The sequence below is a fragment of the Nicotiana tabacum genome, chromosome 19 (genome assembly GCF_000715075.1).
Source record: "Nicotiana tabacum cultivar K326 chromosome 19, ASM71507v2, whole genome shotgun sequence".
NCBI lineage: Eukaryota > Viridiplantae > Streptophyta > Magnoliopsida > Solanales > Solanaceae > Nicotiana > Nicotiana tabacum.
Window position 1 is genome coordinate 115,740,946 of NC_134098.1, and position 143,563 is coordinate 115,884,508.

The 143,563-nt window shown below is 38.4% G+C and overlaps 12 protein-coding genes and 1 pseudogene across 18 annotated transcripts; 7 read left to right on the forward strand and 6 right to left on the reverse strand.

The window, feature by feature from the left end:
- The first annotated feature begins 20,686 nt into the window (after positions 1-20,686).
- LOC107824831 (guanosine deaminase-like) lies at positions 20,687-26,848 on the forward strand. Its single transcript, XM_016651636.2, has 5 exons — positions 20,687-20,951; positions 21,698-21,757; positions 22,234-22,424; positions 26,258-26,362; positions 26,474-26,848. Exons 1-5 carry the CDS (start codon positions 20,936-20,938, stop codon positions 26,660-26,662), a joined length of 561 nt encoding a protein of 186 aa, XP_016507122.1. The 5' UTR covers positions 20,687-20,935; the 3' UTR covers positions 26,663-26,848.
- A 698-nt stretch (positions 26,849-27,546) lies between these two features.
- On the reverse strand, positions 27,547-29,427 carry LOC107824825 (putative transcription factor At5g28040). Its single transcript, XM_016651630.2, has one exon. It carries the CDS (start codon positions 29,333-29,335, stop codon positions 28,115-28,117), a length of 1,221 nt encoding a protein of 406 aa, XP_016507116.2. The 5' UTR covers positions 29,336-29,427; the 3' UTR covers positions 27,547-28,114.
- Positions 29,428-30,515: 1,088 nt separating this feature from the next.
- On the forward strand, positions 30,516-31,133 carry LOC107824830 (uncharacterized). The gene has a single exon (XM_016651635.2). The coding sequence runs from the start codon at positions 30,516-30,518 to the stop codon at positions 31,131-31,133; it is 618 nt and encodes a 205-aa protein (XP_016507121.2).
- A 6,124-nt stretch (positions 31,134-37,257) lies between these two features.
- Positions 37,258-43,736, forward strand: LOC107824828 (cysteine synthase-like). 6 transcript variants are annotated; one of them, XR_001656945.2, is made up of 13 exons: positions 37,344-37,517; positions 38,615-38,670; positions 38,762-38,871; positions 39,001-39,058; positions 39,353-39,616; positions 39,686-39,823; positions 39,959-40,010; positions 40,574-40,653; positions 41,094-41,153; positions 41,273-41,353; positions 42,108-42,278; positions 42,398-42,523; positions 43,455-43,736. XR_001656945.2 is itself a non-coding variant. In XM_075237655.1 (12 exons), the coding sequence occupies exons 3-12, from the start codon at positions 38,632-38,634 to the stop codon at positions 42,198-42,200; spliced, it is 975 nt and encodes a 324-aa protein (XP_075093756.1). In that variant the 5' UTR covers positions 37,258-37,323; positions 37,474-37,517; positions 38,615-38,631; the 3' UTR covers positions 42,201-42,376.
- LOC107824829 (late embryogenesis abundant protein 47-like) lies at positions 42,774-45,086 on the reverse strand. Its single transcript, XM_016651633.2, has 3 exons — positions 44,872-45,086; positions 43,775-44,056; positions 42,774-43,584 (listed from the first exon to the last, which is right to left on the reverse strand). Exons 1-3 carry the CDS (start codon positions 44,998-45,000, stop codon positions 43,369-43,371), a joined length of 627 nt encoding a protein of 208 aa, XP_016507119.1. The 5' UTR covers positions 45,001-45,086; the 3' UTR covers positions 42,774-43,368.
- Positions 45,087-48,723: 3,637 nt separating this feature from the next.
- LOC107824833 (deoxyuridine 5'-triphosphate nucleotidohydrolase-like) lies at positions 48,724-50,080 on the forward strand. Its single transcript, XM_016651638.2, has 3 exons — positions 48,724-49,000; positions 49,126-49,217; positions 49,696-50,080. The coding sequence occupies exons 1-3, from the start codon at positions 48,741-48,743 to the stop codon at positions 49,938-49,940; spliced, it is 597 nt and encodes a 198-aa protein (XP_016507124.1). The 5' UTR covers positions 48,724-48,740; the 3' UTR covers positions 49,941-50,080.
- A 4,672-nt stretch (positions 50,081-54,752) lies between these two features.
- On the forward strand, positions 54,753-57,976 carry LOC142173674 (uncharacterized). The gene is made up of 4 exons (XM_075239291.1): positions 54,753-54,909; positions 55,017-55,409; positions 55,515-56,413; positions 56,462-57,976. Exons 1-4 carry the CDS (start codon positions 54,753-54,755, stop codon positions 57,974-57,976), a joined length of 2,964 nt encoding a protein of 987 aa, XP_075095392.1.
- Positions 57,977-79,911: 21,935 nt separating this feature from the next.
- On the forward strand, positions 79,912-92,067 carry LOC107824824 (serine/threonine-protein kinase EDR1). 2 transcript variants are annotated; one of them, XR_012702911.1, is made up of 13 exons: positions 79,912-80,573; positions 81,252-81,674; positions 82,062-82,165; positions 83,782-84,935; positions 85,586-85,626; positions 86,795-86,863; positions 88,245-88,345; positions 89,117-89,195; positions 89,303-89,401; positions 89,983-90,051; positions 90,175-90,224; positions 91,057-91,400; positions 91,496-92,067. XR_012702911.1 is itself a non-coding variant. In XM_075238450.1 (13 exons), exons 1-13 carry the CDS (start codon positions 80,115-80,117, stop codon positions 91,629-91,631), a joined length of 2,961 nt encoding a protein of 986 aa, XP_075094551.1. In that variant the 5' UTR covers positions 79,912-80,114; the 3' UTR covers positions 91,632-92,067. The 2 variants fall into 2 exon arrangements, 1 of the variants encoding a protein (XP_075094551.1); XM_075238450.1 differs by having other exon boundaries at positions 91,224-91,400.
- A 1,356-nt stretch (positions 92,068-93,423) lies between these two features.
- LOC107824832 (uncharacterized) lies at positions 93,424-95,635 on the reverse strand. The gene is made up of 2 exons (XM_075239292.1): positions 95,491-95,635; positions 93,424-93,710 (listed from the first exon to the last, which is right to left on the reverse strand). Exons 1-2 carry the CDS (start codon positions 95,633-95,635, stop codon positions 93,424-93,426), a joined length of 432 nt encoding a protein of 143 aa, XP_075095393.1.
- A 280-nt stretch (positions 95,636-95,915) lies between these two features.
- On the reverse strand, positions 95,916-96,611 carry LOC107824826 (uncharacterized). The gene has a single exon (XM_016651631.2). The coding sequence runs from the start codon at positions 96,463-96,465 to the stop codon at positions 95,944-95,946; it is 522 nt and encodes a 173-aa protein (XP_016507117.1). The 5' UTR covers positions 96,466-96,611; the 3' UTR covers positions 95,916-95,943.
- On the reverse strand, positions 95,916-105,997 carry LOC107824823 (putative RNA helicase SDE3; annotated as a pseudogene).
- Positions 105,998-120,470: 14,473 nt separating this feature from the next.
- Positions 120,471-125,053, forward strand: LOC107771687 (uncharacterized). Its single transcript, XM_016591117.2, has 4 exons — positions 120,471-121,614; positions 121,706-121,855; positions 123,740-123,925; positions 124,606-125,053. Exons 1-4 carry the CDS (start codon positions 120,571-120,573, stop codon positions 124,684-124,686), a joined length of 1,461 nt encoding a protein of 486 aa, XP_016446603.2. The 5' UTR covers positions 120,471-120,570; the 3' UTR covers positions 124,687-125,053.
- A 12,746-nt stretch (positions 125,054-137,799) lies between these two features.
- On the reverse strand, positions 137,800-140,897 carry LOC107771689 (uncharacterized). The gene is made up of 2 exons (XM_016591118.2): positions 140,485-140,897; positions 137,800-138,916 (listed from the first exon to the last, which is right to left on the reverse strand). Exons 1-2 carry the CDS (start codon positions 140,817-140,819, stop codon positions 138,262-138,264), a joined length of 990 nt encoding a protein of 329 aa, XP_016446604.1. The 5' UTR covers positions 140,820-140,897; the 3' UTR covers positions 137,800-138,261.
- Positions 140,898-143,563: the final 2,666 nt, after the last annotated feature.

Sequence of the window (143,563 nt, forward strand, 5' to 3'; positions counted from 1 at the left end):
TGACAATCTCGCAGATATAAATTTGAGCCAACTGCTCGAAAGAATAGGTAGTCATCACATGAATGAAATGAGCTGACTTGGTCAGCCTATCCACAATCACCCAAACTGCGTCAAACTTTCGCTGAGTCCGTGGGAGCCTAATAATGAAATCCATAGTAATCCGCTCCAATTTTTGCTCCGGAATCTCTATCTTCTGAAGCAATCCACCTGGTCGCTGATGCTCATACTTAACCTGCTGGCAATTTAGACACCGGGCCACAAACTCCACTATGTCTTTCTTCATCCTCCTCCACCAGTAATGCTGCCTCAAGTTCTGATACATCTTTGCGACACCCGGATGAATGGAGTACCGCGAACTGTGAGCCTCCTGGAGAATCAACTCACACAAGCCATCCACATTAGGCACACATAGTCTACCCTGCATCTTCAATGCACCATCATCCCCAATAGTGACCTCCTTAGCATCACCGTGCTGGACCGTGTCTTTAAGGACGAGCAAATGGGGGTCATCATACTGACGCTCCCTGATACGATCATAAAGACAAGACCGAGAGACCACACAAGCCAATACTTGACTCGTCTCAGAAATATCCAATCTCATAAACTGGCTGGCAAAGGCCTGAACATCCAACGTCATGGGCCTCTTTGCTGCTGGTAGATAAGCTAAGCTCCCCAAACTCTCTGCCCGACGACTCAATGCATGGGCCACCATATTAGCCTTCCCAGAGTGGTATAAAATGGTAATAACATAATCCTTAAGCAACTCTAACGACCTCCTCTGACGCAAATTAAGATCTTTCTGCTTGAACAGATGCTGCAAACTCTGGTGATCGGTGTAGATCTCACAAGGAACACCGTACAAATAGTGCCGCAAAATCTTCAAGGCATGAACAATAACTGCTAACTCAAGGTCGTGGACAAGATAGTTCTTTTCATGCACCTTCAGCTATCTGGACGCGTAGGCAATCACCCTACCGTCCTGCATCAACACCACACCGAGACCAATCCGCGATGCATCACAATATACAGTATAAGACCCCAAACCTGTATGCAATACCAATACAATGGCTGTAGTTAAAGCTGTCTTAAGCTTCTGAAAGCTCTCCTCACACTCTTCTGTCCACCTGAACGGAGCATCCTTCTGGGCCAGCCTGGTCATAGGTGCTGCAATAGATGAGAAACCCTCTACAAATCGACGGTAATACCCCGCCAAACCAAGAAAACTTCGGATCTCTATAGCTGAGGATGGTCTGGGCTAACTTTGCACTGCTTCAATCTTCTTCGAATCCACCTGGATCCCATCACTTGATACTATATGACCCAAGAATGCCACTGAGTCTAGCCAAAACTCACACTTTGAGAATTTTGCATATAACCTCTTTTCTCTCAAGGTCTGAAGCTTAGTCATCAGGTGCTGCTCATGATCCTCCTGAGTCCGGGAGTACACTAGAATGTCGTCAATAAACACAATGACGAATGAGTCAAGATAGGGACGGAATACACTGTTCATCAAGTGCATGAATGTTGCCGGGGCGTTGGTCAGCCCAAAAGACATCACAAGGAACTCGTAATGACCATACCGAGTCCTGAAAGCAGTCTTCGGGATATCTGGCTCTCGAATCTTCAACTGATGATAGCCTGAACGCAAGTCGATCTTAGAAAAAACTCTGGCACATTATAACTGATCAAATATATCATCAATACGAGGCAATAGATATCTGTTCTTCACTGTAACTTTGTTCAGCTGGCGATAATCAATGCACATACGCATAGAGCCATCCTTCTTCTTCACAAACAAGACAGGAGCACTCCAAGGTGACACACTGGGCTGAATGAAGCCCTTATCAAGCAACTCCTATAACTGCTCCTTCAACTCAGGAGGAGCCATACGATACAGAGGAATAGAGATGTGCTGAGTGCCCGACAACAAGTTAATGCCAAAATCAATATCTCTATCGGACGGCATGCCCGGAAGATCAGCTGAAAACACATCTGGATAGTCCCTCACTACTGGAACTGATTCAACTGTAGGGGTATCAATACTGACATCTCTCACATAAGCTAGATACGCTTCACACCCCTTCTCAGTCATTCGTTGAGCTTTAAGAAATGAAATAACTCTGCTGGGAGTATGCTCTAAGGTACCTCTCCACTCTAATCGCAGTAATCTTGGCATAGCCAACGTCACGGTCTTAGCATGATAATCAAGAATATCATAATGGGGCGACAACCAGTCCATGCCCAAGATAACATCAAAGTCTATCATGCTGAGTAATAATAAATCGGCTTTGTTCTCAAAACCACAAAGAGCAATCAAACACGACCGATATACGTGGTCCACAACAAGAGAATCTCCCACATGAGTAGACACATAAATATGGGAACTCAAAGAATCCCGAGATACGCCCAAATACAGGGCAAAATAAGAGGACACATAAGAATATGTAGAGCCTAGATCAAATAAGACTGCCGCGTCTCTATGATAGAGCAAAACAATACCTCTAATGACAGAGTCGGAAGCAACCGCCTCTGTACGAGCCAGAATAGCATAATATCTGGCCTGGCCTTCCCCTCTAGGGCAACCTCGACCTCCCCGACCTCCACCTCGAGCTGGCTAAGTAGGTGGGGCAGTAGCTGGTGCTGGAATCATAGCCTGAGGACCTGGTGGAGCATGGTGTGCCTGAGAAGTCTGTGGAGGTGCCCCCCTCATAAATCTGGGGCAATCCCTCACCATATAGCGGGTGTCTCCACACTCAAAATAAGCTCTCGGAGGGCATGACTATTGTGGCTGGCTCGGGCCAGATCTGCTGGACTGGCCGCTAGGAACACCCCGTGCATGAGGCACACTAGATAGTGGCGGTGCATAATAAGGCTCATGGGGGTCTAGAAGGAGCTGGAACACCGCTGGCGGCTTGGAAGAGCTGAATGAACGGGGTGGCTCACATAACCCCTACTATGGCGAGCTGCTGGGACACGAGCTCTAGAATAATAACCAGTCTCTAACCTCTTGGCCTCCCTCTCTTCTCTATCCTGGGCAAGCATGCCCTCCAACCTCCTTGCGATACTCACAACCTCCTGATAAGAAATATCAGTCTCCACCCCCTGGCCATACTGATCCGTATACTGGGGTGTAATCCCTCAATAAACCGACGAACCCTCTCTCGAACTGTGGCAACCAAGGTCGGTGCATGTCGGCCCAAATCACTAAAACGAACTGCATACTCTGACACAGTCATAGCACCATAGCGCAACTTCTCAAACTCCACACGCCATGAGTCCCTGAGGCTCTGAGGGACATACTCTCTCAAAAACATGTCCGAGAACTGAGTCCATGTAAGTGAAACTGCCTCATCCAGACTACTCAACTCATAAGCACGCCACCACTGATAGACTGCTCCTCTAAGATGGAATGCAGTAAAAGAAACCCCACTCGAATTTGCTACACCGATAGAACGGAGAATACGGTGACACTCCTCCAGAAAACCCTGGGTATCCTCTGACGCCAATCCGCTGAAGGTAGGAGGGTGGTACTTCTTGTACTTTTCAAATGTGAGATGCTCCACCTCAAAAGCTGTTGCCCTAACCTCAGGCTGAGCTGGAGCTACCGGCTGCATCGGTATAATCTTTGGAACCTGGTCAACCTGAGCCCGCTGCTCTGGAGTACTGTTGACGGGAATCTGTGCTCCTCCCCGGCCTGAGATGTGGCAGGAGCAAGTGGAATCAATCTAGCCTGAGCTAAGGTTTCGAACATGCTTAGAAAATAGGCTAGAGTCTCCTGGAGGGCTGGTACAACAACATGTACCTCAGGTGCCTGCCCTCCAGCTAGAGATACTGGGGGCTCCTCTAGCTGCACCGCGTGGACGTCCTCGGCCTCTACCCCGGCCCCGGCGTTTCGCGGCTCTAGCAGGGGGTGCGGGTGCCTGGTCATCAGATCCTCCGGTATGGGTCCTCACCATATGTGAGAAAGAATGGAATACAAAAGTTTAGAATTTTAATGTCAGCAAATTTCGCACGACGAGGAATCAAAGAAGTGTAATTTTCCTAACAGTCCTATAGCCTCCTGAAAATAAGTACAGACGTCTCCGTACCGATTCACGAGACTCTAGTAAATCGGCTTATGACTCACGACACTTATGAACCTAGAGCTTTGATACCAACTTGTCACGACCCAAACTTCATCCGTATAACGTCGTGACGACGCCTAGTCTCTACGACTAGGTAAGCTTAATAAATTGCGGAAAAATAACAATAATGGAAGAAAAACTAAACAACTAACTGGATTAGATACTGAATAACCAATAATAATGCCGCTCGGCATATACAATAACCAAAACACTAGACATACACAGTTTCCCAAAACCCGGAACATCATAAGTCACAAGCTACAGAACGAAACTAGAATCTCTATACACCAGAGTCTAATAAAATAAATACGGAAAGTAGATGACATAGAAGAGAATATAGGGGGACTCCGAGGTATGCGGATGCGACAAATATACTTTGAAGTCTCCGTACAGCAGCAAGCACTCTCAGCTAGTAGCGTGGCTGATAAAAAGTACCTGGATCTGCACACAAAACATGTGCAAAGAGTAGCATGAGTACACCATAATGGTACCTAGTAAGTGCCAAGCCTAACCTCGGTAGAGTAGTGACGGGGTCAGGTCCGGGCCCTACTAGTATATAATAATAATGTAATGACCCAACCGGTCATTTTGACTTTTAGAACCCCGTTCCCTAAAATAAAACTTCTCGGATATGCTTTTAATGATTTATAACTTGCGGGGATGGTTGGTTCGTGATTTGGAAGTGTTTGGGTTGAAATCGAAACACTTGGTTCTTTAAGATGACTTTAAAAGGCCAAGTTTGACTTCGGTCAATATTTTGAAAAATGACCCTAGAGTAGAATTTTGACGATTCCAACAGCTCCGTATGGTAATTTTGGACTTAGGAACGTGTTCAGAATTTTATTTGGAAGTCCGTAGTTAAATTAGGCTTGAAATGGCTAAAACAAAAATTTAAATTTGGAAGTTTGACCGGGGAGTTGACTAGGCACATTTATAAAAGAGGGCATTTGTCCCATTTGCCATTTTTGACGAACTTTGCTTGAGTAGAGGCGACTTTTGACAGATTTTCAAGGACATACATTGGGATAAGTGATTCTAACTCGGATTTGGTCTATATATACAAATATACCATTATTTTCACCATTTAATTAGTGTTTTGAGATTGAAATTTGGGAATTTTTTAGAAATCTCATAGAAACGAATTTTTGAGATTTCGGTATCGATTCAGAGTCAGATTTGAGTGAAACTGGTATGGTTGGACTCGTAATTGAATGGGTTGTCGGATTGCGTAACTTTTACCGGATTTCGAGATGTGGCCCCCATAGGTGAATTTTTAATTAATTTCGGGATTTTATTGAAAATGTAGTATTGTTTTATAGAATTGATTCCTATAAATTTTAGTGATTGTATCGAATTATTTTTGGTTAGATTTGAGCCAATCGAAGTTGGATAATCGAGGAAAAGGCCTACTAGTAGATTAAATTGGAGCAAGACGAGGTAAGTCTCTTGTCTAATCTTGTGAGGGGAAAATTATCTCATAGGTAATTAAAGTAATAATTGTTGCTAATTGTGGGGGCTACGTACGTACGAGGTGATGAGAGTCTGTGGATAGCAATTATTAATACTAAAGTCCGGGTAGTTTAGGACTCAAAGTATGAATTACTTGTGTAAATTGTATCCTTTGTTTAATTAATATTATTTGATATATATTTATATATTGTGAATTGTTAGTTAAAAATATATATTAAAGGATGAAAATCTCATATGATTGAATTTTCTGTTTAAACTAATTAATTATTAAGAGAAATTGTTCTTCCTCCTGAAATTTATCTTAATAAATATACTCTCTTTCCGGAGGTACATAAGAAAATGTCCTCCTTTCTTGTGGAGCGGACCGAACGCCTCGGCAGTATAGATGCATCTATGGATCATGCCACACGTCCCTCGACAGTGTACACGATACTCTGGATCGGACCATACGACCTCAGCAGAAATGGTGCTTAATAATAATAATAATTACACGATACTTTAATAGTTTATTTCAGCTTGCGAAGCAAATTGATAAATTGAAAACTCCTTGGAATTTAATGAATTATTATTCAACACGATACTTTGATGGTTTATTGTAGCTTGTGAAGCTAATTGATAAATTAAAAATCTTTGGAATTTAAGAATTATTATCCCTGCTTGCTAAGGAATTATTGTTATTCATGTAAATGAGATTAATTGATAAATTGGAAATTTATTGGAATTGAAGGAGTTTAGTTAATATATTGAGAATTGTTGCATTTGAAGGAATTTAATTATTTTTGCTGGTTAAATAAATTATTGTTATATTCTGTGAATCATGCTGAATTATATATTCTAGTTTTATTTCAATTATTATTATTGACCCGTAGTGAGTGTCAAAGTCGGCCATCTCGTCTCTACCACTTCGAGATTAGGCTTGATACTTACTGGGTTCATGTTATTTAGGTACTCATACTACACTTGATGCACTTTTTGTGCAGGACCCGGGGCAAGTACTAGTGGAGGACCTATCATCTTACACCCACGTTATCTAGAGGCGTAGTGGTGAGCTGCCTTTCTAAGCCGTTCTGCAGCTACCGAGTGCCTCTTCTTGTATTTTTAATTCTGTCTATTTTCATTTCAGACAGTATTTGAATTTTTGTATAATCTACTAGATGCTCATACACTTGTGACACCAGGTCTTGGCACACACATTGGTAGAATTTGGTGTCTTATTATTTTTTTTGGATTTAAATTTATCGTTATATGTTTAATTTATTAGTTGGCTTTCCTAGCTGTAGTGTTGGGCGCCATCATGATCTATAGGTGAAATTGGGCCATGACAACATGGTATCAGAGACCTAGGTTCACGTAGGTCTCACAAGTTATTAGCAGACCTAATAGAGTCTTGCGGATCGGTACAAAGACCTCTGTACTTATCTTCGAAAGGCTATAGGGTGTTAGGAAACTACCTTTCTTCATATTCCACTGTACAATTAATGTAGTGCTAAATATCCTTCTCTTATTCTCTTACAGATGGTGAGAACGCGCTCTAATGAGGTTCCAGACCAGGGAAGAGCTACTCCCCCAGTTGCTAGAGGTCGAGGCAGAGGCCGAAGGAGGGCTCCAGCCCGTGGTAGAGGGCGAGAACGTCCCAGGACTGTTCCAGTTATGCCGCCAATAGGTCCAGAAGAGAATCCCATTGTTGAGAAACAAGGTGAGGTGCATGTAGCAGAGCCAGCTACGGTGGATTTCACATCTGCACCGGGATTTCAGGATGTTATGGGTCGTATATTGTGGTTCATGAACAATATGACTCAAGCCGGTTTATTTTCGAGAGACCCAGCCACATCTCAGGCGGGCGGGGGAGCACAGACACCTACCGCACAGGCTCATGGACAGACAACTACTGTATATCAGACCCAGGGTGCACTACCCGTGGGTGGAACCCAGCCAATGGCAGCAGCTACACCTGAGCCCAGGCCAGCTGCAACCGCTGATCCGCAGAAACTATTGGACATATGAACTAGACTACATCCTCCTGTCTTTAGGGGTGAGCGACATGAGGATCCCCAGGATTTCATTGATTGGTGCAAGGATAGACTGTACACCATGAGGATATTTGAGTCTCATGGGGTAGACTTTGCTACTTTTCAGCTAAAGGGTAGAGCCCGTAGATGGTGGCAGTCTTATGTTCTTGGCAGACCAGCAGATTCTCCTCCCATTACTTGGGACAGATTCACCCGTATTTTCCTGGACATGTATATTCCACCCTCTCAGAGGGAAGAGTTGAGGTTTCAGTTTGAGCAGCTCCAGCACGGTCAGATGTCAGTGACCGATTATGAGGCGAGGTTTTATGAGTTATCTCGCCATGCACTTATGATACTCCCTACTGAGGTGGAGAGAGTGCAGAGGTTTGTTGCGGGTTTATATACTGGCATTCAGTCCACTATGGCTCGAGAGGTTGAGATGGGCACTTCTTATGAGTTGATCATAGAGATAGCCTGTAGAATTGAGGGTGTACGTCAGCGGAGCCAAGAGCAGGTTACGAGAGATAAGCGGTTTAGGTATTCTGGAGAGTTCAGAGGTGCTACGTCTGGAGGCAGAGGTCAGTTCGTGAGAGGGCAGTCCAGCAGGCCCCCATATCCAGCACCACCGCCTCCTCGAGGTGCTCCAGTGCGACCTTATCTCAGTGCTATACCAAATATTTCTTATCGCCCAGCAACTATTCAGGGTCCTCTCAGTGGGTGTTCAGTTTCCCAGGGCCATACTTTTAGTCAGTAGCCCATTGCACCGAAGAGTTGTTACGAGTGCCGGGACCCCAGTCACATGCATAGATTCTGCCCCAGGCTGCAGGGTAGACCGGTGCAGCAGGGTCAGCAGCTTATGCTTACCGGACCAGTTGCTCCACCAGTAGTCCGACCACCAAGAGGTGGAGGACGGGTGGGTAGGGGCTGTCCTAGAGGTGGAGGTCAGCCAGGCGGAGGCCAGCAATTGGCACTCCAGCTCAGTTTTATGCTTTTCTGGCCAGACCAAATGCAGAGGCCTTAGATGCCGTGATTTCAAGTATTATTTCTGTTTGCGGCAAAGATGCCTCAATATTAATTGATCCAGGATGTACGTATTCATATGTGTTATCTCTATTTTCTCCATTCATGGGTGTTTCTTGTGAGTCCTGGAGTACTCCTGTTTATGTGTCCACTCCTGTGGGTGATTTCGTTGTTGTGAACCGGATCTACCGGTCCTGTATTTTTTACATTCTGTGGTTATGAAACTAGAGCGAATTTCCTATTGCTTGAGATGATCGATTTTGAAATTATTCTGGGAATGTACTGGTTATCTCCATATCATGCTATTATAGATTGTCATGCCAAGACTATTACCTTGGATATTCCAGCATTGCCTAAGATGGAGTGGAAGGGTTCGTCTGTTAGTTCATTTAATCGAGTTATTTCTTTTATAAAGGCTCAACACATGGTTGAGAAAAGTTTGTTTGGCTTATCTAGCCTATGTTCGGGATACTATTGTAGAGACTCCGACTATTGATTCAGTGCCTGTAGTTCGGGAGTTCTCTGATGTATTTCCTTAAGATCTTCCAAGTATGCCACCTGATCCTGATATTGATTTTTGTATTGACTTGGCTCCAGATACCCAGCCTATATCTATCCCACCGTATCGCATGGCTCCGAAAGAATTAAAAGAACAACTTGAGGAGTTACTAGCCAAAGGGTTCATCAAACCGAGTGTATCGACTTGGGGTGCACCAGTATTATTTGTGAAGAAAAAGGATGGAACAACGCGGATGTGTATTGATTATCGCCAATTGAACAAAGTCACTATTAAGAACAAGTACCCGTTACCGCGTATTAATGATCTATTTGACCAGTTGTAGGGTGCTAGGGTGTTCTCTAAGATCGACTTGTGGTAGGGGTACCATCAGTTGAAGATTCAGGATTCGGATGTTCCGAAGACTGCTTTTCGGACTAGATATGGTCATTATGAGTTCCTGGTGATGTCCTTCGGTTTAACTAACGCCCCGACAATGTTTATGGATTTGATGAACATGGTATTCAGGACATATATTGATTCGTTTGTCATTGTCTTCATTGATGGCATCTTGATCTACTCGTGCAGTAAGGATGAGCATGAGCAGCATATGAGAGTAGTGCTTTAGACGCCGCGGGAACAAAAGCTATATGCTAAGTTCTCTAAATGTGAGTTTTGGCTAGAGTCTGTAGCATTTTTGGGCCATATTGTATTGAGGTTGATCCCAAAAAGATTGAGGCAGTTCAGAATTGGCATCGTCCCACTTAGGCGACTGAGATCAGGAGTTTCAAAGGTTCAACAGGTTATTATCGTCAGTTCATGGAGGGCTTTTCATCTATTGCAACACCTTTGACCAAATTAACCCAGAAGGGTGCTCCGTTGTGATGGTCTCATGATTGTGAGGTGAGCTTTCAGAAGCTCAAGACATCATTTACTACAACACCGGTGTTTGTGTTGCCTTCCTGTTCGGGGATGTATACAGTGTATTGTGATGTTTCACACATTGGTTTGGGTTGTGTATTGATGCAGAAAGGGAGAGTTATTGCATATGCTTCACTTCAACTAAAGCAATACGAGAAGAATTATCCAGTACATGATTTGGAATTAGCTGCTATTGTTCACACTCTTAAGATTTGGAGGCATTATCTTTATGGGGTGTCTTGTGAAGTTTACACTGATCATTGCAGTTTGCAGTATTTGTTCAAGCAGAGGGACCTAAATCTGAGACAACGCATATGGCTTGAGTTACTAAAAGATTATGATATTACTATCCTGTATCATTCGGGCAAAGCAAATACGGTTGCAGACGCCTTGAGTAGAAAGGCGGAGAGTATGGGTAGTTTGGCTTTCATTTCAGCAGAGGAGAGGCCATTAGCTTTGGATATTCAATCCTTGGCTAACCGACTTGTGAGATTGGATATTTCAGAGCCCAGCCGAGTTCTTGCATGTGTTGTAGCTCAGTCTTCACTATTTGAGCAGATCAAGGCTCGCCAGTATGATGATCCACACTTAATGGTTCTTCGAGAAATAGTACTACGGGGTGGTGCCAAGGAAGTTACTATTGGCGTGGATGATGTTTTGCGACTCTAGGATCGTCTATGTGTTCCTAATGTGGATGGACTGAGAAAAAACATCCTAGAGGAAGAACACAGTTCTCGGTATTCTATTCATCCAGGTGCTACGAAGATGTATCGTGACCTGAGGCAACATTATTGGTGGCGACGAATGAAAAAGGACGTAGTTGAGTATGTAGCTAGGTGTCTGAATTGCCAGCAAGTTAAATACGAACACCAGAGGCCAGGTGGCCTACTTCAGCAGATGACTATACCAGAGTGGAAATGGGAACACATCACTATGGACTTTGTAGTTGGGTTGCCGCGGACCTTGTGGAAGTTTGATGCAGTTTGGGTCATTGTTGACAGGTTGACCAAGTCGGCATATTTCGGTTGCACGACGTGCCTATTTCTATCATATCAGATAGAGGCCCTCAGTTTACTTCACATTTTTGGAGAGCAGTACAGAGTGAATTGGGGACCCGTGTAGAGCTCAGCATAGCCTTTCATCCGCAGACCGACGGGCAGTCAGACCGGACAATTTAGATTTTGAAGGATATGCTCAGGGCATGTGTGATTGACTTTGGAGGTCAGTGAGATCGTTTCTTGCCTTTGGCCGAGTTTGCTTATAATAACAATTACCAATCCACCATCGAGATGGCTCCATTTGAGGCTTTATATAGTCGGCGATGTCGTTCGCCTATCGGGTGATTTGAGCCCGGTGAGGCTAAGTTATATGGTACTGATTTGGTGAAGGATATCTTGGAAAAGGTAAAGTTGATTCAGGAGCGACTCCGTACAGCGCAGTCCATACAAAAGAGTTACGCGGATCAGAAAGCGCGTGATTTATCATTTATGGTAGGTGAAAAAGTTCTTTTGAAGGTTTCGACGATGAAGGGAATCATGAGATTTGGGAAAAGGGGAAATTGAGCCCAAGGTTTATAGACCCATTTGAGGTGTTGAGATGAGTTGGGGAGATTGTTTATGAGCTTGCATTGCCTCCCAGTCTATCGAGAGTTCATCCGGTTTTCCATGTATCTATGCCCAGGAGGTATCATGCCGACCTATCATATGTGTTAGACATCATCATAGTTCAGCTAAATAATAGCTTGGGTTATGAAGAGCAACTAGTTACCATTGTTGATAAACAAGTTCGCCAGTTGAGGTCCAAGAGGATTTCTGCAGTAAAAGTCTAGTGGAGGGGCCAACCAGTCGAGGAAGCGACTTGAGAGGTCGAGAAAAATATGCGGAGCAGATATCCACACTTATTTAGCACTTCAGGTATAATTCTACACTCGTTCGAGGACGAACGTTTGTTTAAGAGGTGGAGAATGTAATGAACCAACCAGTTATTTTGATTTTTAGAATCCCGTTCCCTAAAATAAAACTTCTCGGATGTGCTTTTAATGATTTATGACTTGCGGGAATGGTTGGTTCGGGATTTGGAAGTGTTTGGGTTGAAATCGGAACACTTGGTTCTTTAAGATGGCTTTAAAAGGCCAAGTTTGACTTCGGTCAACATTTTGAGAAAATGACCCCAAAATAGAATTTTGACGATTCCAACAGCTCCGTATGGCGATTTTGGATTTAGGAGCGTGTTCAGAATTTTATTTGGAAGTCCGTAGTTAAATTAGGCTTGAAATGGCTAAAATAAGAATTTAAGTTTGGAAGTGATACTGGGGAGTTGACTTTTTGATATCGGAGTCGAAATCCAGTTCTGAAAATTTTCATAGCTCCGTTATGTCATTTATGACTTGTGTGCAAAATTTTAGGTCAATCGGACTTGATTTGATAGGTTTCGACATCGAAGATAGAAGTTAGAAATTTTAAGTTTCATTAAGCTTGAATTGGAGCATAATTCGTTGTTTTAGCGTCATTTTATGTGATTTGAGGTTTCAAATAAGTTCGTATGATGTTTTAGGACCTGTTGGTATATTTTGTGGAGGTCCCGAGGGCCTCGGGTAAGTTTCGGATGGTTAACGGATCAAAAGTTGGACTTAAAAAGCTGCTGCAATTTTTTTTCTCTTCTGCTGGATATTCTGGACTAAGATCGAGCCCAGGGTCGAATCCAGGGACGAGGCTCAGAATCGAGCCCTGACACTACTAGAAATCCGGTAAAAACCGACCAACTTTGGTCGATAATGGCCAATAACCGTCCAAAACGCGAGCATTTACGTGTGGACGGTATTTTAGGGGTTGAAAAGGCATACCGACCAACTTTGGTCGGTCAATTAAATTCAAAAACAAATATTGCAAAAAAAAAAAACCGACCAAAGTTGGTTGAATTTTTTCCGACCAAAGTTGGTCGGTATTTTAATTATGTAATCAAAAGATTCACCATCTAGGAATCAAACCGGGGTATGTATTGTGGCAAGATACTATTCTACTACTAGACCATTGGTGCATTTTATTTTAAGACTGTCTTTTATTTGATTTATACTCTTTAATTGTATTTTCGCACGAAAATAACTCACAAAGTTGGTCGGTTATATTAAAAAATAAAATAACCGACCAAAGTTGGTCGGGTTTTTAAAATGATCGACCAAATTAACCAACCAACTTTGGTCGATTTTTTAATATTAAGTTTTATTTATTTTAATTGAAAAACCAACCAAAGTTGGTCGGTTTCGTAAAAAAAATTAAAAATTAAAATATTTTGAAAAATCGACCAACTTTGGTCGGTCGAACTTGGTCGATTTTTGCCGAATTTCTAGTAGTGAAATATCGAGCCCAGCTCGAGGGCCACGATCGAAGGCCCATGTTCGATGCCATGATCGAGGCCATGAGTCATGATCGAAGGCCCAGGCTCGAGGGCCATGATCGAGGCCATGACCGAGGTCCAGGCTCGATGCCATGATCGAGGCCATGACCGAGGTCCAGGCTCGAGGGCCATGATCGAAGCCACGATCGAGGTATAGGCTCGAGGGCCACGATCGAAGCCATGATCGAGGCCCAGTTCCGAAGGCTGTCTCGGAAGATTTATAAAAGAGGGCATTCGTCCCATTTGCCATTTTGACGAGCTTGAGCTTGAGCAGAGACGACTTTTGATAGATTTTCAAGAAAATACATTGGGGTAAGTGATTCTAACTCGAATGTGGTCTATATACAAAAATATATCATTTTTTTCACCATTTAATTAGTGTTTTGAGGTTGAAATTTGAGAAATTTTTAAAAATTTCAAAGAAACGATTTTTTGAGATTTCGGTATCGATTCGGAGTCGTATTTGAGTGAAACTGGTATGGTTGGACTCGTAATTGAATGAGTTGTCGGATTTCATAATTTTTACAAGATTTCGAGATTTGGGCCCCACATACGAATTTTTAATTAGTTTCGGGATTTTATTGAAAATGTAGTATTTTCTTATAAAATTGATTCCTATAAATTTTAGTGATTGTATCGAATTATTTTTGGTTAGATTCGAGCCAATCGAAGTTGGATAATCGAGGAAAAGGCCTACTAGTGGATTAAATTGGAGCAAGACGAGGTAAGTCTCTTGTCTAATCTTGTGAGGGGAAAATTACCCCATAGGTAATTAAAGTAATAATTGTTGCTAATTGTGGGGGCTACGTACGCACGAGGTGACGAAAGTCCATGCGTAGCTGCTATTAATGCTAAAGTCCGGGTAGTTTAGGACTCAAAGCATGGATTACTTGTGTAAATTATATTCTTTGTTTAATTAATATTATTTGATATATATATATATTTATATATTGTGAATTGTTATATAAAAAAATATATTAAAGGATGGAAATCTCATATGCTTGAATTTTCTGTTTAAACTAATTAATTGTTAAGAGAAATTGTTCTTCCTCCCAAAATTTATCTTAATAAATATACTCTCTTTCCGGAGGTACATAAGAAAATGTCCTCCTTTCTTGTGGAGCGGGCCGAACACCTCGGCAGGATAGATGTATCTATGGATCGTGCCGCACATCCCTCGGCAGTGTACACGACACTCTGGATCGGGCCGTACGACCTCGGTAGAAATCGTTCTTAATAATAATAATTACACGATACTTTGATGGTTTATTGTAGCTTGTGAAGCTAATTGATAAATTGAAAAAATCTTTGAAATTTAAGAATTATTATCCCTGCTTGCTAAGGAATTATTGTTATTCTTGTAAATGAGATTAATTGATAAATTGAAAATTTATTGGAATTGAAGGAATTTAGTTAATATATTGAGAATTGTTGCATTTGAAAGAATTTAATTATTTTTGCTGGTTAAATAAATTATTTTTATATTCTGTGAATTATGCTGAATTATATATTCTAGTTTTATTTCAATTATTATTATTGACCCGTAGTGAGTGTCAAAGTCGGCCATCTCGTCTCTACCACTTCGAGATTAGACTTGATACTTACTGGGTACACGTTATTTACGTACTTATACTACACTTGCTGCACTTTTTGTGGAGGACCCGAGGCGAGTAGTAGTTGAGGACCTATCGTCATACACATACGTTATCCAGAGGCGTAGTGGTAAGCTGCCTTGCTGAGCCGTTCTGCAGCTACCGATGTCTCTTCTTGTATTTTTTTTTTCATTCTGTCTATTTTCATTTCAGACAGTATTTGGAGTTTTGTATAATCTACTAGATGCTCATACACTTGTGACACCAGGTCCTGGCACACACATTGGTAGAATTTGATGTTTTATTATATTCTGGGATTAAAAGTTTAATCAATATATGTTTAATTTATTAGTTGGCTTGCCTAGATGTAGTGTTGGGCGCCATCACGACCTATAGATGAAATTGAGTCGTGATAAATAATACAGATGCTATAATAAACATGAAGTAAAAACGGAGAAGACAATAACAAGTATTCACAAAGCAATAACAACACCGCACAATGATATAACAACAGGGGCGCTCCTGAGATACCGTCTCGTAGTCCCAAAAGTAAATATAAAGGGAGAACTCCCAAGGTACCGCCTCGTAGTTTCAAAAGTAAATATGCATGGAGAACTCTCGAGGAATGCCTCGTAGTCTTAAAAGTAAATGTGCAGGAAGAACTCCCGAGGAACCGCCTCGTAGTCTCAAATGTAAATGTGAAGGGAGAACTCCCGAGGAACCGCCTCGTAGTCTCAAAGTAAATATGCAGTACAGAGGGATCTCCCAAGTAAATTCCTCGTAGTCCCAAAATAAATATGCAGTACAGGAGGATCTCCCGGGATACCGTCCCGTAGTTCCAAAATAAATACGCAACTCAAACAAATAAATATAACAGTTACAGTAAGAAAACCTACAATTTAGACTAAGTACAAGTCAAGAAAGAAACAAGACATACTAAACATGCTGCAAAGAGTTCAAATAGGTAATTAGGACACGTAGACATGCTATTCTAGGCTAACATGATAACTACACATGCTATATACTCAGATAAGATGAAAACAGGCTATTACTCAATAAAAATCAGGGTTTTACACAAATAGCAATGTACGCACTCGTCACCTCGCGTACACGACGCTCACATATCATAACAACACCAAATCCTATGGGGATTTCCCCCACACAAGGTTAGGCAAGCCACTTACCTCGAACCAAGCTCAAATCAATCCGTAACAATATTATTTTCCTTGATTATCCGACTCCGAATGGCCGAAATCTAGCAAAAAATAATTGCATATCATAAATACAACTATAATAGACTAATCTAATTAATGAAATCAAAACTTTAACAAAAATTCCGAAATTCGCCCTAAAAGGTCGACCGGGTCCCACGTCTCAGAATCAGGCAAAAATTACAAAATTCGAAAGCCCATTCACTCACGAGTCCAACTATACCAATTTTATCAAAATCCGACCTCAAATGACCGCTCAAAACCCAAAATCAAACTCTTCAAATCCCTAGCCTCAAACCCCCCAAATTTCACCTTAAATATACATTAACTAGGTGGAAAAATAAATGGGGAAGCAAGATTATTGATCAAAAATAAGCGCAAGGGACTTACCTCACGAAATCCCTCGAAAATGCTCTCAAGAAATCGCCAAACCCGAGCTCAAAATGATGAAAATGGCCAAAATCTCGAAGTCTCGCTTAAGTAGGTTCTGTCCTGGCATTTCCGCACCTGTGGAGCCTGGGCTCGCACCTGCACATCCGCTTGTGCAAAAAAATGAGCGCTTCTACACAAACCACTTACTCCCCTCTGCCTCCGCACCTACGATGAAAGGGCCGCACCTGCGAGTGCGCGCCTGCGGAATCATGTCCGCTTCTGCGGTCTCTCTTCTAGCTCACTCTCTGCATCTGCGAAACTTCAAAAGCATCCGCGGGCTCGCAGATGCGGAAATTCCCTCGCACCTACTATCCTTGTCCATCTCCCCAATCTCGCTTCTGAGCTTGGCCTCTCGCACGTGCGAGTCCGCACCTTCCGCCACCCCACCGCATGTGCGATTACACGAGAAGATTGAAAGCTTCAACAATTACATAAGTCCAAATTTTTGATCCGTTAAGCATCCAAAACTCGCCCGAGGCCCCGGGTATCTCAATCAAACATACCAACAAGTTCTAAAATACCATACGAACTTAGTCGAGCCCTCAAATTACATCAAACAACGCTAAAAACACGAATCACCCTCCAATTCAAACTTAATGAACTTGAAACTTTAAATTTCTACAACCGATGCCGAAACCTACCAAACCACGTCCGAATAACTTCAAATTTTGTACACAAGTCATATTCAACATTACGAACCTACTTCAACTTCTGGAATCGAAATCCGACCCCGATATCAAAAAGTCCACTTTCAGTCAAAATCTCCAAAAAATTAACTTTCGCCATTTCAAGCCTAAATCAGCTACAGACCTCCAAAACACAATCCGAGCATACCCCTAAGTCCAAAATCACCCAACGGACCTAATGGAACTGACGGAACTCCATTCCGGAGTTTTCTTCATACAGTTTCAACTACGGTTAAAATCCTAAGGCTTAAGCTTCCGTTTAGGGACTAAGTGTCTCAAAACACTTCAAATCCAAAAATAAAACCTCCTGACAAGTCACATGAGCTGAAACAGATACGGAAAAAGCGGTAAATAGGGGATCGGAGTTATAACTCTCAAAATGACCGGCCGGGTCATTACGATTATTTAGCAAGAGAATCTAGTTTAATTATTTTTTAAATTTATCATATGAGTAAAATTCGTATTCAAGTTAAAAAAATATCTTAGGATACATAAATTTATTCCATAAAAAGAGAGTTAGAACACAAAGTAAAAAGGTTAATATATTATTAAGAATCAAAAAGTTATACAAGTGTATGAGGAAGCACAATCAAAGTTAAATCCTAAACAGGAACAAGCTTTCAAGACTATATTATAAAGAGTCGACTATCCTATAACGGGATTATTCTTTGTAGATGCCTCTGGCGGAATCGAAATAATATTTGTATGACACACATTACTTGCAAATATCATATCAAGAGGTATGATACTATTAGCAATAATAGAAAGTAGTGTACCAACAACGATTTTATTGTGAGGCCATCCACTTTAGATTTGATATACCTCTTCAAACAACTTAAATAGCCATCACAAATATATCAAAGCAGAGCAATAATGCTAATTTATAAGGAAAGCAAAATTGATAATATGGGATGAAGCACTTATGGCTAAGTGTCAAACAGAGTTCTAGAGATATATTGGATATTAATTAACCATTTGGTGAAAATTAATGGGTTGGGAGGTAATTTATGTCAAGTACTACCAGTAGTTCCAAAATCGACAAAAGCAGAGACTGTAAAAGCTAGCTTGCCAAAGTTATACTTCTGGCCTCAAATGAAAAAGATTCAACTAACAAGAAATATAAAGTAAGAACAAATCCAGTATTCAGTGTCTTCTTGTTTCGTGTTGGAAACAAATAAGAGCATCCAATAAAAGATGAGTTGGTTCTTCCTAACACTTGGTTATCAATCCCAATGGTAATAGTAGTGCATTTAATAAGAAAATTATTTATATCATTAGATTAAAACGCAATTTGTGCAAATTGCATGATAGAATTAAAAAAATATCTTAGCTAGCAGAAATGAATATGTTAATCAACTAAATAAAAGATTGATTGCACAATTTTATAGTAAAAATAAAATATTTTTCTATTTTTGACTCATCAGAAAATAATACCAATAATTACTACCAAGAAGAATATTTAAATACTTTAATACTAAGTGGCATTCTACCCTATATTTTTGTTGTCAAGTTTATTATTTCTTACGTATGTTAATGTCACCGTATATATAATAGACTAAGTTGATCTTCCATTGTATATAGGTTGATTTTGAAGAAAAATATGCCCGTCATGCTACTGAAAAGCTTAAATACGCCGAATAGCTTATGTAATAACACACATATGGTATATAGAAGTTTTGACAATAAATCACACATGCAAAAAATATGATATTGGTCAATGTGCTTCTAAGTTATTCTTATCCCTCAATTCAACTTTCGTCTTTCGAAACTAAGGAATATTTTTTTAAATTTGTGTGAAAATAATTTTTAGTATGTTTATGTTTTGCAAATATAATAAATAAAGTACAAGGACAAACATCCTAAATATTGGACTATATTTACCGCAATATGTTTTCTTGCACGAACAACTGTATGTTGCACTTTCAAGAGGGATATCAAGATCGACAACAAGAGTTCTCGCTAAGGCAGAGTAACCAAAGCATTAAGAGGGAACATACACAAAAAAATATTATCCACAAAGAAGTGTTCTTTAAGATACCATCACATTAAATACTTTTAAACCATAATACATAATTATTCAACTAACATGACAAAATTGATTATTTATGTAAGTTTTGTGATGTCCTTTTATTTTAAATTCATGTATTATGCTATTGTAATAATATTTTTCGGCATTTAGATGATTGTTGTATTATTTTACATAAAATTTCTCTTATTAATTAAATTTTATTGTTCCTTCATATAAATAATTGTTTAAATTATCACGTGCCATTATTAATTGCATAGAGGTGTTCGTAACACGTAAAGGTAGACAATAACAATCCTAGGAAGATCTTTTCGTATTTAAAATTACTAGTCAATAGTACGCGCGTTGTGCGTGTACCTTATCTAAATGAGTAAAAAGTTTTAAAAAATTATATAAATATTTTATTTAAAATTATGTTTGAATTATAAAATTAAAGTGCAAGTCCTGAAAATGAAGAATATTGAACTCAATAAGGACAAATAGTTCCACAAAGAAGTTCTCAATCGCGGTAAATATTTTGAAAAAGAAAAAAATCATCTGTCAATATACAAAGATTAAACAATAGTAATTTATCACGATTAAGTGACAAAAAAGGTGAAAATATATATTAATTAACTATGATTCAGTAATAATATTAAATATAAAGACAAATATCATAAATATAATATGTGTTGTAATATTATAAAACATATTATTTTTATGCTTAGTTACGAGATTTATAGTAACTACGTAAAAGGAAGTTCTTGTATACATAGACTAATGTAGAATATATGAATAATACTGTTCTTTTCCTTATTTGAAGTAAATTATCAAATGAATTTAAACTCCTAAAATTATAGGATCTAATTCAATAAGGAAAGATATAATAATTAAAATTTAGTTGATTTCAAAGTTTAAAATATTAGGAAAATAATTTAAATGACTATTTTGTCTAATATGAAATTTAATTTTAAAGAATAAAAAGGGCGAGCGACATCCCTCTAAGGGCTTTCGTACTTTAATATAGTATAAATATTTAATTATTATTTTAAAAGTAGTTATATAATATATTATATATATAATTATTATTTTAAGATATATATAATTATTATTTTGAGAACGACTGGATATCATTTGAGCTCAATGGAGACAATGAAGAAGAAGAACATCATCCCGCGTAATTTTCTATTCTTTTTGGAAATGTCCAGAAAAAATTTGGTCACATCCACCGCTTTTTAGTTGTACACAGAATCCAGTCACGGTATCCTATTTTGTCTTCTATATTTTCCACCCCTTTTTACCTTTGCTTTATCCTCAGCCAATCACTAGGTCTCTTTCTCTCTCTCTAAATCTCTCTTTCTCTTTTTTCTTACGTACACAGTGAGTTATATTATAAGTAGAAAAAAATACGTGGTTCATTTTTGACTTTGCCTACTTTCCACGTTTATTTCCTATCTCTATATCTATATATTTCTCTCCCTCTTCCCTTCCCCCAAACTAACTCAATCTTTTCTTTTCCATCAGTAACCCATTTTGCCCAAATTTCTTTTCTTTGCATCTAAGGTTCAATTTCATCATGGAAGAAGCTAATGGTAAGTGATATGTACATCTTTCTGGGAATTTTCTTGACTTGAAAATCCAGTCTGATAATGGTTTTTTCCCTTTTTGGTTTAATCTTGATTCATTTGGGGACTCGTTGTATTTTCCCATTGTGTCTCTTCTTCAGTTTTTTGGCCAAATTTGGATCTTTATTCAGTTTTTTTAGTGTGGTTTGATTAATTCTTTCATTGGATTGTATCTGGGCAATGGGCATGATCTGGTCTTTGGGTTTGTGGGTTGACTGAATAAAACTTCATTGTTTTGTAGTTACGACCAGTTGAATTGCGATCCATGCCTTTTGTTTATTGTGACTTGGCAAATTTACAGAATTCATACTGTTTTGACTTCCTAAATTAAAGATAATTATGATCATGGGACCATGGTCTATGTACTTTGAACTTGTTTTGCTACTATGTTGTGCTGTTTCCTATTTTATCAAGCAATGGTGTATGTATATTGCTTTACTGAGGTGTGTTGCATTATGAGCTATATTGCAGCATGATCAGTTTCTTGATCACGAATTGGAGTACTAAATGAGATCCTGGTTACCACCCTTTTTATTTATTCAATTACTTATTTGTGCTTGTTGTATATGTCTTTCTGTATCTAAAGGTGGAGAATTTTTAGACCCCCATCTTGCTGCAGTCTTATTTTGGTGCTGAATGTTCTGAATTTTCAGTTTTACAAATTTGTTCATCAAGTTGTATAGCTTTTCTTACTTCCTTTCGTCATTGTTCAGTTGTTGAAGCGAAGGATGGAACTATCTCGGTAGCATCTGCATTTGCTGGTCACCAAGAAGGTAATCTAAAATTCTTCTATTCCTGTTAGTCTTTGCTCTCAGTTTCTTACACATTTTACTAACATAAAACTTATAAAAATTGTTTGTCTAGTGTTTCTTCATTACATACATGCACTGAAAGGACCTTGATTCAAACTATATGTATCTGCACACTGTAAAATGTTTTACTTGCATTTATCTTTGTATATTGACTTATAATCAGATGGACATACATGTAACTAGATGGCCCTTTGATTTTACTTTATTTTGTTTCTTGCTTGTATATTGTACTGCCCTGGATGATTACTTTTCGAAGTCTTGTTGTAGCTATTCATCCAGTTATAGTAGGAAGAATGTGAATGATCTAATATTTGCCTGCCTTTTGGGAAAAAAAGTGTATCAGTAATGTTTATTTGAGTAAATGTTAAACTCTTCAAAAAAGAAAAAGAAAATGAATGAACGTTAAAATTCTCTTTGTCCTCTGGAATTTTCACCAGCTGTACAGGATAGAGACCACAAATTCTTGACACAAGCAGTCGAAGAAGCTTACAAGGGTGTAGAATGTGGACATGGAGGCCCTTTTGGTGCTGTCGTTGTTCGCAATGATGAAGTAGTTGTTAGCTGCCACAACATGGTTTTGCAGTATACTGACCCTACAGCTCATGCAGAAGTTACGGCAGTAAGAGAGGTTAGTGTTCCAACTCCATCATATGTTCTGCGATATACAATTCTTGCCAATCCGTGTGAATTCAAAGGATGATCCTTTTGAAATAATATGCTGGAGGCGACATGTTGCTGGTCCAGACTACTGTCATTTTTCCTTTTGGGTTGTGTTCTCACTCCATTCTTCATGTCCAATTGTCTGGTGACTCTGTTTGCTGAAGCTTTCTCTAGTTCCAAGTTCTAGCCGAACTAGTTTATGAGGTAGTCTGGCTTTATACCGTGATTGCCCCTTTTCTGGAACAGTATGGACTTGTAATCCTTGGGCATGTAGGATAAGTTGGCTGCTCGTGCCAATGCTTATCGATCTATTGTGTAATACTGGTACCAGAAGTACTATATGCTCTTTCATTATGCCCAACATCTTTTATTCCTCATCTTATATTGATTAATTCTCTAAAGTGAAGAATCCATTTAAAAGATGTGTGTTCTAGCTGTCACTTCTTCTTCCATTAAGGAATTCTGTTTAGGCTGGTTATGCTGCTGGGATAGCTAGCTTTCCTATCACCGCAACAAAATATTATCTCTTCGTCCCAAATCTGGATAACCCGATTCATCTGTATTTAGAAGAAATGGAGTCCAACAATGAAGATAAAGTTAACATTAGTATGGAGAAAACTTCAAAGACCATGTTAATAAGGCAGACACAATGTTGGGATATTCCAAAATAGAATACCTGACAGTTAAGTTGGGACAAAGGGATTATATTGTCCCACGCATAATTTCAATAATGCATGTCCACATTTTGCATTTCCTCAAGTTTTTGTGGCTCTGTTGTCCCTTCTTGATGAGGTAATAGAGTCTTTTTGTTCTTTTTAGATAAGTAGAACCCTTTTTTCTCGAGGTCTTGCAATTCTTTATATTGAACTTTTCCTTGTGTAGTGATCTTGAACTCAAAAGTGACGGAATCTCCACCCCTTTTGTCAATTCAATCTTCTTCGTTTTCATCGGTACAATCCTTGAATGCTCTGTGAGGTGCATTTAGCTACTAGCACTGCAACAAAATATAGCTTGGGATTTATAGGAATTTAAACTCCAAGCTGAATCTCTTCCATTAAAGAATTTAGCTTGGGATGGATATGCCGCTGGTATAGCTTGGGTTCCCAGCACATTACAAAATATTTCTCGGTTTCGAGCCGTGGAATCAGCTATTCACTTGCATCAGGGTAGGCTGCCTACATCACACCTTGGGGTGTGGCCCTTCCCTCAGACCCTGCGTAATGCGGGATACTTCGTGCACTGGGCTGCACTTCTTTTATTGGTTTGGACACAAATTTATTCTGTTCAAGTAGAAGTTGAGTGCAAAAGTAAAGACAAAATTAATGTTTTGAAGAATTTGGGTATTATGATGGTACCCTTTTTATTGTACAATACTGGAGGAAGTGTTGAAGAGGATACGGAGGAAGCATCAAAGGCCCTTTTAAGAAAGCAGAACTACTTTTTGGGTTAAACCAATAGACAAATATAAAATGCAGAACGGTTAAGACAGAGGGATCATATTGTATGTCCATCATTTCAATGCTGCATGTCTGCATTTTGCTTTTCTTCAAATTTTTGTGGGTAAGTTCCCTCTCCTTGATGAATGCTTATTTCTTGTGTTCTTATGATTCTTCATATTGAACTTTTCCTTGATGTGCAGTGCTCTTGAACTCAAAAATGACAGCATCAACACCCTCTTTGTCAAGTCATTCTTCTTCATTTTCCTTGGTATAATCCTTTTTTATTTTTGAGAAAGGCGGCCTTGTATAAATCATCGACACCAAAAACTGTTGGTAGCCATATTTACAGGCTCAAAAAGAGCAAAAATCATCCTTATTCTTCTCACAAGGATTCCTTTTACAAGGATTCTATCTAGACCTGCTTCATTTACATAGTTTCATTACACCAGAAATGAAATAACAATATACAATTCATTTTTGTCCTCTTGATTGAGTTGCATCTATCTTCAAACCATCTTGCATTTCTTTCCTCCAGAAAATCCACCATATGCAAGCTGGGATTATGCTCCACTATTCCTTTTGTCTAACACTGTCCTTGGTACAATCCTCTTAATGATCTGTAAGGTGTATTGTGGAACTAAATTCTAGCTGGTACTGCTTTATTATCCCTTTTAACTTAAACTGAGACTTTATGTCTTGACTTTGGTTTAGAAAGATAGATTCTTTATAACTAAGAACTGATTATCTTGTAGTTTCTGCTGCATATGTTGGACTATTATAAGAAAATATGAGAATTCCAAAAAAGAAGAAGCAATAGACCAAGTTCTACTTATATAGTTGGAGAAATGATCAAAGCACATAAGAGAACTAGATCAGTGGGGATATATATTTGAACTGGATGTTGGTTCAGAGAAACCACACCTTAACCCTTGGTGGAAAGGCCCATGGACCTTGTAATGCTACTTTGGCGCAGTACATTACTGGAGGACAAAAATTGCAACTGAGAGAGCAATTGCTTCACCAATAACTGTTGTTAGGCTTTAAGTTGTGCAGGTTACGGCTGCATAGCCATCCAAATATCCCTTTGAGATTGCTGGGACCCCTTGCATCCTTAAAGTGTGACACTTAACACATGCACACTAGGATGTTGCAAGGGGGAGCAGCAATATCGTAGCATGATGTGGCCAAAGTGATTGACTACTTTGGATTGCCCAGCTATCAAAGATATTAAATAAATTCAACCTATTAACAGCGTGTCAATACCAAACAAAGTTGGGGTCAACTATAGTCAAAAATCATTGCGCTCTATCGGGCATAAGAATGAATTCATTGCCACGAGGATTCAACATAATTGGACTATCTCTATGCTGTGGACTTACCGAACCCTTCTCCTTTGTTCAGAACTTTTTTTAATTTTTGGATTGGAAGGTGGTGGAGGGGATTCTCATAGTGAGGGTTCCCCATATTACTATTCGCCATCATGTTATTGCACGGTAAGCATAGTAGGATGTTGAGGGGTTGAACAGATGTTGGTTGAATACATACCTGGAGTCAAATTCCCCCCCCCCCCCCAAACCACAATTCTTTTACGGGCGATGTCAATACTTTGTGGCAAAGTTCATGGCCACTAATTATTCTGGACCGCTGTTTCTTAGGTTGATATGCAGGTTTAAAATGGCAGATTGTGGAAAAAAGGTAGTTGGTAGAGAAAATGAATATAATTCTAGTGATAGGATTACTATGAACCCCAAACTTCTCTGACTGTGGCCGTTGGTGTGAGTGCTAGAATTTTTTGCTTTAGCTTCTGCTATATTTGCTTGTTCTCCAGCCAAAAATGTTTACAATGGATTTTCACAATCCAATGTTACGGAGTTGACATGTATTTGAGTTCCCTTACGAATTGGTGTTCAGTTAGAACTGATCATATGCAGCTTTGTGATGTCATTGTCAACTGACATCTCCATTTAGTGAGCAGTGGGACGAATCAACTGACATCTCCATTTAGTGAGCAGTAGGATGATGTGAAAAGGCGTCATCTTATACTTTTGAAGATTCATAGTTTGAAAAATAAGATGCACTTGATGCATCAGATCTCTCTGGTCAAGTAACAAGCACTTATTGAGGTTAAAATAAAGTTAGTTGACTAGTTATGAGATACCTGTCTGAACTATGAAGCAGCTTTGTGATGCCATGGTCTATATGAAAATGGATTATGCTAGACAAAGAAGGGGTGGTTAGGCGTTAGTTGTCATGTGATACATACAGAATTCTCCTTTGTTTTTCTGTTTTATGGAACTAATATTTGTGTTAAGTATTTTTCTCGCCCCTGATCTTTTGCTCATCACTTTTGACACATCTTCAGGCATGTAAAAAACTCAATCGATTTGAGCTCTCAGATTGTGAGATATATGCTTCTTGTGAGCCCTGTCCGATGTGCTTTGGTGCTATCCATCTATCACGTATTAAGGTGTATACTTGTGCCTTAGACTCTTTCCCATTATGTTATTCTTTTGAACTGAACATGCTCCTCCTTTTCGTTTTGACAATGCTGATGCTTCTACCTATATCCTTTGCACAGAGGTTGGTATATGGAGCCAAAGCTGAAGCTGCAATTGCTATTGGGTTTGATGATTTCATTGCGGATGCTCTTAGAGGTACTGGATTTTATCAGAAGGCTCAGTTAGAGATCAAGAAGGCTGATGGTAAGGGAGCCCTTATAGCGGAGCAAGTATTCGAGAAGACCAAAGAAAAGTTTACCATCTATTGAGAGAGGACGTAAAACGTAAGGGAAGAAGACTACAGTCATCTGATTTCATTACTGATCCTGATGTTGATAAACTAATTATGCTTTCTCTGAATAATATTTCTAAGACGCTCATTTTCTCAAATTGTATGTATCTGTTGAACTTAACATGTGGATACCAGTCAGCTCGACAAGCCTCTTTCTTTTTCCCTTTTCTGTGCTGGTGCTATCTCATTAAACTGAGTAAGTCTTGATATGATGGAGTTCATATGGGCAAAGTCTCTTCTGGGTAGTGTAAAACCTATAACGATTTAAGTACTAATTTTGAAGTGGGAACAGAGATGACAACCAATAATACAATGACTCCGCTCCATAATCACATAATGGTGATGGATGTAAAGCTAGAAAGCACTTGATCACAACCTAGGATAAAACACAGGGATCTGGAAGTTATAGCTTGTTCAAGCATCGGGAATAAATATTTCAATGAGTGTTGTCAAAAGTGAAAAGCTCTAAAAAGCGCTCCAGGTCAATTGGGGCTTTAAGCACAAAGCGCAATCTAGATAAAAAAAGGCGCAATGGAAGAAAAAAATAAAAATATGTATGTAGTTTAAGATAAAACTAACAAATCCATTCATACTGTTTTCCTTTTAACAACTAATACACCTATTTGCCGATTATATATGTAGTCTAGCATTGCTCCATTCAAGATAGAACTCATGGGCAATAAGGGGCATGTCTTGGTGCCTTGCCTACACTGAAGCGCAACTTAAGTGAGGCGAAGCCCTCCTTGAGCTTTTCTGAGCTTTAGGGCTTAAACGCGCCTTAAATAAGCCTTTGACAACACTGATTTAAATATGTTTATGCAAACCATAAATAACTATTTACACCAAACCAATAATACATGGCTTGTAACTTTGTGGCAATCATGGCAATAAATTCTGCAGAATTGAATCGGCTACTAGCTACACAGGTCCCTTGTCACAACTGAACTTAAAAGTTCTCAAACGAAGACATAAAGTTCGCTCTACTTTCTTTGAAAGTCAAAAAACAGAAAAAGGCACCTTGGTTCTTGTAAAGGCAGTGCGAATACAGACAATAGGAAAATGTAGAGAAGCAGCAGCGCAGCATTTCAATCAGAGAGATCAAGAACTGACACTAACTGAACTATCAAATTCATTTCTATATACAAAATAGACAGCATCTATTGTTGCAACAGTCTTCAAACAAGCAGAGCATATAACAGGACTGTCAACAATTAGAACTCATTATTCAACCCCCAAAAAGTTAAATACCTAAAGAGCGGCTTCACAATGTATCCAATGCTACAACTATCAGCCATTATATCATCAACAATCTCATAAAACTATCAAAGCTAGAATTATTTGAGAAATGTTTACATAAAAAAGCAACCTTTTTTTTTTTGAGATGATAACAGAATAAAAAAGCAACCTTTTTTATTATTGTCATCAGCAACTAACTTCCCATTGATCTCAGCTCCTCCAATTGTGCTTTGATCTGATCTTGAACCAGCTCTAATCTCTTCGAATACACTTCCAACTCTAACATCTGTTGCTTCCTCCATTTCTCGTCCCCCATCATTTCCATGCTCATTGCACCTCCCCCGAAACCTAATGGGATCGGACTCATCCCCATTCCTCCGAATCCTAACCCTCTGCTGGGCCCATTCAAATTCGCCACACTGTTCAACAACTCCTTGAAAATTGGTGATACACAATTCCTCACTGTTTCCTCAATCAAGCTAGGCATTGAAGCAGCCACCGTAGCTGTGGCCGTGGCTGCAACGCCAGACACGGGCTCAGCTGCCAATGGCACGGTAGTGCTGCCACCGGATGGCTGGTAAGGTTGTTGCTCGACTTTAACTGCTTCTGTAGATGCAGCTGGAGATCGCTTTCGTGATCTCGGAGTTTTAATGTCAATTCCGTTAGGGTTAGAGTTAAGGTTAAACTTAGGGCTATGATCAATGAGATCATTAGCATAAGGGTTAGGGTTAACGTGAGCATCGTCATCATCCAATCCACCGTCTTCCGGTGGGGCATAGAGAACGACAGCACCCGCAACGCCGTTAGCGCCGCCGCGGACGGCGGAGCCTACATTAGTCCAGATCTTGCGAGAGATTTCGAAAGTGGCGTGATCGTGAGCGCTCTTGAAGACGAATTCCTTACCTGATCCCATCTTGCTCATCACAGTCCTGTACTTCTTCTTCAACCGCCGGAGCTTCTCGACCAGCTGGTTCTTGTTGAAATCCAGCTGGAATTTGCTCTTGATCTGGTCGTAAAACGCAGTCGTATCGTAATGGTGCTGCGGCGTCGAGGAGTTATTCAAGCCGCGCTGCGTCGTGTAGTCGAGGAATCCTTGTAACAGCTCAATCTCGTCCTCGTCAGTCCACAGACGTTGAAACAGCTTCCGTTGAGAGTCGTCGAAAGTCGCCGATGGCTTCTTCTCTGGCAGAATAACGGGAATAGTGAAATCATCGAGACGACGTCTTTTAAGATCGGGGTAAAGGGCAAGAGAATCACTGGGGGAGACGCCAACGCCGGAGACGGCTATGGTAACCTCGCCGGCGAGGGAAGGGGAGGAAGTGGAGTCGTCATCACCGTCAACGTCGACGTCATCGTCGAGGTTGTCGTCGTTGTAGACTGGTTGATGGTGGTGGTGATCTTCTAGAGAAGCCATGGGGGAGTGGGGGTGGGGTTGGGGGGGTTAAGGTTCAGTGAGCTAAGGTTAAAAAAAAAAAGTGGTAAAGAAGGGTGCGGTGCGGGAGTGGTTAGGCCGAAAGTAAAGGGAGTCACGAGCAGGGGTAAGGGGGGAATGGTAGGGAGGGTTGGTAATTTTGAGGTTATTTCGTGTACGACTCGGGTTGGGGTTGAAATGGTTGACTAGATCGGGGTGATGTGGTGCACACGCCTGCACAAGCTGATCTCACTAACTTTAGAATGCCTTTGGATTAACTAATAACAAATAGCTCATAAGTTTAACAATGTATTTTATTGTTAGGATGATTGTTATATATCGTTTTATAATTTATCATATAATATTATATTATAGTGTATCGTTTTGATGTATATAATTTTTGGATAAATTATATTATTTTTTATCATTTTATAGTGTCATACACCAATAATATGAAGAATAAACTTGTAATATTATAAATAAAATGTAAGGTACAAGATATAATTATTATATAAAAAGGTAGGTTAAATGATAAAATATGATTATATAATAATATGGAAGGACAAGATGAGAGGAAAATAAGGTAACGACGCGACTACACCAAATCAGTAGTTTTATAAAGTGAAAATTTTCGTTGCTATGTAACGATGAATTTAACGATACAATACAATAAAATTTAAGTAACGATCAAAATAAATATTATATTTAAAGTAACAATACGATATAATACAACATATTACAATCACCCAAACAAGATTACCACTAGGAATAAGTAATAAATTATGATTTTAAATTTAATACACTAGAAAAAAGGCATTAATCGTGAAAACCTATTTATATAATTAATTGACTTATTATTACAAGTAAATGACAACTAACACGTGATATTCATAAATTATTAGTCCTATCTTGGATACATATTTTCTGACAAAAAGGGAAGAAATAAAAAATAAGTTGAGAAAATAAAGAAATAATTAGAATCAGTTCATATTTATACCTTATCCAATTCCTCAAATTTGAAAGGGCATATGCGCTTTCATGGATCCCTGTTGGTTTCTCTATATCCACATGTTCCTCCCCACAGAGCAAACACAAGACTACTGATTCACTGAAACCTTTACCAAAACATAACCATTGATTCATCCCAATATAGAACTCAAGAAGAAGAAAAGAACTTTTTTGAATGGCTTCAGCAACCACAAGAGCTTGTTTCACATTCACACCTAATTCACTCACACAACCATCATCTCCAAAACCCAAACCCCACCTCACATTCCCACCTTTTCACCTCAAATCCCACTCAATTTCCTCCTTTTACAGAAACCCAATTAGAACCCAATCATTCAGCTCACTTCCAAAGTCCATTGATGTCTCCAAAGAAGACAAACCCATCTCAGAACAACCCACTTCCGAGACACCCACTTCAGAACCCGAGCAGCAGGAGGAAGAGGAAGACAAATTTGACAAGAGGAGGCTTGAGGAGAAGTTTGCTGTGTTGAATACTGGGATTTATGAGTGTAGGTCATGTGGGTTCAAGTATAATGAAGCTGTTGGAGACCCTTCTTATCCCATTCCTCCAGGTTTGCCGTTTGATCAGCTGCCGGCGGATTGGAGGTGTCCGACTTGCGGCGCTGCGAAGAGTTTCTTTGATAACAAGAGCGTGGAGATTGCTGGTTTTGCTCAGAATCAGCAGTATGGGTTAGGTGGTAATACTCTTACCTCTGGCCAAAAGGCATTGCTTATATATGGTGGACTTTTATTGGGCTTTGTGTTCTTCTTGTCTGGTTATTTTCTTCAATAAGAGAGATTATATGAGAAAATTTTGAAATTAGTATATGCGTGCGCGTGCCTGTATAATAATTGTACATGGTTTAGAATGGAATTTCTCATTTTAACATTGGGCAGAAGTCTATATATAACATTCATTTTGAGGTGTAAGTCGGTCTGGTTGAGTTCATAATTGGCTTATTCTAGCTTGGCATAATTTCTCAACAAGGTATGGGTTCGTTCAATGGTGGTTTCTTATAATATGAATCAAAGCTCAAGCAAGGTTTAATCTAGTTAATCATGAGTACTGACCAGAATATGCCAACCTTCACGAGTGACTCGTGTATCGCTTTTTCAAGTATGATTGCTCTTGCTCATGTTGATCAAGGAAACTGAAGGAAAACTTAAGGTATTTGAACAATGGCATAGCAGTAATTGGTAAAATGTGGCTCGAACATGCTAATACAATGCACCATCTCTGTTTAAACAACATTCTTAATTTATCGTGAGCAACGGAAACTATTCTTTTCTTTTTTAGCATTGATTCGTTTGTATTGCTGTATCGTCACTGGATTTTACAATATTTTCTTTGGCAATTAGCGATCTTGTTATGTTGGTTCTCACTTGGATACCAAAATAGAAAGAGTACTAAGAATTCTATGAAGACAAGGTATTTTATTCTATCTCTACTGTTACATCTAAAACTCTTTGTGCTTTTTCTAATTTTCTTTACCATTTTCAACTTCCTTTTTTTGTGGTTGAGATGTGTGCTTGGAGCTCCACCTCTGTTTGTTTCAATTTCCAAGGGTGATCCTGAGAGAAACCATCTTTTACCTTCTCGTAAGATTTAGTGCTCAGTAAGTCTCCCACACTATTAGGAAGTAATATAGCTTGACAGAGGCAAACTCAGTTAGACTATTGCTTTGATCTCTCTATGTCATGTCATTGAAAAATGAGAAAGCTTTGTTTATGAGATCGTGTCTGTAATGTAGTTCTTCCTTGACACTGTCCATAAGCTACATTTGTTTCTCATTCCTTTTGCTTTGGTTTTCTTTGATGATGCACTGGCCAATTTGGATAAATTAGGTGCTAGGCCTTGGTGTGTTCCTCCAACATCTTCACTTCAATATTACAGTTTTTTTAACGCTTGCGCATGGTTTCTTTTGATATTCCTTGTCATTCTAATCTTGATATAGTTCCAACAGGCCTATTCTCTGACTCTCCTATAGTGTATAGTATATTCTTTCCATCTTCTTACTAGGATAGTTATTCTAACAACAAACTACCTAGCTTAGCTAGTTGGCAGCTCTGCATCGTGAACTGCATCGGAAAGGGCATCCGATCTCTCTTTTATGGGTTGTTTCCCTCGTATCTGTCCTATCCGAGTTAGCCCTCCCAAGCCGACAAAGAGGTGAATCATCTGATCTTGAAATAGGTCATCCCGGCTATCCTGATCTTTTATCTGTGCATTTCGTTGAAGAATACTGTATATTAAAAGGAAAAGCACCAAGGAGGTGCATGAGTTACATGTACAAAAAAGAAGCACCAAAAGTAAGAATGCCAAGGATTTAGAAAAGATGTACCCAAAATGAGAAACTAACTGAGTTTGATATAGTCAGCCGTGGATGGATTAGTTGTTTACCAAGTGGATGGATTCCTCTCCAATATTGCCGCTTGTTTGGTGAAAGGCAGTTCTAGGTTTGACTTCCTTAAGGATGAAGTTTATTTGTCAAGAAAAATGAAGCGAACGAAAAGGAAAGCCATTTTCTGGCGTGTGTTTGTTTGAATTGAAAGGGAAAATTTAAATTATGAAGAAAGTAGTTGGTCTGAACTTTGTTTCAAGGAAAAGTTGCAGTTTATAGACTATGTTTTTGGGGCTTTGTGATTTTATTATTTGCATTTTTGGAATAGACACTTAAACTTTACATTTCAAAAATTGGTTTAAAATACTTGACTTAACAGGATCTGTTGATTTTAACAAAACTTGGAGGATGACCAATTATCAAGATCACCAAATGGAGGATTAGCCGTGGAAAATGGCCCTTGGAATTCATCTTCATCCACCACAATTTTAATTGTCTAACAGGAAATGCAAATCCTTCAATTAATGTAACAGAAATCAAAATGCAAAAATAAATACGTTGCATATCCAGATAGTTAAAATTTTCATTCAAATAATAATATTTGTAGTTAAACATGTTAGATTTCCAGTCAGCTCTTTTATGCAAATCCTCAGGAGATGGATTTGGATTATCAGCAGCTAAATAGAAACCACTCTCTTCTACTACCCACAAACACAGACCATTTTTATAATTATGTGCACATGGAGAAGTATTATTAAATACATCGAAAAGTTGATACTTTGAACCCCAATAAAAGTGACAATAGAACTCAGTAGTACCAAAATAATTCCATTTAAATCTGAAACTAAATTCCTCATTCACATTAAGAGTACGAAGGCCAAAGTCATTTTCTCCAGACTGAATCCGATAACTCAATTTCTCAGAGTTATTTGGGAGGTTATTGCGAATGACAACAGTAAATTTGGGGCTAAGGGTAATGCCATTTATCAAGTGCATGTAGTTAAATAACAAAAACAGTATGAAAAAGAAGGATTTTGACTCAAGATGAGAACTCATTCTAAGAGTACTATAACTTGGAAATGTTATTTTATTTAATGGTTCTGAAAGACGAGTGTACAAGACTTATATATACACATAACCAATATACCAACTAAACTTCTGAGCTACCAACCTATATGTGCCCTCAACTAATTTTTTAGTTAGAATAGTGATTTACAAATAAATTACTTATATACACTGACTGTGTGGATTATATTTATAGTATCAAGTGTTTTGATTGGCCCTAAAAGGTTATTTGCTTTGTTTTGTAGGTAAATTAGCCACTATAGACAATTACCTGTTGTTGCATGTCATATTGATTTGATGGTGTAGAAAAAGCTACAAGGATTCAGCTTTTAAGGCTCCTACAACTAAATTCCTTGCATTAATAAAATTATGGGTTCCATATTTAGTAGGCGTTGAAATTTAAGTGATTTTAGCACATCATATGCACATAGACATGTGTTCTACGTTACAAATATTGGGTTTAGTTGAATCAATTGAACCCAAGCTTTATTCGCCTCCGTATTAGAATAATGATTCTAGCTATGCATCGACAAAATCAGCCAAAAGAAAGAGCAAAAACTGTCACAATTGGCAATGGTAAATTTAGGATTTTTTTTAGCCCTCAAGGATTGATGGATTGGTTGGGTTAGTGGTTTCTACGTGGGAGGGATCGATTCCCATCACCAGTAGCTTCATAAGTCAAAGCTCGTCGCACCAGACTTGTCTAATGCAGTTTATATCTCCTGTGTGATTTGCAAGTTATTGCACAATGAGCATGTTACTTAATATGAACCCGAAAAATAGCGGCTGTGAATTTCCCTCACAATATTCCAAGATAAAGAATTTAGGATTTTGAAACTCAGCCGGCCATTTATTAATCAACTCGTTGTAACATTGCAGTTACAACAGGAAAGAAAGTCAGACTCTTTCAGCAGAAAGTTTGTACGATTACCTATTTAGAGTTTCCAAGAAAGATCAAATTACGTATGATATTTTTTAAGCCAAATGATAATGATTCATATGGAATAAATATTGTAAGGATAAGGTTAATATAAAACGAAAGCCATTGAATATTGCAATTAAAGATTATGCTTTAACTGGGTTAGAGGTTTAATTCTCTACCAAATACATAAACATCTAAATTTCAACCAGTAAATGTTTTGCAATTTAATTAGGTGTTCCATACCTAAGTCCTCCATCTTTTTTTCCTTTTGAATGTTGCAAAAAATCAAACTAAGATCAATTAGAAACGAGAGTATTATACATGTAGATTCAAGAGTTAACAATTTTACCACTTAAGTAAATAAGAATAAGGGAAAATTTATCTCTTATTAGAATCACCATACCGTTTATTGAATTGTTTGTAGTTTCCTCCCCGCCATTGTATATTTTTATGATTAGTCAAAGAGGACTTAGGATTACTCTGAATAAATTACTCTTGCATAAAAAAAAAACGTTACCTCATCAATATATCAATATATCGACATTTGCACATGCATAATACGTAATTGCTTGCGTTTGCTAAATATTTTTCTGTATATTTATTTCATATGCTCGTTCTAATCTGGACCTCTTCTAAATTACTTACAAACTATAAGTCATATTAAAAGAGTATAGGAAATGAGTGTTTTTATATGAGTTTTTGGCCGAATCACAAAATTATAAACCTAACAAAAGCGAAAGCATCCACGAGGTTTTGTTTTCTTCCCCATAATCAGAAAGAACAAAATGGATTCTTAGCAGGCGTTTGGAAATAAATTCCAAGATGTTTTTTCAAATTTAAAATTTTACTAAAATTTGATTTGAAAATGGAGTTGTGTTTGGTTATAATTTTTGTAACATATTTGGATGTATTTTTTGTAAAACCATGAAGCATGATTTATACCTCACAATTTGTAAAAAATATCAAAATCACCCCGACTTGATTATCCTACTTGAAACAAACAATCAAACCTGGTGAGTGTTTTAGCTTTATGAACAATCTCTAATAGAAGTTGTAGTGGCTCATTCAGGTAGATATGTCTGCTGCTTGTGTTTTGTATCTTTTGTTATGGAAGAGGAAAGTGGGTAGTTGTAACTAGCGCTGTTCAAAATCGAACCGAAACCGTTAACCGAACCGAACCGAACCGATGGCTTATTGGTATCGGATTATCGGGGTAATGGATGGTGAACGGATTGAGATTTTATAATTAACGGCTTAACGGTTTGGGGGCGGATTACTCAATTTTCTTATCGGGTAAACCGTTAACCCGTTAATTTTTTTTATATTTATACTTTTACTCTTATATATATAAAATACTATTGAAACCCCTATGTATTTACACTTTGTATGACCAAAACAGGCTTGATGTCACTTTCTATCCGCCATAGGTACTTAAGAATGCACCACATATTAGATGGAAAAGCTGCCAAGACTTGTACTTCTTCCCTCGCAGAACAAACAGAAGAGGAATTCAAAGGAAAGGTTATCACTGAGGGGGTTGAAATATGATAATCCTTTCTCACACAATTCTTTGTCATGCAACTTAGCAAGTGTGGCCATTATATGTTCTAATACCTTTTGTTAGATGAACAGGAGGATGATTGATAAGTTTTGTTGAATTGATCAGCGATCATATTGTAGTGCAATGAACTAGAAGTACTTGAATGGATTGTCTGGTTTTATGCCTTTTTTTAAAATATGCTTTTCTGGAAGAACGAATGTTTGATTGGTTACTGAACTTGGTTAATACATGTATGAGTAGTCCTGAAGATTCTTCAATTCAAAAATACCGTTTGGTTAGATCTTAGATGGTATTAAAAATTGGGTATTGATTTGAAATTATTTGGTATTGATTGAATGATTATTCAAAAAATTACTATTTGGTTTAGCCGATAAGCCGCCCGATAACTGTTAATCCGATACCAATCTGCCTGTTGTCTTATTGGATGGCTAGCGAATTACTATATTTATAATCCGATAACCGTTAAGCCGAACCGTTAAACATAATTATCCGCCCGATAAGCACCCCTAGTTATAACTTGTAGGTGCTACCTAGATTTAAAAATTGATTGGGGTTCTTTTATAAATTAAAAAAATATAGGGTAAATTTGTAAAAATTAAAAATACCAAATTTCCAATTTTCCATTGAAAAACAAGTCCTGGGCAATTTTTCAAATTCGAAAATGCATTTTCAACTTGGATTTGAAAAATTATAAAATTTTCATAACCAAACATTGTTTTTGATTTTTTTTTTTTTTTAAAAAAAAAATTCTTATGTCCAAACGGGTTAGATTATTCTAACTACTACTACTACTAGTAATAAAAATAACAATAGTAATAATAATAATGAAAAAGGTTACACAATTATAAGAACATGAAAATGAAAAGTTATTTCTTAATCCATTTTTAAATAAAAGCTAAACAAATTATTTTTTTCACTACGATTTCCTAGGGATTAAATGTTTGAAAAGTCTAATTCTACTTTTTTTTTTCATAAAACAAGTGTATTTATTCTGATACAAAGTTTGTTGTTTGTTACCGGCTATTTTAATTTATGATATGATGTTAGTCAAAGAGGACTCATTCAATTGAAAATTGAATAAACTATATAATGAGTGAGCGCTCTCCACTTTAATATAAGAGTATATTTTGGACAACTTGCACATCACATAATAATGTGTATTAATGTATTAATACACCCATTTTGATCTTTTGTTCATATGTGTTTTTGATACTGTGTTGTTGTTGTTGTTGTGTTTTTGCAGAATCACAAGATAAGGAAGCTAGCTAACTTCAAAGCATCCACTAGGTAATGTTTTTTTCTCCCCATAACCACAACTTAAAGAACCAAATTGTGTTCTTGAATTATTTCGTAACTTTCTAAATTTCTTAACTAGTTGAATTCTTCAGAAAAGGCCCTGCTTGAGTGGTTTATGTAAGTGGGTGTCTGCTAATTCATCCCATTCCAAGTTATAGAAGCAATTACTAATAAATACCTGTTTCTTTAAAGCTCACTATGTAGTCGATCACCTAATCAAACAATGTGCTGAAATTTTTGCTGTAACTTAAATTACTTTGGGGGTTTCATTTTTGGTAGTTCTCAGCTCCTAATGTAATTTATCTTAATTTTATGCTATTTCTTGTGGAAAATATCTGGGGTTCCTTCTCAGTTTCATGCTACCTTAGTTGCACTTGATGTAAATTTTATGTTAGCTGATATTCAGTATCACGTTTTGTTCATAATATTCATTTGTTATTACCAGTCTTGAGAAGTTTATAGTTTTCATTTCAATTAAGGGAACAAACTATGTCCTTCATTGTAATTGGTTGTACTCTATTCTGATATCTCATTTGGTCTCCACAGAAGTCAATTCATGGCATTTGATTTCGAGTAAACATTTGTAGTTCCAGATAATCGTGTCCGTTTTATTGGTAAAGCTTAGTAGTTCCTTACTCCCACCTTCATTTTCCTCTATCTTGAGAGACTAATAAAATCTGTGTGGGAAACAAATCTAGCTGGCTTTGTTTTGCTGATTACGTCCTATTTCAGTTGATTCATTTCTTCTTTTTCTTTTTCCTTCTTGTTCTCCTCTTTAAGATACCTGATCAGATTCTTCATTTGTGTTGGCTAATATCATATTTTTCTTCTAACTTCTTCAACCTATTCCAACTTTAGTGTAACTTGTGAAGTCGATGATTTTGTTGTGGTTTCACTTCCAAGAGAGTGTCAAAGATCAAATAGGTTTTTTATTTGTATGGTTGTTATATATAACACATTCCTTATTTGGCTCATCATATGTTGTGGTTTCACTTCCTTGAGAGCGTAGTTGGTTAAGTAGGTTCTCTTCTTCCTATCCTTAACTATGTGTAGCTCTTACATTAGCTAGCTCTTTTTTCTTGTTGCAGCAACTCAGCAAGAAACTATGGAAGAGAAGAGTGATATTGCAAAGGATGTCACAGAGGTAGTTCTCTTTCTGAGATCTTTCTTGATACTCTTTACATCTTTTTTTAGCATCAAATCATCTCATTTTGTTGTTTTCACAATGTTACTAGCTTATCGGGAACACCCCTATGGTATATCTCAACAAAATCGTTGAAGGTTGCGCTGCCCAAATTGCAGCCAAGTTGGAGTCAATGGAACCATGCTCAAGTGTCAAAGACAGGTGTTTATCTTTCAATCTCCTGATCCAGTTTCTTCTTGGGAATTTCTTTCTTCCTGTTTCTAGTGTGAATCGTTCTTATCTAAATCTGAAAATTTTACAGAATTTTTCACCTTAGTTACTAATATGTAGGATGGCATACAGTATGATCAAAGATGCAGAAGATAAGGGCCTGATTACTCCTGGAAAGGTTAGTGAAATTCGTGTGAGAATACTTATTAGGAGGAAAAAGTAACAGCTTGAAGAGATGCTATATGATTCTCAAATACTTCTTCACAAAATCTGATGTGATGATTAAAATAGGCTCAACATAAATTTTCATGTATGTCCATTTCTCTTGATATACCAGGTTATTCAAATTCTGTCTTAAGAGAGATGGAACTTTTACTTTTAGTTCTCTGTGCTCTTAATGATTATTTGCCTGAAAGGCTGAACTGAAATGATTTCCTTGTTTTTTCAAATGTCGAAATAATGGCGGCTGAAGACAGTCCTCCTTGAGGTGACCAGTGGTAATACCGGCATTGGTCTTGCATTTATTGCAGCAGCTCGTGGCTACAAGCTCGTGACAGTGATGCCAGCATCATACAGTCTTGAGAGAAGGATTGTTCTTAAAGCTTTGGGTTCTGAGTTATACATCACAGATCCAGCCAAAGGTATAGATGGTGTGCTTCAGAAGGCTGAAGAAATACTAGATAGGACGCCAAACTGTCATTTCTTTCGTCAGTTTGAGAACCCTGCCAATCCAAAGGTATCTCCTTTACAGATAACTTGTTCATTTGTCATAGAAATGCCATGCTTATCAAGTATCAATTTGCAGATCCATTATGAAACAACTGGACCAGAAATATGGAAGTGCACAGGAGGGAAAATTGATATTTTTATTGCCGGGATTGGAACTGGAGGCACAGTGACGGGAGCTGGAAGGTTCCTTAAGGAGAAGAATCCAGAAATAAAGGTTAGATTATTTGTGAGTGGAATGATGGAAAAAGACGTGGGTATCAAGAGGGTTGACAAGAGGGAAGAAAAGCGGTAATGTTCTTTTTCCTTTTTGTCTTGATTTCTAATTATTTTTGTCTTGTGTACAAACCAGGTATATGGTATGGAACCAGCCGAAAATGCAATTCTGAATGGAGGACAAAAAGGTCAGTCAATTTTTTTCCCCATACTAGTTGTCTCGTCAAATTGATTGGAGCTGTGCTATCATTTTCATAATTGCAGTACTAGTTGGAGGAATTGGGCACAGACTCTTATGGTTATTTTTAAAAGATGCATCTTTCTGTGAACATGAAACACAAGCACATCTCATGATAAAGCAGTACCTATCATATTTGTATTATTTTACTTAAGTAAACCACACCAACTCATTCAAGTTATCACCCTCTTATATTTTAGCATCCAGGTATCTCCCACATGCATTGTATTGTGGCACTAAATGGACTATTCCTCTGCTTAATAAAGCTATTCTGCTAAAGACTAAGTACTGCATTTTTTCATCCAAACTTTTCTGCTGCGAAAAGTTTCCTTCTTTCTTTGTCTTCTCAGAATATCCAGCTAAATATAGAACATAATATGTCATTACATTAGTCCTATACATTGAATAAACTGTTTTGCCAGCTCATGTCGTACACATTGTTTTCATCACTACTCCTATGAATTATTATTTATCATAGACTGATATGTTTAATTAAATGTATTACCGTTAAAGGGCCACATAAAATCCAAGGAATTGGTGCTGGTTTTGTCCCAGTCGTTCTCGATCTCAGCATCCTGGATGAAGTTCTTCAAGTAAGGCAGTAAACCATATAAATAGCAGCCAGATTTTTTAAACATTTAAATTTCTGCTCAATGTGTACAAGATTATTCTATCAAGCCTATGTATCTTACAGATAACTCTCTAATCAGATGATGAATCTGCTATGATCTGACTGACAATATCAATTTGGTTAACATAAAACTAATGCATTTACGACTCACATAAACATAGATATAAAGTATGGGAACATAGACCAGATATATATGTAGGACAAAGTTAGATATGTCATTTATTGACAGTCTTGTTTGAATTTATAGAATATTTCCTTAGTTTTCAATGCAAAAAGTTTCCAGCTAACTCTATCTCTGAAACATATCCATTCTCTATTCAACGTAAATTCGTTTGGCTTCCACTGGGGTTACTTGCTATATTTCCTGGTATGATGACAGCTACTGCTTTTACTTGTGTTCAGGTATCTAGTGATGAAGCTATTGAAATGACAAAGCTTCTTGCATTGAAAGAAGGTTTGCTGGTAAGTTCACCAGTCCACAAAGATCCTTCCGAGTCCACACATTTTCCTCTGTTTCATTTGCAATGTGCATTCTGATATAATCACAACTATACTTCATTTTGCTCCTGGAATATTTTCAGGTAGGAATATCGTCGGGGGCTGCAGCTGCTGCAGCGATAAAAGTAGCAAAAAAGCCAGAAAATGCTGGGAAACTCATTGCGGTAAGTTGGATCTATTTCAGTAAGCTGATAGCACTCTTTCTGTGTTTCCTTGAAACTTTTCACTGTCTAATTATTCATTTAATGAGATGAATGTGTATTCGTTGGTTCTGTTTTCTTTTCTTTTCCTTTTTCCCCCTCTTTCCTACACAGTTAGTCATTGATGTACTGTTCTACTCTAAGCAGGAGTATTTTACTTTGTACTCCCTCTGGTTCATTCCATATGCGACGTAGTACTCGGCATGAAGGTTAATGCTGGAATTTTCTAGTAATTGTTCCACTACCGGTAATTAAAAAAAAGAGAGTAACTTGTACCTGTTGGATAGGAGTATGATCTTCAGCGAACACAAGGAAAAATCTATTTTAGGTGAATTAGAATGCTTGAAAATTGAAATAGACACCTCTTATAGCAGAAAGAAGCAGCTGAATATTTTAACGCAAAGATGATGATAAAGAAATGATAGGAAGTCATATTGTGTGCTTTGAAACATGATTGCAGTAAACATTTACTAGATAAGAATGGGTAAGTATTATTTTTTACTGTCATACGAATCTCTGCTTAAGCATTATTCAGGCTCTTCTTATATATGATGGAATTTTTGGTATCCACATCCTAGTTTGCAAAACAAAGGCCAACCGGTGATACTAACTTGATCTGACTTCAAAGTCCTGTATATGACATGTGCCGGCAGAAGCATGGAAACACATCATACAGAGGTGCTTGCAGCTAAGCATTGTATTGTAATTCTCTATGCAGGTTATCTTCCCTAGTTTTGGGGAACGTTATCTCTCCACCGTGCTGTTTGATTCTATTCGAGAAGAGGTGGCTAACATGACTTTTGAACAATAGTATGCTTCTTTGGACTGAGTGATAGGGTATTGAAGGAAGTTATGTGTTGTAACTTGAGGTTAAATAGAAAATACAACTGTAAGTGTTTCCTCCTAAATAGGTGAACTATTGTTCACAAATACAAATGTTCTCATCATTTGTAAGGTATAAAGAACAATTATCTCTTTGCCTGCGGATATCAACCTCTCTTATTCTAGTGTTCTGCAGTTGTTTGTTATGACTTATGAGTTCCTTGGTTGGCTCTCGTCTCTGCGAGCTCAGCGGCAGCTTGTTGGGCTGGGCAGCCAGCTTGAGTCTGTTCCTGATGCTGGACTTCACCAATGGTAATCACTGCTTCTTCAGCCTAAGATTTTGCTCGTCTCCTTTGTAATTTACACAAGAATTAGCTTTTAACCTCTCTTTTTTCTTGGTGACAACTCCTCCCAAATTAGCTTAACCTTTCTTTTTTCCTTTCAGTTACAAACCCCGCTAAAACTATTTGACTTTAGTTTTTAAAATTCTACCAGCTTCAATTTACAAATTGTATAACAGAACATAAATTTGCAACATTGCTTATTGGAACAATGTAATAGATTAAGCAGGGACACAATAATTTCTTTCAACCGTTGTGCAACACTTGTCACAAATAAAAGAAAGAAAGAAAGAAAGAGTTGCTACTTTAATAACAAATGAAACACTTTTCAGATTGTAAGGGAAAGTGAAGCTTTCCAGCAAACTGTGTGGAACTAGATAATTACTTCTGTACAGTGTAAAGCATGCATTTATGACTGTAATGGAAAAACATCGCTAACTCCTAGGACGTGCAGAAGAGTCGGGCGAAAAAGTTACATGCTCTTCAAAAAAAAAAAAAACTTCAAACACTCTTCAACCCTTGCACAGAGGAAAGGGAAGAGAAACTGACTAGACAGATTCTCCAAGTATTATTCACTACAATATTACAATCCTATAGCTAAGCCTCAGTTAGGGCTTGTAACAGTTCCTTGACCAAAAAGGCAGGAGAAAACATCAAGTGGGGTTATGCTTTTAAAAGAGAAAAGAAAATGGGGTTATGCTTTTAAAAGAGAAAAGAAAAGAAAGATTTAAAGTATGGAAAGAAGACAACGGAGAAAATGTCAAAATGGAGAAGAAAATTGCAGGATTAGATATTACAGTAGTTTACTCGGTCGTTCTAGTTCAATTTTTGTTTGAGACTGTTGCTGTTTTGATTATTGTTGGTGCTGGTTGTGGTGTGACTTTGGTTGAGCCTTGCTGCAGCAGCAATAGAAGCAGCCACACCACCAGGACGAGTGCACAAGTTTGGATCATTCCTCAGTTCTGCACCTATCACTCCCTCAGCATCTTTTCGTGTCACTGGCTTATCTGCTGGTAATTTTGTACTCGCGTCCTGCCAAATATAAATCAGGAGATTAGTAACCTGAAAAATAAGGCAGTTTACGATAACATAGAAGTTCTTTACATTGTCTTATATAATGTTGACAACTCACAAGTAAAAACAATTCCAAATGAAAACAACTATGGAAGACAATTTGAAAGGAATTTAACTTATATATGCTGACAGTTTAAAGAATTTTTACCGCGAGTATTTCAGCCAGTTTTGTTTTCTCTTCCTCTTTGGTAACACGAGCATTGCGAGTAGCTGCTGATTGAGCTGCAGCAGCAACTCCACCAGGGATAATGTTGGTACGTCCGGTGGCTCTCACTTCTGCGGCCTGTATCGCCGCCGCGTCGCTGTAATCCACCGGCCTGTTTCCGGCGGTGAGAGCAGTGGCTTCAAGGGCTTCACCTATGGTAATGTTTGTTTTTCCTGATGATACTGATTCTGAGCTAAGTGGAGCCTTTTTGTCTTGCCCAAGTACCTTTAAAAGTCACATTACAACAAAAAAAAAAGTAAGAAAAATATTGATTTAGTGTCACGCTTTACAATGCTTAATTATACCTGGATTTCCCAAATCAAAATTAAGATGATAGATCATATACCGAACAAAAAAAAGAAAAATATTGATTTAGTGTCTCTACACTAACTTGCATAATTATTGAAATATTACTTTCAAACGCCCCTTGCATTGATGACTTTTTGATGAAAACCATTCAAAAGACCAGGAAAAATAAATCATCACTATCAACATCAATTTAATCACTAGCAGAGGCGAGACTAATTTTTCAACCTTCGAGTTCTGAATTTTAGAACGACAATTTCAAGTACAAATAATTGGATTTTAAATTTAATGTGTCTACATATTTGATGAATATATTAACACAAATATATCATTTGAGCAAAAGTTACTAGGTTCAGCGGCACTCGCATTTGGGCTTCTACCTCTGCCACATCACTAGCATGTAAAACATCGATGTGTGTGTATACGCACATGCTCAAAAGAAAATGGTATACAACAACAGCAAAATCAGTGTAATCTCATAAAGTGGAGTCTGGGGAGGGTAGTGTGTATAGAAATCTTATCCCGATTCTGATAAACCTTCGACTCAAGGAGAAATGAAAAAGAAGCCGAAACAACAAAACAGTAACAACAACGAGAGAAAATGAATAAAATAACCGAGACATAAAATGGTATCTATGATCAAATATCCGTTCACCATTCAAAAAGATTAAATGAAGTATAGGAGAAAAAGTATAAAAAAGAAAAGGAGAAAAACATATACTGTAGTTTAGAACCTGTCCACCAATTGACTCAGCAACAGCTTTCTTCCGAGCAAGCGCTCCTTGAAAATTTACCACAAGATCCTCATGTTTGACGGTTTCTTTCTCGGCTTCATCTGGCTTCCTTGGCTGTTCTTGGCTCATTTTCTATTAATGATCTTGATTCAAGAATTAATTATGTAGATATATTTTGATTTAACACCTTTTGTATGTAAATGGTGTTATCGTTTAGTAGTAGAAGAGAAGGAAGTCGGGTTGATATAGCGTAAAGTACGCATGGAAAAGATAGTTTCTATGCATAAGAAGCGTCGACAAAAAAGGGGAAGTGTAAAAGGTAAACACGTGGTAGGTGATTTTGTGTAATATGGATTAATATTGTTAGGACAGAAAAAGAGCTATTTTGGTGGAGATGGGAGGCCCTAAACTTATTTGAAAAAACTTTTTGTGACTTTTTCTTTTGGATGTGCTTGTATCTTTAGTTTGGATCAAGAATTTGAAGGGGAAATGTTGTTTATGTTTACTAGTCATTTTACATGCGATCGAAAATTATAGCTACTTGATACAACTTTAGTGTTTTAAGAAATTACAATCAGTTATAATTTTAAAAAATGGCCATACAAAATTGATAGAATGAGATAATATGAAGTATTTTTTTTTTAGAAACAACCGAAAAATGGATTGAGTTAAATTTGTACGTAGTTCTAAGGGTATGTGGTATAAACACAAATCGTAAGAATGAATATAAATATCAAGTGTTGGCTATAGAGAATGAAAAATAAGCAAGGTTGGGAAGAAGATGATTTATAGATTAAGCAAGATGAATCTATTTATGAAGCTAAAAAGGATAACTCTTCAATATATGAGTGTATGATATCTCAGTTACAATGTATGCAAAAACTTGGTTCTTACAGAAAGAATAACCATCCCATTTATAGTGGAGGGATCCTACTTTATATATAATTAAAAATAGATACTGGGAGACCCATGATAAATCAACTTTTCCATAATTCCTGGCAGGATTCTTTCCTTTAGTAGGATTGCAACGGCTCTTGTCTATGAGCTCGATATTGACTCGAGCTCTCGATAGAGGTGGGCATCGGTCGGTTCGGTTAGGTTTTGTAGAATTTCGGTTCGGTTAATTCGGTTTTCGGTTTGTGATTTTAATAACCAAAACCGAACCATAATAACTTCGGTTCAGTTTATTCATGTTCGGTTCGGTTTAATCGGTTCGGTTTTCGGTTTCAAGCCATGGCAAAAATTTTACTCCCTCTGTTTCAATTTATGTGAATTCATTTGAGTGGGTACAGAGTTTAAGAAAAGAGAAAAGACTTTTGAACTTGTGGTGTAAAATGAGGCACATATATTTTGTGTGGATATAAATCATTGAATAAAGGTAAGTTGTTCCAAATAAGGAAAGAGGTCATTCTTTTTGGTACGGACTAAAAAGGAAATAGGTTCACATAAATTGAAACGGAGGGAGTATTTTATTTTTAACGACAAGCGTTTATCATCATAGTTGTTTCGATATATTCAATACGACAAGTTTCAAAAGTTTTAGAATCACACAAATATTATAGTAATATATTTAAGACTACAAATTTAAAAAATATTCATGTATTTCTTAAATTTCATGATTAATCAAACATAATTATATAAAATAAAACGAACTCAGTACTTTGCTGCAACAAGAAAACTAGATTTTGAGCGAAAAACACAGCATGCACACTAACATAGGATCTCCTGCTTTGAGTGAATCTAAATGTGCTTATCCAAAGCTAATTTAGAACCCAAAAAAAAAAACAAATCAAAATTTAATGATGCAAATGAAGAATAAAGTGCAAGATTTCATAAAGCAGCCAATGATTTCATAAAGCATCATTCAGTATGGAAAGCTTCAAAAGGTAGCTAAAGAAAATATCTCTCGGGACGGGACAGAGCTAGCTAGCTAGGTGTTCATAAATATTATACAAGGCATACTTTATTTTCACTTATCACTTCAAAACTTCCAAAATAAAAATAAAAAATGAAACAGTAAATTATATACTAATACTATCTACAGTTATCTGAGATGTTAGTTAATTAATCTTTTTACCCGTCTTCTAAAGTTTATTTCTCTTTCAAAGATAATGAGCCACTTTAAATCTCTAACTACTACTAATACGATTATTTTAAGAAATTGAATATTTTCTTTGGTAAAAAAAAGAAGAAAAGACTAGTTAAGCTAAAATCAATGGAAGCGGTCTCCTGTTTTACAGCACCATATTATCAAGGATTCACATTTCCTAAAATGTGTCAACATAATAGCCGATCCTTATATTGATTCGGGGTTAGTGTTAGTCGGTCTCTACTTTATAAGCTCGATAACTTCACTTTGCATCATAATTCGATTTGGATTCGAGCTCGATAATGATATCGAGCTCTACATCGATCGGTCCCTCGGGCTCAAAACTTGGTGACCTGGCTTCGGACCTCAACCTGATACTATGAAGACGCTTCTCCGATCCAATGCATTACCATTTAAACCAGTTCGTACGAAGGACTAACCGGTTTTTACCGTATACAATTACCATTAACTCCAAAATATTAAAAATAAAGAGCACCCTCCTTCTGTGTGCAAAAGAAAGGCTTCCAACAAATACTGGTATCTAATTACAAAGTAGCTGTTGCACTAATCTTCTACATCTATTGGCTCTTTTCGAGTTCCTAGTAATATCTAATCTTTCTGCAATCTCCTTTCTAATCTGTAGTGCTACCTCCTCTTTATGTACATTTATGCCTCTAAACAATTTTCAGTTTCTAGCTCGCCAAGTGTGATATATTAAAGCTCCATATATTGCAGTTATCAGCTCCTTCATATACTTCTTCCATTAATGCTTTCTTTGTATGCTTTCCAAAACTTGTGTGATATCTCCTGCTGGTAATTTGATGTCTGTCCATTGATTTGCTTCATGTCTTATTGCCTTAAACCAGTTGCAAGCTTCAAACAGATGAGCATTTGTTTCTGTTGCTTGATCGTCGCATAAACAACACCTGACATCAGTTGCTTGTATTTGAAGTTTGAGGAGTCTTTCTTTAGTGAGTAACCTTCCTTGCATTGCCAGCCAGAGTATAATTCTCTGCTTTGGCATATCTAAAGAGGTCCATATTAAATCTTCAAGACTTGGTTTGGCATCTAAGAGTGCAAGATAACTACTAGTAATGAAATAGTCACCTTTCACGGTAACTGTATACTTATCCTGTGTGTACCATCCCTGCATTTGAACTTTGAGACTATTAATTTTCTTCCAATACCAGCTACAGTCCTCACATATATACCATGCACTCATTTAACCCACAGTGATTCTTTACACACGAGCAGCTGCCATAGCAACTTCCCTACTGAAGCTATGTTCCAGCTACCTTTAATATTCAGACCCCCTAACTTCTTAGGATAACAGACTCTTTACCCAAGCTACCAATGGTATTTTCTTCTTCTCCTCAGAACTTCCCCACATATAGTCCCTACAAATCTTGTCCACCTCCTCAAGACTCTGAGGAAGGATGAAGTATTATTTTCTTGTACATATATTATTAATTTTCTCGTCCATACGAATATTCTGTTTCTTTTTATCCTTTTGTGAATTAAATTCTATAATTTAATGGTATAAAAAAATAATGTAATCAAGTTACTTATGAGACAATTATAAATAAATTTCTAGAAAATTATTAATTACAGACCTAGCAAAAATAATACTAACATATTATAACATGCTACGTAGTACATTGCATTCACAATATAAAAAAGTCACACTTATCACCATTTAGAATTTAACTTTTTTTTCTTTTTATTAATCGATACACACATAAGTATTAGGTTCAGTTTGCCCTCAATTCCGTGTGTCAGAATGGCGGGAACTTTTGGCGCTATTCCACATTTCCTGGTCAGTTATAAACCTCTACATCAGCCTTCTTCCGCAATCTTGAAACCCTTCTCCATCTCCAAATTAAACCACGGTTACAATTTCTTCTCTCGAGCTTTTCCATTTCCACATCTAAACATGGCTGCAAATGGCATCAATTCCTTCTTCCGCGTCAAAAGGCTCTCTGATAATGCTGTCTTGCCCTCCAGAGGCTCCCCTCTCTCTGCTGGCTACGATCTCTCAAGGTTTCCCCCCTTTTTCTTTTTCTTGAATTTTATGAACCGATCTCACGAATCTAAATCTTTCCTCAATTTGGTGTGTAATCAATTTTGGGAATCTGTAACTTTTTCCCTCCCTACTTCTGGTGCAGTGCGGCGGAGACAAAAGTGCCAGCCAGGGGAAAGGCTCTAGTACCCACAGATCTTAGTATTGCCGTTCCTCAAGGAACCTATGCCCGTATAGGTATATTCTTTTTTTCCCCCACTTCCTCATACCAAACACACTTAAATAGAAAATGGAAAAGACGATTGATACAAGTTTCAAAAGAGGATTCTACTTTAGATATGCACCTTAAAAAGTTTACCATTTTGCTAAATGAATAAATAAATATATTAGCTGGTAGATAGTTATTTTTAAGTTATATACGACCATTAGTGTAGGAATTTTTACACTACTAGGTCATTTTTACTTCTTGTATATAGTAACTTGTTTTATTTTTAAAAGTATAAATAAATCCTACAAGGAGCTTACTTGTAGATATCATTTTGGGTTCAGGTTGTATTTATCATTCTTGAATAAATGAATGCGAAGGGTAAAGTGATTTAGTTTGATAATCCATAAGTTGTAATAAGTTAATAAGCTAGGCTGGATATTTTGAAATTTCATGCTAAATTTTCTAGAGGATTAGGAGCTTATTAGTTTGTGATTTTTTCTTTTATAGCTCCAAGATCAGGATTGGCATGGAAACATTCAATAGATGTTGGGGCAGGTGTGATTGATGCAGACTATAGGGGAGCAGTTGGTGTTATTCTTTTCAACCATTGTGATGTTGATTTTGAAGTGAAAATTGGTGACAGAATTGCTCAATTGATCATAGAGAAAATCATAGTGCCAGATGTCGAGGAGGTTGATGATCTAGACTCGACAGTTAGGGGCTCTGGAGGCTTTGGATCAACCGGAGTTTGAAATCTTTGGCTTGAATTAGAATCATAGTGGTTACTATATTTACCAGTTACTATTGATGTGCAAATATTTGTAGGTTAGTACATTTGGTTATGTTTTTAGAGATTGGAGCATTTTGGAAAGTGCAGGATGAGTTAAGTCTTTATGCTTCGTCAAGGTTGAGTTGTCTGTTTTTATGTGATATTTTCTTAATTCATGATGCAAGTTAAGGTTTCTTGTTGCACGTATATATGTGACCGGTCGATGAAGAGATTAAAAATCAATACTTGTCTTAAGACATCGAATGACCAGTAAATTGTTCCAATTCTAGGTAGGATATATCGAATTTAAAGAAAATGGAAGTACAACAACAAGGTGATTCCAGTACACAACGACTAGTGTTATAGCTATAAATAAGAGATTTTGTAGATATAGCATGACCGAGTATCAAATCAATTCAATTCATTTCATCTTATTTACAACTTCCCTTTAAATTTAAACTATACGGGATCTTCTTCTTTTTTGTTGTTCAATTAGTAGTGTAAGCATTTAAATTTTATCGGGTTTAAATCCATAAAATAATTTGGACCATATTAAACTCAAGATACTAAGTTCAAATAAATATTGTGGCTAGTAAATTGGGTTAATTATTTAAAGAGTTATTAACTGAAATAGCAACCCATATAAGATTAAAACTTTAAGTAGTCGTATTTTCCTTTTATTACCTTTTTTAACCCTACTCTCACTTTCCCCAGTAAACATAATCGCTCCTCACATCTCTCCTTTCTCTCTCTCGGCATCGTCCCCCTATTCTCTCTTCTTCACAATTTTGCTGGCCTTCTTTTTTTCTTTCTCTTTCTTCTCTCTTCCTTCCTCAAACCCACTAATTTTTTCCATCCTTTCTCTCGCCTCAAACCTAATTGGGCAGTTTTTTTGGGCGGTGGATCTAGAATATTTTTCTCTTTTCTCGTCCTAGTGGTGCTTGTGAGTAAGAATTTTTGTATAGCAATTATTTATACATTGTATAATAGTAAAATAAACACTGTGTAACAGTGAAATTAACATTGTATAACAATGATGTACTTATGTATATACTTTATATAACATGTGTATAATGTATAATTAATATATATTCAGTGCATAATTTAGGAATATACACGAAGTATGCAATAAGCATACAATGATTACATAGTTTATACATTGGTGGCTAATGGGGGTGGAAAAGATAAAGAAGAAGATAATGGTATTTAAGAGTTGCAATTGGTATATTTGTTCTTCCTTCCTCCTTCTGATGATAATCAGTATTTTCTAATTTTGTTGGTTGTTGATGGAGATTCTCTTTCAGTAATTATTATTGAATGTAGATCGAAATATTTTTTGGGCAAAGAAGGACAAGATTATGATAATTTTCTGATGGATATTTGCAGAAGATAAGGCAACGTATAAAAGGAAGGGTTTTTTATTTTTTATTTATTTTAGTTGATAGAAGAGGGTATCAACGGATTGGCTATTTTTTGTTGATGAAAGTTTACGGCTAAATAGGGAAAAAGGAGACAGCTGGATGGCTATTTATATTTTTTTTTCTTATTTAAATTTAATATATATGTATTGAGCTAGTCCATCTAATTGGACTACAAATTAAATGATAAACCACTTCATTAGCCCAAGGTCCAAATGGCTATTAGCCCATCTTAAAGCAGGCTCATGCCACATGTCAAGTGATGTGGCGATCCAAGACAAATAAATGAGCCAACAAAATCATGCCACGTGTCAAATGATGTGGCAATCCAAATCAAATAAATGAGCCAATGAAATCGTGCCACATGTCAAGAAGGGTGACAATCCAAGCCAAATCAACAACCAATAGAGTTGTGCCAAGCGTCAAGATGGTATTGGTCAGTTCAAACGGACCAATCAAATCGCAAAGTCACACCACTCCCTACAACTATAAATAGAGGTTTTCATAAAGCTAGAAGACACCAGAAGTGATAACAAGAAACTAGCGGAGAGCTCGTGGATCAAACACCACAGATTTCTCTACAAGCTACAAATTCAAGTTCAAGTTCAAGATCAAGAACGAAGCCAAATCAAATACCAAGGCGTTCAAGATCAAACTACTTATTTGTGATCAAATCCAAACTCAAGCTCAAGAAAGAGATTCAAGACCAAGCTTTACAAGCCCTCGAATCAAAATTAAAATCAAGCTTATCAAGATAGTTTACATTCTTGAAGAATCAGAGAAATACCATAGATATTGTAACACTCATCATTTACTGAAATCACTACATTTGTTGCGCAATTTTCCAGTCTTGATTATTTATTTTTCTCGAGGAGCGAAAATTTGTAGTTATAAATTTCTGGCATGCCCAGTGGGACCATCTCTACCTCTCATCTCTTCAATTATCAAATTTCAAGAACACAGAAATTGCTCCTAAGAAGATCAACTTCAAACTCACTACTGCTAAGGCTACGGATTTCAAGTTTTCATCTGATGTGGAAAACTTGTTGGATGCTACTATGGAAAGCGTAGGACCTGTCACTAGGAACAAGGAAAACTTGCTCGGACAACAAGCATTTCAAATGCCGTCTGCATCAGTTCCTATCTTTGATTTTCGATCCTCAAATGGGGTAAGATCATTTCCAACTGAATTGGAAGAAGGAGCGAACATTGCTGAAATCGTTGAGAAGATATTGGCTCTACTTAGCCTATCTAGATCTAAGAATCTCATCACACAGGATGATGATGATGATATCTTGATCACTGGATCTGCTCCAAGCACTCCACGTGAGTTGTTCCACTCAAAGTATGGTATAAGAGAAAATCCATGCTTTGCTCCACCATCCACGACAGTTATCCAAGCAATGGTGACTAACACTTCAACTGTTGAAGTACAACTCGCAAATTTAACAAAGGCAATTGAGGGGTTGACGAAGCATATGCAAGATCAAGATAATCAAATTGGCAAGCTGACAGATAGAGTTGAAAGCATGATGGAGGGAGATTTAAGTCATGCACCTGGAAAGCTCCCTATGATGCAAGATAAAGGAGACTCATCTGCAAGGCAGACAACGGCTCCTAAAGAATTTCAGATTTCATTTGACGAGGTTATTCCCATTAACCAATTGAAAAACTTCATCATGGGAACCATAAAAGATAAGTACGATGTTGCTGCCAAGTCTTCTCTCGCATATGCGAAGACATACACTGTGAGAATTGATAGTTTGAAGATGCTTGTAGGTTATCAACCCCCAAAATTTCAACAATTTGATGGAAAAGGATATCCAAAGCAACACATTGCACACTTCGTCGAAACTTGTAATAATGTTGGAACCTATAGAGATTATCTTGTCAAGCAATTTGTCGTTTCCTTAAAAGGAAATGCTTTTGATTGGTACACTGATCTCAAGGCTGGTTTCATCGATAGATGGGTGCAACTTGAACATGAATTTCTCAATCGCTTCTATAGCACAAGGCGCATTATAAGTATGGTTGAACTCACAAACACGTGTCAATAGAAGGATGAACCAGTCGTTGATTTCAGCAATCGATGGAGGAATGCAAGCCTCAACTGCAAAGACAGACTTAGTGAAGCTTATGGAATAGAAATGTGTATCCAAGGAATGCATTGGGGACTCTGCTACATCCTACAGGGTATCAAGCCTAAGTCGTTTGAAGAATTGGCTACACGTGCTCATGATATGTAGTTAAGCATGTCTTCAAGTAGAAATCAAGGGCCACATGTTTATGAACCTCGTAAAGTGAAGGATAAACAAGAAATAAAGAAAGGAGGCAAGTTCGTGCCGAATTCTGAGAACAAGGAATCAATGAATGTTAACGCCTCGCCATTAAAGATCACTACAAAAGTGAGTAAGAAGCAAAGTGTGAAGACAACGTCCTTACAGGATGAAGTTGGCCGAAAATTAACTCTGAAGGAAATACAAGCGAAAGAATATCCATTCTTGGACTCTGATGTTACAGCACTTTTTGAAGAACTCCTTGAGTTGAAACTCATTGAGTTACCTGAAATGACGCGGCCAGACGAAGCTGGAAGGACTAATGATCCGAATTATTGCAAGTATCATCGGTTGATTGGCCACCCTATTGAAAAGTGTTTTGTCTTTAAGGAGAAAGTCATGGACTTGGCCGCTGAAGGAAATATCTTGCTTAAGGATGAGAAAGACAGTTCGAATCAAGTCTCTTTCATTTTTGGTTCATTTGATCCCATTTTCCTTTGCAATTTTGTCAAAGTATATGAATGTGATGGCATCCAAACTGCATCATCACCAAATATGATTAAATTTGGTGACTTTGAACCTATCGATGTGAGCAAACCATTGCTTCTCCCTATAGTGTATAAACTAATAGTGGAGAAAAGATCTCAAAAGGAAGGTGAATCACGTGATGATCAAACTGATGATAAAGGTTGGATTCTTGTGACTCGATGGAGACGCTGCAAGACAAATTCACAAAGGGAATCAAATAAGCAGTTGACTAGGCAAAAAATGGTGAAAAGACCCAAGAAGAAAATGATAAAGAAGAATTGTACAAAAGCAAAAATGGTGGAGAATCACTATCAAAGGCTACGTCGTCCAGTGACATTGAATGAATTTCTGTCAAGCTTGTTACACCCACAAGCTTCCTGTGAATATATCAAGGCCTCATGTTGTAATATAGATGAATAAGAGACAAAGAAGGAAGATCCATCATTGTTGCCACCTCCCTTGCCTGAAAAACTCACTGAGAATTCTGAAGAAGCGGACATTTGAGATGCAAAAATCAAACTTACTAGTGATGATCTTTTGCTTGGTGAAACACACCATAATCATCCCCTATTCATGGTTGGCTTTGTGCGAGAACAGAGAATGAGTAGAATCTTGATCGATGATGGATTTGGCATCAATATTCTCCCAATCTGTACTGTCAAAGAGCTTGGCATACCTATGGATGAACTATGTGAAAGTTGTTTGATGATTCAAGGGTTCAATCAAGGGGGCAAAGAGCTATAAGGGCTATCAAATTGGAAATAAATATGGGAGATTTGCATTTGAGTGCATGGATGCACGTGATCGATGCAAAGACCTCATATAATATATTTTTAGGAAGGCCATGGATACATGAGAACAAAGTGGTTTCATCCACCTACTATCAGTGCTTGAAGTACTGTGAAGATGGGGTCGAAAAGAAGATAGTTGCCGATGATAAGCCCTTTACCGAGGCTGAATCATACTTTGCCGATGCGAAATTCTACTTAAAGAATTATATCTCAAGGGAGGTTAAGGTTAATGACGTGACGCCAACCAAAAGTGTTGCAAAGAAGGTTGATGTCTCAACTAGCAAGGCAAAGATTACGGTTGAAAAAGATCATGTGCTTTATGATAAGAACAAGATGAATGAGGCATCTTCAAGTAAGAAAGTGATTCTTGTTCTTCGCTATGTTCCAAAGGAAAGGAAGGTTAAAGATCCATCTTTTGAACTACAAGATAATGTGTTAGGTGACTTGGCCCTTCATATCAAGTGAATTGATGCAATTAAGTCGTCTACAAAGTTGCTTAAAGGGTTTGTCAAATCATCAAACCACAATTCGCTTCTAAATCTAGCACTTCCCGCAAAGCGCACATATGAGGGCTTTGACCCAAACGCCTACAAGTTGTTAGCAAAAGCTGGATTTGATCCCAATGAACCATCCAAGTTGGGAAAGCTCCCGCCTGAAGCTTCAAACCCTGCTCAAAAGATGATGATGGAGAAAGGGTACCCACTGAAGCAATCACATGAAGGATTGGGTTACAAACAACCCCCGCCAATCAGTATCTCCATTAAAAGGGCAAGTTGTAACTATATTACTGCTAAAAAAGTGTCTACGATGCTTAATAAGAAACCTTCTGTGTTTGATCGACTTGCAAAACCAAGGACCTCAGTCTTTGATAGGTTGGGACCACTGAAGAAGGAGAACAAGCGTCATGTAAGTGATAGAAGGATTGGAGCACCTATCTTCGCTAAAAAGGAGATTTTGACCATAGATTGCCCAAGCCTGATTCCTTCTATAATGAGGCGAGAGACCAAACTTGTAGTTTCATGCGGAGAGGTCCTCAAAGCAAAGGCTCATACTATAGTTCACACTAAAGAACGGGAGGAAGATGAAGAAAGTGTGGGGTCATCATATCATATCACCATTCATGATGAGCAAAATGCTTCATCTTATATGGAAGTCGAGAAAAAGTGCCTTGATATTCATGTATGTAATCACATATCTTTCAATGATGGTGATCCTCAAGAGGATGAAGGCACTAAAGATGCACCACCTGAGCTTGAAGAAGGGGTAAAGACAACGGTTGATGCACTAAAAAAAGTCAATCTCGGAGTAGTTGAAGATCCAAAGCCCACATATGTAAGTGCCTCTCTAAATGGTGATGAAGAGAAAAAATATATTGAGCTACTTAAGGAGTTTAAAGACATATTTGCTTGGAGCTACAAAGAAATGCCAGGTTTAGACCCCAAGGTGGTTGTTCATTAACTTGCTGTCAGACGAGGTGCTCGTCCTGTGAAGCAAGCACAACGTCGCTTCAGACCTGAACTAGTTCCCTTGATTGAAATCGAAGTTAACAAGCTTATTGAGGCTGGTTTTGTTCGTGAAGTTAAACATCCTACATGGATTTCAAGCATCGTCCCTGTAAGAATGAAGAATGGCCAAATCCGAGTTTGTGTTGACTTTAGGGACCTAAATAATGCTTATCCTAAGGATGAATTTCCTCTTCCTATCCCTGATCTCATAATTGATGCAACGACTGGATACGAGGTGATATTTTTCATGGATGGTTCATCAGAATATAATCAAATTTTCATGGCACCGAAGGATGAAGAACTTACTACCTTTCGCACCCCTAAAGGTATATACTGCTGCAAGGTAATGCCTTTTAGTTTGAAGGATGCTGGTGCTACATATCAATGTGCCATGCAAAATATTTTTGATGACATGCTTCATAAAAACGTGGAGTATTATGTTGACGACTTGGTGGGAAAGTCAAGGAAGAAAGATAATCACTTGCAATATTTGAGGATGGTATTTGAACGGCTTCGGAGATACCAACTCAGAATGAATCCGTTGAAGTGCGCCTTTGGAGTTACTTCTAGGAAGTTCCTCGATTTTATTGTTCGACACCGAGGTATCGAAATTGATCAAGCTAAGGTGGATGCTATCTTGAAAATGCCCGAGCCTAAGGATATTCATGAGTTAAAAAGCTTACAAGGTAAGTTGGCATATCTTAGAAGATTTATTTTGAATCTGGCTGGAAGATGCCAACCATTTAGTCGCCTCATGAAGAAAGGGGTTCCTTTTGAATGGGACCAAGCTTGCAGAAATGCTTTTGAAAGCATTAAGTCTTATTTGATGAAACCTCCAATACCGGCAGCCCCAATACCTGGAAAGCCATTAATATTATACATTTCAGCACAGGAAAGGTCAATAGGAGCACTTCTAGCTCAAGGAAACAATGAAGGCAAAGAAAACGCAATTTATTACTTGAGTAGGATGATGACGCCAAATGAGCTCAAGTATTCACCTATTGAGAAGTTATGTTTGGCACTTGTCTTCTCCATTCAGAAGCTGAAGCATTACTTCCAAGCTCACGTTGTGCAACTCGTCTCAAGAGCGAATCCTATCAAGTTTGTCATGTCTAAACCAGTCCTAAGTGATCGATTAGCGAGGTGGTACCTCCAATTTCAACAATTTAAAATTGTGTATGTTCCTCAAAATGCGGTAAAAGGACAAGCATTAGCAGACTTCCTAGTTGACCATCCAATTCCAGATGATTGGGAGTTGTCTGATGAATTGCCTGATGAAGATGCAATGGTTATTGAAATTCAACCTCCTTGGAAGATGTATTTTGATGGCGTTGCACATCGTGAAGGAGCTGGCGCTGGAATAGTGTTTATCACTTCTCAAGGAGAAGTTTTTCCATATTCTTTCACTCGGACACAATGGTGCTCCAATAATGTTGCTGAATATCAAGCGCTCATACTTGGGCTTGAAATGGTTGTGGATATCAAACAATTGCAACTATAAGTTTTTGGAGACTCCAAGTTAGTGATCAATGAGATTTTGGGTAGCTATGAGGTCAAGAAGCCAGAGTTGGTGCCATATCACAAATATGCTCAAAGATTGGTAAGTTGGCTTGGAGAGGTAACTATTCAACACGTGCCGAGAAAGGAAAATAAGAGAGTTGATGCATTAGCAGCCTTAGATTCTACATTATCTTTTCCTGATCAAACACAAGTCGTTGTTTGTCGAAGATGGGTAGTTCCTCCACCAAATGACTATGAGGAAAAAGAAAGCGAATTTGAGCATCTTGCTTCTGTTCTTGAGGTTGAAATAAAAGATTGGCGACAACCATTAATCGATTATCTTTGTTATGGGATATTGCCAGAAAATCCCCGAAGGAAGACAGAAATCCGAAGGAGAGCCCCTCGTTTTTCTTTATTACAAGAATACACTCTATAGACGATCATTTGATAGAGTGCTCTTATGTTGTTTGGGGACTGATGAATCCCTTCAAGCCCTGCAAGAAGCACACTCTGGAGTATGTGGTGCGCATCAATCTGGGCCAAAACTTCATTTTCACATAAAAAGAAGGGGGTATTATTGGCCAACCATGGTAAAAAATTGTTTAGATTACGCTCGAAGGTGTAAAGCTTGCCAATTCCATGCTAACTTCATACATCAACCACCTGAAGTATTACACCCAACCGTTGCTTCTTGGCCATTTGATGCTTGGGGTTTGGATGTTGTTGGTCCATTGCCAAAGTCTTCTGGTGGACATCTATATATTTTGGCCGCGACTGATTACTTCTCGAAGTGGGCTGAAGCTGTTTCTCTTAAGGAAGTAAAGAAGGAAAATGTGGCTAACTTCATCCGAGTCAATATTATCTATCACTTTGGCATTCCTCGATATATATTGACGGAAAATGGTAAGACATTTGATAACAAGTTGATGAATAAGATCTGTGATCTTTTTGGCTTCAAGCAACGCAATTCCTCCATGTATTATGTTGCTGCCAATGGACTTGCTGAAGCATTTAACAAGACACTCTGCAACATATTGAAAAATATTGTCTCTTAAGTCTAAGAGAGATTGGCATGAGAGAATGGAAGAAGCTCTTTGGGCATACAGGACCACATATCGCACACCAACGTAAGTGACTCCTTATTCACTTATTTATGGAGTTGAAGTAGTCCTTCCACCTTAGCGTCAAATCTCGTTGTTATGGCTTGCCATTCAAGAAGGACTCGTTGATGAAGAAAATGCTCGGTTACGCCTTGAAGAATTGGAAGCTCTTGATGAAAAGAGGCTAGAAGCTCAACAAAGCCTTGAATGTTATCAAGCTCGCATGTCTCGATCTTTTAACAAAAGGGTGCGCCTTAGATCTTTCCAAGTGGGTGACCAAGTTCTTGTGGTCAAAAGTTCTATTATTACCTCTCGTCGATCTGGGGCAAATTCTTTGCTAAATGGGATGGACCATATGTTGTACAAGAGGTATACTCAAGTGGCGCTTACAAGATAGTTGACTGGGAAGGTTTGCGGATTGGCCCCATCAATGGAAAATTCATGATGAGATACTATCCTTGAAGAAAACAAATATGCTCCCTAACGCATGAGTATAAACTGCATGTTACTCCTGGCCCACAAGAGTATAAAATATGCACGGTCTAAAAAAAGTCAGCTAGGTTGAAAACCTCGAAAGAGGCGGCCTAGGCAAAAGTTAGGACATTAAAAAAAACTCGCCCATTTCGAACTACAGAATAACTTGATCCTCTTCACCGAGGTACGTAGGCAGATTGGAGTTTTATTCTAAGTTTGGTCATATGAGTTCAAAAATACATATTACCCAAGGCATTATTCAAATGATGCATGATGAGATATAATTCACTTGATTGACACTTGAAAATTAGGTGTACATGTATTCTTTCATTAAACTCTCTGTCTTATCTTGATGGCTCAATGGGGGAAAATCCTCCATGTCAAATTGAGGTCTTTGATGGAATGATTGTAGTTTCTTTATAAGAGGATAAATATTCAAGTTAAAGGCTCCAATTCTAAGTCAAGTTGATTTTGTCAAGTCTATTACATTATCAATTTAAAGTATTCAAGCCCGCTAGGTCTTAAAGTTGCAGTATTCAAGTCCGCTAAGTCTTCAAATCCATAAAGTATTAAAAAAACTCACTTATTATAAACTGCACAATGACTTGATCCTCTTCACCGAGATTGGTATCTTCGAGACAATTATAGTCTTTAGCATGCTGCAAAGTTTTCAAAACCGTCAAGTCTTTGAGCTGAATTCTTCAAGTTTGCTAAGTCGTCAAGTTGAATTCTTCATATTTTCAATATCATTGATTTGAAGTCTCTAGCATGCTAAATATTCAAGTTGAAGTTGAGTTAAATTCTTCTAGTCCACTACGTCTTCAACTATCCAAGGCTGCCACGTCTTCAAGTTGAATTCTTCAAAGTGGCTACATCTTCAAGTTTAACTCTTATACTTTAACCTTCAAGTTGAATTCTTAAAATCTACCTAAATCTTCGAGTTGAAGTCTTCAAGTCCACCAAGTCTTCTAAATTTTTCAAACCTGCTAAGTGATGATGAGACCTTCGAATTCGGTAAATTTTCAAGTTAAAGTCTTCAATTTTGGGAAATCCTCAAATTGAGTCATCAAATTAAAGTCTTCAGATTCACCAAGTCAAGTTGAGGCCTTCGAATTCACCAAAAGTTGAAGTCTTCAATTCTGCAAAATTTTAAGTTGAATCATCAAGTTAAAGTCTTCAAATTCACTAAGTCTTCAAGTCGAAGTCTTCAAATCTGTCAAGTCTTCAAGTAGAAGCCTCCAAGTCTGCCATTTCTTCAAGTTGAAATCTGCAAATTAAATTCTCCTGAGCACCAAGTCTTTAATTGAAAGCCAATAAGTAGCCCCCATAATAGTCTTAAAGTCTTCAAATTGGCATAGCCTTCAATTCTTTAGTTGGAAGATTCAATATATCTCCAAGTGTATGAAAAAAGATTCTTCGACTATGAGGTTATCTTTACTAAAGTGGTATCTTTGGAAGTGATTTCTTTTTCTACTTGTAAAAAAAAAGGAGAAATATATCTATATAAAAGATATCATAAAATTACCTATGAAGATTGAAATTGAAGAGATATTCTTGGTTGGTCAGTTTTTTTCATGCTTTATACAATCTTTGATTTATGCATCTCGAAATGAGGACGAGCTTTCGTTCCTTTGCATCAAAGGTCAAATCTTTTGGCGGTAAAGTAAAATCTGCATGTTAGACTCTATCATGATCTTTGCTGGTCTTCGTCTTGGATAAAATATAGTCTTCCACTTAGATGGTGTAATGGTATTCACCTTAGATAAAGTAAAAGTTTTGGCTTAAACGGTGTAATGGTCTATGCCTCAGATAAAATGAAGTTAAATCTTCAAACAAGATAAAGTCTTTAGCTTAGACAGTATAATGGCCTTTGCTTCAGACAAAATAATTTTTTTTGGCTCAGGCGGTGTAATAATCTTTACCTCAGATAAAGTAAAGTCCTTGGCTTAGACGGTATAATGGTCTTCGTCTCAAATAAAGTAAAGTCAAATCTGTAAATAAAGTAATATCTTTGGCTCAGATGGTGTAATGGTGTTCATCTTAGACAAAGTAAATTTTGGCTCAGATCACCTCATATAAAGTAAAAATTTTGGCTCAGACGGTGTAATGGTCTTCGTCTCAGAAAAAGTAAAGTCAAATCTTCAAAAAAAAAGATTTTTGGCTCAGACGGTGTAATGATCTTCACCTCAGACAAAGTAAACTCTTTGGCTCATACGGTATAATAATCTTCGCCTCAGATAAAGTAAAGTCAAATCTTCAAACAAAAAAAAGATCTTTGGCTTAGACGGTATAATGGTCTTGATCTCAGATAAAGTAAAACTTCGGCTTAAACGGCGTAATCATCTTCGGCTCAAAAAAAAAGTCTTCTACTTGAGACAGTGTAAAGTCTTCGTCATGTTCAAAGTAATACCATCTTGTATAAGGTAATACTTTACAAACATGAGCAATTATTCAGGCGGATAAACTCTAATCGCTTCAAATTTTCTACTCTCTTGAACTCTACGAGAATGAAAAAAAGAAGAATGTCCAAGATAGTGGAAAGAAAAGAAGTTGTCAGTTGTAGTTACAAAGTAGATGATATCCAAAATGGCCCAACTCCTCATCACTAGTCTAATCAAAATAAGAAAATGGAAAGCATAAAGATTAAACGAAGAAGAGAAGTTAGCGAAGGATGGAGTTGGATCGTGAAACCGAATTCATATTGACTAAGGCAACTCCAAAGGCAAATAAAGCTCTATATCTTCCAAGTTGTAGCAAAACTTTTTGGATTACATAGCTAGTTTCACTAGTTGGAGACAAAATTGCTTGACTATTTAAAATAAAATACTTATGGACCCTTGACTAAGCCAAGATAATCAAGCAAGTGTAATATTCCATACAAAGAAATTGGTTCAGACCATTAAAGGGGTTTTTGAAAATAAATTACTAGCAACAGATCAAAGGAGATAAATGATGCTCATCTTTTATTCTTACTAGCATGGTTCTTAAGAATTGTATAGCAAATCACATAAATGATTGAAAACATTACAGATTGTTTGTGTGCATAAAATAGAAGAAAAAGGGGAGTAGCTGCATGGAATAAGAACCTCAACAACAACAACAATAAAAGGAAGAAGAAAAAAAGACGAACATTACCTGAGAAGAGCCGTGTCGAGACTGCCTTTGGTTATAAACCATGATGCAGAAAATATATGTTGCTTAGTGTTTGTATTTATAGACGTGGATTCAATAGAGACCCAACGAGTTGATCTCCTTAAAATAAAGATTTGAGTTTATCAGATTGGACACTGTTGAGAGAATTACAGTCTGATTGAAATTCAAAGACTCTGGAATCTATCTGTGCGAGTCCATTCAAATTCAAATTCCATGGAATTAGGCATCAATTTGGAAGATAGTTACGTGGAGTTGGATGTGTTAATAAGATGAATTCGACTTCTTTTTCTTAGCCTTCTAAAAATTAAGTTAAAAAAATAGCTAAAATCATCAGATACTTTCACGTGGGGCCAAATATGTATTGACCTTAAATGAGGCTTTAAATCTTGAAACAAGACTACTAATCCTTTGATTATATAATCAATCAAACTATCTGAAAGCAATTGCAAGAAGACAATTAAAGTCTTTTGTCTTACTTCAAGGCTAATCTTTGAGGATTAACAAGCTTATACCTCGACTAGCCTTGAAGTAGGGGGCATTTATAAGCATTTAAATTTTATCGGGTTTAAATCCATAAAATAATTTGAACCATATTAAACTCAAAATACTAGTCCAAATAAATATTGTGGCTAGTAAATTAGGTTAATTATTTAAATTCAATATATATGTATTGGGCTAGTCCATCTAAATGGACTACAAATTAAATGATAAGCACACTTCATTAGCCCAAGGTCCAAATGGTTATTAGCCCATCTTAAAGTAGGCTCATGCCACATTTCAAGTGATGTGGCGATCCAAGACAAATAAACGAGCCAACAAAATCATGCCACGTGTCAAATGATGTGGCAATCCAAATCAAATAAATGAACCAAGGAAATCGTGCCACATGTCAAGAAGGGTGGCAATCCAAGTCAAATCAACAACCAATAGAGTTGTGCCAAGTGTCTAGATGGTATTAGTCCGTTCAAACGGACCAATCAAATTGCAGAGCCACACCACTCCCTGCAACTATAAATAGAGGTCTTCATACAGTTAGAAGACACCAGAAGTGATAACAAGACGCAAGCAGAGAGCTCGTGGATCAAACATCACAGATTTCTCTACAAGCTACAAGTTCAAGCACTCAAGCTACAAGTTCAAGCACTCAAGCTACAAGTTCAAGTTCAAGATCAAGAACGAAGCCAAATCAAATACCAAGGCGTTCAAGATCAAATTACTTGTTCGTGATCAAATCCAAATTCAAGCTCAAGAAAGAGATTCAAGACCAAGCTTTACAAGCCCTTGAATCAAAATTAAAATCAAGCTTATCAAGATAGTTTACATTCTTGAAGAATCAGAGGAATACCATAGAGATTGTAACACTCAACATTTACTGAAATCAAATACTACATTTGTTGCGCAATTTTTCAGTCTTGATTATTTATTTTTCTCGAGGCGCGAAAATTTGTTGTTACAAGTAGTGTGACCCTTTTACATAAATGTGAAACACGTGACTTTCAAGATGTTAGTTTAGAAATTCATAGTCAAGAAGCAAGGTCTACTCATCAACATTGTCGTCTTACATCTATCTATATTATACTATATTATAAGCATGAAGATCAAAAGTTGAATGTGAAAGACTAAAATAACCCTATATTATTATTAGACTTTTATGCCCTTAAAAGTTATTTTAATAATACCTTCAATATTAATAACGAAAGTTAGTTTTGTAACATTAAATTTGACTTGAGGATTATCAAAGAATTTAGTATGGTCCATGTATCTAAATTTTTCACTTTACAAAGTTAAGCTCTTTAACTTCACCGTATAATAATTTTTTTGAGCTAATATTTACAGTTCTTAAAAAATCAAATAAGTTTTTTGAGCTAACATTTTATCTTCTCATTTTATTTTTCTTAGCTTAAATATTTAGATTGTTACTAGAAATGATTTCTAAGCGTAATCTTTTTCTTATTAATACAATCATTATTCAAAGTGTTTTACCATTCATGTACAAGACGATATAATTTTTTACTAATTATATGGGATAGACGCGCAACGCACGTGCCCAAGGACTAGTTATTATAAAAGTGAGAACCCTTTAACTGAAAAAATAAATTACTAAAATGTCCTAAATAGTCTAATTACCCTTTTTATAAAAACTAAAAAGATAAAGCTTGCCCACGGCCCCCAACCAAAGGTTCATACCCTTTCACTAATGATCACAAGTTCACAACCATTCCAAAGTTTCACTAAGGGTTCCGATTTTTAGTTTCTAATCCGTGATGCCTTTTCAAATAGGAAGAGAAACATTGTTGCTTAGATTTTTAAAATGAGAACAAAGACTTAATTATTGTTTCTCGCCTTTTCACTCTGTATTTACTTTGGACGGGATTGTCTTGAAACCAAATGATCATATTTAACTCATTATTTTTCTTATTCATTCTGGTATGCTTTTGGTTAGACACTATATCTAATGTTTTTCAGTTACACTACTTATTTATTTTGAAAGGTAGAAATAATAAACATATTGCGCTACTACTATAATTATTATTATTTTAATAATATTTAAGTAATCTAAATACTCAACTTATAAAAATATTAAACAATTAAGGAAGAAAAAGAATTGGTGTCCTTCCTCGGAAAGTTGTGTCTTTCCAATTGTGTAACTAATTTTTCCTTCAAAATTAGTTTAATCGTCGACTGCCTTGAGGACTTTGTAACCAAAGCTTGTTTAAAAAAGCACGAAAAAAAAATATTGTCTGTAAAAGGCTTCTGTCATTGGTAATATTAAATGAAATTCTCTTTGATTTGGGTAAATGGTGGAGGGATTTGAGACGTGAAGATCATTAATTCCGTTGGAAAAAAAAGGATTTAAGACGTCAGAAACCAACAGTTTAAGAAACAAATCGTCACTTGATAAAATAAATGTTCACTTCCCATTCATTCTTTTGATGCCTTCCTATAAAATTATCCATCAAATTATTTATTTGGTGACACCGGGATACCAACAAAAGTAATAATAATCATATAATTTAAGAGTTAAGACTCCTATCAATTGTTGGGGTTCCAAACCCGAATCAATCCCACACAGACGAAAACATTTTAAATTAACCATCTCCTATCACTATATAAGCGATTACGTTGCCTCATTGTTTAAAAAATGCACGCACCCAATATCTTTCTTTCACGTGTAAGTATGGACAGAACTTATTTCTTTTCTTTTATTCCTTAGCTTGTTGCCGTGTTGTTTTACCTCCGAATCATGTTGCTTGTGTTGTGACTTATTGATTTGCTGAATTACTTTTGTTGTTGTATGTCGTTGATAAAGATAAAAAGGTGCAAATTATTCATTTTTGTAAAATATTAGTAACTTTGCATTATTTTTTATTATTATTGGCCACGTTTCATATATGATAAATGGAAGAACCTTCATTGATTGGTATCTATTGAAGTATGATCGTGTTTTTTTCCTTGCTTATGTTTGTTTAGTTTTAGTATCCATAGATTACTTCCATATTAATAAGTTTATGGTTTAATTTCTTTTCGTGATCTACCTTGGATATTACAACAGAGAGATGAATACCATCTCTGCATTGTTTTTCGTTAATGCATTTTATCACGTGAAGGAAAGAGATATCAAAATTATCGTGTAGTATTAAATATGTTTATAAATAAAAAGATACAAATTGAAAAAAGGTAATGCAAATGCTATAAACTTAAGAAAGATATATGTCCAACTCTCATGATTTACAAAAGTGTGTATACGGTCGAAATAGGTTTCGGCCTTAGCACGTCCGATCGAGTTCAAACGATGATTTATCAAAGTGAGATCCCGAAGGTGGAGCAAACTATCCTCGAACCTGGGGAGGCCGATCCGTATCAAGTTCGATATCATTACCAAGCTCGAATCAAAATCTACCATGCTGACAATCCAGAAACCAACCGACATTGACCTCGAATCAATTCGAGGGCAACCAAGATCATGAGTTCGAGCCGAAATCAAGCTCAAACCAAAATCGAGGGTTCTAAGCAAGATCGAGCTCACAGACAAAAGCCGTTTCAATCCCACTAGAGAGAATCTTGGCAGAAATTATGAAAAAGCTGACTTATCATGGGTCTCTCACTGAATGTTTATTTTATTATGCTTAGAGCCAAATCCCTCCACTATAAAAGGGCTTGGCTACTATTTCTGTAAGACAAGTTTTTCCAAGGCTTACATTGTAATAAAAGGGCTATATTCTTCTACAGAAAAGAACCGTTCTTTCAGATTTCTTAGATTGATTCTATTTATTGAATCCTGAGATTCATTGTTCCTCATAACCTTATCTATTTTAGCATTCTCCCCAATCTATATTTACACTTTTTTATTTATCATTGTATTTTGTGTTAAGTTGCGCCACATATCCTCGGAACTACGTATAAATTCAACTCTATCCATTTTTCGGGTAAACAGTTTGGCGCTCACCGTGGGGCCGAGGATAACAGTGGTCATTTGATACAAATCTGAAAAAACACGCCATTGTACTTTGCACTTATTTCCGAAAATATCTTGAATTTCGGATCAGCTACGAATAACCACCAATCAAATGGCTTCACCGATCGATTACGAAACCGGCCTTCAAGATGAAACCAACAACTTGGCACCCGGGGTCGGAAGGCCAACTAACGATAGCTTGGCACCCGAGGCTCGAATCGAAGTACCCGAAATTCGAGCCGTAATACCATTGGATGTCAATTCACAAATAGCTTTGGAGGCGAACCAGCGTTCCGAACCGGAAAGAAGCATTCAGGGCGGTACTCGATCCGTAGCCCGAGACACCCAAAACGCGGAAAAAATCGGGGCCAGCTTACGTATGATCTTCAAAATGCTACAAGCCCAACAAGTAGCGATAGCTCAGCTACAGAACCAAACTCGCGCACAAAACATGCCGGATTCCAATCCACTTCGAGAAGTCACCACCAGAACAGAGCCCGCCATAGTGAAATCTAACGAGCAAGAATCGGGAACTACTCCCGAAATTACTAAATTGCTCGAGGAACTCACAAAACGAGTCGAAGCCAATGACAAGAGAGTGGAAACGTACAATGCTAGGGTCGATCAAATCCCGGGGGCTCCACTAATGATAAAAGGGGCTTGATTTGAAAAAATTCATACAAAAGCTTTTTTCGTCGAGTGCGGCACCGAAGCCAATCCCCAAAAAATTCTGTATGCCCGAAATTCCCAAATATAACGGTACGACCGATCCTAACGAACATGTCACCTCTTACACATGTGCTATAAAAGGCAACGATTTGGAGGACGATGAGATCGAATCCGTGTTGTTGAAAACGTTCGGGGAGACCCTTTCGAAGGGAGCGATGATCTGGTATCACAATTTACCGCCGAATTCCATCGATTCTTTTGCCATGTTAGCAGATTCGTTCGTAAAAGCACATGATGGTGCCATAAAAGTTGCAACAAGGAAATCATACCTCTTCAAAGTAAAGCAAAGGCAGGATGAAATGCTGAGGGAATTAGTATCTCGATTTCAAATGGAATGCATGGAATTACCCTCGGTCGCGGACGATTGGGCCGTACAAGCTTTCACCCAAGGGTTGAACGAGCTAAGTTCGACAGCATCACATCGGCTGAAACAAAATTTGATCCAGTATCCAGCGATAACTTAGGCAGACATACACAACCGATATCAATCGAAAATTAGGGTCGAGGATGATTAGTTGGGAGTTCCGTACGGACCCGTTCATCAGAACAGGACATTTACTAAAAACCAAAAAGAGATCGACAGAGAATGAAGGTCGAACAGAGACCGATATCGACCATACGTCGCGGATCGGGTGAACAACAGTTCAGCACGCAATGCAGTTCGTAACAATCGAAGGATTGATCGAGGACAAAATTCTCGGGGGCTTATGAGTAAGAACGACTTCGATAAATATGCCGATCCTATAGAAGCACCTCGATTATCGGAATATAACTTCAGCGTTGGTGCATCCGCTCTCGTGTCAGCCATCGGACGCATCAAAGACACTAAATGGCCTCGACCCATGCAGACCGATCCTGCCCGAAGAAATCCCAATCAAACGTGTGAATATCATGGTACCCATGGCCACAGAACGGAAGATTGTAAGCAACTAAGGGAGGAAATAGCTCGCTTGTTTAACAAAGGGCACCTTCGGGAATTTCTAAGTGATAGGGCGAAGAACCATTTTAAAAGCAAGGATTTCAGTAAGCAAAACAAGCAAGAAGAACCGCAGCACGCCATCCATATGATCATCGGAGGCATCGATACCCCTCAGGAACCAGTACTTAAACGCACTAAAACATCGATGGTGAGGGGAAAATGATCTCGGACTCAAGATTACGCACCCATGGGGACTTTGTCCTTTAACGATGAAGATGCAGATAGGGTCATCCAACCTCATAACGATGCACTGGTAATATCCGTACTCATGAATAAAACTAAAATTAAGCGTGTGTTAATCGATCCAGGTAGCTCGGCCAACATCATCCGATTGAAGGTAGTAGAGTAGCTCGGCCTACAGGATCAGATCGTACCCGCAACTCTGGTCCTGAACGGGTTCAACATGGCATGTGAAACCACCAAGGGTGAGATAATCCTGCCAATAAATATGGCCGGGACCATCCAGAAAACAAAGTTTCACGTGATCGAAGGCGATATGAGATATAACGCCCTTTTCAGAAGGCCATGGATCCACAACATGAGAGCTGTTCCTTCGACCCTATACCAGGCCCTCAAATTCCCGACATCGGGAGGTGTCAAAACGATTTATGGAGAACAACCAGCTGCAAAGGAAGTCTTCACCATCGACGAAGCTAAACCAATGTCCTAACTTTCGCCGATAAAAGGATCAGGCCCGGAAGGAGAACGGGACACCAAATAGCAATCACAGACATCGGCTTCGACCTAGCCAGACAACCAGAAAATCAAAGAGGATGATGACCAATGGGTCCCTCGATATTTCGTGATGCCCGATGACTCCGACGCCACCAAATCAACAATCGAGGAGCTAGAGCAAGTCATATTGATCGAGCACTAGCCCGAGCGAAAGGTATACTTGGGAACGGGGTTGAGCCCCGAACTCAGGAAGAAACTCATTCAATTTCTTATCGATAACATCGATTGTTTTGCATGGTCCCATTTAGATATAACAGGGATCCCGCCGGACATAACGATGCATCGGCTAAGTTTGGACCCCAGGTTCAGACCGGTGAAGCAAAAGAGAAGACCCCAGTCAGAGAGAAAGCACACATTCATAAAGGACGAGGTAACCAAACTTCTCAAAATAGGGTCCATTCGGGAGGTGAAATATCCCGAATGGCTAGCCAACGTAGTTGTGGTCCCTAAAAAAGGGAACAAACTTAGAATGTGTGTGGACTATAAGGATTTGAACAAAGCATGCCCCAAAGATTCCTTTCCGCTGCCTAACATCGATCGCATGATTGATGTCACGACCGGCCACGAGACCCTCACTTTTCTCGATGCCTATTCCAGGTATAATCAAATCCAGATGAACCTGGAGGACCAGGAAAAGACTTAGTTTGTCACCAAATATGGAACGTATTGTTATAATGTGATGCCCTTCGGGCTAAAAAACGCAGGGGCTACTTACCAACGCCTAGTAAATAAAATGTTTGAAGAACAAATAGGAAAATCAATGAAAGTTTATATTAATGACATGTTAGTTAAATCCCTGCGCGCAGAGGACCATTTGACCCATTTGCAGGAAACGTTCGAGATTTTAAGGAAATACAACATGAAGCTCAACCCCGAGAAATGTGCTTTCGGGGTCGGTTCGGGCAAGTTCCTCGGCTTCATGGTATCACATCGGGGAATAGAGATTAACCCCGATAAAATCAAGGCCATCGAAGACATCATCGTTATGGACAGTGTGAAGGTCGTACAAAGGCTAACATGTGGGATAGCAGCCTTAAGCCGGTTCATCTCAAGATCATCTGACCGAAGTCACAAGTTTTTCTCTCTACTCAAAAAGAAGAACGATTTTGCTTGGACTCCGGAGTGCCAACAAGTATTAGAGGAACTAAAACGATATCTATCAAGCCCATCACTACTTCACACTCCAAAAACAGACGAAACTTTTTTTGTACTTGGCGGTATCAGGAGTCGCCGTAAGCGGCGTCCTAGTTCGGGAAGAGCAAGGTACGCAATTCCCCGTTTATTATACGAGTCGAACCTTAGGAGAAGTGGAAACTAGATATCCGCTCTTAGAAAAATTGGCGTTTGCACTGATAAACGCCTCAAGAAAGTTAAGGTCGTACTTTCAATGTCATCCCATACGTGTGTTAACTACTTACTCGCTTCATAATATTTTGCACAAACCCGAGTTATCAAGCCGACTGGCCAAATGGGCCGTCGAAATCAGCGGGTACGATATCGAATATCAACCCCACATGACCATCAAGTCTCAAATTTTAGCAGACTTCGTGGCCGATTTCACGCCAACACTCGTACCCGAAGTCGAAATAGAATTATTGAAATCAGGTACATCATCAGGGGTATGGATCCTTTTTACGGACGGGGCTTCGAACGTAAAAGGGTCCGGGCTGGGCATAGTTTTGAAACCACCCACGGGTAGCACTATTAGGCAATCTATTAAAACTGCCAGGTTGACTAATAACGAGGCCGAGTATGAAGCCATGATTGCAGGTCTCGAGCTAGCTAGAAACTTGGGAGCAGAAGTCATTGAAGACAATTGCGACTCCTTGCTGGTGGTGAGTCAAGTGAACAAAACCTTCAAAGTTCGAGAAGGTAGGATGCAGAGGTATTTAGATAAACTACTTGTCACTTTGCACCATTTCAAACAATGGACTTTACGGCATGTACCACGGGAACAGAATAATGAGGCCGTTGCGCTTGCGAATTTGGGGTCGTCGGTCGAGGTAGATGATTCGGGGAATGTTGTTCAACTTTCGAGATCGGTAATCGAAGAAGGTCACGCCGAAATAAATTCTACAAACTTAACCTGGGATTGGAGAAACAAGCATATTGAATACTTGGAGAGCGAAAAACTCCCGTCGGACCCTAAGGATTCCAGAACCCTACGGACTAAAGCTGCTCGATTCACATTGGCTCCGGACGGAACACTGTATCGAAGAACGTTCGATGGACCCTTGGCAGTGTGCTTGGGTCCAGGAGATACCGATTATATCCTACGGGAAGTGCACGAGGGTACTTGCGGGAATCACTCTGGAGCCGACACGTTAGTTTGAAAAATAATCAGAGCAGGGTATTATTGGGTTGATATGGGCAAAGATGCAAAGGAATTTGTTCGTAAATGTGACAAATGTCAAAGGTTAGCACCGATGATCCACCAACCCGGAGAATAACTCCACTCGGTCCTATCCCCATAGCCATTCATGAAATGAGGAATGGATATCGTCGGCCCTCTGCCATCGGCCCTAGGTAAAGCCAAATTCATTTTATTTATCACTGACTATTTTTCTAAATGGGTTGAAGCGCAGGCGTTCGAGAAAATAAGAGAGAAAGAAGTCATAGACTTTATTTGGGAGTCATATGCCGATTTAGGATTCCTGCCGAAATAGTATGCGACAATGGAAAATAATTCGTTGGCAGCAAAGTAACAAGATTCCTCGAAGACCACAAGATAATAAGGATACTATCAACGCCATACCACCCCAGTGGGAATGGGCAGGCCAAATCAACAACTATCGTTCAAAACTTAAAGAAGAGGTTGAACGATGCTAAAGGGAGATGGAGAGAAATCCTGCCCGAAGTCCTTTGGGCATATCGGACAACGTCAAAATCCAGTACGGGGGCGACCCCATTTCCCTTAGTATATGGGTCCGAAGCATTGATACCAGTCGAAGTGGGTGAACCCAGTGCAAGATTTCGATTCGCGATGGAAGAATCAAATAACGAGGCTATGAATACAAGCCTCGAACTATCGGACGAAAGATGAGAAGCTGCTCTCGTCCAATTGGCCGCCCAAAAGCAGCAAATCGAAAGATATTATAATCGAAGAACCAAGCTCCGCCATTTCAAGCCTGGGACTTAGTGTTAAGAAAAATTACCATCAGTACCCGAAATCCGAACGAAGGGAAACTAGGACCGAATTGGGAAGGACCATATCAGGTGCTCGAGACCATCGGGAAGGGACCGTACAGGCTTGGCATTATAAACGGTAAACAGCTATCAAGAAGCTGGAATGTATCACATCTAAAACGGTATTACTGCTAAGATACAACCTTTCCATATCCGTTTATATCTCAAAACTGGCCCCTGCAGAAGTCCGAACAAGGGCTAAGACGGGTCTCTCGCTAGGAAGCATGCGTTGCACTCTTTTTCCCTTAGACCTATTTTATCCCAAATGGGTTTTTCGGCAAGGTTTTTAATGAGGCAACCATTGATCGTGCAGCATTTACAACAATATCCGAGGTCTCGCAAGAAAGTTATTTCACAACAACAAGGTTCCAATAGGAAAAATTGTAAGAGCCAAATGGTCGAAGCGAACCATGCTCATATAGATTGACCCGAACCCAGGCGTGTAATAACGTGCGAAGAAAGTTCTCTTCTTTAATCGGTGTCTTATATCCAAGGAAAAATTCTTCTATTTTGAGATTTATTATGCAATCAAAATTAAGATAAACTCGACGACTAAGCCTACGGGCTATTTTTATTTTGAGTTCGAGCAAACACTCACTCGACCATTAAGCCTACGGGCTACATTACTTCGAGTTCGAATCATTCACTCGACTAAGCCTACAGGCTATTTTTATTTCGAGTTCGAGCAAACACTCACTCGACCATTAAGCCTACGGGCTACATTACTTCGAGTTCGAATCATTCACTCGATTAAGCCTATAGACTATTTTTATTTCGAGTTCGAGCAAACACTCACTCGACCATTAAGCCTACGGGCTACATTACTTCGAGTTCGAATCATTCACTCGATTAAGCCTACGGGCTATTTTTATTTCGAGTTCGAGCAAACACTCCCTCGACCATTAAGCCAACGGGCTACATTACTTCGAGTTCGGATCATTCACTCGACTAAGCCTACGGGCTATTTTTATTTCGAGTTCGAGCAAACACTCACTCGACCATTAAACCTACGGGCTATATTACTTCGAGTTCGAGCTAACACTCACTCGACCATTGCGCCTACGGGCTATATTTCTTCAAGATCGAATCCTTGACAACTAATAAACCTAAAGGGCTACATTGCCCCAGGTTTTGAGTAAACGCTCGCTCGGTTACAGAAGCTACGAAGTCCAAACTTGATTAAATTATTTAAATCATTGTGAAAACATTCACAAGGCATGAATAAAGTCATCGCCAAACGGGAAACGAAAACAGAAGCAAGTCGGCAAAAGGGGAGATATGTCTATATACAAATTTATCTACATGGAAGATTACAACGTAACAACTAAGAACTAAACTTCTCGACCAAGAGCGGTCTCTTCTTTATCAGGCTCCCCCTATTTTCGGATCCGCTCTTGCTCTCATCGTCATCATCATCGCCATCTAAAACCAGAGTTTCAACATCGGCTTCGAGTTCTTTGACCCTTTTTATCTCTTTAGCGAGATCGAAGCCACGTGCATGGATCTCCTCGAGAGTTTCCCTTCTGGATCGGCACTTAGCAAGTTCGGCAACCCAATGCGCTAGAATATTGGCGGACTCGGCTGCCTCTCTTGCTTGGACTTGGGCAGCTTCAGCATTGGCCCGATAGACGGCCACGAGCGCATCCGCATCGTCCTTTACCTTTTCGGCATCGGATTCGACCTTGGCAAGTACAGAGGACAACCAAGCCTCAAGCTCCTCAATTCTCCTTGCTTGAACTAGGCCTTTTTCCTTCATCTTCTGAAGTTGGGTTTCGGACGATAATAATTGGGCTCGAGCAATCTCTTTTTCGGCAGCAAAGCGGTCCATACCTTATTTCCACCGCAAAGACTCCGTTCTTATCACGTCGACCTCCTCACGAAGCTTCCCGATCATCTCAATTTTTTGCTGCAGCTGTGAGACCGAAATGTTAGCTATCGTTCTGGTATCAAGCCTATAGGCTTTCAAAAGCATCATTACCTACTCAGACAAATCGGTCTGATCTCGATAAGCCTTAGCCAGCTCAGCACGGAGGTATTTTATTTCCTCTTCTCTCTGCCCTAAGGAAAGTCCAAGGGAGTTCCTCTCGTCAGTAGCCCGTTGCAGGTCGGCCGCGTATTGATGCAGCTCATTCTGGGACCGAGAACATTGTTCTCGATGAACTGCCACTGCCTACAAAGAAACAAGAAGCGAAGTTAACGAAAAACGAACATGAAGATAGTACCGACAAAATAGTTTTAAAAGCTCACCTAATTCAAAGCCTGCCGCACTCCGTGAAAAAGATCTGATTCATCACTAGCACCGGCAACGTCCTCATACCGGTAAACAGGTCACGAAAGGGATCTTCTTCATCGTGAGGCCTGTCTAGATCGAGGGCTCCCAGAGCTTGAGCTTCCCGAATAACCCCTGCGGAAAAAGCGGGAAAGGTAGGCGAATCCTTGACTGATGTTGCCCCAAATGGCTCGCCTGGAGCGTTCCCCTCGATTCGAAGGGGTTCGAGGGGCTCTTCGATCATATCCCCTGCCGGTTGACTCCGGTGAGATGCGTCTTCGATATCCGATAGTTCGGGGACTCTACCCGAATCTTTCTCCGGTATATCTTCAGTTCGAGGCGGAGCCTCATAGAGCATCATCGATCCAGCTGGCGATGAGGCATCGATGGTTCTCTTCGTTCAGACCGCCAGAGCGCACTCATCGTTCTCTTCTTCTTCTTCTTCTTCATCTTCATCCCTTAGACGTAGAACGAATTCCACGGTCAAAGGAATGGCATTCTTGTTCGGCTTACGAGCCATCCTCTTCTTCGATTTTGGATATTCGGGAACCGAGGCTCTCTTCCTTTTATTTTCCTTCACCGGCTTTGGGACAGAGGCCGAAATCACCTCTTCATTGAGCAAGGGCCTCAAAACCGCGTCTTTACCCAAACCTGCATATGGGAAACTTTAATAAAATATTTTGAAAACTGCCTCGTTCGGATCATCAAAGAGTTTGAGAAATGGGCTTACCATGATTTTTGGCCTCCCATCGATCCTTTGACAAATCACGCCATGAGCGCTCGACGTATGTGGAGATCGAAATAAGGTCCCGTACCCAGTTCTTGAGATCGGGGATTGCTCCGGGCATCCAGGGAACCGCTACATCAAGAAGAAGGGGGAGTGTCGATGACAGAATAAATGAAAGAAGAAAATAGAAGTAACAGCAAGATCACACTTACGTTTCATATTCCACTCCTCGAGAAAGGGCATCTTTTCAGTCGGGATCAGGTCCGAAGTCCTTACTCGAACGAACCTGCCCATCTAACCCCGATCCCTGTCCTCGTCAATACTCGAGAACAAAGCCTTGGTAGCTCGACGCTGGAGTTTTATTAACCCCCCTCGAAAAAGTCGAGGACGGTACAATCGGATAAGATGATCGAGGGTGAACGGCATCCCCTCGATCTTGCTCACAAAAAATCGGATCAGGCTAACCATCCGCCACAAAGAAGGATGGACCTGGCCTACGGTTACTTGGTATTGTCGACAGAAGTCCTTAATAACAGAATCAAAGGGACCCAAAGTGAAAGGGTAAGTATACACATTCAAAAACCCTTTCACGTAAGAAGTGATATCTTCGTCGGGCGTAGGAATTATTATTTCTTTCTCACTCCAATTGCAATCTTTCTTTAGCTGTTCGAAGTATTTTTCGGTTATCGAACACATGTACCTCGATACAGGCTCACACCGGCCAGGGACCGATGAACCTTTATCGACCTTAAAATCTGAAGTAAGGACACATGCCCCGGGAACACACTTTTCAGGCTGTGGTTCTGCCGGTGTCTCATTGGCGGCACACTGTGAAGATGAAGCTTTCTCTTTCTGAGGAATAGTTTGCGATATTTTCGCCATTTTAGAATTCAAAGGTGGGGAGTAGAAGAAAGGGACAAAGATCTGGTAGAATTGAAGAGGGATTTTTGCGGAAAGAAATCACAGATTTACTGGCAAGATGGAGAGTACGAAGAAGAACTTGGGAAATTTGGAAGATAGAAGATGTAAAAATGGTAAAAGATAAAAGAAAGGGTTATTTATAGATCCAAGCGATGTCGGTTCAATATCAACAGTGGTCGACCACCGCCTGACATGCGTTAAATGCCTCAAAATACTAAACCGACGGGACAACTACCAGATGCATCATGGTCGAAACCGATGGAAACGACAGGATATAATCCGATCGAGCTGTTAAAAAATCATATCATTTCTCGTCACATTCTTTCTGAGAAACGAGAGAACTATCTGTATACGGTCGAAATAGGTTTCGGCCTTAGCACGTCCGATCGAGTTCAAATGATGATTTATCAAAGTGAGATCCCGAAGGTGGAGCAAACTATCCTCGAACCTGGGGAGGCCGATCCGTGTCAAGTTCGATATCATTACCAAGCTCGAATCAAAATCTACCATGCTGACAATCCAGAGACCAATCGACATTGACCTCGAATCAATTCGAGGGCTCGAGCCAGGATCGGGCTCGAACCAAGATCATGAGTTCGAGCCGAAATCAAGCTCAAACCAAAATCGAGGGTTCTAAGCAAGATCGAGCTCACAGACAAAAGCCGTTGCAATCCCACTAGAGAGAATCTTGGCAAAAATTATGGAAAAGCTGACGTATCATGGGTCTCTCACTGAATGTTTATTTTATTATGCTTAGAGCCAAATCCCTCCACTACAAAAGGGCTTCGCTACTATTTATGTAAGACAAGATTTTCCAAGGCTTACATTGTAATAAAAAGGCTATATTCTTCTACAGAAAAGAACCGTTCTTTCATATTTCTTAGATTGATTCTATTTATTGAATCCTGAGATTCATTGTTCCTGATAATCTTATCTATTTTAGCATTCTCCCCAATCTATATTTACACTTTTTTTATTTATCCTTGCATTTTATGTTAAGTTACGCCACATATCTTCGGAACTACGTATAAATTCAACTCTATCTATTTTTCGGGTAAACAAAGTAACAGTAGGATCAAGCACATTGATTAATAGTATATAGTATATCTCCGTTGGATAATTTTTATCGTTGCAGCATTTTTGTAATTGTAAAGCTCAAGAGGTGGCAATAAGTGGAATTAAATTTAGGAATGGATGTTTTGCCCAAAAAAATAATTAGGAATGAATTATATAGTCCTTATTTAAGAAGACCACAACATAGTAAAATAAATCGAGTATTTTTGTAAAATATATCTCTTAAAAATGTTTCAAGAATTCTAAATTATTAAAAGAAATTATTTTATGAATTCGAACTTATTTTTAAAAAGTGCCTATTAAAATGCGAATTGATGATAGATACACATGAAAACTAAAACATGATATCTATAGAAATTGGTTAAAAGAATAAATTTATTTTTAATTTTAATATGAATTTCATATTTTCTTTTCTTTTTAGATAACATTAATATGGTCATTTCAGAATCTATCAACGGCAAGCAATTCAATTTTAATTATAAACTTTTGCTTCCAAAAATTGACAACATCGGTGCATCGTTAGGTGCTTGGATAGATAAAGAAGGTTCTTTCCAAAACGAATGATAAAGTAGATTATTCAAATGTAGAACTTGACTTAAATTTTTTTAATTTCTTGGAGAAAGTTCCTATATTTATTTATAGATTAAATAAATAGCGCATTTTTCTTTTGCTCGCCTGAAAAGTAAAAAAAAAAAAGAAAAAAATCTCAGTCAGCTAACTGTGTTTGTGCATTTAAGATAAAGAACAAAATAGCTTTCCAAAATTCAGAAAAAACTTTTAAATATGTAAAGGTTATATGTTATTTTTAAAACTAAAAGAAAGTATCATAACTTGTAAAATTGAAGTAATAAAATAATAAATTTTGAACAAATTTTAAATTGAATATATTGATTGAGATATTGTTGACTTCTAGGGTAGATCTTCTTTCTTAATTTTTATTGAATTCGCTAAATGAAATCAACAATTTTCTTGTACTTACACTTTATTCAATGGCTAATTTTTAATATAATATTTATATTATTTTCAAAAATAAATATACCTATAAAGACGGAATACACGCGCAACGCACGTACCGAGAAACTAGTTCATTTAAAAATCATTAGGTGATAATTGAGGAGTCATAATTCATTAGTTCGGTGATTCATGAAGTGTAACCAACAATCTCAAAGTAGAATATCCCGCATATATTAGATATTTTTATACTATTAAAAAAACAGGGGCAGACCTACGTTAGTTCAATTGAATTTGTTTCATAAAAAAATTATATATTATTTATATGTGTAAATTATTAGTTGAAGAAGCAAATATAGTAAGTTAGTAACTGATAAATAATAAATATTGATCCCGCTTGATAAAAACCGAGGTACACCGTAATAGTATAAAAACGTCTAATATATGCGGGATCAACGTAGGTCTGCATGCATTGTGTAATTTTCTTCCAAATAAATAGGTAGATTTCATAGTCGAGAATTGTTATATTAAAATTATAAATTAGTTTAATTTACAATTATCTTTTATTGTCATTGTTTGCAACTATTAGTTTGCCATAATAAATTATTTAGAGCTTGTTAATTTGTTAATTTTAACAAAATGGAGTAAATAAAGTTTAGTATTTTGGTAGAGATTAAATTGATGTTTGTTAAGTAATTTTTAAAAATATTTGTACAGTTTAATAACTTGTTAAATACGAAAATAAATAGATATTTTATATTTAATCAAATGTAAAGAACAAAGTTAAACCCCTTTTTACGCCTAACGTTGCTTTTACTAGTTTTCATCTGAACCTCTTTGTGCACAATCTTAAATCCACCATAGCAAATATAAAGAATATTTTTGAAATTTTATTTTTAAAATGGCTTGAAATGAATTTAAATGGGGATATGTAGTTTGTGAAAATTCATAAAATCTTATTTGGGACTGTAACATAATCTGGTATCAACATTCTTCATGCTTGTCTTCTAGTACTATTGTACATAAATCTGACTTAAGGAAATAAGTAGTTGTACTAGGGAAAAATGTTTCATTACCGTTACATTTGGGGCAAAAACGAAATTTCAGTAAAAAGACCGTGTTGAATCGTTGATGTCGTTTGCTGTAAATTTACTCAACTCCGTGCCCTTTTTAGGTAGCCCCATATCCACCCCCTTAAGTTTCCCTCCTCCCCTTCTCTCTCTATGCCTTTGTCTTTTTACAGTCAATAGGAAGGTGGACTTTATAGAGAGAGAGACTGTGTGTGAAGAAGACTAACAGTAGTTGTACATACATATATATATATACAAATATAGAGAGAGAAAGGAAAAGTACCGTATGATATAGAGAGAGAAACTCAACGAACGATGAAACACATTTTCAAGAAGCTTCACCATCCAAATCGATCCAACGACGCTCAATCTACTTCATCTGCGGTATCGACATCTTCGCCGCCGGCGGTATCATCGTCGTCATCGGCGTCATGTGCTTCTGATAACCGGAATTCGAGTTCTGTTGTTCAATCACCGTCGACTCCTTCCACGACGTCGAGTGCCTCCACGGCGGCCGCTGCTCCGGTGAGTGCTGGTGGCGGAGGAGGGAATATTTCGACGATCATTCGGCAGCAGGATTATTATACTTCGGAGGAAGAGTACCAGGTGCAGCTTGCCCTAGCGTTGAGTGTGTCATCCTCGCAGGCTCAGGATTCTTTCCCGTGCGATGTTAACTCAAGCAACGGTCAAACACTCGGCGGAGGGCGAACCGCTGCTGACTTGGCACGTGATAGGGAGGATGCCGCTGCGGACTTGTTATCGAGGCAGTATTGGGTAAATTTTGAGTTTTCATTGTTAATAAATTTGCTTCCATTATTTTCGCATTGCTAGTTTAGATGATGGTCTTATAAAACTTGCTATCTCTGATTAGTTGAAGTCAAGTGAGAAAATCCCGTATTTGCCGTTTCTATACTCTTTTGCAGTGTCATGGTAGTGCAACGTTTTTAGCTGTAAACTTTGCAAACAGTGTAACTTTCAGAAAAGACTAGATTAGATAACGAATGTGAATTGTGAAGAAGGGTAGCCTTTTTTAAGTGAAGTTAATAAATATTGATGTAACAGAGAAATCCATGTATACAAAGTTTACAAACTTAAGAAAAAGAAGTATACATGATTTGGATGCTCATGGAAGACCAAGATTTAGATTAGTAGTTGACACTACATGTTTTCAAGCAAAACTGTCATGCTATTTTTTATTCGAAAGACACATGATTTTCTTTTAGGATTTTGTTTGTTATCTGTTGTATGTTTAACCTTGAAGGTTTGAATAGGTTCTGTTCCTCACAATACTTTATCGAGTGTGTTTTTCTTTTTTCTGCCTCCACTCCAAAAGCTTAATAATTTGTATACTTTGCTAGTTCTTGGGATATGTTCTCTATTGAAGATGATTTTCAGTTTGGTTCTCATAATTTGGTTTCTACTTTTTTCTCACTTACTTTACCCTCTTATCAGGATTATGGTGTGCTGGACTATGAGGAGAAAGTTGTTGATGGTTTCTATGACGTATATACTCTCTTCACAGATCCAGCAAGTCGTGGGAAAATGCCATCTCTTACTGAACTTGAAACAATTCCTGGGAGTTCTGACTTTGAAGGCGTGATAATTAATCGGAGAATTGACCCCTCCTTGGAAGAGTTGATGCAGATTGCACATTGTATTACATTGGACTGCCCTGCCAGTGAGATTAATCTGTTAGTACTGAGGCTTTCGGAACTTGTAACTGAGCATTTAGGTGGGCCAGTAAAGGATGCAAATATCATATTGGCCAAATGGATGGAAATAAGCAACGAGTTGAGGACATCACTTCACACCAGTGTGCTGCCAATTGGATCCCTAAAAGTTGGGCTTTCACGTCACCGTGCATTGCTTTTTAAGGTGATGATCATAATTAAATGTTATGCATTTTTAAGAGCGTTATAAATCTACAAGATGGGCCTTATCTCCCGAATTTACTTTGCATCATTGATCTACAAAGCTTTTGTTACCTTTATTTTAACCAGTACAATTGCAACTCAAACCATGCCCATAGTCTTCTGTACTTGTGACCTCATTCAGCTGGCTTTTGACTCATTGAACTTTGTAAAGGCACTATTTGGGAAGGGTGTGGGCAATTCTTATTACTTTAATCAGATATAAGTCTGAAATAGCGGGAACTTTAGTATTGAAGTTTGTTGACGTTATGCTCTTGTAGCATTTGAGTGATTACTCTTTTATCTATTAAGATTTGTATCGTCATCATTGCTATTGTTTTACTGGAGGCAGGTACTAGCTGACCATGTTGGAATACCCTGTAGACTTGTTAAAGGGAGTCACTATACTGGCGTCGAAGACGATGCTGTCAACATTGTAAACTTACCAAATGATAGGTGAATTGCGAAGTTCCATATCTTTTCTTAAATCTAATTAGGAGGGAACAATTATATCCTAATTTGACATGTTGCAGAAAGTATTGTGCATGTTTGACCATGGTTGATTCTGTTTACAATTCTTTTTGCTGTCGAAGTTGTTGCGAGAGAGAGTCATATTATTTGCAGAAACGAGTTTTGTCCATAGTCTTGGACAATCTTCACATTATGAGCTAGCTTTTGTGATTGAGTACCAAGGTTCATTTCTTAACATTCGTGAAATTTAAAAGTACTTATGGGTCCTTTTTATGTTTTACATAATATTATGTAGTCCATTGGTATTTGACTAACTATTTTTTGGAACTTTTATTTCTATGCCTTTAATTTAAGTTTCTTAAAGCATTTTTGTCTTAATATTTATAAAGTCGACAGGTCTCAATCTCCTCTTTCCGTGTATTTTTGTGGAGTTGTTAACACTACTTTATGTCAAAATTTGTTTTTCATTGTGTTGTGCTATTTACGTAATATGGGTGGACCCTCCCAATGTATTTGATAGGTCAAGTCAAACTTTGCTTTTTTATATCAGGGTAGAATATTATCTTTGTGAATATTTGTTTACCTTATGTTGTTAAATTCTCGATACTGGAGCTTTACGACTGTAAATATTGACTAATTCCCTTCATGGTTGCCAAAGTTTCTTTCTGTAGCTAGAGAGAAGGAAGAGAATACTGAGTAGTGCTTCTTCTAGTCTGAACTCCTAATTAATAATTTGAACTTTTCAAATACTCCTTGTCTCAAATGAATGGCAACATCTGATTTTTATGATTATTTATAAGAAGAGATGAGAATGTGCATTTGTTAACCATTTGTTGTTACCAAATAATATTTTTTAGTTGGAAGTACACAATAGAGAAGAATCATATTTTGATATAAGTAGTAAAGGTTCCACATAAAGTCATATGGTTTCTAATGTTACTCCTCCGTCCCACTATTTGTTTTCTTTCTATTTCGTCCCAAAACGGTAATTTTTATTCTCTAAGTATAGATTTAATGCATTTTCTATAATCTAGTAAATCACGTAGGACAATGTTTACTCTTCTCACTACAACTTCTCCTCTAAGCATGAAGTCTAAAACGTGGATTAATACCATCAATTAAACCCCCCCCCGCGGGGGAGGGGGCTGAACAACTCACACTTCTAACATTTGTGTCAAACTAAGTCAATAAAAGGGATGGTATAGTACGTTAGAAGTCTCTTCTATAACATGATACGTTATTGTTGGACAACAAAATAAACATGGACAATCTGTCCCTAATAAATGGAGTAGTTGTCTTCATGTGCTTGCATGTCTTTGTGTAATTGAGTTTGCTTTTCATGAATATCATCTGATCTATCTTAGACTGTATCCAAAGTCATTTGCTTTAAGTGTTCCGAGCTATAGTCATCTATGCAATCCCATGAGACACATGATCTTTCTTCATCTGCAGCTTCAAATTGTTACTCTTACTACCCGAAGCTTTAGTTGCTTCAATTGCATAGTTGCACACACATGCATGTATTGCAACAATTGTGATTAATTGCTCTTGTCGCATATCTCTCTACATTTTCAGCCTCTAAATCAATTCTTTGCCTTCAGCGAGTTTTTGGTTGATCTCATGGGAGCACCTGGCACACTTATACCAGCTGATGTTCTGAGTACAAAGGATGCTTCTTTTAAATCATATGGTCCAAAATTGAACAAGATTCCAAGTTTTCCGTCCAATAATGATTCTAGAGTTTCTTACCCGAGGCTGAACTTGTTATCTGGTCAAAATTCTGGATTAGGAGATGATTTCTCTAATAGGTCTAGGCCTGAGAAGACAGATTCAGTTCATTCAATCTCAGATGCAGGTGGTAGCTCCACCCCTGGTTCTTCGGCAATCAGTAAAAGACCATCTTCTTCAAATCAGGTCGATTGGACTTCGCCATTAGCAATTGGAACTTCTTTGTACAAAGGGGGCCGTGGACCCAATGCGGCTGGTGATGGCTTGAGGTTGAATGTAAATGTGGTTCCTTATGATCAGAATAACCCTGAGGACCCGAAAAATCTTTTTGCTGATCTTAATCCGTTTCAAGTAAAAGGCTCTGGCAATACATTGATACAGAAAAACCCTGCAAGAAACAAAGTCAGTGAATTGCAACAGCCGAAAAATACTTTGGTCACTGGACGACCTCCTGCCCCTATGATGTGGAAAAATCGGTATGCACACAATGAGGTCCCCTGGAAAAACGATTCTGATTCTGAGGCACTTTTTCCGAAGAAGAGCTGTGGATCTAGTGGCTATAATACATCATCAATAGCATCTACCAGCTCAAACATACCACAGAAATCTTCCCCTGATACTACCTCCAGGTTTCATGGAAACTCACATCCTGCCTATAGAGGAAATGAAGGGGTTACTTCCACCCAGGATAACAGTTCCAAATTATCAGCTGATCTTGAATTTAGAAGGTTGTCTGTTCAGGACGGTCAAAGCAATAATAGAGAAACAAGTCAATGGGAGGGGCACATTTTGCAGACTGATGAGTTAAATAGGACACAGGCACACGGACAAGCTATTATCCTGGAAAGTGATCACATAAGAAATTTGCAAGCTCAGCCAACGGGAACAAATATAAAATTGAAGGAGCCAGAATATCCAACTTCTTCAGGCGATTTAGGTCGAAGTCAGGTTGATCCTGTATTTGATGATGTTGGTGATTGCGAAATTCCATGGGAAGATCTTGTCATTGGCGAGAGGATTGGTCTTGGTAATCCTTTGTTTGCCCTGACTGAAATATCTTGCAATGATAATGCTGGATGATATTGTGCAAATGCATTAAAACCTCATGCATTTATATTTATACAACAACTATGTCTCAGCCTAAAGTTTCATTACGATTTATACTTCCGTGTGTTTGTGTGGGGCCAATAAAAATATTAAATTTACCATATACATTTTTACCTCTGTACTCCATTCCCTTCCATATATTGGATCGAGAAATGAATAATAAATTTGAAACATTTTGGAAATTTCTATCTAATGTTTGTCATGGAGAAGTGAATAGAGTGGATGTCTGTTAATTACTTAATTTAGGTTTAGTATTTTGTTGGAGATACTCAGTTGCTTGGTTAATAAAGGTGAAAAGCAAAGGGCCTCAACATACTTTCGCATCTCCATCTAAAGGGATGCAATCATGCTTTATCCACTTAATTATTTGTTTATACATCTAGATTTTCTATTGGGATATTTCTCTGGAAGCAGTCATAATTCTGATATTCTGTTCTTACTTATTTATTTTTAAATATGCTGCATCGATATCCACAAAAATGGATTGTAGTAAGAATGCTTGTAGGTAAAATTGTGGTTTTACTCTTAGTATGTCTTCTTCATACTGAAGTTTTCTGGTCCCATTTTCAGGTTCATATGGGGAGGTTTACCATGCAGATTGGAATGGCACTGTAAGTGATTTTATTTAAAATATTCCTAGGAGCATTTTGTTTCATCTTCCTATTCATAAATTGTTACTAGCCATGTTACTACAAGTGGCTTCAAGTTCTGAGTTGTCAGCAAGGGCGGACCTACGTGGTTTCAAGTGGGTTCATATGAACCCGCTTCGTCGAAAAATTACCTTGCGCATATAGGTATATTCAATCTGCCTCTGGAAATATGCACCTATAAACCAAATGTTGACCCCGTTTGGAACAAAATCAATGTCCAGCCCACTGGCAAAGTGGGTTCAACCCTTTCGAAGCATCCCGAGTTCGAATCGCGTTCAGTGCTCATATGAGCATTACACTTTTGGCTTTTTCCTATATAAATATAGTAACTTAAGAAAAGTTTTTTCTATGTATAACTGCACAGTTTTATTCTTTTTTATGTACATTTAATTTGTTTGCTTTTTCTATATTTTATACATATAATTAGGGAAAAGCAAACTAAACAATTTTACTTTTTTTGCCAGAATCTAAAATCTAAGAAGATATAGAACTAAAAAATACACCCTAATCTCAAACACCTTATCTGGCTGAATCCTTTCACCCGTGAAAAACTCAACTTCAGAGATCCACTACTTTAAAATACAATAATATATTTTTATCATTTTCTTCGATTAATAAAATTTTGTTTTATTAATTTTTTTGGGCATTTATTTCTTTATATTTACCTGCAAGGATTGTGGTGGTGTATGTCTCGAGCTCGAACCTTTGATTAGGTAGAAAGTTCTTTGTCCCCCTCCCCCTCGAAAGGAAAATTTTTCGATGCGAATTCGAATTAGTCGAGCCAAAAAGCAAGCGTCGGACACCGGATCTTCATATGCTGAACCCGCTTGGTGAAAATCCTGGGTCCGCCACTGGTTGTCAGTGTGTTCTTTTTTATATTTCCTCTATAGCTGGCCTCACATTTCATCACATTCAAATGTTCTAATGGTGCCCTCACTTTCTGCTGCTAAGTGTTGTCATTTTCAGCCCCCTTGGAATAATATCTAGTTTTTGTAGTACCAAACTTTTTGCTATCAATAAGCGAAAGCTTTGGTATTGATGTACCTTGTTGAAATAGCTTTGGTATTTATGTAATTGCTTGAGTTTATTGATCATTGAATTCTTTTGCTTGTGAATCTATCTAAAATAGGAGGTTGCTGTAAAGAAGTTCCTCGATCAGGATTTCTCAGGTGCAGCTTTGGCCGAGTTTAAGAGAGAGGTCTGGACTCTGCACTGTTATACTTATGTACTATTTGATGCCTGCATTGAGGTTTAATCAAAAGAGCATTAGAAACATATTCTTGTTGAGTTTTTTCTCCCTCCCCATCGAGATACACTCAGACCTTCTGGTTAATATAACATAAATGCTCCCATAGAAAGGGAAATAATATTACCTGACTACCTGGTCCTTTTAGGATGAATCTACAAACCTGGTTAACCACAGGGAAGATTAAGTAGCTCTGTTATGTTTGCATTTACGGGAGTATGCTGGCATAACCTCTTTAATAACATTATCATGTTCTTTTTGTTGGAGTTCATTGTAGCTGTATTACCCTTTGTCTGTTTTCAAGAGTCTTGAATTGTTTGGCTACAAGTTATATTAGTGTGAACATAAATCTGTCTGAAGATAGAGTTTAAGATGTTAATATGACTTATATGTTATATTAGTACCAACATGAATCTCTAACAGTCGCAATCAACTCTTTTTTTTTTTTTTTGTTATTTTGAGAGTGGTAACAATTTTCATATATCAGAGCACAAAGGCTGTGCAAAAGCAATATATGGAAATAGTCGTAATCAATTCTCTCAATCATTTTCAGTTTTATCCTGTCACTAACTTTCAGAAGTCTTGCAAGACTCTCAAACGGTCTGACTGTCAGAAATTTTCGTAATCGTTCGAATGAGTTAGGCTTTATTGACCTTGAGATTGAGTCTGGCTGGGAATGCTCTCATGAAAACTAAAATTTTGTTATGCCAAAAATAGTAGAAATACGAAGAAAATATTAGAATTGTGGTTGAAAAGTTAGTTTGACAGAGAAAACATCATATCAAAGTTTAAAATTTGAGTAGATAAATGAATTTGAATTCTCGAAAATTGTTTAGAATAATACTATTAAGGGAATGGCGTCAGAGATTTTGTGAAGTACCAAAAAAGAAAAGAAAAAGAGTGTCCTATAAATTGGAATGAAGTACTTTGAGGATAATTTCCTCCATTCTCTTTATCCAAAGACTGTAACCATTCTATTTAGATGTGAAAATTAGTTTCATTGAGCATCTTCATTGTCTTTTATGCCTAAAAAGGAGTATGTATAAATATTTTTCATTAAGAATAAGCTTGTGTATTTTCCTTTCTTGTTTCAGCTTTAGTTTGTAAGTTTCATCATTTTGGTAAGTTTGATGAGAATCCTAAGTCTGATTTTTTAGGTTAGATGCTAATCAATGTTTTTTTATCTTCTCATAGTTCTGTTAAATTAAACTGTACTTTTGAAGAGATATTCCTCAGTCTTAATGTTTGCACTTCTCCTTTTTCTTTTGTTTGCTGCTTAACTTTCTTTTTGTTGAAATGCATCATTAATTAACATAATGGTATTTACTGGCAGGTGCGTATCATGCGTAGGTTACGGCATCCAAATGTTGTTCGTTTTATGGGTGCTATTACTCGGCCACCCCACCTTTCTATTATCACTGAGTTCCTGCCGCGGTATGTTTGTATTTTGATTCGCCTTCCCTTTTTCCTTCAAATTTTGCCATAATTAGTAAGCTTTTGGCTATTATCACATTCAACTTATTGAATGCTATGCTACATGGACGTCTCTCCTTTGATGTACTTTTGTTGAAAATAAATGGCGCAAGCCCAAGCACTCGATGCAAATTCTTTACTACACATAAAACATCATTTCAGATGAATTTTTGAATGAACAGCATCTTAATGATTTTAAAACAATGTACTAGCTTTGAATGAATCAAACTTATTCAGACCAGTAAGTGTTTGTGAAAGAGGGGAAAAACAATACACTTAATGAGCTAAGATTTGAATGATCCGGATCTTCATTAAATTGAAATAAGCGAGGCTTACCGCGTAAGTCTCATGTCCACTAAGCCATAACATGAATTTTCTTTTAGGTGTCTTTATTAGCATTTTGTGGATGGTAAATCAATGAAAAGCAGGTTTACCATTTGGATTAATTTTTATGTAGAATAAAACTTTGGTTATCTCACCTTATAATTGTTTCCATGTGATGTATTTTTTGAGAGCCCTCTCTAATATGACATGAAAACTACAAAGATGAATGCTATATTCTTTCGTGATTTGTGTTTGATATGTGGTTCTACAAGTGCTAAGTGTTGAAGTCTCTTTCAGCCAAACATTGATTAGTCATCAAATAATATCTAATTTTGGCAAGCAATTAGTGCTTTTTGAAAATTTTCCTGTGAAAGAGGAATTACTCATCTGAAAAATCATGCTTTTCAGAGGTAGCTTATATCGGATAATTCATCGTCCTCATTGTCAAATTGATGAAAGGAGGAGAATCAAAATGGCTCTTGATGTGGTATGATCCAGCAGCATCTTTAATTGATCAATATTGGCTTGGTGCTTCGGACCAATTGATCAGCATTTCTTTTGCTTATGTTGATCTTAGAGGTTCCTCTTGTGCAGGCAAAGGGCATGGATTGCTTACATACAAGCAACCCTACAATTGTTCACCGTGATCTGAAGTCACCTAATCTCTTGGTTGATAAGAACTGGACTGTTAAGGTAATTCGCTTTCAAATGTTTGTATCTTCCTTCTTTTTACGTTGCATGAACTTATGTCATTGGTGAGAGAGCAAAATTTATTATTTTTTCCCTTGGTGTTTGGTTCAATAGTAAGAGCGCAGTGCATGATGTGTGGATAAGCACACGTCACGAGTTTGAACCCCGTGGTGGACTAAATAGTCGGGTATTTAAGTGGAGAAAAGGGGAGGGATGGTCCCATTATTTGTCGAGTTTTGAATTGTGTGCCAGCTGGCCCTCAGGGAATTTTCGGTTATAAAAAAAAATTGATCTTTTTTGTTTTGTTGAGCTGGTTGTAAACCTGTATTGCTTCAGTGAAATGCTCACAAACTGTGTTAATCTTTGAGCAAACAGTTATAGCCCCTCTTTCTTTTCTTTTTCATTTCTACAATTTAGGGCAGAAAAATGAAAAGAAAGTAATGCACTAATGTGATTATTTTCATTTTGAAGGGGAGTTTACTTGGTTGTGGTTGTTTCTATTAGTAACTCTGAATCTTCTCTGACCTATTTCTTAATTTATGGGATGTCTCGGGAGGGATGTGACTCTGAATCTTGAAATGCAGGTATGTGATTTTGGCTTGTCTCGCTTGAAGCACAACACATTTTTGTCATCCAAATCAACAGCTGGAACGGTGAGACTAATATATCTTCAATTGTTTAGATGTGTTACCCTTATCATTAAGTTTGGATACTAATTATCTTATTTCTTCACTTCCTTTCTTATTTTCTAACCTAGTTTTTTTTTCTTTTCATAGCCCGAGTGGATGGCGCCAGAAGTTCTTCGCAATGAACCTTCAAATGAGAAGTGAGTTAAGAATTACTCTACTAACTCCATGTTCTCGCTCATAGTTTGTGCTAGATATTCTTGTAGTTCTATTTTCTTTACAAATTGGAGCCTTTTGTTTTTATGTCAATCTTCATGTTAAACATGCTTGTCAAAATAGATTTTGGGCTCAACACAAACCCCAAAAGCTAGCTCATTAGTGAGGATTGCCTAAAACCATAAAAGGAGAGAACAACTCATTGCCTCGACTAATGTAAGACAATCTAATACCTCGTCACATGCCCAGGGCGGTACATCTTGAGCATGGACAATATATGATAGCACTTATGGAAATGGACCTTAGGTAACTCAAGCCCAAAGCAAGTTCAAGGATGAGGATTCCCAAGACCATAAAAGAAGACACATCCCTTTCACTCTGTCAATGTGGAACAATCTAACGACCTATAGTACATTGGATAAGACCCTAAAAGGGGGAAAGTTTTTCATTAAATACTATTCCTACTTGGCTGAAAGATGAGTTTTGGAATAGTATTAATGCCCATGGAGCTGGACTGCTGCACCATCTCTGCAAATATGGAAAATGAACACTTTTCATCACTGCCTGGGATCCAAATGCCAGCTTTAAAATTATTTTATATATATTCCAAAATGGGGTCATTCCTGATCAGAAAAAAAATGGGGTCATCCAGGATAGAATTCTTGGTTATGTAGTTCCGAACTTCATATAACCTAACGAATCATAGTGGCGTAATTGTTTGCTGAACTCTTTTAACTCTATCATAATATTTTGAACTAAACATGGTTTCCTGAATGAACATTTTGCTTTCTTCTGGAATTCTTCTTGGTTTCATAGGATGGAATTATTGGTCGCATAGAAAGGAAGTGACCTCATAAATCCTTCTCCAAAAAAGAAATGAGCTCATAGATGGCAAAGCTTGCTACCTGCATCTATTTTACAGCAGGTTTTGTAGTTGCTGAGTTCTATGCTCTCATCGGCTTAACATTTTGGTCACTTGATAGGTGTGACATCTACAGTTTTGGTGTCATTCTATGGGAACTTGCTACCTTAAGACTACCTTGGAGTGGGATGAACCCTATGCAAGTGGTGGGAGCTGTTGGCTTCCAGAATAAACGTCTCGAGATTCCAAAGGAACTTGATCCTATTGTAGCAAGAATAATATGGCAATGTTGGCAAACGTGAGAGTGACATGCACCTGTTATATTCTTTATAATTTTGTTTATTTCCTTCAAGACACAAAATGCTAAATTATCTTGTACATGTTTTTTTCCAGTGATCCAAACTTGCGTCCATCATTTGCTCAGCTAACAGTGGCTTTAGCACCATTGCAACGTCTTATCATTCCTTCCTATGTGGATCAGCCCAGCTCCCATTTGCCACAGGAAATCTCAGTAAATTCTACCCCGTAAATTTTCCAGTTCCCTAAGTGCTAATGTTGGCCGGTCATTTTATATCTGGGAAAAAGAAGGTTTGGTTTTCGTTTCGTCCCTATGCAAGACGAAAGAACAGAGACTGTCTTTTGGGCAAAGGAGTAGATGATGCTTGTTCCTCAGAGAGGTGCTTTAGGAAGAAAAAGTAAAAGCGACCTTGGTAGTGCTATACTGCTATTGAAATGTGTCGTTTACGTGCAACTCTTCTTGTATAGTGGTTGTGTATAAGTTGATCCCGAAGGGAGCAGTTGTCCTTTTGAGTTGTATATTCTTAATGACATAAATTCCTTGGTTGAGGCCCCCTCAAAATAATGGGGTGGTGCCCTTAATCACTTATCGCATGATCCCTGTATAGTCTATACAACAGTGGCTAAGTTGCCAGTTATAACGAATATATCATTGATCCCTTTGGCAAGTCTGCACTGTATCGATACTTGAAAAGCGAAAAAAAGATTAATATCTTCAGGTAGCCTGCTCGTGTGATCATCGTCTTGTTTGATGAGTAAGAAAGATGTGGTATGATTTGGTTATTTATCAGATCTTGCTTTTACATATCAATTTAACAATGTGATATATGTCTTTATTCTGACAGAAGACTAGAAAAACTCTTGGCAAATACTAACAGCCAATACAAGTAACAATCAACTTAGTTCTGATTTTAGTTGGTTGGTTTCACCTCTGAGTCCTTTGATTGCGTTGTGTTCTATTCTTAGTTGAATTTGTATTTATTCAGAGAGAGAGAGGGTGTTTTTTTTTAAGTTAATTTTTCTGAGTTCTGGTACCTCTGTCTTCTTTTAGCACATTTGTTCGTCATAATGTTTTACTTCCGGACTGATGCATGTGCAAGTCGGCGTAGAGCATTAACTTTTTAATATAATTTTATCTCTTCTCTTTGATGCCTTCTTTTTGCACCATTTGTCGTATGTAATGATCTCTAATCTTTTGCGAGTATGAAGACATATCCATCTTAATGTCCACGTTTTTATGACATTTGGATATGTTTTCCTTGGATTCTTAACATTCGATTGCATATAGTATGTAATTCTATAGAATTTGCCTTGGAATTTTGGAAGGTAATCTTCCCATCACATCGCATTCCTCAATTTCAGTCATTTTTCGAGTTTTTATTATGTTCTTGTTCATCATGTCATTTTATTTGAAGATGGAGTCCTGGTATGTGGATTATTTTCACTTGGGCATTACAATTTCGTCTAATCGTTCTTCACCTTAATCCTTCTTATGAAAGCTATTTGATATAGTGCATGTATATGTCATATTGCTATTACTTGAGACCCCCACTCTTTTGGTTGACTTTCGAGCTATTTGTGGTTAATTAACACCATATCATTTTTATCTAACTCGCGCTATATTCACTCGTTTGACATCTTTTCTCTAGTTAATATACGATTGCAAAGCTCAGTTAGTCATACTATTACTTCTCTGGCACTTTCATCAAACCAGTATAAGGGTATCATCTGATCTGACCTAAATGTTTTTACCACAATCCCTTAATATTTCACAGCATTTTCTGTTTCATTACACCTAATTCAATGAGTTTAACTGAGAGCGATAAACAATTTATCATATTCTGTGGCGTCAAAATTTATTGTCAAACAAACAGATAGTACCCATTCTGAAGATCACATTTGACTTAGTTGATACTATGTAAAACAGAAAACCTGAATGCCCTTTTATTTGGAGAGTGAAACTCTGCCGAGTTCCAGTCAATACACAAAAAGATCTTTACATAGTAAAGAGCAAAACAAGACTGTTAAATATCAGACTCAGTGGATAAGAGACTGTACATCACCAGATCCACTATTTTCCCCTTGTGGTAGCCATATTTTCTCAATATGCCCTCTTTTATGAACCCAGCCTTCACTAATACCCTTTGGGATGCCTTATTCTCAACATCAGCTAATGCCTGAGGCCTTACTATTTCAGGAAAGTCATTGTATACTTGAGGGATTGTCATTTTGACTGCATTTGTAGCAATCCCCTGCCCCCAATATTCAACTGCAATAGCATATCCTACATCACCTCGGCTTCTATCATCACCTGATTTAGAGAATCCGAATTAGTTGGTCTAGTGATTGAATAAATGCAACAACAACAACATAACCAATGTGTTCCCACAAGTGGAGTCTGGGGAGGGTGAGGTATGCACACACCTTACCCCTACCTTGTATGAGGTAGAGAGACTATTTCTGATATACCATCGGCTCAAGAAAGATACTGAATGAATGCATAAATAGAAAAAATAAGTTCACCTGATCCAGAAAATACTGATACGAACCCGATGGAGCGGTCATTGATGCATATTGATCGACGCCAAGGGTGAGGTAGACACACTTCCTTGATAAAGGTCAACGCTTCTTCTGTCGAGGTCAAAGTGTTCCATCGGATGGTCCGAGTTACTCGATCATCGCCTGCCCATAACATCATATCATCAACGTCCGTTAACTTAAATGGACGCAGACTAATTCTAGAGGAGTCCATATCTATTTCCAGTATGAAGCAGATATCTCAGTCATAATAATTGGAGCTCTAATGGATTATAGGTTGCTCAGCTAAGCTTTATATACTATGGTAACATAAATGGAGTAGTACCTACCTTTACGAATTGTTAGTCAAAGACTAGGGGGGGTTTTAAATTGTGACAATGGGCAGTGGGGCATCATTTGTTTTTGCATGTGAAATTGTGGTGGACACCTAAATCAAGGGCCTTGGTCTGAATTGCCGAAACCAGCTGATCGTTGAAATTTCCACTATCTATTTATGCATTTTTTGCGGTGATACTTTCAAAGATTCTTATCATAACATGTTTAATACTACAAATTTTAATTTTTTTTATGTTTCTTAAGTTGTGGAACAGTATTTTTGAAGTTCAAGAGCACTTTCGTCTGTTTATATCCATTTTAATTGATAAATACAACGTAGCAACATCACTTCATCTTCATCCACATTTATACTACAATCAGGCAAAACAAATGAAATGCACCAGTGAGAAAATTGCAATCAGGCCAAGCAACGAAAAGGAAGCAGGGGAAATCTTGAATTATTTTCCATGAATTCTTCTTAAGGAGCACAATTTCACTTGATTTGGAACAAAGTCACCATATCTTGCTATTCCTAGAACCTTATACTCATTAGCCAACAAGTCGCAGTGAATTCTACTAAAAAATCATAGGTTGCATAATTGAAAGGGAGATCCGAAGCTGCATTTTAAAACTTCAAAAGTAGTGGTAGAGCCAGGAATTCTAATTAAGAAGATTAGAAAAATTTAAGAATGTCACATCTGAAATTCGAACTTTCAACCCAAAAAAAAATAATTTAAAAATTGGGTCTTGATCAAGTGGCACCACTGTACCATTACTTACATAAATGAAACAGTGAAAAAAAAGAAGAGGTTAACTTGCACATCAACAACTAACAACAACATACCCAATGTGAACCCACAACATACTCACTCCTACGTTGTGTGAGATAGAGAAATTGTTTCTGATAGACCCACGGCTCAAGAAAAGCGTTCTCAAAATAGGTTTGAAAAATACAAGAGTAAAAAGCTAAGGATGCCAATACTGAAGAAAAGAAAAGAGCTTAACTTGCAGATGATAGAGATAAAAACTTGAAATTCATGGGCTTGGAGGGATGTTATCTGTGGATAGAAAAGTGTAAACCACATCAACCACCACAATTTGACATCCATTGATCTGGACTTGATGTGTTATGGAACCTTGGTAGAAAATTCCTGCCTTCTCCAATACCCTATGAGAAGCCTTGGCTAGGAAATGAAGTAGTCCACATTTTGGCTAGGAAAATAATCAATCAGTCCAACATGAATCAAACAGTTTATCTGCCATTTCCTCCACCTCTTGTTGAGACAAAGATGTTGACAGACAAAGATGGAGCCTCTTCTTTAAAGCTCGTTGTACACATAGGATGTTATCCGAACTTGTCAATTGTAATGCCTTACGAGGCATTCACTGTGGCATGTAATATAGAACAAATTTGATATATTTTCTCAAAAAAAAAAAAAAAACTATAAATCAATGCAACAGGTGAAGATCACATTAATAGCACATCAACACAATAATTGCATTTCAAGATAATCACAGATAACTTTGGATAGGGTTTTTTCATCTTATATTTTTCATTGTCACTATTATACTATTCAAAGTATTGTATTAAAAAAAAAAAACATAAGAAATAAGTACAACAGACTTGTTCATGAAGAGAACAAAAGAAAGGGGTTCAAGAAGATGATGTTGAAAGCACAGATCTTGAAATTTTATGGATCTAATGAAGGTACAGAATCAGTGGAAAGTAAACTGTAAAGTACAACATCCTTAATTTCCCCTTTGAAGTAAAAATATTTTCTGAACATGCCCTCCTTAACAAATCCAGCCTTCTCCAACACCCTATGGGATGCTTTATTGTTAGCATCAGACAATGCTTGTAACCTTACTATTTCAGGAAAGTCACTGAAAATCAGAGGGATTGCCATTTTCACAGCCTTAGGAGTGATCCCTTGTCCCCAGTAGTCAACTGCCAAAGCATATCCTATCTCAGCTCGACATCTGTCATCATCAGATCCAGGGCGCGCCACCACGATTCCAATCGAACGGTCATCGATGCATATGGATCGACGCCAAGGAATGGTAGATTTTTCAATGAAGGTCAATGCATCTTCTTTGGAAGCCAAAGTATTGAAATGGATGGATCGAGTTACTCGATCATCACCTCCCCATAATAGTAGATCTTCAACATCTGTTGATCTATATGGACGGAGAGTGATTCTTGATGATTCCATATATACTGGAGCTGCTGCTAATTTCTACCAGATTGTTGTTATCTGAAAAACTTGGCATTATATAACAAAAGAGTTATTTAGTATTGTTAAAAACGTAAGGACATAGTTTTTGGGAGCATGACAAAGAGGATAAGATAAGTCAAAAAAGGCTACTTTCTTGGCAGCATGTGATATAAATAATTGGACGTAGATCACATTGACCGAAAGCATGCCCAGACTTAGGTTTTGAAGGTGGTGGGGCACACAAGCAAACTACCCAATGGGACTTAAGACTTTTGATCTTAAGGCTTCCAAGCAAAATATATGATTATTTTTAACATATATAAACTTAAATACAAAAAAAATTGCGGAAGTTAACTGGGTCAGGTGACCCCTCTTCTTGAAGCGTAGGTCCGCGTCTAAGTCTGAAAGAGTATAAATCTTGGTGTCTCAATTTTTTGATTCTTGCATGTATCTTTTATCTTTTCTCGCTTAGTAGTTAAAAAGTAGAATCTCTTATTTGCAACATCACCAGATACTTGCACTTCAAAAGTTGAGCATTTCAGAAAAGTCACATATTTGCAGAAATCTAGCAATTAGTCTATTGATAGGTTTATATAGTCGACTGAAGTTTTGAAAAGTTTTTGAAATATTAACGAGCAGCCAATTCACCCTCCACTAGATCTTGTGTTTTATATCACCAACAACCACCGCTTTGATTAGGTTTAGATTTATCCTTTAGATGTTGGCTCCTCAACATCTTCAGACAATCTTCTAGGAAGAGGACATCCTTGATAGGAATTGTTATCCACACAGTACCATAAAAGCTTCTGCCAGTAAATGTCCTGCAACAGTAAACAAGCAATACTTTTAAGATTAGAACTTTCCACTTCTTGGATCAAATCATAAGCAGAGATATCATTGCAAGATCCCTAAAATGTCTAACTTCCAAATTGCCATAGAAAATAATACTCAAGGATGCAGCAATCATCCTTTCTCTTTTGTTTCTTTAGTTGATTTTCCTTTTTGGATTGGGATGTTAAAGAACATACCTTACAGATTATGTGTGGATTGCCAACAATAATGAGCAATGATTTGGCCCTTGTAATTGCAACATTGAACCTCCTGGGATTACTGAGGAAATCAATGGAGTAAGTTCTGTCAAACTCATTGTGCTTGACTGTGGATCGGACAGTAGACACAATAATAACTTCTCTTTCTTGTCCCTGAAACTGCTTAACACTTCCAACTTTAACATCAAATATCTCTAATGTTTCAAGGACCTTAGATATCTTTAGTACTTGCTGTCGATAAGGTGCTATAATACCTATATCAGTCTCTTTAACATCTTCACTTGCTCTGACCTTTTTAATAATATCAACTACCTTGGTTGCCTCTATTCTGTTAAACCAGGACGGGTTATTACCTTCTCTCTCGTCGCATCCTTGAATGCCAACAAAGAGTATCCGAAAATCTTCATGTGGAAGAAGTTGGAGCAAAGCCTTATGAGAGGATGTATCCTCTTTAGATGCAATCAGTTCTCCACTATAAAAGAGCCTGGAGGGGAGGTCTAGAATAGTGGGGTGACATCGATAGTTCTTAACAAGCTTCGTGATGAAATCACATTTCATTAGTCTCTCCAAATACGATATTCCTAGCCCAAATGTCGTTGCATCTTCAGAGTATACAACTGGACCTAATTGCTTAGGATCTCCAGCAAGTACGACTACTGTGTCCTGACGACAAAGATTAGCTATAGGGACCATTGTTTCTGGTTCTGATGCTTGGCCAGCTTCATCCAAGAAAATATGGGAGAAGTGGCCAGGTTTAATCTCTTCTGCAAAAAGTAAAGATGAACTCATATAGGTAGAGATAATGACCCTATAACACAACAATGCCTTGAGTGGAGGACACCTAAAAATGGAGTTCTCAAAATAGCAAAAGCGGAGAAAATCGTGCTTAATATCTTCATATTGACGACTAGAAGCATTTAGCCTGAAAACTTCATTATCTTTCACTTCAGCAGTTTCATCGCTAACAATTTTCTATAGTATGTGATCTGCTGCACTGTTGGAAGCTGCACAGACGAGAATGCACGCATTTTTCCTTCTAGTGTAAAGTTGTAAGATTGCTTCCACTACTGTCATCGTCTTACCCGTACCTGGAGGCCCATGGATCACATAAGGAGGTGCACCCTTACAACCAAGAATCATTTCAACAGATAGCAGCTGCTTCTGATTGAGAGATGCAAATGGAACTAAGGGAGTTCCTTTATTCGACCGGTCTATTATTTCTGAAGGAAAGAGAATATTCAGGTCTAGACCTTCAGCTGCTTGGACAGTTTGGTATAGTCTCCTCATGTTAACTCTGTTGCATGAAAATTGAATGTCATACAAGTTCCGGGGATGATGTTGCATATGAAAGTCCTCACAAAATTTCAAGAGAACTTCATCTGGCTCGATACAGTATATGTAACCCTGGAAATTATCACTTGTTGTTAGACACTTACAAGGTATTTTTAGTGGATTGTCTGCTACAGTATGCTAATATTACATGATTATCCTGCTTCGAACTTACTGTTTTACTTGGTGTTATGTTAGATTCAGAAGGACAAAGATACAAAAAATTCAAAACCCAACTGTTCGAATGAAGGTTGGAGAAAGGCCTAAAAGATAAGATTTATTTGCAAAGTCATTTCACCAATGCTGAGAGGCAAGAAAGGTAACATGCCATGTGAGTATAAATAAAAATAATCTTTTAACTGCTTTCCTCCAAATTGCAAGTCAAAGAACCAAAATACATAGAACATGGAGTGTGAAACATAACAATTAAATAACTTTTGACCTCAAAACAAATTTGGCCAGAAAGTAAAGCAGACTAGGCCTGTCTATCTCTATTTGTATAGTCAATTTTTGTGGTTCATATTTGGCATACTCTGGGAGGTTAAAGCAAGATGCCTACTCCTCTGATCATTGCATTATTACTCTGTGCTCAGGAAGATATTTGCAGAAGAGGATGATATTTATATTAAGAACTATATCCGAGCAAAGATGTAACTTGTTGTTATGCTCTGACAATCCTTGTGTTACTAATTTAAGACACTAAATCAGAAACTTTACATGCTTTCTTTAGAAAAAGACAGGTAATAATCTGTGGTTCCCTTGAGTATATTAGCTACAATTGTCAACTCTAGATCCAATTTGAGTTCATTAATTTAGTCTTGAAGACGCAGGGGCGTATCTAGAGTATAGTATATGGGTTCCTGGGAATCCAGTAACTTTTGCGTAGACACTGTATTTTTATTAAAAAATTTACTAAATATCTATAAATATCTAACTGTGAACCCAGTTATTATGGTTATTAATTTGATCTAGATTGCGACAGGAACCCATAAATTTCAAATCCTGGATCCGCCTCTGTGAAGACGAAACAGCAAAAATAATTTATTTAAAGTGGTTCTTCCAGTAAAGTAACTCATTTTCCCCTTAAAATGAAAATATAAAGGTTAACCTGATGTGTAGGAGTTGAGTGATTTGGTTCTTCAAAGGTAAGTCTGGCAAACACAAAATCTCCATGCACAAGGGAGCCAGGCCTGGGAGTTCAAGAGCCAATAAGCGATTCCTTCTGGTTTTTATTTTGGCATTCAATGTATCATAGTTTCTCATTTCCTTCTGAAATAAAACAACATACCATTCATATAAACCACAATACAGATAAATTATGAACCACAACCTAAATAATCAAGGACCACAATTTACTTCCACGCATACTGCAGATAGGGACTAATTTTACCTCCAAATGTAGTTCTTCCATGATAAGTAGAGTGCTGAAGTAATCGGCATATTTCTCCCTCTTCAAACCTTCTCGAACAATTTCAGGAATTTTCTTGTTTGTCAATAAGTTTCTAACTTCCTCAGGGATTTCAAACTGAGGGAGCATAAAGTTGAACCCTTTACTCATCACTTTAACATTATGTGCAGCAGCCACAGAGAACTCATGGGCAGCTTGTCCGCGTCGTGGGATCCTTGAATATGGTTTCCTGGTAGACAACGACTGAGAAACTTTATCCTCAGCCAATAGAAAAACCACGCGTTCAATCCTATCATCTCCAACATCAAGTTCCAGAATAGACGTGTGCAAACCAATTTCCTTAGGTTTGCAAGTTAACCAAATAGTCAGAGTCCGCTGTGGCTGGGGTGTTCTATCATCAAGGGAAAATCCCTCTGAAAACCTTTGAATAATCTGCATCTGAATCAACTGAAGGGGGTTTAAATGATGATAAAGTGAAAGAGTCAGCAGGGTTTGAACAGAAAATCTTCACACCCCAAAGTGGCACTGACTCTCTTGTTGTATTCTCCAAAGTAATAGGGTATGAAAATGTTTCTCCAACAAAAACCGATTGAGGCTTTCCTCGTACGAAAGGAAATGGGTTTGAGATAATAACCGGTCCATCTTCATTTGACTGATAGTTGCAAACAGAGTCATCATCCTCAAAATCAATAAAACTAAACTCCTGCTTGTCTCCAATGATAGAATATTCATCATCTCCATGGTCCCTCCCAAATGTATCCATCTGTAAAGAAAAAGAGGCAGTGAACTTCTAAAGTTCTGAAAGATAAGGATTTTGATACACATTACAGTATATTTTATGCAGAGTCACTAGTTAGAATCTATATAGTAAGCATACTGGGGCAACAAATGCTTGCCAAAAAAGTATGAACCAAAACATATCATGTCAATGAAATTGTTGGAACCTGAGATATCAGCTAAGCTAATTTACATGGTTATTGCTATCAAAAGTAAGTGTGTTTGAACAGGTGCCTCTTATTTAGCATGCAGCCATACTACTTCTGTTCTAGTGTTGGGTTTCACTGGGCTTGTTTACTAAATCTCAACACTGCGCTTTGCTTTACAACAACAACAACAACAACCCAGTATAATCCCATTAGTGGGGTCTGGGGAGGGTAGTGTGTACGCAGACCTTACCCCTACCCTGGAGTAGAGAGGCTGCTTCCGATAGATCCTCGGCTCCCTCCCTCCAAGAACTCCCCACCTTACTCTTGAGGTGACTCGAACTCACAACCTCTTGGTTGCGCTTTGCTTTAGAAGAACATAAATTTAACTTTAGATTAGAAGAGTCATCACTCTTGAAGTTCTTGAAGTTGTCATAAATTCAGTCAATTTTAAGAGTACTAAAGCGTAAATGTTACAAAGATTTGCCTGAAATTCTCAACTCTGCAAGACAAAAGACGTCAACATAATGCTAGTTCAGAGCTCCAATGTTATTACATGTCGTGTTCACAAACACTAGTTTCTCTGAGAAAGAAACAATGGAATGAAACTAAAATCTATCTATTGATTTACCAAGTTTAAGAGGTTTGAACATTGTCTTTCACAATGTTAGTGAAAATATTGTAAACACAAGTGCTGTCCTGTTTCCTTATTTCTTCCTTCTTAGCTTTTAACCCTCCATTTCTTGTCCTCTCCTTAGAAAGCCTATTGATCAAACAACAAGGAGAAAAAGGTTTCAAACATTACGGTAAATCTATTTTTGCTTGCTTTTCTAACTACGTTAAATTAACTGTAATCCAATCCCAAAATGTGAAGTCCACAAAAAGTATTGCTACCAGGAGTTAGGGTCCGACCTAATCATAAACTATATCAACTAACTAAGTGTAACGACCCGGTCGTTCGTTCTGAGAGTTATAGCCCCATTTCCCCCATCTATCCTTATTTATGTGTTGTTCAGATGTGTTGAGTTGTATCGGGTTAGTTGGTTCGGGTCCGAAAGGAACTCGGAGTGAAATAAGACACTTAGTCTCATAATTGAGAAATTTAAGTTAGAAAAGTGGACCGGATATGGATCTATGTGTAAACACGCTCGGAATTTAATTTTGATGATTCCAATAGCTCCGTATGATATCTTAGGACTTGTTGGTATATTTGGTTAAGGTCCCGAGGGGCTCGGGATGATTTCGGATGGTTAATGAGAAGTTTGGAAGTTGGAAATTTCATAAGAATAAAGTTTCAAGTGAGTTCGCATAAGACCTAAATTCCATTGATCATAACTCTCATTATACGAAGTGTTATATGGTTTATTACCTATCAAATGAAAGATCTTTGAGTCTAGTTTCTAACGCTTCAAACCGTTCGTCATTTGGACATTCCTACAAGAAGTTATGACCAAATTACCAAAGGCTGGCGGAGGAGCCTGCGGATGCGAAGCATCCGAGGTCGCGTCCGAAAGAGAGGCTGGCAGTGAAGTGCTGCCATAGCGTCCAGGTCCGCATCCGACCTTCAAAGAGGAGTGAAGTGGGGATGCGAAGCATCCAGGGCCGCATCCGAAACCCAGAAATCTGGGCCTATAAATACAAGGTCGGGGAAGGGGGATATTTTGAGTATTTGGGGGTTAGGGTTCTTGAGGTGAAGGGACGATTTTGAGCTCAAATCAAGTCCAATCAACCAAGGTAAGCTGTTAATGATGTTTTGGGTTGATTATTACTCAATATACATGATTTCTAATATCATTCTTACATCCAAATACAAGATTTCATCATCAAATCCTCAAGAACACAAAAATCACCAAAGTTGTGATTTTTCAAGATTGATCTACTAGAGGTAATTCCAATGCTTCAAACTCGTTTATTATGAGTAGTTAGAAGTATTTGAAGCATTTTTTACAAGTTTTAATAGTTGAAAGATTGGATTATAAAACTCTAGTTCATGGCATGAATAGTACTTTTGAGAAAATAAGAGAGAAGGTGAATGGTAATCTTGGTGATGAAATTTATGAATACAATGAAACTATGGAATGGGTTACTAATGTCGGTCCCAATGGATGTTGATATTGTAGATTGAAGTTGCTTAGTAAAGTAGATCGTTGTATTATCATTAAGGGGTGAATTTCAGTTTTGAATCGTTAGCATTAAATTGAGGAGACAAGAAGGCATTCAGGAGTGGATATGCACGGAGTGGAAATTTCCTGAGTATTGATTAGCTTGCTCGATGTTGGGATCATCTTGTTGAGGTAAGTAACGATTGTAAATCTAGTCCTGAGGGTATGAAACCCCGGATTTTGTATCATTCTATTATTTTGAAGTGACGCACATGCTAGGTGACGGGCGTGTGGGCGTGCACTGTTGGGGTTTTGTGACTTGGTCCGCCCCATAGCAACTGTAAAGTTGCATACTTTGTTGAAACCGTTGATACTTATATGATTTAGAAAGAATTTCTGTAAATTGGGCTGAATGCCATGTTTGGGCCTTGCGCCAATGCTGTTTGGACCCTTAGGGGCTGTTTTGTATCATCCTCTCACTGTTTTCGATTGAAAATCTATACTCAGTCATGGTTATACTTGTTTAATGCATAACTCAGTCTTATGACTCTATTTTGATGCATATAAATGTTTTGGGCCGAATGCCCTGTTTTACTGAAATGCCCGAGTGGCTTGAAATATTTATTACCTGAGTGAGGCCGAGGGCCTGATTTGTGAGGATGAGTGTGGATCGGGGCTGCCCGCCTGCAGCATACTTTATTATTATCGCACGTGAGTTGTCCGTACAGATTATAGCGCTTGGGATGAAGGATCCCCTCCGGAGTCTGTACACACCCCCAGTGAGCGCAGGTACCTACCGAGTGCGAGTGCCGAGTGCTGAGTGATTGTGAGGTATGCCCGAGTGGCAAGAGTGATTGTGAGGTGGCAAGAGTGATTGTGAGGTATGCCCGAGTGGCAAGAGTGACTGTGAGGTATGCCCGAGGGGCTGTTTATGATTTCATCATTTTTACTCACATTTGCATTGAGCCTTTGTTCGAAAAACTGTTGGAAAAATGTCTTTAAAATGATTTTTACTGGAACTAGGTTTAAACGAGATGTTTGATTCAAATCCTGATTTTTAAGAGCATGTGGTATTTTGCTGAGATTTCCTGATATGAACGTTACATGCTTTATTGCTCGTCACTACTGCTCAGTCTTTATTTATTGTTGTTACTTACTGAGTTGGCGTACTCACGTTACTCCATGCACCTTGTGTGCAGATTCAGGTGTAGCTGGACACGGTAGCTGTTATTGAGTGTTCTGGTTACAGGTTTTCTTGGAGATAGTAAGGAAGCTGTTTGGCGATCGTAGCCCCTGCTCTTCTCCCTCTTATCTTCCTCTAGCTGTATTTAGCTATTTTCCAGGCTAAGTTAGCCTTGATATTGTTAGACAGATTATAGTAGATGCTCATGGCTAGTGACACCCCGATGTCGGGCTTTTCTTTTCCGCACTTCTGTTTTTCTTTGATTTGAACTCTTTAAATGAAGGTTTTTACCTTGAAATTATCTTTGAAATGAATATATCGGTTGTTTTGGAAATGAGTCGGTTTGCCTAGTTCCACGATAGGCGCCATCACGACAGGGTTAGTTTTGGGTCGTGACACTAAGCTATGATCTGATAGATACCGAAAAACTAAACTATCTTTTTCCTGTTTGGGGCAGTCCGGTGCGCGAAGTATCCCGTGTTCACGCAGGGTTCGGGGAAGGGTCGCATCCCAACTTCCCAAGGGGTGTGATGTAGGCTACCTACCCTAATGCAAGCATCAATGGCTAATTCCACGGCTTGAACTCATGACCTATAGGTCACAGGAGACAACTTTACCATTGCTCCAAGGCTCCCCTTCATTTTTTTCCTGCTCCAATGGAAAAAAAGCCATGGCTGAATTGTTTATCTTTCTTACCACTAATCCTATGCTATCAGTTGCATGTTGCCTAAACTAAAGGAAAAACATAGCAATGTCAAATTGTATACACACGTTATGATCAACAACAAAGCAAGAACCTCCCAGTTACAAATTGGGCATATGCTAAAATGATGCATTTCACCTAAGTCCTCAAGTGATCTTCCTTCATTGACATAAAATCAACATATTCAGGGGACAAAGGCAAGTATTCACATCTAACAGAGATGTGTGAAAACCTTACCAAGATAACTAATGAAGTGACATTTTTATGATTACCCACAAGTGCAACATATTCAGTTGTAGGAACCTTAAAAATTGAATTCATCAAGTTTAAATTCCAAATCCACCTGTACAGTCAACGTACAAGAAGCACAAAAGAAATACTTCTACATGGTTCCGGAAATTAGTAAAATTAGCCAAATGGCATAAATGCATTTTATCATTTTTTCCGTATGTGGAGACATGCAATATCTAAAATCAGTTGAAGAGAACATCATTTTCAAGATTACCAGCTAGCAGCAAACCAAAATACTTGCGCTTCTTCAAGATCAAGAAAATGGCGATTTAGCACAAATGCTTAATTTGCATTTATTCATACTCACGTTCAAAATTTGAATTAGATTAATCAGAATGAAGAAATAAAAAGATCCAAAAAAAGTGTACCTACTGCTGTTATGGTTTGATAAAAAGTCCAGACACTTGAAGGAGGAGACTTTCCCGGTTTGCAGTAGTACTTTGCTAAAGCACCATTAATAGTAGAATTTAATCCATATTGTTATATATGAGCTCTTGATTTATAACCGTTGTACAAATATCGCATTTCCCAAATGGAGAAGTTTTTCTTAAACTTTAGAAGTTTCAATGAAGTCCAGTACCATTTTTATGAGCTTTTGTAGTGTCAAGGAACATGACTCTTTGTAGTAATTTAGAGCAAGAGGGTGTTTGGATTGACTTTTATTTTTCAAAAGTGCTTCTGAAAAAAGTAATTTTTGAGAGAAATAATTTGTGTTTGACTAATTACTTTGAAAATCACTTTTGAGAAATAATTTGTGTTTGGCAAATTTTTCAAAAAAAGCTTTTAAGTATCAAATTACGAATAAGGACACGAATAGATTTTTACTTAATAGTTAATATTATAAGTAAATAAATAATCTCAAAAATTTGTTATTACGGGCAATAATTAAATCTTTTTCATTTAATTTAAGTAAAATATGAAAATAAAATTAAAAAGTACTTTAATTATTTTAATATTATTCAAATATATTAAAAATTATTCAACAAATATAAAACCATTCACCCTTAAAGTCACTGTATATTAGAAAATTATCCTAAAAATAAGAAGAAATACTTATACATTAATATCCTAAGTATTAGATTTAACGGTTATTTTGGTATGTACTATATTTTGTTAAGAGTATTTTTGGTAAGAAGAAAAGTCAAAACTGCTTCTATTTCTGCTTTTGAAAAAAATTACTTTTTTCTCCTTCTCAGAAACTGCTTCTGCTTCTTCCCAAAAATACTTTTTTTCCCCAAAAAAGCTTGGCCAAACACCTTAAGTTAAGAAAAAAAGTGTTTTTGAAAAGAAAAAAAAAGCACTTTTGGCCTTTGGAGAAGCTTGGCCAAATATGCTTTTAAGCCGGTCAAATCAGCTTTTATGCTTTTTTTCGGTGTTTGTCAAAGTCAAAAAAGGGTGCCTAAAATAAGTTTAAAAGGATTCCAAAAGTAATAAGCAGGGCAACCCCAACTTATTACTTTTTTACTTAAAGCTATTTTTGCTGAAAAGTCACTTTTTTTAAGCTAATCTAAACGGGGCCTAATAAATCTTTCTTGTAAAGAAAATTAACCCGCTCTCACTGCACCTATCAATATTGAGTCAATTAAGTTAATAAATTAATTTTGGTCCAATTAAACTACTTGAACCATTGTAAAATAAGAGTCTCAATATATGAAGAAGAGTAAAATGATTATGAATCGAGTTTTTGGCTAAATTAATCCCTCAACTATGGCTCAAAACTAGAGTACATCCTTGTGTAATAATAGTGAACAAAAACATCCCTTAACTATCCAAAAAAGGCGAAAATAATCCTTCCGTTAATTCCCGTTAAGAAACTAATAGCTGCAACCAAAACATGTGTCAAGCACGTGACCCCCCCCCCAAATCTCACTATTTTGTCCTTCCCGATCATCTAGTCTTCATCCTTCACCGAAACTAAGGCTTCTAAAACTTGATTTTTCTTTGAATATAATAAATATTAAAATAATAAACCTTTATATTAAATAAAAGACTTACTATAACTTTGTAAATTCAGTAACATCAGTATAAGTTAATATGAAAGCTATTGTATATGATATTATCGAATGCTTAAAGATATGTAATATCAATAATACTATAGTTGGTGTGGATAATTGGCCGTTTAAACTTCGAGCCAGTATTTTCCTATTGTTTCTTATGCTTCAACCAACAAGATCTGGTGCTTTTAAGAATGAGGAAGATATTTAGTTTGAGAAATAGCAAAAATACTACTCCATAGAATGGGAAAAGCCAAAATATTTTCAATGTTTATTGTTGCTTTTATCTTGTTTGTGAGGTGTGGGAAGATAAGTAATGGAGAATAGCCCTATCTTCAATTCTTGTTCAAGAAAATAACTTATCATGTTGCTCTAGTTATTTTCTGAAGTTAAACGTAGAACGTATAGCTTTTGAAACCTTAGTTTCACTGAATATGGAAGAGCGAGATAGTTTCGGGAGGGATAGAATCAGGAGTGAAGGGGGATTGGGGGGGGGGGGGGAGGGAAGTCACGTACTTGGCACATGTTTTGGTTATAGCTTAACAGAAGGATAAATCTTGCCATTTTTTGAATAGTTAAGGGATGTTTTTTGTTCACTATTATTACACAAGAATGTACCCTAGTTTTGAGCCATAATTGAAGGATGATTTTTGCCAAAAACTCATTATGAATCCCTAATTATAATGTGAATGGTATATGTTTGATCAAGTAAGTGATTTAATTTTAAGAGGCATACATAAGTGGATATAATGTTGTTGATTGGGCCTTTTCAATTTTGGTAAAAGGTTCTTAGCTTGTTATTGTATATTTTTCATAGAGAACATTATTTTCTATAAGAGTAGGAAAACAAAATGTTGTATCTCTATCAAATGCTAAAGCAAAGCACAAAGCCAAAATCATGACTCATGACCACATGTTAACGGTGGCATAACCAAGAATTTCGTGAAGGCTTTAATATACACTGTATGCGGTCGAAATAGATTTCAACCTTCGTACGTTTGATCGAGTTCGAATGGTAAGCGACCGAAGTGAGACTTAGAGACGAGTTCCGAAGATAGTACAAACAAGCTTCGAGCTCCAAAACCGATCGAGGAATCGGCTCGGTATCATTATCGAGCCCATGACCAAATCGAACCGCAAGGCAACGTGAAGGTTGTCGGAGACGCACAGACAGATTGACACTCACCCCGAATGTCGAACTCGAACCAAGGCCGAGGGCTTGACCTAATACCGAGCTCGAGCCAGTATCGAGCTTGCAGACAAGAGCCTTTGCAATCACACTAGGGGAGAGAATCTTGGCGGGAATCGAGGAAGAGACAATTCATCACGGGTTCTCCACTATATATTTTTTATTATAAATAAAATAAGATCCCTCTACTATAAAGGGGGGAATCCTTGTAAGCACAGGGCAGGTTCACACATTGTAAGAAAAGACTACTTCTCTTATTGAAGAATAAATCTCTTGAGCTTGTTTTACTCAGCATACCCACTCTTCTTGTTCAATAATTTATCTCCCGTTTTTATAGCCAAGAATCTAAATATTTTCACTTCTACGTACGATTTATGTCAAGCTATATCACATATCCTTAGAACTACTTATAAAGTTAACTATATCTGATTTTTCGGGTAAATAGTTTAGCACCCACCGTGGGGCTAAAGGTAACGGTGGTTGTTTGATACAAATTTGCAATACACACCAGTTTACAACTTCGAATCAGCAATGGCAAACCCTCGATTGATGGCTTTACCTATCGACCACGAAGCCTGCCTTCAAGATTAAACCAACAACTTGATACCCAGGGCCGGAAGGCAACTTAATGATGTCACTGAAGCTCGAGTCGAAGTACCTGAAATCCGAGTCGAAGTACCGCTAGATGTCAATTCACAGGTGGCTCTTGAGGCGAACCAACGTTCTGAACCAGAAAAAAGCATTCAGGGCGGTACTCGATCCGTAGCTCGAGACACCCATAACGTGGAGGAGATCGGAGTCAGCTTACGGATGATCTTCGAGATGTTACAAGCCCAGCAAATAGCGATAGCTCAGTTGCAGAGCCAAACTCAGGTACAAAGCAGGCCGGAGCCCAATCCGCTTCGAGAAATCACCCACAAAACGAAGCCAACCATAGTGAAGTCAAATGAGCAATAATCGGGGACTACTCCCGAAATTGCTAAATTGCTCGAGGAACTCACAAAACGAGTCGAAGCCAACGATAAAAAGGTAGAAACATATAATTATAGGGTCAATCAGATTCCGGGAGCTCCACCAATGATAAAAGGGTTGGATTCAAAAAATTTCATATAAAAGCCTTTTCCCCCGAGTGCAACCCCAAAACCAATCCCCAAAAAATTTTGTATGCCCGAAATTACCAAATATAACGGTACGACCGATCCCAACGAACACGTCACCTCTTACACGTGTGCCATCAAGGGTAACGATTTGGAAGACGATGAGATCGAATCCGTGTTATTGAAAAAATTCGGAGAAACCCCTCTCGGAGGGAGCAATGATTTGGTATCATAATCTGCCACCAAATTCCATCGATTCTTTTGCCATGTTAGCAAATTCGTTTGTAAAGGCACATGCTGGTGCCATAAAGGTTGCAACAAGGAAATTGGACCTCTTCAAAGTAAAACAAAGGGGTAATGAAATACTGAGAGAGTTCGTGTCCCGATTTTAAATGGAATGCATGGAATTGCCACGGGTTACAGACAACTGAGCCGTCCAAGATTTCATCCAAGGGTTGAACGAGAAAAGTTCAATAGCATCACGTCGGCTGAAGTAAATTTTGATCGAGTATCCAGAAATAACTACACAACCGTTATTAGTCAAAAATTAGGGTCGAAGACGACCAGTTGGGAGCTCCTTCCGGATCCATGCATCAGAACAGGACAACTATTAAAAACCAGAGGGACATCGACAGAGAGTAAAGGCCGAACAGAGACCTATATCAATCGTACGTCGCAGATCAAATGAATAACGGTTTAACACGCAATGCCGCTCGGAACAATCGAACGAGTAATCGGGGATAAAATTCTTGGGGGCTTATGAGCAAGAGTGGCTTTGATAAATATGCCGATCCTATAGAGGCACCTCGGTTATCGGAGTACAATTTCAGCGTCGACGCATCGGGCATTGTATCGGCGAACGGAAGAATCAAAGATACTAGGTGTCCCAGACCCATGCAAACTGACCCTTCCCAAAGGAACCCAAATTCGATGTGCAAGTATCATGGTATGCATAGCCACGGGACCGAGGATTGTAGATAAGTAAGAGAAGAGGTAGCCCGTCTATTCAATGAGGGCCACCTTCGAGAGTTCCTCAGTGACCGAGCCAAGAATCACTTCAGAGAAAGGGACGCCAGCAAAAAAGATAAAGAAAAGGAACCTCTGCATATCATTCATATGATCATCGGTGGGGTCGATACTCCACAGGGACCCGTGCTAAAATACGGCAAGATACCGGCCACAGGGGAAAAACAAACTCGAGGCTATGTACCCGAGGGCACTTTATCATTCGGAATTGAAGAAGCCGAGGGCATCTCTCAACCTCACAACGACGCTCTGGTAATTTCTATCCTATTAAATAAAGTTCAAGTTAAGCGTGTCTTAGTGGATCCAGGTAGCTCTGTGAATATCATCTGATCTTGGGTAGTGGAGAAGCTCGGTTTACAGAATCAAGTCGCGCCCGCAGCTCGGGTCTTAAACGACTTCAATATGACCAGTGAAACAACTAAAGGGGAAATTATTCTGCCCGTAAATGTGGCTGGAACCATCCAAAACACCAAGTTCCACGTAATCGAAGGCTATATGAGGTACAATGCCCTACTCAGAAGACCATGGATCCACAATATGAGGGCAGTGCCTTCGACTCTACACCAAGTGATAAAATTCCCTACGTCGGACAGCGTGAAGACAGTATACGGGGAGCAACATACTGCGAAGGAAATATTTGCGGTCGGTGAGATAATACCGATACCAACGTTATCGACCTCAGAAAGGTCGAGCACAAAAGATAGGCAAGAAACCAAATAGCAATCACAACAACCAGTCTCGACCCAATCGGTGAATCAGGAAATAGAAGATGACGAGGAAGAGTTTCCGATACCTCGAGCTCTCATCGTCCCTGACGACTCCGACGCCACCAAGTCAACGATCGAAGAACTGGAGCAGGTTATATTAATCGAACGTCTGCCCGAGAGAAAGGTATACCTGGGAACGGGGTTGACCCCCGAACTCAGGAAAAAACTTATTCAATTTTTTATTGATAACATAGATTGTTTTGCTTGGTCCCATTTACACATGACATGGATCCCACCATCGATAACAACGCACCAGCTGAGTTTGGACCCTAGGTTCAAACCGGTGAAGCAAAAAAGAAGACCTCAATCTGAGGTAAAACACGCATTTGTAAGAGATGAGGTAACTAAACTTCTCAAAATAGGGTTAATTCGGGAAGTAAAGTATCCCGAATGGTTAGCCAATGTGGTTGTAGTCCCCAAAAAAGGGAACAAACTTAGAATGTGTGTAGATTATAAAGATCTAAACAAAGCATGCCCCAAAGATTCTTTTCCACTGCCCAGCATTGATCTCTTGATCGATGCCACAGCCGGCCACGAGATCCTCACTTTTCTCGACGCCTATTCCGGGTACAATCAAATTAGCATGAACCCGGAGGACCAAGAAAAAACTTCATTTGTCACTAAGTATGGAACCTATTGCTATAATGTAATGTCATTCGGGCTAAAAAATGCAGGGGCTACGTACCAACGCCTAGTGAATAAGATATTCGAAGAACAAATTGGTAAATCGATGGAAGTTTACATTGATGACATGCTAGTTAAGTCCCTGCGCGCAGAGGACCATTTGACTCATTTGCAGGAAACATTCAAAGTTTTAAGGAAATACAACATGAAGATCAACCCCGAAAAATGTGCTTTCGGGGTTGGATCGGGCAAGTTCCCCGGGTTTATGGTGTCGGATCGGGGGATCGAGATCAACCTCGACAAAATCAAAGCCATCGAAGACATCACCGTCGTGGATAGTGTGAAAGTAATGCAAAGGCTAACCGGACGGATAACTTCTTTAGGCCGATTCATTTCAAGATCGTCAGATCGAAGCCACAAATTCTTCTCTCTACTCAAAAAGAAGAACGATTTCACCTGGATCCCAGAATGCCAACATGCACTAGAACAACTAAAGCGGTACCTATCGAGCCCACCATTACTTCACACTCCGAAGACAGAGGAGAAGCTTTACTTATACTTAGCGGTATCGTAAATCGCGGTAAGTGGTGTCCTAGCTGGAGAAGAGCAAGGTACGCAGTTTCCTGTTTATTATGTAAGTCGGACCTTAGGAGAGGTAGAGACTAGATACCCACACTTAGAGAAATTGGCGCTTGCATTGATAAGCGCCTCTAGAAAGTTAAGACCATACTTTCAATGTCACCCCATATGCGTTTTAACAATTTGCCCACTTCGAAACATTTTGCACAAGCCCGAACTATCGGGCCGACTGGCCAAATGGGTCGTCGAACTCAGTGGGTTCGATATTGAATATCAGCCTCGAACGGCCATCAAGTCCCAAATTTTAGCAGACTTCGTGGACGATTTCACACCAACCCTCGCACCCGAAGTTGAAAAGGAACTCTTGTTAAAATCAGGTACATTGTCGGGGGTTTCGACCCTTTTCACAGATGGTGCTTCAAATGTGAAGGGATCCAGGCTTGGCATCGTATTAAAACCTCCCACATGTGGCATTATTAGGCAATCCATCAAAACTACTAGATTAACTAACAATGAGGCCGAGTACGAGGTCATGATTGCAAGTCTCGAGCTAGCTAAGAGCTTGGGAGCATAAGTCATTGAAGCCAAATGTGATTCTTTGCTAGTGGTGAACCAAGTGAACAAAACTTTCGAAGTTCGAGAAGATGGGATGCAGAGGTATTTGGACAAACTACAGGTAACTCTACACCATTTCAAATAATGGACCCTACAACATGTGTCTCGAGAACAAAACAGTGAGGCTGACGCACTCGCAAATCTGGGGTCGTCGGTCGAAGAAGATAAGATCGACTCGGGGACTGTCGTTCAACTTTCGAGATCTATAATCGAGGGAGGGAATGTCGAGATACATTTCACAAGCTTAACCTGGGATTGGAGGAATAAGTATATTGAATACTTAAAGAACGGAAAACTCCCACCGAACTCTAAAGAATCGAGGGTTCTACGAACCAAGGCTGCTCGATTCACGTTTGTTGAAGATGGAACATTATATAGAAGGACGTTCGACGGACCACTGGCAGTATGTTTGGGACCAGGGGACACCGATTATGTTTTATGGGAGGTCCATGAAGTCACCTGTGGAAACCACTCCGGCGCCGAACCACTAATTCGCAAAATCATCAGAGCAGCATACTAGTGGAATAACATGGAAAAGGACACTAAGGAGTTCGTTCGAAAATGCGATAAATGTCAAAGGTTTGCACCAATGATCCATCAACCCGGAAAGTAGCTTCATTCAGTCATTTCTCCATGGCCATTCATGAAATGGGGAATGGATATCGTCGGCCCTCTACCATCGGCCCCAGGTAAAGCTAAATTCATTTTATTTATGACTGACTATTTCTCTAAATGGGTTGAAGCACAGGCGTTCAAAAAGGTAAGAGAGAAAGAGGTTATAGATTTCATCCGGGATCACATCGTGTGTAGATTTGGTATACCAGCAGAAATAACATGTGACAATGGTAAGCAATTTATCGGCGGTAAAATGACAAAATTTCTCGAAGATCATAAAATAAAAAGGATATTGTCAACACCATATCATCCTAGCAGGAACGGACAGGCCGAGTCAACGAACAAGATTACCATCCAAAACATAAAGAAAAGATTGAACGAAGCTAAAGGAAAGTGGGGAGAAATTTTGCCCGAATTCCTTTGGGCATATCGGACAACATCTAAATCCAATACAGGAGCGACTCCATTTTTCTTAGTGTATGGCTCCGAAGCTTTAGTTCCAGTCGAAGTCGGGGAACCAAGCGCAAGGTTGCGATATACATCGAAAGAATCAAACTACGAGGCAATGAATACTAGCCTCGAATTATTAGATGAAAAACGAGAAGCGGCACTGGTTCGAATGGCTGCACAAAAACAATGAATCGAAAGGTACTACAACAAAAGAACAAACCTCCGCCATTTCAAGACCGGGGACTTGGTCCTAAGGAAGGTCACCGTCAACACTCGAGATCCTAATGAAGGGAAGCTCGGCCCAAATTGGGAAGGACCCTATCAAGTCCTCGATATAGTCGGGAAAGGGTCTTATAAACTTGGAGTAATGGATGGAAAACCATTACCAAACAATTGGAACATATCACTTCTCAACCGATATTATTGTTAAGGTATGATTTTCTCTTCTCTATCGTCTATATACGTATATTCGACACTAACTCATTGTAGGAATTCGACAAAAAATATCAAGACCTCTGGTTTCAAAGCACGCGTTGTACTCTTTTTTCTCTTAGTTTGGCTTTTTATCCCAAATGGGTTTTTCCGGCAAGGTTTTTAACGAGGCAACAACTATATGCTACCCGGGGACAAATCAATAGTATCCGAGGCTCCTTCGTAATCAACCTCGAATACTGGGGGGCTACCAATCGAATAAATCAAGTTCGGCACAATAAAGTTGTTTTATATCAAATTCATGTCGAACAGGGTCTCGATAGAGAAACGTGTAAGGGCCAAGTGGTCAAAACGAACCATGACCACGTAGTTTTGCTCGAACTCTGGCACAAGATACAAACACATGTATAATGACTTATAAAGAAGAACTTCTTCTTTTTTCAGATAACTCACACTTTGAAAAGATCTTCCTGCTTCATAATTCAAACAAGCTTAAAGGCCAACCACCGTCAAATTGTTTTTTGATACAAGCGATCATAAAAAGCCTACGGGCTACGATACTTTGAGTTCGAGTTCGAAACAATCACTCACTCAATTATTAAAGCCTAAGGGCTATCTTACTTTGAGTTCGAGCAATCACTCACTCGGTCATAAAAAGCCTATGGGCTAAGATATTTTGAGTTCGAGTTCGAAACAATCACTCACTCAATTATTAAAGCCTAAGGGCTATCTTACTTTGAGTTCGAGCGATAACTCACTCGATCATAAAAGGCCTACGGGCTACGATACTTTGAGTTTGAGTTCGAAACAATCACTCACTCAATTATTAAAGCCTAAGGGCTATCTTACTTTGAGTTCGAGCAATCACTCACTCGGTCATAAAAAGCCTACGGGCTAAGATATTTTCAGTTCGAGTTCGAAACGATCACTCACTCAATTATTAAAGCCTAAGGGTTAACTTACTTCGAGTTCGAACAATCACTCACTCGATCATAAAAGGCCTACGGGCTACGATACTTCGAGTTCGAGTTCAAAGCAATTACTCACTCAATTATTAAAACCTAAGGGCTATATTACTTCGAGTTCGAGCAATCACTCACTCGATCATAAAAAGCCTACGGGCTAAGATACTTTGAGTTTGAGTTCGAAACAATCACTCACTCAATTATTAAAGCCTAAGGGCTATCTTACTTTGAGTTCGAGCAATCACTCACTCGGTCATAAAAAGCATACGAGCTAAGATATTTTGAGTTCGAGTTCGAAACAATCACTCACTCAATTATTAAAGCCTAAGGGCTATCTTACTTCGAGTTCGAGCAATTACGCACTCGATCATAAAAGGCCTACAGGCTACGATACTTCGAGTTCGAGTTCGAAGTAATCACTCACTCAATTATTAAATCCTAAGAGCTATCTTACTTCGAGTTCGAGCAATCACTCACTCGATCATACAAAGCCTACGGGCTACGATACTTTAAGTTCTAGTTCGAATCATTCACTCGACTGCTAAGCCTACGTGCTACTTTTATTTCGAGTTCGAGCAAGCACCCACTCGACCATTACGCCTACATGCTACTTTACTTCGAGTTTGAAACGTTCACTCGACTACTAAGCCTGTGGGCTATTTTTATTTCAAGTTCGAGCAAACACTCACTCGGCCATAAAGGCTACAAAGGCCGAATTCGATGAAATAGTCTAAATCCTTATGAAAACATTCGCAAGGCATGAATGAAATCTTCACAAGGCAAGAAAGCAGAAGCAAGTCAGTAAAAGAAAAAGATATTTGTATAAATATACAAGGATTGTTTACATGAATAAATGCAACATAGAACCTAAGGGCTAAGCTTCTGGGTTATCATCGAGAGCGGTCTCTTCTCCACCGGGCTCCCCCCAGTTATCGGACCCGCTCTTGCTACCATCATCATCATCGTCGCCATCAGAAGCCAAGGCTTCAGCATCAGCTTTGAGTTCTTTGGCCCTTTTTATCTCTTCAGCAAGATCGAAACCTCAAGCGTGTATCTCCTCGAGGGTTTTCCTCCGAGATCGACACTTAGAAAGTACGGCAACCCAATGTGCTCGAGTGTCGGCAATATCCGCTGCCTCTCTTGCCTCCATTTGAGCAGCCTCGGCATCGGTCCGATACACAATAATAGACTTGTCCGCAATGACTTTCATTAACTCAATCTCTGCCTTGGCCTCAACAAGCCTTGTTTTAAGCTCCTCGATCCTTTTGGCCTGAGCCGAACCTTTTTGCTTGACGCTTCAAAGCTAAACATCGACCGATGATAATTTGGTCAAAATAGTTTCTTTTTCTACAGCCAGGCGGTCGATAGTCTCCTTCCACCGATCACATTCGACCTTGATTTGATCGACTTCTTCCCGAAGCAACCCGATCTTTTCAACCTTTTGCTGCAGCTGAGATAACGAAGGGTTAGCTTCCACAGTTGGGTCAAACCTATACTCTAACAGAACGAGGCTCACCTGCTTATCTAGTTCGGCCTCTTCTTCACGAGCCTTAGCCAAATCTGCTTGGAGGTCCTTTATAACCTCGTCCTTTTGGCCGCAAAGAAGCCGCATAGCATCTCTCTCCCCCGATACCTTCTGAAGCTCGACCTCACACTGGCTGAGGTCGGCTCGAAACTTCCTTTAACGCCTCCTCAGAAAAGGTCGGAAGATAAGGCAAATGACCCACTATCGTGGTCCCGAGCGAATCGCTCGGGATGCTCTGATCGAGACTCGAGGTATCGAAATCGGCCCCGGCTGGTGTATCCATCATCGGCTCAGAAGGTCTGGCGACCTCGATAGCTTTCGCGGATCGGACCACCAAAGCCAAAGCATCTTCTTCTTCTTCTCTCAGTTGTTGGACCGAGTCCATCGAAAGAGTGATTGCCTTCCTTCTCACCCTTCGAGTTTTGGGCTTGAGGTCCTCTGACCGAGAGACAACTTTTCGCTTTTTATCTTTCCCCGGTTTCGGGACCGGGGACTTGGTTCCTTCCTCACCACTCGAAAGCCTCAAAACAGCATCCTTGGTTACGCCTGCATGAAAGGAAGTCAGTAACAAATGGAGCATAAAAAACATTTCGAAAAACATGAGAAGTGACCCTTACCGTGATTCTTGGCCTCCCACCTACCTTTCGCCAAATCACGCCAAGCGCGTTCGGCATAAGATACGAAAAGCAATTTCCGAGGTCGGGTACCGCTTGTGGCATCCAAGGGGCACCTGTATATCAGAGGTAGATATCAGATAGAATCAGAGAAAGATACGAAAAGCAACGCCTTATGAAAATCACTTACAGTCAAAATTCCATTTCTCGGGGAACGACATCTTCTCTTCCGGGATAAGGTCATGAGTCCTCACCCGAATATAACGGCTCATCCAACCCTGATCCTTGTCTTCGTCGATGCTCGACATTAAAGCTTTCGTTGCCCAACGATGGAGCTTGATTAGTCCTCAAAAGATTAGAGGCTGATACAATCGTATGAGGTGGTTTAGGGTAAAATCCAGCCCCCGGCCTTGTTGGAGAATAAGCGAAGTAAGATTATTATGCGCCATAAAGAAGGATGAATTTGACCGAGGGTGATCTGATATCTTTTGCAAAAATCAATGATCACTGGGTCGACGGGACCCAACGTGAAGGGGTAAGTATAAACACTTAAAACCCCCTCCACATGAGTGATGATGCTCTCTTCGGGAGAGGGAATTTGCAACACAACCTCAGGACCCCAGTTGCAGTCTTTCCTCACAGCCTCGAGATGGCCCTCTGTTATTGAGCACATGTACATCGACACATGCTCACATCGACCCGGAACCGACGAAGGATTTTCAACCTTAAAATCGATCTTTAGAGTACATGGGCCAGGAACATACTCGTGGGGAGGTGGATCTACCGGCGCCTTGTCGCCAGACGGCCGTGAAGAGGAAGCTTTCTCCTTCTGAGGTATGGGTTTTGAAGTTTTAGCCATTGATATAAGAAAAAGAAAAGCAAAGAAAGATGAAAGGTTGATGGTGCCAAACGCTGGTGAAGGTGGCTCTACAAGCGACGAAATAGAGGCAGAAAGAGTAAGAAAATTTGGGAGATTGAAAATGTAAAAGTGGTAAATGATAAATGGAAGGGTTATTTATAGGTTTATACCGTGGCGGTTCAGTATCAGCGGTGGCCGACCACCATCTGACATGCATTAAATACTTTGAAAGAATAAATCCACATGACAACTATCATGTACGTCATGATCGAGCCCAGTGAAAACGTCAGCTTATAATCCGATCGAGCCGTTGAAAATCATATCGCTTCTTACCACATTCTTTCTGAGAAACGAGGAGACTATTTGTATACGGCCGAAATAGATTTCGGCATTCGTACGTTTGATCGAGTTCGAATGGTAAGTGACCGAAGTGAGACTTCGAGACGAGTTCCGAAGATAGTACAAACAAGCTTTGAGCTCCAAGACCGATCGAGGAATCGGCTCGGTATCATTATCGAGCCCATGACCAAATCGAATCGCAAGGCAACGTGAAGGTTGTCGGAGACGCACAGACCGATTGACACTCACCGCGAATGTCGAACTCGAACCAAGGCCGAGGGCTCGATCCAATACCGAGCTCGAGCCAGTATCGAGCTTGCAGACAAGAGCCGTTGTAACCGCATTAGGGGAGAGAATCTTGGCGAAAATCGAGGAAGAGACAATTCATCATGGGTTCTCCACTATATATTTTTTATTATAAATAAAATAAGATTCCTCTACTATAAAGGGGGAATCCTTGTAAGCAAAGGGCATGTTCATACATTGTAAGAAACGACTATTTTTCTTATTGAAGAATAAATCTCTTGAGCTTGTTTTACTCAGCATACTCACTCTTCTTGTTCAATAATTTATCTCCCGTTTTTAGCCAAGAATCTAAACATTTTCACTTCTACGTATGATTTATGTCAAGCTATATCACATATTCTTAGAACTACTTATAAATTTAACTATATCCGATTTTTCGGGTAAACATACACATATAAAAAATAATTTTTGACTCATATACACAATATAAATTTCTATATAGACAATATAATTTTTCGATAAAAAATGTTCGATTGACCACCCTTCAATATATATGGCGCAAACGTTGTGATTGGGTGTTACTATTCGAGAAAAGTTACAACATCAAAAGTACTATGACTACATTTGTTAGTTCGAATAATCAACTAACATACATTTTATGGTAAAGCTCCTAGAATTCCTCAAATTGATTATGTTTGTAACACGTTGACACACAAATGTATGCTAGTCTAGCATATATTTTAATATAAATGACACGAATACTCCCGATCAAGAATCCATACATGTCTTCTGCTTGTTCTTGTTAAATACAAAATAAAATAGAATAGAGATCAAATACATATAATTCACCTTGAGGTATATAAAATAATTTTTATTCAGAGTTACATTTAAAAAATTGTACTGAACTAGTATTTATTTTCATTACAATTTTTAAGACTGGGTTATTTGAAAATTAACTTGTGACTGTAACAAGCAAATCACATTCTGTAAAACTTAGTAAATCCAATAGTATTCCTAGTTATATTAAAAAAAAAAAAAAAAAAAAAACCAAAATTCAAACCCAAAACCACCACTGCAAACACTTCATAGTTCATACTGGGACGTTAAACCCTGGTGCCCCTTTCATTCCCCCTTTGGGATCTCATTGTTTCATCTTCAACACATCTTCTGTACAAGAAATGAGACGAAGCTTGACCAAGCTTTCTCACTGCTCCATCGGCAGACCCCCCACCACCCCACCCTCTTCCATTTCCTCCGCCTTTTCCACTTTCTCCGGCGGCGGCGGCAGTGGTCGAGGCAGGGGAAGAGGTTCCGATTCCCCAAACTTCGGATTCAGTCCGGGAAAACCCGAATCCAAACCCGAATCATTCCCTCCTACGGCTACCCCTGATGGAATCGGACATGGAGGAGGCCGAGGTAAACCATTCCCGTCCTCCTCAATTCTCCCCTCATTTTCTTCTTTCGTCGATAAACCCAATCCTAACCCTAGTCCCCCGGCTGGACGTGGCCGAGGTGGGCCCGGACAATTTACCCCACCACAACCTCAGCCGCAACAGCAGCATCAGCAGCCGTCGCCGCTGAAGAAACCTATTTTCTTCGCTAAAGAAGAAGAAACATCTTATTCAAATCCTAGCTCTTCTGATGCTCCGAAACAAAGAGAAGATAGTAATCTTGCTTCTAGTTTAACATCGCTTTTGTCCGGTGCGGGACGAGGGAAGCCCCTGCAAACAGCTTCTTCTCCTGTATCTGAGAAGCCTAAGGAAGAGAATCGCCATCTCCGGGTTCGGCAGCAGCAGCAGCAGCAGAGAGCTGATGCTGATTCAGGGAAGAGGGCGAGCAGTCCACCTCCCCAGAGGTTGAGTAGGGAGGATGCTGTAAAGAAGGCCGTAGGGATATTGTCGAGACATGATGATGGTGATGGTGATGGTGGTGGGAGAGGGGTAGGAGGGTTTGGAGGGAGGGGTGGACGTGGTGCAATGAGAGGCAGAGGGGGAAGGGGAAGGGGAAGAGGACGAGGTTATGGTCGTCGTGAGGAGAATGAGAATGATAGTTTAGAGAGTGGGTTTTATCTAGGTGATAATGCTGATGGAGAGAAATTGGCTAACAAGCTTGGACCTGAAACTATGAACACATTGGCTGAAGCCTTTGAAGAAATGAGTGCTAGAGTGTTGCCTTCTCCTATGGATGATGCTTACGTGGAGGCCCTCCACACTAACATGATGGTAATACATTTAGTTTGTTGAGAGATTCTTTTACTTGAAGCACTTTCAGTTGCTTTATATTGTTTATTTTTTATGTTACTTTTGTCTACAGATAGAGTGTGAGCCAGAGTACTTGATGGGAGACTTTGAAAGCAATCCTGATATTGATGAGAAGCCTCCAATTTCCCTTCGGGATGCTCTTGAAAAGATGAAGCCATTCCTCATGGCATATGAAGGGATTAAGGATCAAGAAGAGTGGGAGGTAAACTGAGATCTAACTTGCTTCTGCTTTTATCGTATTGTGTACTGCCTTATAGTAAATGGTGTTGCCTCAACTATGTTCTGGAATCTTCAATATTTGCGGATTCCAAATCTAGTTTTTCATGGATTCATGGTACTCAGTTTTGTCTCCATGGTCAATTCTTCATTCTGTAAAACCACATTGGAAGGGTCTAATTACTAGACCAATTACCTTATCTGATATAATATTAGATTCTTAAACCGTGCCGTCATTTCCTCTATCTGTGATTTGACCTATTATGTAAACTATGTGCTTGTAAGACCTTCATATTTCTATGTCTCTTTCTGCTTTAATAATTGATTCGGTGCATTTGCTTTTACGCTCTATGCTTCACTGATGGCTAAAATGTTTGAGCAATTATGTATGGTACTTTATTGCCTCTACTCGTGTTTATTTCTTAAACCTATGGCCTAGAGGACTTCACTGATTCCTAATTGACAATTTATTGCGTATCACCCACAACGAATCTGATCTTTCTCATCTGTCTTTTGAGTGCTTCTATATCATTTCCAGCATTAAAAATTTAGCTGACAATCTACGCTTAAAGTGATTTTCCCTATATGCAAAAAGATGCCTATGTTATAGCTTTTTGGTTAGTGAAGATCTTTTGAAATTGTTTCCAACCTTACCTTTCAAAAAGAAAAAAAGATCTTTGGGAATTGCATTAAATCCAGGTTCTCCAACTAAGCATGTTCATAATGAAATATTGCTATGCATGGACCCCTCTACAACAAATAAGTAAATTCCAGGATAATGGGAGAGAGCGAGAGAGGCTGGTGCACCTAATGTATGAACTACACTAGTATTGATGTGAAAGCTGACAAACTCACAAGTTCTTTAGGGCACTGGTGCAGCAATGCCAAGTTACAATTCGAGTCTAGAGTAGTACACGAATTTATCTGTAGACTAGTAGTGTGAAAGAAGGATTTAAGTACATGTAGCTATAGTGATTATGCAGTGGACTATAGATTCCTGGACATTTGGAGATTGTAGTGGCAGTTTGCAACAAAAAGAATAAGTTCCCACCTGTGGGATTACACTGCCTGTGGCAGTTTGCAAAAATCTCAAGCCTTCTGAAAAAGAAGTCTTTGTAGAGGTTTCCTACAAAGAAGGATCAATTAAAAAAGTCAACTTGGTTATATAAATCTCCCTGACCACGTTCCCCATTTAAGTTCATCTCAGACCATGTTCCATGAACAAAACATGAAGGATAAACCAAATTGAGGACATCATAGTAATTCTGCACTGCCGGATTCCAAGTGGAAATAAAGCAATAAAAGCAAATTCAAAAATCCTTGAGGGCATAACAGTATCTGGCTAGACCACCAGCCTAAATCACCTAAGCCAAAGCACAACCAACTGGTAAAAGAAAGGTAAAAGAGCAGAAATGTCTGAATTACCGCATAATGTGACCGAATGGCAAGATGCATGGGGTGAAACCTCTCACTTAATGTACATTAGATTAGGTTATCTGATTACTTCTTGCTTAATTTGCAAGTAGTTCTTAACATTCCGATTGGTGATTTTCACTTTATTCTACAATATTATGTCCGTGACACTTATAGATTATCATCTACTTTTGTCTGGTATTGTGGTGTCTCATTTTATCCCCAATTCTATTTTTCAACCGTGGAATCTCCTAAGCGATGTCTTGCAGGGCTCATGAGTTTAAAACTCAAAACATTTAGCTTCCAATGTTTTGTCCATTGAATGGAGAACTGCATTTGTTTGACTTAATGGTCTTATTGCTTGTTGTGAACTCAATTAAGCAGTTAGTCCTTTGGTACCTTTTTCTTTATTGATCATCTTCTTCAGCTGGCGTAAAATCTGTTTTCCCCCTCTCAGAAAGTCATCGAAGAAACTATGGAGACAGTCCCACTTATGAAAGAGATTGTTGATTACTACAGTGGACCTGATAGAGTAACGGCAAAACAACAGCAACAAGAGCTGGAAAGAGTGGCAAAAACTCTTCCACAAAGTGCACCTAATTCAGTAAAGCGGTTCACAGAGCGTGCTGTTCTGTCTCTACAGGTCAATTATTATTAACTGGTTATTTGCTTTGAGTAATAGCTTAAACCTAATAAGAATAAAACAGTATGAAACCTCATTATTTGAAAGTTGAGGCATAGCAAATTGGTCTAAGAATGAAAAACACCTCTCTGAGATAAAAGAAAAGAAAAACTAACTTTTAGACAAGAAAATCAACTATCTTCTTATTTAGTTATAATATTCCTGCCAAGTAACGATTATCGTCTTTTACTTATAGAAGAATAACTATCCTCCCTGATTATTTAGTAGTTTTAAAAGAGACTAGCACAACCACCCATTCTTTCTAATATACTCAGTGAAGTTTTATAGACATGTTGCTGTTGTAGGAGGAAGTATATCATTGGATGTTGAGGGACTAGACTTAGCTTTTGTGTGCGCGTATTTATTTTGTGGTGTTCAATTTGACTATAATCAGTTTATCATAATCTTTCTTTTTTATGTTTTATTTTTATATCAAAGATTTTTTTTTCCCTTTGAAAATTCTAATTACAGTTATATTAACTCCTTTTCGTCAATCAATCATGAATCTAGAAATAAAGATATCTTGAACTGTTTCATCTTTTACCTATAAAGACATCTTGAACTGTTTCATCTTTTACCTGGACGCTCGCTTCTTAAGTTTCAACTGTGGCGCAATATCTGACAGTTATGTATCTAAACAGAGCAACTCAGGGTGGGGATTTGACAAGAAATGCCAGTTCATGGATAAGGTTGTATGGGAGGTTTCTCAGCATTACAAGTAGATCATTTCATAATAATCTTTAACGTTGAATTTGAGCAAGAGGTGCTTAAAGAGTAGCATTATGATCAGGGTGGTGAGGAACTACTGCAGTACAAGTTTGTTTACTAGAATGCTGAGCATTTGGCTTCTGTTATGGACATTTTTGATTTTTTTGAGTTGTGACATATAATGGTAGTTTTGTTTTAAGGCTCTCCATTGGCATTGAGACATCTCAGTTTTCAATAATTTGAAGATGATTTCTGGTCACTTCTTAGAGGTCAGGAATTGTTCGGATTTGCTTAATACTAATGTCTTACCCTCAAGATACTAGGAACATACTTCTGGAAATAATGATTTCAACCCTCCCTTTTGGGAACTTTAATTTCTTCCAATTGTTCCTTTTGAATTACATGATTCTTGTATAGCCAAATTTCTTGCGACTATAATCTTTTACGTGCAGCAGCTGATCGCAACTCGACATCGAGGATTACTGCATCGTTGGTCCTGATGTTGAACCTTTAACTATGTTTCTCAATTGTTTCAATTATTTTCATTACTTTCAATGCAAAAACATAGTTCTCAGTAATTTAGATCTCAGAGAGTAAACGAATCAATGTCCAATGTTAGCTTGAAAAATAATCAAGTGACCCAATATTAGAAGATGGACAATTAATCAAGTCGCCACTGAAACAAACTAATTCCACTGTATATGGAGCTCTGACTTGGGAAATGTGCCAACTATTTCTCTCTCTCTCTCTCTCTCTCTCTCTCTCTCTCTCTCTCTCTCTCTCTCTCTCTCTCTCTCTCTCTCTCTCTCTCTCTCTCTCTCTCTCTCTCTCTCTCTTTGTATCTACCATACTCTCTCCCTCTTTGTCTTTTATTAAAGTACAATGGAAAACAAAATCTTTTTCATTTCAGGTGAAAAATCTTTCGAACTTATAGACTACGGTGAAGGGTGGTTTGTGTTGATTGAAAGAGGCAGAAGATTTTCAAGCAGGATTAAAATCGATGAAGAAAACCTTAGATGGGTTTGTGATGTTCTTAATCAAGCATCAAAGAGAACAAGGAACAACTACAGGAAGTCATAAGCATACATCTACAGAGCCTTTTAGAACTTCAATATGTATGGCTGTTACATGCACATTGAAACATTGCAGGGGATTAGGAAATCAACAGTGATAGTTCCTGAACCGGACAACAACAGGGGATGGGGAGACATAGCTGGGAAAATTTTACATTTTCTCGGGAAGCATACAACAAATAGATTCAAGCATTCTAACACTCCTCAGACGAAGTCTTATATCGATACCGCCAAAATTGCCCAATGGCCGGAGTTAGCGAAATTCCCAGCGACGGTGGTTGATAAGGTGATCAAGGTCAACCCAGCAACAGAAGATAGCAATCACCAGTTTTTATCGAGATGCTTGGTTGGAACTTTCAATGATTCTTTTAATCACAACCCAAATCAGGAGGTGATTCAAAAATGGTTCTTGAATAGATGGAAGATCTGTGCTGGCATGAATGTTACCCCTCTCTCCTACAACCAATTTCTGTTTGAGTTACCATTGAGGCAAGAAGCCGTGAGAGTTCAGGCTGGTGAATGGTTCTGGAATGGACGACGTCTAACTTTACAGTGGTGGTCACCTTTAACAGGAACCGAGTTGGCCAGGCAGAAATCCAAGAGATCTGAGCATAAATGGGTCAAAGCTTTTGGGATTCCTCTCCATACGCGGTCACTTGATACCTTCAAAACAATTGGGGATCTCTGCGGTGGTTTCATAGGTATTGATGAGGATACAAAGCATCGAAGTCATCATTATTGGGCGAGAATTTGTGTTAACATCTCTGATTGTAAATGCCCAGAGAAGATTGAGCTCGATGTGGAGCACTGGAGGTACGAAATTTCAGATCTAAAAGATGTTACCGGCACCCCAAAGCCAATCCCAGTCTTTAAACTTGCCGGAGAAGAAGACGCGGGGTGCTCGTTAGTCAAAAAAGCTGTGGGTACATCGGGTTTGGTGGTTGAAGGACCTGTCTATTCGAAGCATGTGGGTAGATAGGTGGTTGCAGAACACTTTAATTCAAACCATCCGGGCCGGATCTCAAAAGATACCACCAAGGTAAATGGTTTAATTAAGGGCAAGGAGAAATTAAACTTGGGCCCAGCTTCTGTAGTCCCATTTTATTCCAAAGGCCCAACAAAGAAGGCCCATACAAAGCTTATAACTAAGCCCTTACAGGAGTGGAGACCCAGAACAGTCGCACCAGATATCTGTTTTCAATACGGACCTAAAAAGCCTCTGTATACTACCAATGCCTCTCCATCAGAAATTCTGCAGCAACCCCAAGTCGATAACACTATCATCATCGCACAGTCACTACATGCAACAACTATTAATCATTCTGAAGTGGATGAAGATGCGGACGACGAAGCTGACAACTTCATCAACAACCCTAGGGGCTTTCCCCACAGTTTAAAATGGTCAGATATTGCCTCAACAACTTCAGCATGCTCAGTCACTTATTATTCATCTTCTTCTTATAATGACATGTTGTCGTTAACCTGGCATGATGATGAGCACCGGCAATTGCAATAAATTCAGCAACATGCAGTTATTGAGACCTCGAGATGGACCAAATTAGTAACGGGAAAAGCTTGCAAGGCTTTTGGGATAAATGTAACTGGTTTTGAACATGAGATTTTTGAATTAATTATGAGAATGGATTAGAGACGGCAAGCTCAGATGCAAAGTAAAGGGGAATCAACAAGTAAGAAGAAAGGGAAAAGGAAAGGGGAAACAGAAGTGCAAAACTTAATCTGTGGTATCAACTATGATCAACTATGATAGAAGTGGTAGGGGCTGGTACTACAAAGCAGCACCCAGATGAAAGTCAAAGTTTTCAGTTAGAACATAAGGGGACTTAATGACAAGAATAAAAGGAGCACTCTCGACTCATTAGTTCGAGAATGAAGAGCAGACATTGTGTGTCTTCAGGAATCCTATAAGTATGTTTTATCAAATATGGGGGAATAAATGGGTTGAATGGGCAGAATCGAAGGCATCTTGAACCAGGGGTGGTATTGTAGTTATGTGGGACAGAAGGCTTTGGAAATGTAATGATTCTCACCAAGGCAGCTTCTCAATCACATGCTTTCTTGAAAGTTTACAAGAAGATTTCAGATGGGCTTTCACAGGTGTGTATGGTCCACACACCAATGCAAAGAGGAAGGAATTATGGCATGAACTAGTAGCTATTAGAGGTATATGGAGTGACCAATGGATGGTTGGAGGGGATTTTATTGTATGTAGATTCGAAAATGAAAGACTCAACTGCACTAGAAGATCCAGGGCTATGAGAAATTTTTCAGATATTATTATGGACCTGCAGCTATTAGATTTACCTCTCCAAGGGGCACAATACACTTGGGCAAGGGGGGAGGATTGTTTACAGGCCTCTAGGATTGATAGGTTCCTTATACCCTCCGAGTAAAATGAAAGCTTCAAAGCAATCAATCAGTTGGCCCTCCCAAGAGCTCTCTCTGATCACAAACCTCTTCTGTTGGAGAGTGGGGAATGAGGCTCAACACCTTCTTATTTCAAGTTCGAAAACATGTGGCTGCAACAAGAAGGGTTCATTGACATGGTGAAGGAGTGGTGGCAGAGTTACCTCATAAGTGGCAGCCCAGATTTTATACTAGTACAAAAATTGAGGAATTTAAAAAAGGACATAAGCAATTGGAACAGAGATGTCTATGGCAAAGTGGAAGCAAAAAGAACTAAGGCCTTGGAGGAGCTCTCAGTTTTAGATCAGACAGCAGAAAACAGAGCCTTAACACAAGCTGAGAAGCAAATGGTAATGAACCTGAAAGTGGAGCTAATAGAATTGGCTAAAGCTGAAGAAATCTCATGGAGGCAAAAATCAAGATGCTTGTGGCTCAAAGAAGGAGACAGGAACACACGATACTTCCAAACAATTGCAAACTCACACAGGAGGAACAACAATATTGACAAGCTCAAAGTGTATAATGAAATAACAGATTATAAGGATGTGATCAGCGAAGAGATTTTGAACTATTACCAGGACCTGTACACTGAGAGTGAAACGTGGAGGCCCAATGCTAATTTTGATGATGTTGCCAGATTATCAAGTGAAGATGGGGAGATGTTAGAAAAAGCTTTTGAGGAAGAAGAAGTGCATGCCGTTGTCCAGTCATGCGCTCCAGATAAAGCACCTGGTCCAGATGGATTTACTATGGCCTTCTTTCAAAAGACATGGGACTTTATCAAGCCAGAGGTGATGTGGGCGCTCAAATACTTTCACCAGCAGTGTTACATGGTGAGATCATGTAATGCATCTTTCATCACTCCGATCCCCAAAAAGAAAGGAGCAATTGAACTGAGAGACTATAGGCCTATTAGTCTCATTGGAAGTGTTTACAAGATTACAGCGAAGTTACTGGCAGAAAGGCTGAAGAAGGTAATTGGGAAGCTGTCACGATCCCAAATTCCCTCCGTAAGAGGTCGTGATGGCACCTAGTCTCTAAGATTAGGTAAGCCTATCAATGCGGAATAATAATAAATATCTGCAGTAAATAAACTATAATTCAAACAATTTCAACTCCCAAAACCCGGTAGAAATAAATCACAAGCTTCTAAGAATTTATTCTCAATGTCTCTATATGTCAAGGTCTAAATAAAATATAAGGAAGCAACATAAAATGATAGAAGGGGACTCCGGAGTCTGCGGACGCTGGCAGATATACCTCGAAGTCTCCGTGCGCAGGTAACTCACTGACGTCTAGGCTGGTAAATTATACCTGGATCTGCACAAAAAGATGTGCAAAAGTGTAGTATGAGTACACCAAAACGGTACCCAGTAAGTGCCAAGCCTAACCTCGGTAGAGTAGTGACGAGGTCAGGTGAGGCCCTACTGGAATATAATAATGGCATGGTAAAATGTTTATCAATATAGTAAAATAAAATGACATTGGAAATGAATCAAATAGTATGTCACATTTAATGACACCAAATAATTGCAAATAATATCTCGTGGAATCAAAACAGAATTTCCTTCAACTTTATGAAAATCACAACAATTAATCGAAAGCAACTATGGCCATAAATCAATATCAACAAGGGCACTACCGAGGTACCGCCTCGTAGTCCCAAGTTATAAATAATTTCACAATATCTCATTTCCTTATATCACCGCGGGAGCCTTCACAATTATTTTTAAAAAAATATTTTTTTCCGAAATAGCATCCCGCGTTTTAGCCACCCTTATCACACCGCATGACTTCTAGTAGTCACCCCTACTAGCCATGCGTATCAAGCCACCCTTATCTCACCGCATGCACCCAGACCTTATACTACCACATGCGTATCAATATAATAATATATCACAATTTGCACCTCAAGTGCCCAATATTTCAATTTTTCACAAAAAAATCAACAACAATATTTTTAAATAATAAAGAGCTCACGGCTCAGGCCAGAATAATCCAAAAAAAAAATCTTACGAAAATATTCAAGAATAAATAATTCAGGAAAATAATATTTCAATTTTTCAAATTTAAAAATGTCAAATACTTCATATTAATAATACTTAATTTAAAGAAAATCAACCTTCAAATAATGCATAGTATAAAAGAAACCAAGTTTCAATTAAACATGTAAAACAATTAGCAGGAAAAAGGTAAACAAATCTAAAATATATATCAAAGATCAATGATGAAGAATATAACAAGATAAAATAATTTAATGACTGCGCAACAATGATCTACACAATTTAAAAATATAATCTTTCACATTTAGCCCGTGTACACACTCGTCACCTCGTGTACACGACTTTCAACACATTTCAATAATCATATTAATATCAATTCTAGGGAAAATTTCTCCCACACAAGGTTAGACAAGTCACTTACCTCGACTTGCTCCAATTTAATCAAATATTATGCTTTTTCCTCGATTTTCCGATTCCGATCGACTCGTATCTAGTCATAATTAATTCGATACAGTCAACAAAAATTATAGAATTAATTCTATACGAAAATACTACATTTTGTTTTCCAATAAAAATCTGAAATTACCTCAAAAATGGCCTGTGAGGCCCATGTCTCGAAATCCGGCGAAAGTTACGAAATATGAACGCCCATTCAACCACGAGTCTAACCATACCAAAATGACTAAATTCCAATAATGATTCGACCCTCAAATCCACAAATCTATCCAAGAGGGTTTTCAAATTTTTCCAACTTAAATCACCAATTAAATGTTAAAAACAGTGATGGATTCGGGTAATCTAACCAAGATTGAGTTAAGAACACTTACCCCAATATTTTTCCTTGAAGATATATCAAAAATCGCCTCTGCTCAAGCTCCAAGTTGTTAAAAATGGCGAATGGGACGAAACTCCCCTGTTTTTATAACTTACGGATCTGTCTAGGCTGACCTCGATCGTGGAGTCCAATCCTGGACCTCGATCATGAGAGTCCGATCCTGGACCTCGATCATGGGAGTCCGATCATGGGGAGTCCGATCATGGCCCTCGACCCTGGGGCTCGATCACAACCGTCGATCCTTGCTATCGATCATGGCTTTGATCCTTATGGCCTTCGATCACTGGCCTTAGTCATAACCCTCGATCCTGGGCCTTCGATCAGTGGCCTTCGATCATGGATCTTGAGCCTGCCTTCGATCCTCGGCTCGATTTCTGGGGGCTTGATTGCACATCAAAAGAGAATTTGCAGCAGCTGTTTAAGTCCCATTTTTGATCCGTTAACCATCCGAAACTCACCCGAGGCCCTCGGGGACCTCAACCCAATACACCAACAAGTCCTAAAACATCATACGAACTTATTTGAAACCTCAAATCACATCAAATAACGCTAAAATCACGAATCACACATAGATTCAAGCCTAATGAACTTTGAAACTTTCAATTGCTACAAACAACACCGGAACCTATCAAATCAAGTCCGATTGACCTCAAATTTTGCACGCAAGTCATAAATGACATAACGGAGCTATAAAAATTTTCAGAATCGGATTTTGACCCCGATATCAAAAAGTCAACCCCTCGGTCAAACTTCCCAAAAATTCAACTTTCGGCATTTCAAACCTAATTCCACTACGGACTTCCAAATAAAATTTCGATCGCGCTCCTATGTCCAAAATTACCATACGGAGCTGTTGGAGTCATCAAAATTCTATTCCGGGGTCATTTGCACATAATTCGACATCCGATCACTATTTGAACTTAAACTTTAAATTTTTCGTCAAAATTCGATATCTCGGGCTAGGGACCTCGGAATTTGATTCCGGGCATACGCCCAAGTCCCAATTCACCATACGGACCTACCGAAACTGTCAAAATACTGATCCGAGTCCGTTTTCTCAAAATGTTGACCAAAGTCAACTCAGTTATGTTTTAAGCATCTAATTCATATTTTAATCCATTTTTCACCTGAAAATTTTTCGGAAAACTTTTTACGGACTGCATACGCAAGTCGAGTAATGGTAAATAGTGCTTAGATTACATAATTAATCATTAAATTTAAAGATGACATTTTTGGGTCATCACAGAAGCTAGTCTCCAACCATCAGAATGTCTTCATTAAACACAGACAAATAACTGATGCAACTCTCATTGCCAATAAGGTACTAGACTGGAGGATTAAAAGCGGTGAACCTGGGGTTATGTGCAAGCTAGATATTGAGAAGGCTTTTGATCAACTTAATTGGTCCTACCTTATCTCTATTTTAAGGAAGATGGGATTTGGGGAAAAGTGGATCAAGTGGATCAGATTTAGTATTTCAACAGTGAAATACTCAATTATTGTTAACAGAGGACCTGTGGGTTTTTTCTCTTCGCAGAAAGGGATAAGGCTGGGAGATCCACTCTCACCTTTCCTTTTCATCCTAGCCATGTAAGGACTGAGCAAAATGTTGGAAAAGGCTAGACAAATGCAATGGATCCAGGGTTTCAATGCTGATTCAAATGCTGAGAACATTGTCAAAGTATCACATCTGCTATGCCGATGATACTTTGATCTTCTGTGAGGCAGAAAGATCTCAAATGCTATACTTGAATCTGACTCTTCTACTATTTGAGGCTTTATCAGGGCTACATGTCAACAAGTTGAAAAGTATCATCTATCCGATAAACAATGTGCCAAACTTAGAGGAGTTGTCTAGTATCGTGGGCTATACTATTAGAGCACTTCCTACGACCTACCTAGGTCTCCCATTGAGGGCTAAATTTAAGAGTTGCGAGGTATGGAATGGAGTCATTGAGAAAGTTGAGAAGAGATTAGCATCATGGCAGATGCAATATCTATCAATGGGTGAAAGGTTAACTCTCATAAATAGTGTGCTCGTGTCACGACCCAGAATCTCACCCGTCGTAATGGCGCCTTTCTCAATACTAGGCAAGCCGACAATCTCAATAAACCACATATCTTTTAAATTTGAAAACACAATAATTAAATTCAGCGGAAGAAATCTCACAAGTACAAATATAAACACTCCCAAGACCCGGTATCACTGAGTACATGAGCATCTAATATGAATACAAGTCTGGAAAACACGGTCTATAATAGTCTGAGACCAAATACAGTAAACAAGGAGATAGGGAAGGAGAGACAAGGTCTGTGAAACACGGCGGCTACCTCTGAATCTCTGAAAAATCAACTGTGCGAAAGAATCAACACCCGCTATGTCCGAAAATACATGGATCTGCACATGAAGTGCAGGGTGTAGTATGAGTACAACCAACTCAGCAAGTAACAATACTAAATAAAGAACTGAAAGTAGTGACGAGCTTCACAACTGAGTCCAATTACAGTAATTTCCAACATAATAAGATAGGCATGCTTTCAAGTTCAACATTTAAGGCCAAAACAGTAATTTCATGTCAAGTTCAACTGAAACATAAGATAATATCTCCTAGAAATTTTCAAAACAGTGATACATGGCAGCTAAGTGCAACAGTAATGAAATCAAATGCATCCTCTAAGGGCCATAGTATAATACCTCACAATCAAGCCCTCAGCCTCACTCAGTCATCAACCTCTCCAGTCTCTCAGGCTCCCAGAAATTATACAGATTCCGGGGGGCTCCTACAGCTCAAGCGCTATAATCTGCACGGACAACTCACGTGCTATAACATTAATATCTGGATCCACACGGACAACTCTCGTGCTGCACGGACAACTCACGTGCTATAGTATAATATATGGATCCGCACGGATAACTCACATGTTGCACGGACAACTCACGTGCTATAGTATAATATCTCACAATCAGGACTTCGGCCTCACTCAGTCATAAATCTCTCCAGTCTCTCGGGCTCTCAATAATCATGAAATCAGCCCAAACAACAATGATATAATGCATCAATAATGAACAATAGAGACAGAAATAAAATAAATAAGTAAACTGTGACTGAGTACAAAACAACAATTAAACAGATAGTTCAACATTTACACGACCTCTGTGGGTCCATACAATGCCAACATATAATCTAAACATGATTTGTGGTTCAATTTCTCTACTACATGGAGAATGTACAAAAAGCAACAGATTATTCAACTATACAGTTCTATGGAATTTGACCAAGTCATAATTTCTATGGTGCACGCCCACACGCCCGTCACCTAGCATGTGCGTTACCTCAAAACCGATCACATAACACATAATCTGGGGTTTCATATCCTCAGGACCAAATTTAGAATTGTTACTTACCTCAAACCGTGTAATTCTTTATTCCGATATGCCTTTGCCTCGTGAATTGGCCTCCAAACGCCTTGAATCTAGCCACAAATAATTCGATTCAGTCAATAAAATTTATTGGAATTAATTCCATAAGAAATACTAATTTTCCAACAAAATTCGAAATTTAGCTCAAAAATCGTCCGTGGGGCCCACGTCTTGGAACCCGATAAAAGTTACAAAATCCAAAAGCACATTCAACCACGAGTCTAACCATACCAATTTTACCAAAATCCGACCTCAACTCGACCTCCAAATCTTCAAATCTTATTTTCAAATTCCTAGGTTCAAATCCCCGATTTACACCTCAAAAACATGTAATCTAGTCAGATTATTCAATGATAATTCAATATTATGGAGTAGAAATGATCACAAGTGACTTACCTCAAGATTTCCCGTGATTTTCGATCAAAAATCGCCTCACCCATTTTTGAAAATGTCAAAAATGACAAAATTTCTCGAACCCTTCTGTTTTGTACACTGCCCAATGCTTTCGCACCTGCGGCCATATTTCCGCATCTACGGTCCCGCTTATGCGGTGAAAACACTGCATCTGCGGAAGTCACTTAGCCCAGCTGCCTCCGCTTCTGCAAGCCTTGGACCGCATTTGTGCCTTCGCAGGTGCGGAAAATTCCATCGCACCTGCGCGCCTGCCCGCACCTGCGCCCGTCCTCCCGCTTCTGCGCCCACAAGTCCGCATCTGCGCCCCCTACCCAAATCCTTCCTAACCGCTTCTACGGCTCCCTCCCCGCTTCTGCGGGATCGCACCTGCGGTTCCCACTCCGCAGGTGCGATTACACCAGCAACAACAAAACTTCAGTTGCTTCTTACTTCCTAGTCCGCTAACCACCCGAATTCAACCCGAGGCTCCCGGGACCTCAACCAAATATACCAACAAGTCTTATAACATCATACGAACTTAGTCGAGTCTTCAAATCACATCAAACAACACTAAAAACACGAATCACGCATAGATTCACGCCTAATGAACTTTGAAACTTTCAATTTCTACAAACGACGCCGGAACCTATCAAATCACGTCCGATTGACCTCAAATTTTGCACACGAGTCATAAATGACATAACAGACCTATTCAAATTTCCAGAATCGGATTCCGACCCCGATATCAAAAAGTCAACCCCCTCGGTCAAACTTCCCAAAAATTCAACTTTCGCCATTTCAAGCCTAATTCCACTACGGACCTCCAAATAATTTTTCGGACACGCTTCAAGTCCAAAACCACCATACGGAGCTATTGGAATCATCAGAATTCAAATCCGAGGTCGTTTACACATAAGTCAACATCGGGTCAACTTTCCAGCTTAAGTTTTCAATTATGAGACTAAGTGTCTCCTTTCACTTCGAAATCCTTCCGGACCCGAACCAACTAACCCGGTAAGTCATAAAACAACTGTAAAGCATAACTTGAGCAGTAAATGAGAGAACGAGGTTATAATATTCAAAACGACCGACCGGGTCGTTACAGCTCGATAGTATCCCTACATATAACATGTCTTTGTTCCCCATTCCCAAAAAGCTGTTAAATCAACTAGACAAGATCAAGAGGAGTTTCTTATGGGAGGGGAACAACAACTCTCATAAGTTCCACTTGATAAAGTGGAACAAGGTCATGCAACCAAAATACAAAGGAGGTCTGGGTATCAGAGACCTCACCATCCATAACAAAAGCTTGCTAATGAAATGGTTATGAAGATATGGCACAAGTGATTCAAGCCTCTAGAAGGAGGTAATCAACGCCAAGCATGGGAAGAGAGATAATTGGAGCACTAAATTTCCATTGCACCTTATGGGGTTAGGCAATGGAAGTACATCAACAAACTTGGACATGAATTTGTCCAGAATGTCCACTACAAAGCAGGGAATGGAGCACATATCAAATTTTGGAAAGACAAATGGATGAGCAACATCTCACTCATGTTTGAATACCCCACCATTTTTCAGATTGCCCTTGATAAGGATTCCTCCATTGCCCAGAACAGAACTGGCAATATTTGGGATGTGCACCTCAGAAGATCTATACAAGATTGGGAAATGGACAGCTTGATGGACATGTTAGCCAGAGTGGAGGTCTTCACCATCGATGAGAATCTACCTGACACTATGAAGTGGGGGAACAATGGCATCTTTACAGTGAAAGAATGCTATAAGCACATCTGTACTCAGAACCAGGTATTTGACTCAGACCCTTGGCCATGGAGACTAATATGGAAGACCAAACTACCCACCAAGGTTATTTGTTTCAGCTGGATTGCTCTATATGAAGCCTGCTTAACACAGGATAATCTCAATAGAAGAGGCTTTCAGCTGGTCAATAGATGCTACATGTGTAAGGAAAGCTTAGAGAATGTCAGTCACCTGCTCTTGCATTGCCCAGTTGCCACTGATATGTGGAACATGTTTTTTTGTCTTTTCGGCTTGAACTGGGTCATGCCATTGTATATTAGGGAGGCATACACAAGAAAAAGTCTTTGGGAAGTTGATAAGGCCATCAAAGAGATCTGGTTAATGATTCCTGCAGTTAATTTTTGGGGGTTTTGTGGAATGAAAGGAACCAAAGATGCTTTGATGGAATCTCAACTCCAAATCACACTCTTAAAGCTAATTGTTTGCTCACCCTTTTTAGCTGGGTCAAGTTAACCCCTGTAATTAGCACTAACCACCTTTTGGACTTTGTTAGCTCCTTAGTTATAGTTTAGCACATCCTAAAGGGGCTTACAAACTCTTGTTTTTCTGTATTTTTGTCTTCTGATTTTGTAACTATTGCATCTACTTGATGCCTTTCTAATGAAATACCTAACTTCATAAAAAAAAAACCTAATTCCTGCAGTTTTGGAGGAAAAAAGGTTCAGTTTATGAAAGTCATCAAAGCGTAGAGAGGTGCTCAAACCACCAACCATCAATATCCTTTTAGTTGAAATCTCATTTGTACAAGTAGTTCTATCCAATTGCAGAGACTCAAAATGTTGGTGTTCTCCATCCCGAGTTATACCACTTTCATCAGCAAAAAGGGTTGAAGTTTCCCCAAAGGGTTATCAACTGTCTGAATGTAGAGCTACAAATGCTCTACATAGGGAAAGAAATCAGACTCTTTTGAAGGAGAAGGATGTGTGTGTGTGTGCGCCCGTGTGTTTGTATTGATATATGAGAGAAGGAATTTACTCAGATCGAAATAAGATGTATCCTTGTGCTAGCCTTTTGGAGTAGGATGACAGATGTACCTGAAGCGCAGTAGAATTCTTTAGTTGTTACATGTACAGAAGGAACTGAGTTTTTGTACTTTCGTAATGCAAATCTTCTCTGGCAATCACTTGAAGGGGGAAAATGATTGACCTCATTCATTAAAAGAATCCAAACTGCAATTAAACAAAATCCAGAAGCAAGAATAACAAGTAGCATGCAATGTTACATAAGTCATTAAATAATGCACAAATAGCAGGTGATAAAAAACTGCTACAACTAGATGTTCAATTCAGTGCGAAGGTTACAAACTCGGGTATGGTAACATATCATAACCCTGTCTCATATATCAGCTTTACTGCAACAAATCATTTCTACTTCACATGGTCAGCCGCTATAGCTAAAACTCGATTCTTCAAGGTTAGGATCCGACAATGATGATCCACCTCCAAGCAGGAAATTGAAGCATCTTTACACAGAAAACGACAAAGATGGATTTCGTGCCAGACTTCGAGTAGTGAATTGCGACAAAAAAATGTACACGATGAAAGCGTGCTTTCAGACGCAGCCTGATAACTGTTGGCATAAGAATATTAGGTCTTCAAACAACTCTCTACACGAATTCAAGCTCTGACTCGCCTAAATCCAAACCAAATCTCATAGTGATTGAATAGCAAACTATCATGGGTAAACTTGCCAATATACTCCAGCCCTAAATTCTTAAGCCTCTTTGTACATTCTTCTCCTCCCAATCGTGAACAAAACTTTATATTATGTGACACAAAGATTCGACCTTCTAAAGGTTTCAATTTACCAGCTAACCTCTCCAAACCAACCCAAACAAGTTTATCAGGCATATGAAGAAACACAGCGCTTGCATATATCAAATCATACATGGTTCCGGATCCGAATTTACTGAAATCCATGTCTTCACCTCTAACAATAAGAGGACGCTTGTTTAATAAACCTTGAGCGGGAAGCTCATACCTGAATGCAGCCATTAAAGAAAGTTCATCTCTCTCGAGACAGTGGAAGTGTTTTGGGTTCAAATACCGGATGAAATGTAATCCAACACGAAGAGTCCCACATCCAATCTCAAGAACTTGGGAATCCGGAGTTAGATGGGCTGACTCTGCAAGGAATTCAAAAACATCCCGCCCTCCTGCCCATGGCTCTCCATAATTGCTATGGTGCTCTTCTACAAGGAGTTCACCAGGACAAGGAAGGGCCGTGTGATTATTTGCTTGTTCTCCTTCATAGTGTGATATGCCCTTGAACCTGAAAAAACAAAGAAGTTACATTAACATGCCAAGTTACGACTTACTAGCCACTAACGCTAGCACTTGATGAACAATTCAGACTGGAACCCGACTTGGAAAAGTAAAAGATGGTTTCATCAGGAAGTTGCAATAATACATACGTGAATGCAGAGTGAAAAGAAGATGAATAAAACTACAGAAAATTAAGAAGTCGTGAACATAAGTAAAGAAGAAACAAAACAAAAGTTAGTAGCCATTAGAGTCTTAAACAATTGAATATCCCTATAATTTTACTTTGCTTTTGCCAAGCCATAGATTGTTCTTCATGCGAAAAAGAGGAAAGCACCTATTAAAAAATTTCCCATTGCCTATCTGTGACTTGAACTACAGACGTGTACCCATTATCTTTCAAATAGAAAGGAAAGAAAAGAGACAGACATAGAAAGAGGGCGGTAAAACCATAAGAGAGAAGAAGTTCCATTAAAATGGATATATGTTTCTCGTTAGAGCTATGTTTCATGTTCTGCTAATACTTCAAAAAGTGCAATCTGTTCTTTTTTTTTTATGAAAGTAAGAGATATTATAAAAAGCATCACGAAGATGCAAAAGAGCATTGTCCAGGTGCTAATACAAAAGATGATATGTTAGCTCTGTGCAGATGGTCTTATGCTAGGGTTAAGGAGCTAACAAATTCCAAAAATAATCCAGGGGAGCTACTAGGGGAGAGGTTACTCCAGCTATATAACAAAACTATACAATTAGCCTTCAAGGAGTAATTTGGAGTTGCTAAACCATCAAAACATCTTCTAGTCCTTTCTGTCCAAATAGCCCAAAAAATACATCCAGGAAACATTTACCAGATCTTGCTGATGGATTTACCAACTTTCCATAGACTCCAACTACTATAAGCATCTTTAATACTCTCTGGCATCACCCAGTTGAGTCCTAAACTGAAAGGAACATGTTCCAGATATCTACAGATATCTGTAGCAACTGGACAATGCAAAAATAGATGTCTGTGCAATCTCTTCTTAATCATCTATTTCTCCATATACAAATCAAAAATTAGCCACATGGAACTTTTTTTTTCAGAGATAAGTAATATGAAGCTTTTGACTCATTGCCTTCTTACTCATTTTCTACTCCCCTGCACATAGCCTTTGAAAAACACAAATGCTTATTTTACCATAGAAGCCATTATTATCTTTCTTTAGATATAGATTAATGATTAAGTTAATCATATAATTCTGTCTACATTCTATATCAATTTCCACCTATATTAGATTAACTAGATTGTTAAAACTCTCACAAAGATCTAATTCTAAAGTAAAAATCTAGCACACTAGAAACAAAACCGCCAACTAGTAATTATACTAAAAAAGCATGAAGTCGCAGATGCTTCGACTGGATATCTTTCTAACTTAATCTGCAGTCACTTAGTACTTCCTAAGAATAAGCAAATTCCAATAAAACCACAAAACTATCATGAAGTTCAACAAAATTACAGAATTTACGAGCAATCACAATAAAAGCATGATCTTTTTAACTGCTAAATCAGATAAAGCATAAATTGGAAAAGTTTCATACTGAAGTAGATCCTGGAGCTGTTGTTGGCGGGTACGAGGGTTGATCCCTTTGCGCAACACATTGTCCGCCATATGGAGTCCATTTCCCTCGATCTGTTCCTTCACCCATTCTATATCCTCTATTGTCGTCGAGATCCTCTCTCCGGCGCCGGATCTGGATCCACCAACGGCGGCGACTGTGGTGGTTGTTGGAGTGACGAGGCAATTACACGGAGCTGGAGGTGGTGGTGAGGAGAAAAGAAAGAAGAGGAGTACTGCGGAAAAGGCGGCGCCGGTGAGAACCAGCACCGGCAGAGATATTACCACTCCTTTCGATGATGATGATAGCAGAGCCATGAGAGTAAGTGGCGAGATATCTCTGCCTTACTGTATTTTGTTGTAGATTTTGTAGTTCAATAATGATGGAGTGCTACGAGCTTTGCATCTATTATACCATGTGTTTCACAGATTGTACTCCTACTTTTATTTTCTCCACGACACGATTGTACTCTTTACTTTCACAGGATAATTTTGGGCGTGCTTTACTAGGTTCATTAATTTGTATAATACTGATCCAAGAACAATTAATTAAATGTAAAACATAGTATAATTACATAAAAAATTATTGAACTTATATATAGACTTAAAAAAATCATCAAACTAATTTTTATAGCAAAAGAATTACTACTGAATTTTCACTATATATAGCTTAATCAATTAGTCAAAGCCAACCTTCATAGGAACTCATTCATATCTAATTTAAAATCACGAATTCAGAGAAATTTCAAAGTCTTATTAGGAATTGGAAATTCGGAAGTTGAAATTTTCCTAAACTCAGAGGGTTCCTTTCTGCTAATTACTCCAGTAAAGTTTCGATCCTTTTAACAGTGGGATTTAAGTTGTGCTTTAAAATTACACGTCTTGCAAATTTGTCTCTCAAGAGAAAGAAGAAAAAAAAATTGAGCCAAAGCATTGCTTTCATGGGGCGAAGTGTATAAATAACCATTTTTAGGGTTGTTATTTAGTGATTAGCTAATACTTATTTTTTCTTTAAATTTTATATTGAAAATCTTAATTTCAGAATATTTGCGTCTCGAAAAATTGAACTGAAAAACTAAAATTCAGGACGCATTGATTAATTTTTAAATAGTAATCCGTTAGAGTGGCTACCTAGTGTCGCTTCTACGCTTTTCATGTGATAAATTGTTGATTTTCGATGTAGAATTGCATCTTTTTTATTTTGGAATAGAGCCAAAAAGACAAGAAATGAATGATCTGTGTTCAAGTCTTATTTTCGAGCAAGCTTACACTCCGACAAGTCTTAAACTAGAGGCATTTGTAAATTTATATCCCTAAAAAATTTAAATTATATTCTAAATTCAAAATATATTGCTCCAAATAAATATTATTGTGACTAAATATAATTTGGTTAGTTATTTGATTTTAATTAAATGTTGCTCCAAATAAATATTATTGGGTTAAATCATTTAATTGGGCTTTTACCAAATTAGCACATACATGTGGTGCAAGCACAATGGCCCATTAGCCTAATTCGAAGAGAGTTCTGAAGATCAAGATTACTTCAATTAATTTCTCCACAAAATGCATTCAAGCATTTCATACAAATTTCAAGTATTAAAAGATCAAGAACGTTAATAAAGCAAAACTTAATGCATTCAAGATCGAAATTACTTGTTCGTCACATTTGATCAACAATCAGTATTTGCGACAATCATCAAAGTGTCCGTGACGAATGGATCAGGGTCTCACTCAAATTCAAACTAAGCTTTATGTGATGACCAGCCATATCATCATGCCACATAGGTGCCATTTGGCATATATTAAAGATATGTGGAAGCTTACATAGGAGGAAGGCTAGCATTTGTGAGAAGATTCTAGAAAAGTATGAACATTTCCTTTGGAATACCCTAGATCCCTATGGATTTACTAGGAAAGTCCTTGGAATCTTCTAGGCTTGTAGAGAATTCTAGAGAAAGTCCTCATATTGTAAATATTAAGGACTTGTGTAACAATTAATATTTACACACTAGCCCCTAGGAGACTAGTATATAAAGGGGGTCATTCATTTGTAATTCACCAAGCAAAATAATCAAGTTCTCTCTAATATAAAGCTTCCTTTAACAATTCTTTTGTGTTCTTTCTACCATTCTCTTAGCGATCTTGAGTGTAGTAAGGCTGACTTGGCATAGCAAGAACGTGAGCAAGTTGTGCAAGATCGTGAGCGAGTTGTCAAGTGCCGCACGTGTACTTAGTTAACGACTAAGGACGTGACAACGTGGTATCAGAGTAAAGGTTGCAACTAAGGGAATGACGTACGATGGAGAAATTAACGCTGCCAACACTCAAGCCAACATCATCCAAGATGCTGCTGACAAGAGTGACCATAACAAAAAGAAGAATGCCACCAATAAGAGCTAGGAGGTGCCACCCGAGGTTGTGTCAAACGAAGGGCTTACATCCCAAGAGCCATCTGCCACTGAGGCGAGCGAGGATGAAGTGGAGGTCCTGCCCGAGGACGTCTCGCTCGGTAAAGAGTGGGTGATGAAGATGAATGCGGGGATGGACGACTTGGAGATCTTTGACCAACGCTTGGGGAAGGTGGAATGCACCCTTAGCGTTCTTGAGGGGCACACTCTTGAAGAGATTGAGAGTATACGAAATGACTTGGAGGGACGTACACAGACCGAGATGGAACTAAGGCAAACCATCACTGCCTTAGAGTGCAGACTCATGGAGGCTTTGAGTACTATCGATGCTATGAAGGCAAAGATAGAGTCAGTCGAGGAGCATGTTAGTGCTGGCGTGACCGTGGCAGCCAACAATATTGTGGTGACGATGGAGGCCAAGATCGAGGATCCCAAACCCCTGGTGTTCAAAGGTGTTCGTGATGCACAAGAAGTGAAAAACTTTCTTTGGCACTCGGAGAACTACTTCAGGCACGACAAAGTGAGGGACGATGAGGCCATGATCAACACTGCAGTGTTGTACCTCTCAGAGACTGCCATGCTATGGTAGAGAAGGAAGATGGCCGACGTGGATAATGGTCTATGTACTATTAGCACATGGGATCAGTTCAAAGC

Excerpts from the sequence above, each read along its gene's own strand:
- LOC107824831 (XM_016651636.2), top strand. Across the intron at positions 22,425-26,257 it reads AAGTTACGGCAGTAAGAGAG|GCATGTAAAAAACTCAATCG; the intron begins GTTAGTGTTCCA and ends ACACATCTTCAG. Across the intron at positions 26,363-26,473 it reads TCCATCTATCACGTATTAAG|AGGTTGGTATATGGAGCCAA; the intron begins GTGTATACTTGT and ends TCCTTTGCACAG.
- LOC107824825 (XM_016651630.2), bottom strand. The coding sequence starts at position 29,335 with ATGGCTTCTCTAGAAGATCACCACCACCATCAACCAGTCTACAACGAC.
- LOC107824830 (XM_016651635.2), top strand. The coding sequence starts at position 30,516 with ATGGCTTCAGCAACCACAAGAGCTTGTTTCACATTCACACCTAATTCA.
- LOC107824828 (XM_075237655.1), top strand. The coding sequence starts at position 38,632 with ATGGAAGAGAAGAGTGATATTGCAAAGGATGTCACAGAG. Across the intron at positions 38,872-39,000 it reads TGCTCAAGTGTCAAAGACAG|GATGGCATACAGTATGATCA; the intron begins GTGTTTATCTTT and ends ACTAATATGTAG. Across the intron at positions 39,059-39,352 it reads GCCTGATTACTCCTGGAAAG|ACAGTCCTCCTTGAGGTGAC; the intron begins GTTAGTGAAATT and ends TGGCGGCTGAAG.
- LOC107824829 (XM_016651633.2), bottom strand. The coding sequence starts at position 45,000 with ATGAGCCAAGAACAGCCAAGGAAGCCAGATGAAGCCGAGAAAGAAACC. Across the intron at positions 44,057-44,871 it reads CTGAGTCAATTGGTGGACAG|GTACTTGGGCAAGACAAAAA; the intron begins GTTCTAAACTAC and ends TGACTTTTAAAG. Across the intron at positions 43,585-43,774 it reads AACTGGCTGAAATACTCGCG|GACGCGAGTACAAAATTACC; the intron begins GTAAAAATTCTT and ends TATATTTGGCAG.
- LOC107824833 (XM_016651638.2), top strand. The coding sequence starts at position 48,741 with ATGGCGGGAACTTTTGGCGCTATTCCACATTTCCTGGTCAGTTATAAA. Across the intron at positions 49,001-49,125 it reads GCTGGCTACGATCTCTCAAG|TGCGGCGGAGACAAAAGTGC; the intron begins GTTTCCCCCCTT and ends CTTCTGGTGCAG. Across the intron at positions 49,218-49,695 it reads AGGAACCTATGCCCGTATAG|CTCCAAGATCAGGATTGGCA; the intron begins GTATATTCTTTT and ends TTTCTTTTATAG.
- LOC142173674 (XM_075239291.1), top strand. The coding sequence starts at position 54,753 with ATGGTTGGCTTTGTGCGAGAACAGAGAATGAGTAGAATCTTGATCGAT. Across the intron at positions 54,910-55,016 it reads TCAAGGGTTCAATCAAGGGG|GAAGGCCATGGATACATGAG; the intron begins GCAAAGAGCTAT and ends ATATATTTTTAG. Across the intron at positions 56,414-56,461 it reads TGCCAGGTTTAGACCCCAAG|CAAGCACAACGTCGCTTCAG; the intron begins GTGGTTGTTCAT and ends CGTCCTGTGAAG.
- LOC107824824 (XM_075238450.1), top strand. The coding sequence starts at position 80,115 with ATGAAACACATTTTCAAGAAGCTTCACCATCCAAATCGATCCAACGAC. Across the intron at positions 81,675-82,061 it reads ACCGTGCATTGCTTTTTAAG|GTACTAGCTGACCATGTTGG; the intron begins GTGATGATCATA and ends TACTGGAGGCAG. Across the intron at positions 89,196-89,302 it reads TCAAAATGGCTCTTGATGTG|GCAAAGGGCATGGATTGCTT; the intron begins GTATGATCCAGC and ends CCTCTTGTGCAG.
- LOC107824832 (XM_075239292.1), bottom strand. The coding sequence starts at position 95,635 with ATGCCTCGTAAGGCATTACAATTGACAAGTTCGGATAACATCCTATGT. Across the intron at positions 93,711-95,490 it reads AGATAAACTGTTTGATTCAT|GTGATGATAGAAGCCGAGGT; the intron begins GTTGGACTGATT and ends TCTCTAAATCAG.
- LOC107824826 (XM_016651631.2), bottom strand. The coding sequence starts at position 96,465 with ATGGAATCATCAAGAATCACTCTCCGTCCATATAGATCAACAGATGTT.
- LOC107771687 (XM_016591117.2), top strand. The coding sequence starts at position 120,571 with ATGAGACGAAGCTTGACCAAGCTTTCTCACTGCTCCATCGGCAGACCC. Across the intron at positions 121,856-123,739 it reads AGGATCAAGAAGAGTGGGAG|AAAGTCATCGAAGAAACTAT; the intron begins GTAAACTGAGAT and ends TCCCCCTCTCAG. Across the intron at positions 123,926-124,605 it reads GTGCTGTTCTGTCTCTACAG|AGCAACTCAGGGTGGGGATT; the intron begins GTCAATTATTAT and ends GTATCTAAACAG.
- LOC107771689 (XM_016591118.2), bottom strand. The coding sequence starts at position 140,819 with ATGGCTCTGCTATCATCATCATCGAAAGGAGTGGTAATATCTCTGCCG. Across the intron at positions 138,917-140,484 it reads CAGCTCCAGGATCTACTTCA|GTTCAAGGGCATATCACACT; the intron begins GTATGAAACTTT and ends TTGTTTTTTCAG.